Source organism: Plectropomus leopardus, chromosome 8, assembly GCF_008729295.1.
Source record: "Plectropomus leopardus isolate mb chromosome 8, YSFRI_Pleo_2.0, whole genome shotgun sequence".
Taxonomy (NCBI): Eukaryota; Metazoa; Chordata; class Actinopteri; order Perciformes; family Serranidae; genus Plectropomus; species Plectropomus leopardus.
Window position 1 is genome coordinate 19,105,198 of NC_056470.1, and position 144,179 is coordinate 19,249,376.

Here is a 144,179-nt window from a genome sequence, read left to right on the forward strand (position 1 = left end):
TTGAGAGAAAAGTGTAATGAAAGCATTATAATCAGTACATGTTGGGTATGTTTCTCATGTTTGAGGGATGAGGCAAGGAGCATGGGGGGGGCAAGAGGTGAACGTTTCAAAAATAGAGAAATGTGAAATGTAAAGTTTCAACGTCTCAAAAATTCTCACTACAATAGGTGCCAGTTGATGGATCACTTACATGTAGAATTACACACTGACTCTTGTTCACTCCACAACTCCATCAGTTTCTTCTCCTTCTCCACAGTCCGAGAGAACCAAGACTTGTTCACGTTTCCCTGGAGAGTGCTCTCCCCTTTTTACTCACTACCTGGTTCGCTGCTTCTTGTTTGGTGCTGGAGAAAGCGCACCAGTTGGTTGTTGACAGTGTTTAGGTCATTGAGCTTAAACATTAATATGAGCCAAGACTAAAAAGTTATGATAATATTAAGCATGTCTGATTTTCTTAGAACATCAAGACAAGAAAACACTGACTTAAGACAGAAACAAAGAGAGATGACTGGTTTGCTCTGTGGATCACAATCAAATGTAGGTCACGAAATAGTATTGGGTGCTCATGCAAGACGGGAAACGACAGGAAAGAATGAGAGGGAAATCCAGGCACTCCCAAGAGTATGAGAACGTGAAAAACAAGAAGGAATTACATTAAAAACCCTTTATTATTGTGGCTCAATCATTAAAAAAGCCAACATGTTTTGACCAAACACAGGTCTTCGTCAGGGCTTCAAAAACATATGCATTGTGGATATAGCCCCGCCTATATAGCGGCAGGACCCAGTAACAAATGATCATTTAAAAAAATTGTTTTTCCCACTGGTTACTTAGCCCTTCAACACCTTGTTCAACATCAGTTTTCTTGTGCTGCCTTCAGCAGCCTTTTACTAGCATTTAAACCTCTGAACCCAATTACTCATATTTCTTTCAAAAACACAAGAAAAAACATAAAAGACAACCTGGCAAAACATTTCTGTAAATGTCCTGCAAAATAAACAGTAAAAGGTGACAAGGAAATTAACTGGAAATGAGCTGGGGGGGGATTATAAGATTTTATCAAAAAACTAAGTTAAAACATCCAGAAGATGATATTTGTATATCTATTAATTAAATATTTAAAATTCTATTATTATTATTAGTATTTTAGCACTTTCCTGAGGTAATTTTCTCTCTTTTCTTTTTCTTTTCTTTTTTTTTTTTTTTTTTACCAATGTCCTGCTAATTTTTGGGCCATTTCTTGTTAAGCTGCATGTTGCCCTTTTTCCATGTTTTTGAAAGAAATCAAGCCAATTAGCTCAGGTTTCAAAGGTTTGAACAAAAAAAATGAAAAAAATAGAGTCCAGGTTAAAGAAATACTGAAGTTACCCTTTCACGCCTCTGTCACTTATTTGTATATATTTGGAGGTCCATGACGTGCCCCACATTACCCTTATCGTGACAGTTATGTCAGCCCTGTGTGACCTGTGTCAGAGGTGGCATAAACCTTGTGTTTGAGGCTGCGGGAACCCTACTGTCGATGTCCTGTGAGCACTCACACCGTGTGATTGACACTGAGTTCTGTGGTGAAAGTTGTATGCGCTACCTGGTGTTTTAGGTTGAATTCTTGAGAGCAGGCCATTATGGCTCTTTGGCAAAAGGCTTTGTGGTGAGGGCTCTAAGTTGTACGAGAGGTCCCTCCACGCCCTGAGTGATGAGAGCAGGGTTTAACCGGCTGCAGGTGCGCTCAAGACAGGCGGGTAGGGCCTTTGAAGTGGAAGCCAACTGGGACCCCAGCCCATCTCTGACCAGCAGCCAGCACAGACACATTCGCTTTCAATTAACACTCTCCCTTCTTTCTCAATCGCTGCTCTTTTGCTTTCGGCTCTCCTTTTCAATACTCATTCGTGTATATGTTTAGAAGAGAACATTCTGGGGTTCAGCAAGTTGAGATTGTTGCAAGTTAATGGCTATTCTGACTGTCTCTGTGCCTGTAACTTGTCTTTTTGTGTGACTGTGTACTCGGTTCTGACTTCACCTCTCACTTAGTCTTCATGAATCTTCTTGTGTCTCAGGGCCAGGTTGTGCTTCCAGAGAACTGCACGTCCTCAGAGCCCTGACACCCTGATCTATTGCTTCTGATTTATCTTTATGTGATGAAATCAGGGATCTCCGCACTCTCATGCTTTGTCATCTGAACAGGACACATCCTGTCTTTGACACTGCTGAGCAAGCTAGCGAAGTCATACTAGCTTTATTACGTGGTAAAATATTGCAAATGCTGTTGTGGCTTATTGGCTGCTTTTATTTGAACATATATACACACATACACGCATGCACACAAATATGTATGTACGCATACACACATCTCATTACAGAGAGTGAAAAAGAGAAATAAATGGCTGTTTTGATGGTAAGCTCCCTGGAGGCAGCTACATCTGGCTCCTGTTAGCCACAAGCGTATAAAAATCAAATGCGGTTTAGTCCCAGGCATTCTGTACTACAGACACACACACACTGGGAGGTAGGACTCCAGCATGGTGGTCACCCCCAACAGTCCCAGCCCAGTACCAACCCTAGTGAACTCAGCAGACATCAAGGGGCTCAGACAGGGACTAGTACTCCTGGCACAAATAGTAACAACAACCCACATACAGCCTCTATACAAAATACTAAAACCCTTAAACCCTTTGGATACATGTCTGCTGGGCCTCTGCTAATATGTCTGAGTGAGAGTGGGGGGTGTCAATAATAGAGGGTTATATTAAAAAAAAAAAAAGTCAAACTAATAGTTCTGTCTGTGGTCACATACTATATTTGGACAAAACAAGAAAAATAATAATTTTTTGCAACCAAATGTTAACAAAAGGAGATCATAATTTATTAAGTACTTGCATCCTGAGACCCAAGTAGAACTCAAAAATGTAATTTTTCAGTTAATATGTATATATAAATCAAGAAAATTGTCTTAGATTTTTCCATCCTTTTTTATAACTCTGGGCTGAGATGATTAGTTGATTTACTGCACCAGTCAGTGTGACAGAAAATTAACCAGGAACTATTTGATGATTAACTGTCATCATTTCAGTAATTTTTCAAGCATTTCAAAACATTTTCTGATAATGAGGTTGTGCTCTAGGCTACTCACAAATCACAATACAGCCCAGTGGCCAGAGAAAAATGTTGGCATTGCCCGTTATTGCCCGTTAAACATGGATAGGTTACATTTGTACATTTCATGCGTATCATATCAACAGCTCTAGAGTAAGGTAGTTCTGATTGCATGTATATGGACTAATTTTGTCATCGGATGGTGGATAGCGTGAAACAAGGCAAGACAGATGTTTCATAGCAAGACGTCACAGCATTTTCAGCAGTGATTTAAGTGACGAAACTGCATATTTGAAACATAATCAAGTTGTTTATGTGTCCAAAGATAATAACCACCAGGCATATCCCAATCTGATCTCAAAGATTGGTATCAAGGCCAATCAAGGCATTTTTAAAAATGATCATTATTGGCTTTATTGAGCAATATTGAGCACGACGCGATCCTTTGTTTGACCTCAGCTGTCACACAGGGGATTTTACTGATGAAGGTTTCATGCACAGCATTGCAGCTAGATAATGGTTTTTATTCTTAATGCTTTGCAGAGCTATTTAATTTTCATGCACTGGATTGATTTTAATAACTTTAAAGTAGATGACTTGAAGTGTGTATTGTGCAGCTGTATTATTGGATTGGGACTACTAGGTATCTGTAGATGCTCAATATTAAATGACTTGGATGGGGGTTTACAAAAAACAACAACTTGATCAGCACATCCCTAACAACCACACTTTCACCCCAGCATTGTTAGAATGTAAATAAATGTTAAGTTTCAACATGTCTTTATGAAATATCTGTATGATCTACATGTAAAACATACAAATGTTACATATCTGTAGTTTACAGAAACATACAATGCCAACATTTATTCTGACAATGCGGTTTCACAATGACAATGCTGACATGCTGGTGTTAAGCTTATATTATGCTGTTAGTTTGTCTGGCTTTTGGTAATTAACAAGAGTACTGGACACATTGAAAGTTGGACAAGGGATCATCAAAGTCAGGATTAATCATCTGGGGACCGTGAATATCTGCACAGAATTTCATGGCACTCCATCCAAAAGTTGTTGAGATATTTCAGTCTGGGCCAAAGAGATCCGGAGAGCCACACTGCTAACACGGCTAAAGATATAAAATACTCTCTTGTTCCAGCTTCCACAGTGAGGATTTTCTGCTTCTCTCTGTCACATATGATTGCGAAATTGATCTCTTTGAATTTTGGTCAAATAAAACAAGCATTGAATGCATGCTACTGTACAAAACAAGGATGCTACAATGAGTTCATAAACAGGATGTAAGAGATAGTTTACGCGACATAAACAGACACTCACAGACAAACAAGTGACCAGACTCTCTCCACACCCCAGACGTCCAAACAAATCTGCGTGCACTCGGTGACACACGGCCAAGCAATGAAATTGTGACTCATTGATTGAACAGTCATCATCGTTGCTGGTGATAGTGAGATCGCTGACACATGCCTGATGCATGTGCTCTGGTGTGTAATCAGTGTTTAACTTGGTGCAGAGGTTGAAAACATCATTAGGAAGAAACAGTTTGTGGTGTTGAGGCGAGCAAATGGGGAAGTAAGTTCAGTTCTAAGGCTGTCACACTTTTCACCTCATTAGAGAGTGAAATTAAACGTTATTTTTTATTTTTTCTGGTGTTCAGGTCTAAATGTCACTGAGGTCAAAGCCAGCTCATCCTGTGTGTTCATCAGAGCCCAGCAGGCATGTCTGAAAGACTCTGCAGCCCTGTGAGTCTGTCTCTGGCCTTCAATTTCCTGCTATGTTAAATCCTGGACTGAACAGTTATCTTGATTTCAGCGTGGGTGGGATGGACAGCGCTTCAATAACTTTTGCGTTATTGATATTAGCATGTAATGTCAGAGTAATACCACCAGTATGCAAACATACTCATTCAAAGCTTTTTTCATGAATGTTTGAGCACTGCAGTGATCTAAAGCCTTTTGCCCCATGTGAAATAGTGCCGCCAGTTTACCAGCTCCATATGAAAGTTTTGTGATTGCCAAGCCAATGTCAAAAAAGCTGCAAGAGATTGTCGGCATCCAAATGAAAACATTTTCTTGGTGAAGAACACCAGATTTTAACAATACTTGTGTTGTGGCCGACTGAGGCAGTCCAGTAAAAGCTGGCATATCCTTGGCAGCAAGCTGGCTGTTGTCCTGGCCTGTCAGAATGAAATGTTGCCCTTATGTCAGCTCTCGGTAAACTGTACTATCTCTGACTGTGATGGACGGGCCCTCTCGTGGTCTCTGGAGATCTTAACTCATGCCGAGATACACCGAGGCTGAGATCAGCCTCTGGACTGCTTTAAGGTCCTGGAAGCATCCACTGGCTTGCAGCTGCCAGGTTTCAGTAGATGGTGAGGTGGATCAGAGATTTTTAGGTTTTCTTTTTGCCTTGTTGCAGCTCCTTTACATCAGAAAAAGATGAAATACAACAATGTCAAATTCTCTATCAGGGGTAAAAATCCTGCATTTAAACTTATAATGCAGCAAAAATACAGAAGCATTATATGATAAATGTATTTATGATTTTGAGTGAGAAAAAGAAAAATGGATATAATAATAGTATATTATAATATTTTAGCAATACTGATGCGTAAATGCATATTAAACTTAATTTCCCTGTTGTAGCTGATATAGTTGGAGTTATTTTAACTATTTTATACAGCCTACTGTTATACCCCTTTCCAACCAAAATTAGTTTGCACACAGGTTTTTTAAAAAACAAGTAAATCTGTTAAAAAAGGCTGTAGGCTCCGTTCCCGTGGCCCAGAGAGCAGGGCTCTGCACAGGCTCTGCAGCAGACGAGTGTGTGTGTGTGTGTGTGTGTGTGTGTGTGTGTTTGTGTGTGTGTGTGTGTGTGTGTGTGTGTGTGTGTGTGTGTGTGTGTGTGTGTGTGAGTGAATTGTTTTGGTGTGTCTGCTCGATGTCACAGACAGGCCAGAGAACAGGTAAACAGTAGACAGCAGCATGAGCAAAGATCTGTGAAAAACTTGGCGGTGTTTACTTGTCTTTATACTGTATATTTCTTAGTCATTCAGTCTGTCTTTCACTCAGTGCTGGCTAATTTGGATTGATGTTTGAGCGCTGCTTAGGAGGAGACGTACAGTAATTAGTGGCAGCCTGTCATTGCATCTCACTGGTTAAGGAGCTGAAATTACCGCATTCACCCAGGTGCTGTGTTCCCATCAATGCCGATTGGAGCTGGGGGCGATAAATATCCATGACTACTACAGAGTCAATTGACCCGGTTGTGCATACGAATTGTACACATTCCCATTGCATTAAAAAGCCAGATGTTAGCTTTTTTTTGTGCAGTGAGAATGAGACTTTAGGTAGCCCAGTGGTTCCCAAAGGTCACAAGATAAATCTAAAGAATTGCAAGATGATTGAAAGTGTAAAATAGAAGAACAAATACATTTCTGACTCACTCATATTAAGTTTTTGGAATATCCTCTGATCTTTGCTCCTCAAAGATGATTTGGATGAAACCATCTGAAATGATCAAAACAGAAATCTTTCTATGGTGCAATTGTCAACATATAGACATCTGAAATGTTACAAGGGATCCCTTGAAAGCCAAACCAAAAAGGTTGGTGATCACTTGAAACAATTTATTATAATACAGAGTTTTTGTGGCCCATATTGATATTTGGGGACAGTTCATCCTGAAATCAAAAATAGGCCATATATATTTTTCCTCTTACCTCTAAAATACATTTGATAAACCTAACAGCAGTGTTTTTTCCAGAAATCATGACGTGGTTAATCAACATAATCCACAGACCTTGTTGTGAGCAGTTTCATGTGGGAAGTATTTTCTTTCTACCAAACTTCATATGCCAACTGTATCGCTGCACAAAATAAGGCGGGCATACTGCTAGCTCACCCAGCACCACTGAGCTAACTAACGTTACAGCTCAGCTGAGGAGAATGTCAACAATGTTTATATGTTGCATTGTCTCAAGCATGTGCACGCTTCCTTCTGCGCTGTGATACAGTTGGATGGTTCAGTTTGATAGAAAGAAAATACGTCCTAAACGAAACTGCTCGCAACAAGGTCTGTGGATTATCTCCTGAGTAACCAGGAGATGACTTCTGGAGAGAGACATTGCTGTTGAGTTTTTCTAAAGAATATTTTTTGTTTGAGCTACACAAACCGAGTGCCATCTAGTTCCGTTATATTCGAGAGAAGGACAACATCTCTCTAAAAAACTTGGCAACTCACACCAAAACAATCTAGACTGATAAATCTCACTACAAGTATGAGGAAAAATATGTATTTTTTTGGGCTGTGAACTGTCCCTTTAAAATAAAAAATCATATCACAATATATTTACCAAGATATCAAATAACTGTAGTGGAGTCAAACGTATATTATTACCCTCTAAAATATTGTAAAGTTGAAAGATAAAGCAGTATAAAATAAAAATTGTACTTATGTACATTTACTGTTTGAAATTAGCCCTTTAGCCACCCTTGTAATTTCTGCATAAGACATCTAAGCCCAACCTCCCACTCTTCCCTCCTGAGTCTCCTGATGCACGTTTGACCTTCCTCACCAACCTTGTTCCTCATACACAAATGTTGCAATGCCTGGACATCTCACCATGTGCTTCTAATCCAACTCCAAGGTCCTCCTTGGTGGTCTTCTGTTTCTCCATTCTACCACACTAACCTCTCTCACTCAGAGTCCTATGGCATCCTGCCCTCTTCACTTAACCCCCATCATCGTCCCAAACCTCATCTGTTCATCTAACTCTACTCTAATTGCATATGAAATAAATGAATCTCTTTCTTCTTTCACCCAGATAGATCATTGCTAATCAATGATCTCTGTTATTTTCAATAAGTTAAAAACAAATGATAATGATAACAATGATAATGTTCCATGCAGTATTCAGGTCAGTATTCAGACATCAATACTGAATTGACAGCTGTCATTAAACCTGTTATTAACTGGTAGGTAACATCAGCCCTGTGATACTAGCAGTTGACTTTGACGCTGTGTGTACGAATGGCTCCGTCCCAGGCACAATGCTCTTGTCCTGCGGCAGTAGTCTCATGAAAAGCAGAGTGAGAGAGGGACTGAGCGAATCAGTACACTGTGTGTAGCTCTACAATGAAATTAGATTTTACCCATTTTAGAATTTTTCTAATTTACAATAAAGTTGTGGAGACTGGACAAAATTGCAAGGTTACACAGAATTCAGAGAGATTGGCAGAATTTGTGTTAATTTCTGCTAAGATGTAGTCTTACACTGGATTTTGTGTTGGGCTGTCTCTTGGCCAGGCCAGTGACTGTAAAATGTTAAGAGCTTGATCTAGCCTATTTACAGTGAGTTGTCTTTTTCACATTATAGCATCTCCATGTAGTCAGATTGAGCATCAAGAGCAGTCTACACATTTCAAGAGAGCCCAAATGACAGACAGGGACAGAGTTTACATGGCGTTGCATGAGCAACAAATTAAAGGTCTTGTAAATCCCGCAGACTGCCTTATCAGCCTGCTCTCTGGGGGATTTGAAACAGACGCTCACTCGCTCATGCAGTGTGTATGTATGCGTGCATTTGTGCCCTGTAGCAGACTGTTAGCAGGGGAAACACATGTCCACATTAAGCAGTTTCACTGATCAAGCTGATATGACTGGAGATGAAAGAACAGAGCGGGACCCCCCACCCCCCCCCCCCCCCCCACCACCAGTGCTGCTGCTGCGAGCTGCCAGCAACAATACTCACTTAGTCCACTCATGTTTTCATTAAAACTGTATGTCAATTTAACACTGCTGCCTACACGGGAGAATGAAACACAAAGGAGAGATGATCAGAGAAGATATCATTGATTTGGACTTGGGTGTTTGTAAAGCACAAGATGTGATTTCAGTTTTCAACAGAAGGAATTTCACAAGGTTTTTGTAAACGTCTCCAGAATGAGAACAATGAGCAGGAAAGAAAGGGAAGGAGGAGAGCAGAGGAGTGACTGATTGCAGGGCATCAGACCAAATGGGAACCAGAGACTGTGAGATGTCAGAACTACCACAGATTTATACTTTACCTGCTCCCCTGAGATCTGCCACACATACACCCGCTCCGAGCAGAACAAAAGAGGGGGGAGAGATATGAAAAAGTATGGGCACCAAGTCATAGGTCAAACGGTGCGAGAGGATTAGTTAAAGGGGCCTACAAAGATGAGTGAGAGATGGAGGACCAGAGAGCGAGAGGGCTGGGTCTGAAGAGAGAACGGCAACATCAGCTGGGTCTTATTTAGATCAACCTTTTGTACTCTGAAAGGAGCCCTGTGCACCCGCCGGTACATCTGCCCTCCGCATGTTGGACTGCATTGGGTGGGCTGCCCTTTTCTGTCTCAGCCCTCTCCTCACACTGACCTATATCTTTGGTCAGACTGTGAACACTGAAATTGAACTGTGGATTAACCCGGAAGCTAATGTTGCTCTGGTCCCTCGTCAAAAAGCCTGTGGGATTTTTCCATTGGATTTTTGATCATTGAATATTAAAATAAGCTCTTTGGTCAACAAACGTTTATGATACTTTTACATTTTGTTCAGGAAGATAATCTTCACAAATGAGCACCACTTTCAGAATTTTAAAACCTAAATGCAATGGCCAGAAGCAAAAAGCTACTGCTAAGCTAAAACAAACTACACTACGGCGGTCTCATCGCCACCGCTGCAAGGCTGTAAAGACTGGCAGTCGTGCTTAGGAAATTACGTTGCTTTGGTGTAGTGCAACCTATTTTGCCCATTCAGAAGAAGATCTACAGCATCCTTGATGCATTTGCTTAAGCACACAGGTTAATGGGACTGGCTCTGAACAGCAGGATCACACAAGCTCTCCATCAGCCGCAGCCTCACGGCACTGCTTCCCCTTCAGTAATACACATTGACAACACTGGTCTGTAAAACGTGGATCCTACCTTGGCAGCTTTCTCTCCTCCAGAGCTGATATTGACAAAGAAATACATCATCGAATCAGCTGTGCTAGTGGGGCTTTTACAGAACTCAGGAGGAAAGTGTTTGAGAAGCGGGTCATACAAATTTGAACCAAACTCATTCACGAGGTTGTTCTGCAGACACCTGGGCTACCTGTAGTAGACACATCAGAGGAGTACTACCAGAGGAGAAGTCTATAATTGGATACGAACATCAGGCTTCACAAAGCATCTTTTACAGCTGGTGAAACAACAATAATAATAATGATTTAATAATGATAAACTTGATTTATGAAGTGCTTTTTCTAAACAGTTATAAATTAGAATAGAATAGAATAGAAATACTTTATTAATCCTGTGAGGGAAATTGTTTCATTACATCAACAAATAAGATTGCTTTTAAGGTTGATTCCAGATTTAAAACAATGCAGGATTTAGGCAAATTAATCAGGCAGTTTCAAGAAATACAAAGACATAGCAACCCCAACAATCAAATACCACCAATGAAGCAGATAAGCAAAGCTAGCAGCTAAGTCCCCAAAGGATTGCACTAAGGTATATAAAACCAGCCAAATAGCATAATACAAAAATAAAATACAATACCCAATGACAGCATTAGATAATAACAATAATTATAGTAAATAAGACATGTTTAAAATTAACAGTGTGCTAAAATTAATAAAAAGCTTTTTTGATCTGATAAGTTTTAAGAAGTGATTTAAAAGATATCACTGATTCTGCAAAATGTTAGGACATTTTCTCACAATGTGTATATAAAACTCAATGCATTTAATTTCCTGGGCTTTACCCAACAGCTCCTTTATCATATTGTGGTGGACAACATTAGGAGTCAGGATCCACATCATACAATAAAGCCATGTGTCCTGGCTTACTATATTCAAGACATTCCAGTGCTGGTATGCCATTTCCTTGAGCCACTGGCTGGTGGTCAATTTACCACCACCCAAATACAGGCTTTGTCTGATGGACGAGGTTGTCCCACCACTGACAGTATGAGAGACTGCTGCATGAAACCACTGAGTGTAACTGAGATACACATGACAGCTAACCGACTGTGGAGCTGCTAACTGCTACTTTGACTGGAGACTGATCTGAATTAGGGCCCCTCCACGGACCTCAGACCCTAATCCAAACCTAACTCCTTTGTAAATCACAACCGGCCAGGTGATTTCTGAATCCTGACATTTGTGTCTTTTCACTGGCCAACCTAGCCTATCTCTCGCTCTTTCTCCTGATCTCTCACTCCCCTGTTCGCTCGCAGCCCACAATGAGTTAACTCGCGAGTTGAGAGAAGAGATGCGAGTGTGCCTCACCTGTGCAGAGTTAAGTCTGAGCAGCTGATACATCTCTAAGTTCAGCCTCGAGGCCTCACAGACAAGGTCTCTCCTAAACACAGCTGTAAAATCTTTATGGATATGTCAACCAAACTTTAACATCAAACCAGCTCACAGGCTGCATCAGCTGACCATAGATCAGCTGTTAAGAAATTACCGGCTTATTATTGTTGGATAATATTCTGCAGATATCTGACGGGAGTGAGCACACAGAATTATCACCTATGGGAAGTCATGAACAAAATGGCGTGCAAGCAGTGTAACATGACATGAGCAGGTGTGTGTGTGTGTGTGTGTGTGTGTACGTACATATGGCGGTCAGTCACTGGTGGTACCAGCTAAAAGACCTAACTGGCTTTATCTAAAAGTGCTTAGATGGTATTAAAAGGTCACATGGACCTCCAGACTGTGTGTAGGTATGACTGTTGGAGGAGAAGCATATCCAGATGTGTGCTAGTATGCATGCGTGCGGAGGCCTAATGGCCCACAGTGACTTTCTCTGATTGCACAACACACACAACACAGCAAAAGAACACATGAAAGCTCTGTCAAAGAAACTCCCCAGGCCCCCTAACAGGAAGACCCCATTACAGCGTGTGCATCGATAAAAACGGTCCCCCCATCTGCCCTGTGGCTCCCGATAGCCATCTCCTCCCCTCAGTGGGTTCTTACTCAGCCTGCGCAGGTCCGACTGTATAACTGCCCCCCAGAGAAACAACATAATGGAGTTAAGGACTCCATTCATGCTCCAGATAATACAAATTTACCCTTACTTAATCCCAGATTCCCCATATTGCTGGTGGGCACACACATATTAGCATGATGGGTTTTAAATGTGGTCAGTAATGGTAAAATAGTAGCACGCTTTATGTGCATGTGTTTGTGTGTCAGAGGTTGATTTAATCATTTTATATGGTCACACTGAAGAACGACAGGCAGGGGAGTTTGGTTTGCATGCAAGATAGTATATGCTTTTATTCATTTACTCATATTCCCATAGTCTTGATTGTTTTTATATATTTGCAAAGCACTTCAGTCAAAATGTGTTGTTTTTAATAAGCTCCATTAATAATCTTGACTTGAATTGTTTCTAAAATAAGTTAAACAATACAGACCATGATTTGTTTCTGCAAATTCTACTCATGCAGTCATTAACTCCAACACATATGATGCAAAATTTGTCAATGAATAACTGTATATGGGGCGTCTGGTGGCTCGGTGGATGGAGTGGGCGCCCCATGTATGGGGGCGGTGTCCTTGCCTCGATGGCTGTGGGTTTGGTCCCAGCTTGCGGCCCTTTGCTGCATATTGTCCCCTCTCTCTCTCCCACTTTTACACTACCACTCTGTCCTGTCCAGTAAAGGCTATAATGCCCCCCAAAAAATCATCTTTAATATAAGAGAGATTAGATGTGATATAACTTTTCTCATCCAACATTAAAAAGGATTTTATTGTACTTGAGGTTCCCAGTATAAATAGTGTGCCTAAATCTTGCCATTTACATGTAGTACATAGTCTTGATACTACATATACAGAACATATGAAATACATGCAGAACAAAGGGAAGTTAAAAATACTCATGAAAGCTGCATGACTGAAAGTGCAGGGCTGTTACTGTGTTACAAATTACAAGCTCTGAAAACATCTGTGTACTGTATGTTACAATTCTACTATTTTACTATTTTAAAAAATAGAAAGTATGAATGAAGGAAATGGAGGAAAAAGGCCAAATTAAACCGTATGTCAAACAGCATTTTAACGAACATACGTACTCAAGCTTACCTGAAGGCACAGAAGATATAATGTTTTACAAGACACCAAATCAAAACACAAATTACACATTAGACTGGGAGGGCGTCCCCACGTTTGACAATGAACTTGTCGCCTACAGCAGGGATACTCAACATGCTTTGCTTGGGGGCCACTTTTACAAAATAACAGAGGGTTATTGGCCAGTTGCAGCAGACCCATACATGCTTCTAGGATTTAAGGACATTTCTAGAATTTTAAAAGACATTTCTAGGATTTTAGGGTTCTTTCTAGGATTTTAGGAGATTTCTGGGGGATTTAGGATATTTCAAGGATTTCAGGACATTTGGATATCAGGACATTTGGAGCTTAGCAAGGACCTCTGTCAGGGGGTGATGAGGATCCTCCACTGGTACTGTTCTTTTGATGAACAAGCTCTATTTTGATGCTGTTTTATGCACTGTGGCACCTTATGTATTTGAAAAGTACAAAAACATTTCCCAGTGTGAATCACATAATTATTACTGTGATTTGGGGGGCCACCCTGCACCCTGTCAGGGCCAGACTTGGCCCGTGGGTTATAAGTTGAGTATCACTGGCCTACGGTCTGTTGTTAAAAGTGCAACCATGTTCATCCAGAAAACTATAAAGGAGATTAGAGGTATTGTCCATGGTAGCTTTAGCACTGATGTGTGAGCAGTGACATCATTAATGCTCCCTCTGTGTCCTAGAAAAAAACATCAATCACATAGTTTTTAATAGCAGTCACATTAACACTTTCAGGAGAGCGTGACTGAAATGTGCGGTCTTTGTGCATCCGCCACATAAGGATGCAATACTATGATGTCTTGTTACCCTGGGAGTTAAACTGGGAGCGTGTTTTTTTTTCCCTTTGCAGTTGGAGGGATCTCATCATGACATTATAATGTAGATGAATGGCCCTGACCTGGCAGACTCTGCTCCATCACTGCTAATGGAAGAGAAAAGTCATATTTCACTGCTTGTGCAACTGCTGGCAAATCAGTGTGAATTACAAGGCCATGCACTAAGACAGGCTTTGTTTTTTTTAATTGATCAGCCTAAATGCAATGTCCACAAGACAGTTATGGATACAATATGTCATACGTGTTGGTAGAGTGATAACTTTTCATCTGTCTCTCTTGACCCTATTGTTTCAGTGGCTCTAATCAGCCACAGGATCAGCCTTGATCCCCACTTGACCTGAAAACCTCGATAAATCAAACTCCTTTGGACTGAACGCTCATTGGTAGAGTATAGCAATTATTTTTTCTTGGGGAGGGGGGACTGGAAAAGGTTACACCTGCCGTTAAAGTACGCAAAAAAAGGGCATTATGCTACAGTATATAGTACATGTGGGTTTAGCTGAATACTTTGCTTCTAAATACATTGCCATGGTATTCGATGTCAAAATCATTTTTTGAATGCTCTTTTTTCAATAAACTGGTGAAGGAAACTAAAAGGAGATGGCAACTGTGAGACACTGATGAGGCTAGTGTCCCCAGCAAAATCACTGACCCCCACTTAAAGCAAAAAACTATAGCGAAGCACTGGCCTTGCATCTAGTAAAGGCCCACTCACAGTACATCCACATGTCTGCAAGGGTCTGCCTTAGTCTGTGCAAATGTCATCATCCACCCAAGTTCACAATTGTTGTCCATGTGCAACCCATTTTTTTGTGACCGTACAGACTGTCGGAATAGCAAGCACACAGTGTGCATGTTCCAGTTGCTTGTTCCAAACTCCAGTCCAGTCCAAAACACTGCTGTCACATCAGCCACATTTGCCTTACCAAGGTGAAGTTAATTTTAAGTTGGGTGTTTGATAGACATTCGCTTCAGGCCCAGCAGCATCATTTAGTTTCAACTTTATTCTGTAGTCGAACAGTAAGCCCACCTCCCGGCCCTCCTGTTTGCTTTCCGTTAGGTGACACGGACTGTCAATTGTGCTATGAATAGAACCAAGTCTGCAGGACTGCAGCTGTGCACAGATGTTTAATGCAAAAGGTATGTCCGAGCCACGATGCAACCTGATCTGCGGCGTGCGAGTTATTAGTAACTACAAGAAACCTTTCGTGCAATAGTCCACCTTCTCTTCCCTCTCCTTATCAGAAAGAAAACAGAAAAATCTAAGAAGAGATAAGTTGTATATGAAGTAGAAATAAATATATGTGAAATATGTGCAGATAAGTGCACAAGAAATATAAGAAATATGTACTAATCCATGCATCATACTACAAGTGTGCAAAACAGAAATACTACAGTAGAATATGTTGGAATTACATAAGAGAGTGTTGTGCAGTTGAATTATTTTATTGTGCAGTTTTGCAGTTGAAACAGTATTGCAATCATTACATGGTGGCGTAATTCAGATGTTTAATGTAAGCTGTTGCTTTAGGTTTTGGTTTGATTTTCCTCAGTTCAAATCTAACATTTAATTTTTGAATGCAGTCTGATTAAAAGAGCCTTAACGAGGTACGACCATCCTATAGTTTATCTGTCTGTCTAATCTCCTAAATGCTGAGTGTGGGAACCACTTAGAAGAAAGCCTCTGCCTTCACACTGAGTTTACATAGTGAAGTCTGAGACTGTTGTCAGTGTCTTTCACTATAAACAACAAACAGCCCAGGGAGTAAAACGAGCTACAGTTAAAGTGCTCGATGCACTCGCCCCTACATGCATGGACAACGTTATGTGCAGTGGTCCCTCTCACTGTGAGGGATAAACACCCCGTCGTGTGGCCCGATCTGTTTACGAGTTAGCCTCTGGCCGGCCAAGGTCGTGGAGGTTGTGCATGTGTGTATGAGAGCGTTAGGGAATGTGTGATGGAGGGATTACAGGCGAGCTGGCCGCCGTTTTAATGAGGAAAAAACAAACACAAACACAGGCAGAATGTTAGACAAGCTTCAGTGTTTACCGTTTGTGGTGGGGAAATAAGTTTGTCTTCAAAGTAGCCTTCTGTCTGCTCGTACATGGAAGATAGATAGATAGATAGATAGATAGATAGATAGATAGATAGATCGATCTTTGTCATAGATTAAATGGAAAATCTATCAGTTTATCACCTTCTCTCTCCTTCTCTCTTTCTCTCAGCCAGTACATTGTGTTGATAGCCTCTGTGATGGGATTGACATTCTCGGTTAGTTCCGCTGTGTGATCCTGCTGGTGGTCGGTCCATCTTTATCCTCGTGGGAAAAGTCTCCACCCAAATCCACGTCCATCCATCCATCCTTCCATCTATCTGTAAAACATTGTTTCCTTTGTTCTGATCGTTTATCTCCTCTTCTTCGATCTGGATCATTTCTCTTTTTCTGTTCACCTGTCATACTCCACCTTTTCCCCGAATGACGCATGTTGGACCCGACCGCTGGCAAGGTGCAACGCCCTTCTGGCGAACATTGAACAGTCCATGAGCCCTGGGATACATGCTTCTGAACTTACCCACTGGGATGTTTCACAAGAGGCCAGCTGGGAAGTCAGAGGGAGCCAAGAGGAAGGTGAAGGGGGTTGAAGAAGAGGGTAGATGGGAGAAGCAGAGGAGAAAGAGATGATATGGGTAACACATGGAGGAGGATTTAAGAAGTGGAGGTTCTGGTTTGTGTGTGAGTAAGAGGGAAAATGTTAGAGAGTTATGGAGAGAAATGGTGGGAAGACTCGAAAAAGGAGGGCTGCACACAGACGGTCTTTGCTTGCGTTTGTTCTAGAAAATGTATAACGGCAGAAGCGCTGGCACGATCAGATCAGATTTTCACTACACCAAAAGATTTCACAATAACGGCATTAAAATAATTTCTATTGAAAAGTTGAAATAAGATTGGACTAGATAGACTTTATTGTCCACCTCAGTTTAAATTTGTCTTTGGCTCTTCTCAAACACAGTAGAGGTCCATACAAACAAAAAAAATATAGTGCTGTTAGTCAAATTCATCTTTAACTTTGATTATTGTGTGTTTTGCCTCATTTTTGGCAAACGACTTAAAGTCAAAATCTGAGTGGAGGTAGGTGGAAGTGTGCAAGAAGACCAATTACACTTAATCGACTATAAAAGGCACCCAGAAGGTGTTGGGAGAGGGAGACAAAGTGAGAACTGAAGGACAGAAATAATTAAAGAGGCACAGATTTATGTACATGACAGTATTGTATGTATATTATTAACACAATATCAATATTCATTTCCAAATATCCCTGTTATTGTCAATACCTATGTATCACAACCACCCTAAATAGCAGTAAAAAGTATTTTTAAGTTCAAGTTCATTTAGCCATTTTTGGTAAAATTCCAAAAGGGGTCCCAGCAGATCCTTAAAAAGTCTTAAAAAGCATTGAAATTATTCATCTGAAAATAAGTATTAAAATGTCTTAAACTGATCTTTCAAAAGTCTTTAAAATGCTTAGACATGGAAAGTAGGATTTCATTGATCTTTTTGCATTGTATAATCCCAAAATAACTGGTAACTTGTTCTTAAGAATTTACCCTAATGTCCCTAACCCTAATGCAATTAACGTAACACAGATCAGGATAGCAAATGTAACAAATACCAGGTATTTCCCAGTTCTGTTTTACCTTTGTTTCCTTTCATGAGACAAAAAAAAAAAAAACATGTTTTATGTTACAGTAAATATTTGGGCAAAATTGTCCCAGCCATAAGTACTTTATGTTGCCTCATGTTCATTTTTTTTGTTTGTTTGTTTGAAAATTTGTCTTAAATTTTATTCCAAGTGACCCTTAAAGGGTCTTAAGAAGTCTTTCATCTAATTTGCCTTGAGCTGGAACCGTGACTCAAGAGATGTCATTTAAATTTTTCATTTGAAATGCAGTACAATTGTGAAATATAAGCACTTTGTGGCAGTTGCGCAGTCAGTTGCATTGTTTTTAAGTGTCTGCAAATTTTTATCATTGTTCAAACAAAAAGCTAAAGAATTTTTAAAAAGCGTAACATAGTAAGTTTCTCAAAAAAAAAAACCCCAAACATTGATAAACTTTTATATTGATTTTAATTGACCTCTTTTGCCATCAACAAACAAACAAAAAAGTCAAAAGTCATATATTTTTTATGCCTATGTCCATATAAAAAAATATCAGGCGTTGCAAATTGTTTCATTAGCAGCAGCAATAAAACATTGTGGAGAACCAGCCTTATATCCTCATTTATTCACTCCTCATGAATATATTTTTCCCTTTTCTTTTTCTCCGTTTTTGACTACAGCTGAGTGCATGTGTGTGCAGTACATTTAGGAGTAACTGTTTGCTACAAGCATAACATGTTGCAAATCTGCTAGAGTTTATGAACGTTTCAAAAATCTCATATTACAAAATAACTGAAATTGGGTTATGTCACCCAGCCAGTGGTCTGACTACATTGCACCGTTTATGTCCTGTACCTGGCCAAGTTATGTTATGTATATATTGCTGAGAAGACAGGGACCCCTACTGAAAACTTCTGTTCTTACAGTAAATAATGAAAAAACAATCAAAAAACAGTCGGCAGCAGGTTTCAGTGCATATTTATACAGAGTCTGTGGCAGTCAAAGTATGATCTAGAGCATCCAGATCCTGATTCTGATTATTTCTCTGTTGTGAAATTATATAGGCTCATGTCTAAAATACAGGTTCAAATATACATAACTGACCATCACACAATTACTGGTTCCTCATAGAGTGCCCATTGAAATGCAGTTTCTTTGTTGTCACTGTCTTTGTGCATGTTTATTCATATGAGGGACTGCAGCTGATTCACTCAGTATAGAGAACTGCATGTTATTCACATTTAAGGTTGTTTATCGCTGCAGCTTTCTTCCTCTTTACCAGCTTTCTTCCTCTTTACCTGGTTGTTCTTGGTGGAGTCTCTACAAAGAGACTTTCTTTTATGTAAGATGAACATGGTGACAAAGATGGTTACTGAGAAGGCCTTGATACCTGAAAGATGTTTCGCTGCTTTTCTGTTTTATTATATAGTCTGCTTTGTTTTCAATTCTATTCAGATAGCTTTATTAGAATTAACGTGATAATAACATAACATAACATAAAATGTTATTGCCGAACGAGTTCAGAAAAAAAAACAAAAAAATCATATTACGCATACATTCATTCATTACATATACACATAATATCTATTTCTCTCTATGTATATATATCTATATATCTATCTATCTCATCTGTCTCTGCCTACTCTCTCTCTGTGTCTCTCTGTCTACACTGTAAATATATACATTTCAACAAAGAAACAGTTAACAACAATATATTCATTTGAAATTAGTAATAAAGTAAGTAAAGTAAAAAGTAAAGTCAGAGTAATAAATAAAAAGGGCTGAGTGTGCACTGTGAACTCCAGCTGTTACGTGTTGTTGTGTTGTTGTCTTTGTGACATGCATTGCCACATCTTGCTGCCTCTGTAGCACTGACACTGTTTTCTCTCCGAGTAAATGATGCATTTTAATCTGGTCAGAGAGTGTATCAAAATCTTGGAGATTACAAGTCATTTTTGTAAAGGACTTTGTTTTAGTATCTTCATACGTGCTACATTGTAGAAGGAAATGTTGCTCTCTCTATTTTAGTATCACAATGTTTCTGCCAACTCTTAAAAGTATATTATACAGGATTGTGGGTTACTGTTTGCAAACATGCTCACAAGTGAAAATAAAAGCCAATCCCGGACTCACTCTTGTTTGCTGTCTTGCCTCACTATATTTGTGTTTTTTTGGGGCTCTGTGTCTTAGATACCTGCTGCTTAAAGTCTGTTACCTGGTCACTACGTTTTTATAATGCTCCAACCTCACCTGAGTGCTATGGGGCCACACACGCCCCAAACACAGAAAATAAGAACATACAGGCAGAGGACAGAGTCTCTGTAGATGATGATTGAGAAGGATTATTTCTGTATGAGTCTATGCCTTGTTTTTGAGGAAAATACTGCATAGTATAACTTAGCCTGACCAATGCTGTATTTTTAAGAAATGCAATACCTTCTGTGTAGGCTGTTGTTTAAGAGTGGCAAAGACCAATTGATTTAGGGGAAAACTGCTGTTTATCCAGGAGTGAAATACTTTAATGTTTCGAAACAAATAATGTGGTATCATATCAGTGCATGGACTTGTTGACTTGCTGATAACCATCCAGCATTTTAGGCAGTATTGGATTCGTATACTGGTATTGGTATTGTAACATTACATACTTCTTTTTCTGATCATTTAGCGAGCTGTGACCATAAAAATCATCAGACCTGCGAATGCTTTCCTCTTTAAGCAGCAGATTGCTTTAGGAGTCACAACAGCAACTTTAGATCATGGTTAAATACTGCCACCTCTTGACATAATGGGAACACATGACCTATAATAGACCACCTGAGCAATTCTAATTTTAATAGCACTGCCATTACAGGGAGTGGCAGCCTGCAAAAAAAATCCTGTCACAGCTTTCACAGCAGTTAGTCTGTGGAAAAGAGCCTTTCAAAAAACATCATTATCAGTGAACTCATTATTAATTTTTTCCTGATGAGATTTTCTTTGTGGTAGTTTTCATTCTATGGCAGAGTAGTGATTCCTTGTAAGGATACACACAGTGCTTAATAAACCTTCTCATGAACTCTTACACATGTGAAGCCTTCCATGAAATTCACCTCTGTATAGACAAACATGCACGGTTCCTACTATCTCATTAATGCAGCTAGTTTATTACCTTGTCTCATGCCCATCAAGGGTCAAACAAGCCCCATGTAAGAGGACGGATTGCGTCTCAGATGACCCTCCGCTCTGTCTCACACACACACACACGCACACACACACACACGCACACACACACGTTGGTCTTCCTCTGATAGACCTAATGGTCTCTAGTGTGCAAAAGATAGAGCCCTAAGTCATACTGACAGGGCAGATTAACACACAGGCCTTAAACATGAGTGGAACAAGTCAAAGGTCAATACACAGAAGTGACGTAAACTGTGTTTGTTTGTGCGTGTGTCAATTTTTTTGAGAGTGTAAGCTTTAGGTACAAAATCATTTTCTAAACCCAGTGTTACAATCCTGCATATTAAATACCGCATAGTTTGTGGTACACTAAATTCAAAAAGCCTTCACCACGGCATATTTCACAAAGTATCAATTTAAAAAAACAACCAACCATCTTTTTAAATATCCACCAATATAGGCCAGTGGTTCCCAACCTTTTTCATTAAGGTGCCCCTGTTCTTTCAATGAAAAAACAAAGTCATATTCTGAATGGATATATTTTTATTTTATCTGAAGTGCATAACAACAACAACAACAACAGTGCGGAACAGCTGATTAACTGTACAATTAACCCAAATAGTGAATGCAATATCTGCAGGAAGTTTGCGTACAACGAGCCATTTGGATGACATTATCATATCTTTAGGATTTCTTTTTTAATACCATTCTTTGTCTGTACTGTGTGATTTTGTTTTTGTTGTTTTAACTATCATACATGCTTGATAAGCTTCATTTAAATGTTTGACAATGTTGACAAATGTTTTCTTCTCCGTGAGGCTTGGTCAGTATTTTATCAGCTCACTGATTTTTTTGACTGCATACTTTTATAAAGAAGGATGCGACTATTTAACAGAGGGTGAAGACTGTAAATTTAGTTTGTGTTCAGGTCTTCACCGACCTTATCTTGTCAGACTTTTATTAAAATTATATTTTCTATGACATTCTAAACTTTAAAAATAACAGTTTCATATAGGTTATTTTTTTAGTTCCAAAAAATGAATTAAGGAAATGTAGTTTCACTGTTTTTTTATTGTTATTATTATTTTTTAAAGTTTTTTTAAACCCCTAAAAATGAAGAGGGCTGTGTAACCCCCTGTGAAGATTTGGCATCCCCTAGTGCAGGTCAGGACCCCCAGGTTGGGAACCAGTGACACAGACTGCATTGAATGTGGTGGAAGATCATTTAACATGCAAACAAACCACTAAACACATGTATATTCCATTCACATTGCATTTTCAAAAACACACTGGATATTTTTTTATGTACTAGACTGTATAGACTTTAGGCAGAAATTTGCTAATGTGTGCCCAAAACAAAACATTATGTAGGGCAGAAGTCTACGTCACTGATGAGTAAAGACAAATAACTGTGTTGTGTTTTAGAGGAGGATTATAAGAAAATTGTCAAAAAACAACAACAAACAAACATGACAAAATAAAACCCAAACAAAAACAAACAATAAAAAACACAATAAACATACACATAGTGACAATGGTAACGTTTAATAAAACACACCGTGCTCCCTCTTTTGGCTGTTGAACCAATAATAATTAATTATCTATAACATTTTTAGTCTCCTACTTGGACCACCTTTTTAGGTAATTTTCTTGTTTTTTATTTGTTCATGTTTGTTTGTTTGTTTTTGTTACTAATTCCTTGCTGTTTTTAGGGGCATGCCTTGTTAAGTTGCTCGTTGCCTTTCCCCCATGTTTTAGAAAGAAATCAAACCAATATGTCAATTTTTCATTTTTCAATCACTCTTTCAAAGGGTTAGACGTGAAATACATGACAGGTACCCTCCCGTACAGTAGGTGGCGGTATTGCTTGCAGACCTGGCTGGTTTCGCATACGTCATTACACAGGAAGAAGAAGAGCGGATAAAAGAGGAGGGAGAAGAAGTGCCTCGGTTTGTTTATATTTTGACCATCTGACTGTTTATTAGGTTTTGGTTGATGGAGTAGCTAATATTTAATGTTAGACTTGTGTATGAGGTAAGGTACAACCCTTACTTAAGTATAGCACTTGACTTCGTTAACGTTAAAGCTCAGTATGTATGATATTCAGTAGCTTTGGGTTGCCGCCGTGATGCTAGCTAACGTTGTATGTAGCTAGCTAACGTACAAGATGTGTTTTATAAGGCTAGCATAAGGTAACTTTACTTAAATGCACTTTGTAAAATAATATTGTAGTCTACGTGTCCCTTTCAAAGGTCGACTGAAAAGGTTGACTTTACTTTCTCTGTGTTGTTGAATGATTTGTATGAAATGTTAACTAGCGTTAGCTTAATAATGTAACAATAACGCTGAACTTCGATTAATAGCCTGGGCTAATATTTTGTTAAATCATTGAACTTATCAGTCTTATATTTGGGACAGGAGTCTGTAGGGGTCGGATTCTTAATTCCTTTCACGTAAAACTGTTGCTCAGGAAAGATGGGAAATACAATCAAATCATTTAATCGTCATTAAAAAGCATGAAAAGAAAGTGATAAGCAACAAAATAAGAAATAACCAAGATCTGTAAAAAGAACAAGAAAATTACCTGAGAATTTGCCAAACAAACAAAACTAACAATCCCCCGAAAACGAGAAAGTACAACAGAAAAAAAAAACACAAAGCGAGAAATTACCTGAAAAAAAGCTTTAAAAAATATATACTGATTCTGTAAAATAATTTTAATTCTGATAATTATAACTTTAGTTCACTGGACATTTTTCTTTAGCTTCTTTAAAAATAGCCCTCTTTTTTGCGTCTCCTTTCTTTACTATGTTGGTATTTCTGTCCTCTTTGGTGCACATGGTTTCATTAAAATGAACTGAATGATCTGATTGTTGAAAATCTTACAAAGCTAACGATGTATGGAAACATACCCATACTGACAAAAGTTTAAACATTTATACAGATTTGCATGCATGAGTTAAGCAGCTAAGTAATATCATCTCCAGCATTTAGCTAACAACTGATATAATGCATCCAAAGAACCAGACCAGGCCTCTAATTGAGACAGGCCTTTATTTACACCAGGCTAGCAAAAGGGACTCAGAGTTTAAGTAGGACTAGGCTTAAATTTGAAGTTTTATGGTATGTTATAATATGGTTGTAACTAAACTCTGAGTGGTAACTTATGATGCTAAAATACTTATTAAGCTGAGCTACTTTCGCATTTGATGTTTGAATACTGATTGTAAATCTCTCAATATTAGTCCAATCAAAGGTCCAGCTTCAAAGGAGGGGTTTCCTGATCAAGTTCTTTTGCCTCCTGATCCATTATTTGATATTGAGTATCTGCTAATACGTTCCAAGCTGATACTTATATTTACTTGGATTATACAGCTGCACAATGCACACTCAAAGTACTTTAAAGCTATTAAAAGCAATCAAGTGTATATGCTTGACGTTTTAATTCTGTAATGCAGGAAAAATGTCTGCCTCCAAATGTTTTCTAATGTTTTTTTTTTTTCCATTTTTTACAAATAACAAAGTAAACAAAAAAATATTCTTATATGTCTCCTATCACAATTCCAGTTAGTGCAGCATTTCTTTTTTCAACAAAATAATGAAATAAACTAACCAAAATGTGTCTCCACTGCTAATGTAACGTTTCATTGCATAGTATATTACCAGAAATTTGGAAAAAGTTGGGAAAAACAGAATAACATGAGTACTGCCGACTAAATATGAAACACTTAGTAAATGCACAGTATTAGTATTCATCAAATTCTTCAAGTTTCTCTTTTAAAGCTTATCTGATTCCAGGTGTGGGGTAGGATGTCATTTCTTCAGGCTGCTGACTCATTGTAGGTGCCCCAGCTTTTCTCCAGAAGCTGTGAATGAGGTTTTTTTTTTGTTTGTTTGTTTTACCTGTGTTTATCCCAAAAGAGATAACATGTTATTTAATTTAGTCCCAAACACTAAAGAGGGTTATATGGTACCTAAGGAAACACTCCTTGAATGTGATAATGCATCCAAATTGATGCCAGACAGAAAATATAATCATCTCTTATTTAGGCCTCTGTCTTAATTTTTTTATGAATGCAGGGATGGATTCCGACAGTGGTGATCATGATGGCATTGATGTCACCTCCTGGGTGTCAGTGTGTCCCAGAGGCCTCTGGAAAGTCCAGCTAAAGCGAACACACAATGGGAGTCAACAGACTTATTCTGGAGATGAAGCATGTGCGATGCTTTTATATTGCTGTCTTCCGAAATACAAGTTATTCATATTGAGTACATATTTCTATAATAAAATGCATTAAGTGTGTAATAACATTAGGTCAAATAGTGTCTGTTTGTCTTTTCCAGCATGTTCATCCAGATACTGTCCAAGGTTGGGTTCACTGTGCCGAGTCCGAGTGCGGCTGAAAGCCGACATGGACGAAGCAGACCGTTTAGTATCTGAGCTGTCAGTCCAACCTGACCAGTCAGTCACTGATGTCACAGAGGCCACAGCCTTCTCAAGGTGTCAGGACTCTGTGCTGCAGGTCCCACTGGATGACTGGACAACACTGAGGCTAGGCGAGGGGCAGTGTGATATCACAGAAACATGTGTGGAGAAGATGAGAGCAGGAGACAAATGTGAGGTAAAAAAACTGACCAAATCCATAATTATGATCATAATCAGGGTTCCCATGCATTCTTTAGATACTTTAACAACATGTTTTAATTGTTTTCCTTCTAGAAATGTTTACATTTTCTGTGTGTGTGTGTGTGTGTGCGTGTGCGCGCGCATGCATTTTATGTTGAAGTCAACATTTTGGCAGATATATTTTTTTGTTCTTCATGTTTGGTTATTGTAAAATTAATCTTAAATTTTACTTTGAATAGCATTTAAAAGTCTTTGATCTAATTCACCTTAAGCTGTTGTGACTGGTTTTCAGTTTTGCACATGTGAAGAGTGTATGATATTTGCAATATCCTGACACGCACACACACACACACACACACACACACACACACACACACACACACACATACATATGTACAGACAGACAGATAGAGAATATAAAACATTTACCAGAGAACACCAAAGGTTGTTGTGTTGTTGTGTTGAAAAGAAGGCTTAGTAAGAGTGTGTACAGCATATTATTTTTTACTATTTATTTTACTATTGAAATTTAAATTAATTTCCCTTCTGGGACTAATAAAGTATTCTGAATCTGAACATGAAAATGTGGATGGTTCAAATCTCAATTATTTCCCAATTTTTCTGTGCTACCTGACATGAAAGCCATAAATGGTGAATATGGATTGCAGGCTTACGAGTAGCATATAGTTTCCTTTGGTCATTATTTATTCAAGCAGATGAACAAAGACAGCCAGTCTAATCACTGTGTTTTGCTTCTCAGATACAGATTTCTCCAGTGGGACCAGATGTCTCTGTTCTCCATCCTGCTGAGGAAAACCTGCCCATATGTGCCACAGTTGAACTCAAAGCTTTCACACCAGGCGAGGAATCCTGGGAGGTGTGTCCTTGTGAAAAGTGGCAGCGGGTAAAGTCACACAAAGAGAGGGGTGGAGTGAGATTCAGAGGTGGGGATGTTTGGGGAGCTGCAGACAGCTACAGCCGAGCCCTCAAACTTCTCATCACTCTCCATTACCATGTGAGAGAGGTGGAGCAAAAAGGACAAGAGCCAGAAGCAGATGAGCAGAGAGACACAAGCACCGCTGATAAAACCCAGCACCTTCCTTCAGCTGCTGAATACAGAACAATCAAAGCAGAGCTCCACTCCAATCTGTCCTTGTGCCAGCTCAAACTCAACCAACCAGAGCGGGCTAAGGCCAGTGCAACTAAAGCTTCTCAGCTGGAACCAGGTGGGGCTAAAGCCTGGTACCGGCTAGGCCAAGCCTGCCAGATGTTAAATGAGCTGGAGGAGGCACGGCAGGCATTTAGGAAACTGCTGGAGCTACAGCCAGAATCACCTGCCGCTTTGAAGGCCCTTAAAGATGTAGCAAATAGAGAGAAAGAGAGAAATGCACAGTTGGGAATTCGACTCAGCAAAATGTTCAGCTGAATAGATTGAATATTGGCAATTTATTATCAGATATTATCTGTACAACTGTATGTTTCTCCTATCATTCAGCCACTGAGCTCAAAGGTAAAGCCTTGAATGCATGCTATTCTTCCAACTTTATGCTGCTTGTGTGTGAGATGCCTGAATGTAACTTCAAAGTAAGAACCATGTGTTAAAACTTATTTTGGAGTAAATTGTGCACTTATACAGGAGTCAAGACAAGTCCAACTTTATTTACTGAAAAAACACATTTAAAACAACTGGAGTTGACCAAAACACTTAAAAGTCATAAAATACAAAACAGATAAATACAGAAGCAATAGGAATAGATGAGAGAAGAAACATTATAGAGCAAATTGCGTTGCAACAAAGGATGAGGCACAGCACAAGATTAAATCAATTTAAGTTTTCATACTCGAATCATCAAACAGTATGCCAATGAAAGAGGTGGGTCTTCAGTAGCGACATGAAGGTTTCTATTGTTGGAGCAGCCAGTTGCTGCTGGGTTTGTGCCTAGTTCTGGAAAGATCAAGGAGCATCTAATCAGTCGACTGTAGTGTTTAATCAGTCGACTGTAGTGTTTAATCAGTCGACTGTAGTGCTCTAACTGGAGTATGAAGATACAGTAATTTTTTTAGATAAGGTGGCGCATGACCATTCATACTCTAAAAAAAAAAGTAAAAAAAAAAAAAATTAGAATCAGTCCTAAAACAGACAGGAAGCCAGTGCAGGGTGGCCAGTACTAGAGTTTTGAGAAGTGAAGAGAGCAATGGGATCATGGTGGATTTCTTCGTGTGCAGCACGATAAGCACTTAAGAAAGAAATGTAGTTCCTATGGGCGACCACAAGGTGTCAGGCTTAATGCCGGTTAATCCCACACAAGAGGTGGTCTATCTGCAGTGGTGTACGGGTGCGCGGCGTTGTGCCAAAATGCCGAAACCCGGGATCGAACCAGGGACCTTTAGATCTTCAGTCTAACGCTCTCCCAACTGAGCTATTTCGGCGTGTAATAAAGGGGAAAATATCAGCTTTATATAGATATTAAATGTACAGCGGAAATGTGTCTATGTCCTCACAAGGAACGACGCTCAACGAAATTGGTTCCTAGTTAATACTCAGTATGAAACGTATTAATATAGCGTTTCCGCGAGCTGCGGTTTCTGCAACCTAAATACAAAGAAGTCAGTCTTTTCTACATATTTCTGCTGTGTAAAACAATATAACATCCATTGTTATCTCCGCTGTGTACCTGCTTTATTATAATTTATTAATGGGGCCATAATTTTGTTAATTTATTTGAAAAATCTACACTACATTAGCATGTGTGTAAATTATAAATTAAAAAATACTATGGTGAAGCAGGACATGACGAGGTACACTTTGTTGCAAATGGTGTAAAAGCATGTAATCAGTGGTGATTACTATTTTATTATGCCTTAAGTGGATTAAACATACTCAATTGAAATAATAGGAAAAAAACTGATCTAAAAATTATTTTTTTAAAAATGTAAGATTATAAGAAAATAATAATTTTAAAAAGGAAAATACTAAGAAAACTATAATAGCCATTATTATTCTTACCAGAAAGACTGTAAAACAAGTAACTTAAATAGTTACATTACCCATTACATTTTTTACAGGGTAACTAGTAGTCTGTTACCTATTACACTTCAAAAGTAACCCTCCCAACACTGTATATTGTGCAAAATATTTAAAAAATGAAGACGGTATGGAGAAAACAGATTTATTTTACTCCTTCCCCTGAGGGTCTACAAAGCATCAATAAAATACAAAAGCTTTATTGTTACATGCACAAGGAACAATTTACACTTTAAAATGAAATTCTTAGTTTGCTGACAATTATTGGGTGTTTAGATTTAAAAGGCACATAATGCAAGAGCATGCTGAACCCTAGATGAGGCATGTAACTTCAAAACAGTTAATCATTTCTTTTGCCCCATCCTTTAACATCATGCTTTTCAACAGTACAAAGTGTATGCTCTTCCCAGGTCCTTTCCCTCATATCTCCTGCAGTAATTGTCCTACAATCCCACATTCAGTCCTTCCTGATTTCAGTTCCTCTTAGACTTGTGTGACTTTGTGTTATCAGTGTGTGTCTGAGCTGCTGACAGCTGTCTCCATGCATCCACAATAAGCGTCAGCGGTATGATGATCCACAGCACGTTCATGAATACAAAGTAGAACCAGAAGTAAATAGGGTGTCCCAACTCGCTGTGAGCATAACCGTCCCTGTGCTCGGTGTAGAAGTAAAGCACTGCTCCATACAGCTGACCTGCCATCAGATTATGTAAAAAGAAGGCGCATCATGTAAATGTGACAATTAATTTAATCCAAAAAACTTGTTTACAAGAACAGAGAAAGTTTTGTTGTAAATACTCTATCTTACCTAATGAAATGATGAGCTGCAGAACAAATCTGTAGGGCTTGTTAGTTAAGAAGGCAAACACAGTCCAGAAGCTGAAAGGTCCCCATAGCCATGCAGTGACAGTCTCCATGCAAACAGTAAAGTTATCCGCTCTAATAGAAAAAAAAAAAATATGCAGGATACCATTAGTTACGGATTTGTTCCTTATTTTTTATGTAATGGTTCAACATAGCAAAGTGCAAACATGAACTTACATTACATATCGACTGTCTCCTTTCGAGTACTCTTTCCCTGTGAGAGGAAAACATATTGACTCGTCTAGACCGCACCATCACAGTTTATACACTGTCCGAAACATCTTTTTTTCTTGTTTGTACTCACACAGCTGTGACAGGAAGCGCTGGTCTCCTGGAATAACATCATAATACAGTGAAAACCAACCCTCAATGATGCCATGGATGAAACCACAAAAAGCAAACCAGCACACAGCCAGGCGTCTCCATGTCCCCATCCTGCCAGTGGTCCCTCTCTGCCCGGTGATCAGCCAGGTGACGAGCAGAAACACTCCAGACACAGAAAACAGAAACGCCAGAATCTCTGACATAGATCTGTCATTGGCCACATAGGTGGGAATCAAAAGGTCCCGCGGCCAGTAGGGATGAAGAACTCCAGTCTCTGTTGTGGCATCCATTATCTGTTTAAAAAAAGGTTAGTCAACACTCTTTAGCTACATTTCAACAACTAAGGGATGCGCAATATTTGATTTTTGCCAAAATCCAATATGCCAACATTTAAGAACTCATTTGACTGATAAACGATGCTGATATCAATATATCTTCTTTTTCTCCACCTATTTGTAGCGATCAAGTCTCTTCTTTAGTGGAATTAACAATATATTATGCATATTCTTATCATGAAGGCCAGTAGATGGAGACAAAAAAACATAATGCTTCTCAGTGTATATAATATTCATTCAGTGTGCAAAATATGAAAAAATACTTCAATTTAGGGTTGATGTTTTGTATATGTTTACATTGTCACTAAAAAAATCAATACATAAAAATACTGGTTTGTCATTTCGGCAGAAATCAACATGTTGGCAATATTTCACTTTAAGCCAGTATTGTCTGATACTGATGACGTGCCAATATTATTGTGCATCCCTAGTATAAACATAAATTATGGATGGATTTCCACATTTCTGACAGTCCTTAAACAAATGATGTGGGACAAAGACTTCCATCAGAAAAAAACATAACTAAATCTAAGCTTAAAACTGTCATATTTAATCAAACTCGCTTTACTCTACATGTCTTTTTTAAAGTTCTGACAAAAACCGTCTGCACAAACTAACCATTATGCACAATAAGAGTAAAAGAAAGCAAGACTTTTTTCACCGCCAGGATTTCGTCTTCAAACTTTCAAACATCAAAGGGCAAGGTTTTTAAAAAATCAAACAAGTACTTCAGGGTGGAGGGAGGGTCATGCATTTGCCCCCAGTCACTTGGGGAAGCTCAAGGGAAAAACCTAAAAACCTTGTAACCTCTTTGGGGAAGGGAAAAAACAAACAAATAAACAAACAAAACAAAAAAAAAAACAAACCTACCACCCTCTCTCTGATAAATAAAGAGCAGTCCCTAAGTCAGTCTAATTTATGAATGAAAGTGCACTAATTACACTGCGTATACAAACGTCAATCATTTAATTTACAAACTAAGTTATTAGAGGTAGCCTAATTTTTATGAAAGGAGCTCAATAGCAGACTAATGTATGTGAATGTTGTCCTTACCTGCGATGGCACAAAAATTTTGAATATTTTTCGAGATCCACTGCTGTCTATATGCCATATGAGTGCAGATAAGCTCAGACGCGGAACTCACAAAAGCAGCGGGGCGGTTACCTGCGATTACAAAGACCAATCAGACAACCGTATTCATAGAGCTAGCCGTACGTGCGATCTGTCGGCCCGCTGATTGGCTCGTCATCTCGGAAGATGGACGTTGTCGATGGCAACGACCAATGAACATTTGTCTCTCACTCAAAAAGCTCGTCCCCTCTGTTCATGGACAACGTTACAAAATATTACGTAAAATAAAACACTGTTGGTGAAGCGTGAATTGCAGTGCTTAATTAACGATATTGCGTAGGAAAATGTAATGCTTCTTCTCAAACTGTATTAAATGAAACCACCATGTACATTACAGATTTTCATCATAAACATTGTGTAAAATATATTTCATGATATAGTAATCATTAAAAATAAATTCAACTGTACAACCAATAATAAAAGGGAAAAGACAGAAACTAATAAGGCCAAAACCCTTAGGATACACTAAACAGATGGAATAAAACTAAAATGTCTGAATAATCTAATAGTTTATAAAAATTTAGTTTTTGAGTTTTAAATTTTAAACAGTAGTCAAGTATGTTTTAAACATGAACATGGGCCTATTGAATGTGTATTAATGATAGGTGTATACTATAGATAGTTGTAAATTCTTATAGATATTCATACCTGACAGAATCACCTACTCTACCTGACAGGATGACCTACTCCACCTATAACTACGTCTATACAGGACGTAGTACATTATTATACATATTTGCATCTGACCGAATGACCTACGCCACATTTAACCACATTCATATAGAAAGCAGTTGGATCTGAAGGATATTTTTATGCGACAGAATGACTCCTGCACCTGACAGAATGATTTACGCCACATGTAAATACATTTATAGTGGAAGTAATACATTCTGATAGATATTTGTACCTGACAGAATGACCTTCTCGACATTTAACTACACTTATAGATTGTATTTTATTTTTATTTTATCTGATATGTTTTTTTCAAAACCATTTTAAGCATTCAATCCGCCTTGCTTCTGACTCTTTAGCTGTTACAATGCGTGTGGGATAAATAAAATATTATCTTATTTTTTTTCTCTACATACACATTATGATTATTATTATTCTACGCAAAACAGTCACGGTGTTCTTGGTATAATGTCTTCGTGTCGAGGGGGGAAAAAAAAGACACTCCCATGCCGTGTCAGGGAATTAATCCCTGCCGTGACCCGGATTCGAACCGGGGTTGCTGCGGCCACAACGCAGAGTACTAACCACTATACGATCACGGCGAGCTACTGGGAGTCATGTGCACAGAGGGAACAGTAGGCTTTATAAATTGACGTAGAGTGGTGAGTCATTATTCTGTCTTTGGGAAAAGCAATCTGTAGTCAATTAACCATAAAAACCTGTTTAAACTGGCGCTCTACAGATTCACCGGGACTTCTAAATAAAAACAACGGTTAGTCCGATTGCATGCTAATATGTCTGTTACATCAGCGACTTACGTTAAATTAGCGGGATTTTTTTAAGAGAGTAGTTTTTTGGGAGTTTGTTTCTGCTATTATTCGACGTCTTCACGTTACCTGTAACATTAAACTTTAAGTTAGTTAAGGACAAGTTACACGAAAACTTTATCTTAATATAAGCAAAACTAGCTAACAGTTAAGCTAAGTTATAGCATATTTAGCCAGAAGTTAGCAAGGTACGAAATAAAGGTAGCCTTAAGCGTCTTACCTTTATGTGTGTTAAATGTTGTTTGAAACTTGCTGCCTGGGGTGGAATGCAAAGCTTAATGTATTTACTTAAGTAACTTTACTATACTTGTTTTTATGCTGCTTTATACTTCACTAAACTACATTTTGGAAGCCACCATTGAAACAGTAATTTTGACTCCACACTTCTCTGATAGCTTACTCTGCTGAGCTTTACCTAAGTATCACTTACTTGTCTGAGTAATGGTCTGTCTATATGAGTAACGTTACGTCTTCCACCCCTGACTGCTGCACTTAACTTAGTCCAATGTTATCATTACCTTGTTTCACCAAATTTACATCGAGGCTACAGTACAGTGTCGCTAAACTGTGTTTTTAGAACAATCTTCAGTATATATATGTATAAAAGAATATAATTCTCACCTGAAATACGTGGACATAGTACTTAAACAAGTGACGTCATGAAATATTATAACAGTCCCATATGGTCTAGCGGTTAGGATTCCTGGTTTTCACCCAGGCGGCCCGGGTTCGACTCCCGGTATGGGAAGTACGCTTTTGCGTCGATTAGAATTTAATATTTTCACATTACCTCCTGGCTCTTAATGCAAATATGAACTTTTTTTTTTTTAGATTAATAAATTTTTTTTTTTCGATAATATTAGATACGGGTCTACTTTTAAAGGTGATAATAGTTAGCAAACAGGATGAACTGTTGGTCGTGTAGGTTATTTAAAGCAATAAACTATGCAAGGCTAAATAGTTACATAAAGTGACATAAAAGCCCCCTGAAGTCCTTTATGTCATTAACATAGACACACAGAATTACAGAAATGTGGGAATAAATTTAAGACATTTGTGTCCCGCATTTTATCAAACTTCTTTTGTTTCTGCATTTATATATTTATTTCGATATTATTCATTCATTCATTCCAGCATATTAATTTATGTAGCATTTTTTCGTCTCCCATATAGTTTTAAGGGCACATGATGTTAATCACGTGACATCTTGAGTCACATGATGCTACACGGAAGTAGTAAACGCGAATTGAAGGCGGATCAGTGCGGTCCATTTTAGCATCGGATGGCTGATTTCTAGTAGAAACGACGGAGCTAAAGACTGTGTGAGAGAGCACTTGAGGAATAATAAAAACATCGACATGGGTGTGTCGGAATTAAAAGAGTCTTCTTTGTCACTGGACGAAAATCTGCTCCGTTTCATGGACCAGTTGGAGTTACTGGAGGAGAAACGAGCCACTCTCAATTCTCTCATAGAGCAGGTAGCACTCAGAAAAACACGCAGAGTTTACTTGTAATTTGTTCAAAGCAAGCTTGCCAATCGCAGAAATCTATCTCTGTTTAAATATCTGCGATTTTAGGGTGTAATCCTTTTTTAAATCGATTTGAAACCTCAATATGTCAACGGTATGTCAAAAACTACTAGTTTTAGTCTGCCATAGTAATAGCAGTATTAGTATTAGTGGTAGTAGTAGTAGTAGTAGTTAAGTAAAATGAATATCTTTGGGTTTTGTATTGTTGGGCCCTTGGAAATGTGATGGGCAATATTTTCGACATATTAACATATTACCAACCCAATGATTGACAGTACTTGAGAACATAATTGTCGAATTAATATAATTGTCAGTCGCAGCATAAAGCAACCAACATCAATTTTGCCTACATTTTCATTCAAATGTTTGTCCTCAAATGTTAGTTAATGTTCACATTACACTTTGTCTTCTAAAGATCCAGTGTGTAGGATTTAGATACACATAGTATTGTCAGAAAAGGAATATCATAAAAGAAGTGGGGTTTTTTGAGTGTATAATCACCAGACAATAAGATTTGTTGTGTTTTCGGTAACTAAGAATGAGCCATTTATTATCTACATAGGGAGCAGGTCCCCATCCATGGAGTCAGTGTTGTTAAATTGCCATATTTCTACAGTAGCCTAGAATGGACAAATCCCATTCTGGAGGTAGAAAGGGCTTATTTGCATCAGCCACTGTGGTTAGAAGTCCCTCTGTGACAGTGTTGTTTTTAATCTTGTTCAATGCTGGAATCATCCTCCTACTCAAATTGTAGAGTCTAGCTCTGTCAGCTCGTTTCAAAAGTAAACTCTAAACTCATTGCTTCGCATTAACTTTCAACCTCATGTAGGGACTGTTCGTTATTTATGAGAGGGGGTGTGGGGGAGGGTGGTGTAAAACAGGGGAGGCATTCCAAATAATTTATCAGGCACTAGGGGTTGGTTTTGTTTTTTGATTTGGCATATGGGAGGGACATTAAACTTAACATGTCCATATTTTGTGTTTATTTCAAATTTGCTCTGAACCCCAAAACCTGCAAGTGGATTTGACAGACATATTTTCTGTAAAAAAAAAAAAAAAAAAAAAAAACCACACCTTTTCACATCAAAAAAAAGCAAAATATGGTTATTTGGGGGTTGGGGGGGGCCCTGAATTTCCCCCCGCCAAATCAGGGAGGGTCAAGGAAAAATATTTGTAGCTCCATGTGGGGTCATGATATGAAAAAGAGACTCTCCTGATCTGATAAATAAAGTACACCCCCTTTGTCTGCCCTAAATGCCAAACCACAGTTTTGCAACCTATATTCAGTCTAAGTGCTCATGGATACATATGTATATTGCACATTTCTGTATGTGTTTTGTGTATGTGTTTTCTCACTCTGTACCCTATTTAGCATACTTTACGGATGCCACTCATTACTGTTTTATTCATACAGTATATGTCAAATATTATGTTTGTAATTCTTTGTTTGTAGTTCAGCTCGCCTCTATACATTTTTATGTGTAATTATCTATAATTTTATTATGCTGATCTGCTCTTTGCGCACAACATTTATTGCATGTCTATCTGTTCTTGAAGAGGGATCCCTCCTTAGTTGCTCTTCCTGAGGCTTCTACTATTTTTCCCCCTGTTAAATGGGTTTATTTGGGGTTTTTTGATAACCGCTGTGAGGTTCCAAGGACAGAGGGATGTCGTATGCTGTTAAACCGTCAGGGGCAAATTGTGATTTGTGATAGATAAAATTGAAATTGAATTGAAATTATTATTGGTACAGCCCTTTGGGGCATGCTTTGTTGTTGGGCTATAATAAGCTTTGACTTGACTCAACTAATCTGTAATACAATTTGGGTTGGGTTGCCTCTGGGTATAAAATGTGCTATATAAATAAATTTGTCTTGCTTTGCGTTGGGCCTGTAAGCCTCTTTTTCACGTTTGAAGGCTCATTTTTTTATCCTGTGTATTCTTCTCCCACTTCAGCATTTATATTTACTAAGTTGTTGCCATTGCATGTTCCCACAGGGATGGTTCTCCATGTCCAAGGCCCGATATTCGATGGGAAACAAACACGTCTCTTCACTTCAGTATGCAAATGAGATAGAGCCCCTAGTCTGTGTTCATGCTAGGTGAGGAATTAGACACATTTAACTGAATAAATAGATAATGTTCACTGGAATTAAACAACTGTCAGTATTCATGTCTTTGAGTTGTGTGTTACAGAACACTGGACAATGGTGAAGTGAATTTCTGCACAGAAAGTGTCAAACAAAAGTGCAGTAATGAGGATGGAAAAGATGCCAAGTCAATAGAGGATATTGGACCTCAAGAAGAAGGTAAGTGCCAGAGTCCTTGTTTGCATTTACCAAAAAGGCACACATTTTTGACTTATTAAAATTTTACTTTTTTTTCTTATAGGTGTCAGGAGAAGAATCAAACCAAAAAAGGATACCTCAGAGAAAGAGACAAGTAAAGACACAAGCAGAGAGGAAATTTCTGAAGTGACTCCAGTCAGAAAAACTGACCAGAATCCTCACCAAGATCCACTGAAGTGGTTTGGGATTCTGGTGCCACAATCTCTTAAACAAGCACAGTCATCATTCAAGCAAGGTATGATGTTACATTTCTAAAAGAGTCTTTACTTTGTTTTGGCTTTGATTTAAAGCAATCAAACATTTTCTCTGCTTATGTGTGTTTACTTTAGCATATAGCCAAGAAACAGAGAAAATGTTTTCTATTCTCAGGCCCAAATATATATATATATATCTTACAATTAACATGGTTCTTAACATGTATTTATCTCTAATTCTTTTAAGTCCTGTGTTAATTTTCCCAAAATATAATGGCATGAATGTGAATTTTAACCTAGGTATTTATGAAAGACATTTACATAATAGAGGGGCAAACATTGTCATTTCATTGATGACAGTGGTATTGTTATGCATGTGTGAAAGATGAAACCTCTAACATAGCTCTTAATGTACTACTGGTAAATCCTTTTCCTTATTCCTTCATTTTATCTCCAATTTTTCTGTCATTATTACAGTAATAGAGCTGTCAGCTGAGATTGCAACCCTTCAGACTGCAGTGTTGAACACCAGACGGGAGCTGCAGCACAGCATGAAAAACAAACACATTCTCCAAGAGGAAGCCTTAGCAGTCCAGCTGGAAGAGGTGGCAGACTAAATAACTGCTGAGTCAAGCTGGAGATGATCTGAGAAGAGCGTGTGGCCACAGAGAGTGACAGGTTGGAGTTAGCATATTATGCCTTATGGCCAATTAGACTCAACAGCGATCCCTCTGGTGGATTTTAATGTGGAGATTACAAATAGTTATGTAATAAATCTGACTAAATAATGATATTATGTTTGATTTTTTCCATTTTTGACTTTCTCACTGTGAAATGTTGGGCCTGTTTTTAGATGATGTGTTTGAAAATGTAGGACTAGAAAAAAATTTGTGCTGTAGACTAAAAGATTGATTTATAAATATAAACAAAATGGGCCGGTAAATAATTGATTGATTTATTATTAATTTACTATTACTTTATAGATTAATAATTAGCCATTGATTTGAAAAAGAAACTGTTGTAGGTGGCCAGGTTGTGAAACTTCTATTTGTGGATAATGCAGTTATAACTTTTGGTAATCGATTTATAAATGCCAAATAAGTTGTTAATAAATATTTTGCGGTCCATATCATCTGCAGCCATTTTCCAGAAAGTAATTTACCTATATTGATTAGCATGTCAATAACTTCAATAATAATTAATACATTTTACATGTTTATGTGATGATTCGGTCATTGTTTAAGTTTAAAGCACTTTGTGATATTGGTTTTGCAAAATGCTTTACAAAACAGAAACATTTATTATTGTAAGGTCCAAAATCAGTCATGGTATTTTTCACAACCGGGCAATGTTGCAAAGCATGTTTAAACAACCTATTAACCATCAATACATCCATTATTTCCAGCTTCTAAATTCTTTATAAAGAAGGCCTTTTCAGAGTGGGGGTAAATTGTTTTCCCTGTAGTATTTGTTTCATCTAAATGATTAAACAGTGATGAAAAATTTAATAAATAAGTGTTTAATTAAGCAAGTAATTGTTTATTCTATTCTCCATACAAAAATCCAGTCAAATATTTGAGTTATGTATTATATTAGAGAAAAACTGCCAGGTTTTGAAAATTTGTTTAATTTCTACGTGGTAATAATGCAGTTTTACCCTTTGGTAAACCATTAATAAATGCTAAAAGGTAGTTAAATATATAAAGATAACTAATATAATAATAATATAATGTGGTCCAGGTAATCTGCAGTCATTTTCCAGAGAGTAATTCACCCATGATGATAAGCATATTAATCATTTTTGTGATATTTAATGCATTCTAAGTGTTTATATTATGACACTCTTTCCTTATTGTTTGTTTAGTTTACAGTTCTTGGTTATATTGGTTTGAAAAGTAATGTACAAAAAAAAAATAACTTTAATTTTACAGTCGGGTATTTTATCACACCCTTGCAATGCTACAAAGCATTTGTAAACAACTTATTAATCATTAATGAATCCATTTTTTTCCAGCCTTTTAATTCTTATCAAAGGAGGCCTATTTAAAATGCGACTAGATAGTTTTTCATGTAATATTTGTAATCTATTTTTCCCGAAATAGTTAATAAACAATGATAAAAACTAATAATTACACAAATTTAATGTTTAATTACGTAAGTAGTGTAATTGTTTATTATATAATACAGAAACACAGTCTTATTTTCGAGTTAAGCATTACATCCCAAGGAAACTGCCTATTCTTGACTGGGGACATCCGAACAGTACCGGGAACTGCCGAGAGGGGAGACGAGACTCCGTTTATTGTGTGTACTTCCTGGTCCAATTATAATACTGTCTATGTGCCTCCATGAAACACGGCGCTCTGCCTCCCCTTCAGTTGCGTCCTAACGGCAGATGGGAGCGCAGAAACAACGCATGTAGCTTCACTGTCATATCATTGATGTTTCCAAATATCCGCAGCAGCTCGTGCAGCTAGATTGTGGTCGATTTCGGACGTGCAAGCGACGCAACTCCTGCTTGGAATCAAATTTTCTTTTGTCTGCGCAACTGGCATCAACATTTTTTTTCTGATGTGTGATCAGGGATCGGGAAGTAAACACGCTGGCCTGCGCACATGATTAGAGGCGAGGTGCGATTGATACCTCAGACTCAGATTGTCCTTGATCGCAAGTTGATTTTACTTCGGAGCAGAGGAACTGTGGGCTCCAATGGCGTCAATTTCGAAGGTGTCTATTCTGGATTACTTTAATATTGTGTTTGAAGGTGAAAATGGCAAAATCGAGTCCAACTGCAAGGCTTGTGGTACAAGGATCCAGGCGAAGCGGAGTGTCACGTCCAACTTCGTAACGCATCTCAAGGTAGTAATGATCTCAAAATAAAATGTTTATTCATTTTTACTTATTCTCAGTCCTATTATATTTGTCTGCATCTACTAACAGCTGACTCTTAAGCATCTTTTTTTATGTATGTCATACAGTCAGCTCTATAAACCTGACTGACAGTCTGTTGCTTCTCTGCCCATACTGTCCTCAAAACAAGACGGTATGGTGGAGATGTACAGCTCCATCTGAACACTAACTGTTCTCCTGTCGGCCAATAACAGTGGCTGCTCTCTCTGTCTCTCTCCCGTTCAGCGGAAGCACCAGGCGATGTATGATGACTTTGTGAAAAGAAAGGATATGAAGAGAGAGGGTTACTCCTCTGGTTCCCTGCATAGTTTCACCACAAATGGAGGGAATGGCCGCTATACTGTCCCCATCAGCACTCGAGTGGGAGGAGGAGGAGGAGGTGTTGGAGGAATCGGAACTCTTGAGGGAGGAGCAGGAGGAGGCTCTGGAGCAGGAGGGGTGACCAAGTTTGACAGACATGACCCACGTCAGGTGTGTGTTTTAATCCGTCATTGCTGGAGATGCAAATAACGACGCTATCATTTAGGACATCCTGGTGTTGTATTCAGGGGCGTAGCACCAAAATCTGGGTACATGCATTAGCAGGCTCTTTGGGCCCCCACCCCATCCTCTCTTGATCGCTGTCTTTCTCATGCACCTTTTTAGATTTAATTACAAAGTCCCTCACCTTCCCTTTACCCTCTTTCTTTTCTGTTTTGAAACCCCCCTTGCTCGAGGAAAGACGTGACAGCGCACAGTATTGCTCCAGCAGCATAATCAGTCATGCACTCGGCTTTAACTACTTTTAAAAACAAATCCATGGATGTATTAAGAAACTCTGGATACATGTAGCATGTAGGCGAGGCCCTGTTCATTGCTATGAGAGCTGCTCAGTAGCGCATGATGCAAAAGCCGCTATACTTCAGCATCACGGGGTGCATAGAGCATGCACAAAAGAGACTTGCGGTGCGTTTAACTTCCAGTTTAGCCCTCTGTTAGCTTGAGTGATGATCAAATAATTTAATCTTGTGACTCTTGTAGACTTTACAAATGTTATCAAACTGAATAGATTAAATTTTGATAGTGAAATGAGTCATTTCTCAGAGGTTTTGACTTTTCCAAAAATGTATCCAGTGATTTACAGATGTCTGTCTCCCAATGTAAATCACTGGGGGAAAAGCTGTTCTGAGCTCCATGCCATCATGTGATGGACCCGGACAGTGTAATTCCATTTTTGGCCACTATGGAAAATTTGCATCATAGCCTGGCGCTCTTCCTGTGGGCTTGGACAAATCCAAATGGGGAGGGCCTGGGTAATCAATCCAACTTTTTACCCCCACTTTGACACCCCCGGTTGCATTATTTATAGAGGCATTGCAATGAAAACAATTTATATTGGGCTTTTTTTTTCACCACAGGTTCTGATCTCTGAGGCTATAGCTAAAATGATTGTGCGTGATCTGCAGCCAGTGTCCATCGTGGAAAATCAAGGCTTCAGAGAGCTGCTTCAGCTCCTGGAGCCACGTTACACCCCTGAGCCCCAGCACTACATCCAGAGCCAGCTCCTCCCAGCCTATGCCTACCAGGCCCAGCTCGCAACCCGGCAGGCCCTGACCTCAGCGCATGCTCTCAGTCTCAGCCTGGATCTCTGGAGGGGTTTAACTGGAGCCACTTCAGGGTAAGGATGTAAAATCAACATGATTCCCTCTTGGTTTGATTTTTTCACTGATGAGTCCACTTCTCTCTCGCTCTCTCTCTCTGTAGGTACCTTGGTGTCACTTGCCATTTTCTCACATCTGATTGGCAGATGCGTTCAGCTCTCCTTGCATGCCTTCCCCTGACTGGAGGCAGCTCTGGGAGCCGTGTGCTTTCAGATTTTGATGAAGTATGTCACTCCCATGGCGTGTCAGGCAGAGCATTTCGTGTGGTTGCGGACCCTTTCCTGGCAACAACAACAGCAACAGTAAAGCCATGTTATCTTCCTGGTTTCCTGGTTTCACCTTCTCTGGCTAACGGGCAAGACGAAGTTGATGGAGAAGAGGCAGACAATGGTAACAATGTGGAGGAAGGGATCAGGAATGGCCATGGTGATGGAGGAGAAGAAGGGGAGTGGGAGGACTCATGGGAGCAGGGTCTGGGTGTTTGTCGAGTGGACTGTTTTTCTCGCTCTCTTGAACAGTGCATCAGAGAGGGGTTACACTACTGTCCACAGGTCACCTCCACACTGGCCAAGGCTGCTTGTTTCTATAACTACATTACCTCTGCTGTCCCACCTGAGAAACTAAGCCAGGTGTTTGATGGTCCTGGGTTGAGCATGGGGGGTCCAGGAAGTACCCCTCCTGCAGCAAGAGACTGGGCTTCTCAGCTTAAGGTAAGCACAGTATGCAGAAAACACGTTAACTCCCCCATCTTAGCATATACAAGTATACTTCATAAATGTAGATATGAGGATGTTTTTGAGCATTTATTAATGCATGTTTACAGTTTTATGAACTTGGATTATATATGATTAAAACTATGGTGTATTATATTGTCAGTCACCAGCTGCAGCAGTTACACGAGGAGTTATAGGGACAAATACATTAGTAAGCACGCAGAAAATATACTTTGCCGGATTTTTCTAAAAAAAACAAAAAAAAAACAAAAACAATGCATAGTCTCAGTCATAACTTCTGACATGGGTTGAAAATTAGCATTAGCCAAATTTTGTATATTTGCAAGTGTCTACCTGATTTACTTCACTCACCAGCCAAAAAACAATGGTAATCTATTGAGTGGCTGGTAGATTTTCGAGTCCACCAGGTGGACAAAAAAGTTCATTTCCAATCCTGCTTGTGACTTACTAGAAGTGTTTGGTGGTTTATTTTTCTGCAGAAATTCTTCCCTATTTTTTCTTATTTTCCTCTCATATTTTGGAATATTTATGGACCAGTACCCCCACAGTGGTCGGGTGAGGTCTGTGGACTGTAATCAGCAGGCATCCAAGAAAACTAGGGTGAACCTGGAGTTGGCTTTTACTTTCACTTTTGCTTACAAGTACCAAAAACAGTTCATGGAATTACCACTTGAGGCTAGCTCCAAAACAGAGTCAATCTCCATAGACTGCCATGTGAAAATGCCCACATTTACAGGGGGGGGATTTTTAATTTTTTTTTTTTAAATTTAAGGGCAGAGCCACTTAAGTGACAGGCTGTCTGCCAATAGTATCCTCTGCTTCTGGTCAGACCCACCCCTTGCTCAAATATGGTCACTTCTGGCTGGTGACTTTATGGTAGCTCCATCCATTATTTATACAGTCCCTGATGTTTACAAACAGTAGCCAACAATACTGTATTCCTTAAAGTATGCCAACATCTGCTTGCAACTACGTTATAGTGAGTTAGAAGTTGTTATACTGTTTATAAATGCTGACTAGAGAGATTATGATACACTGTTACCAGTAGTATGTGTCCATAGTAACATTAATGTCATTAACTTATTATGTTGCTGTCTGGGGAAGATTTATATTATGATAGCTTTTCAGTTGCAAGCTTTTCTGTAATTACAAAAGTAACTAGTGTGTTTCCAGAGTTTTAAATTGTTCTATTTTTATCTAATATGCAGGTGCTTCGGCGGCTTCTGGACTCTGTGGAGTTTCTGGAGGAGGTGAGTGGTCCAGGGGAGCTGGCACTGGGTGGTTCAGAGAGAGCCCTGCTGAGAGAGCTTACTGAGACATTGGAGCCCTTCACTGAGGCCTGGGACATGGTACAAGGGGACAGACAGGCAGACATACAGACAGACAGACATGTGTCCATCAGCCTTGCTCTGCCATGTGTTCTCGGCCTTCGTAAGCATCTCTCTGAGACGTCAACTCCTCACTGCCCCTCTCTCCTGGTGGGCCTCAGCCAGGCTGTAGAGCGTCGGCTGGCCCCTGTCCTAGAGGACCCTCTCTACATCACTGCCACCACCCTGGACCCGCAATTCAAACTCACGTGGAGCAGCAACCCTGACTGGCACAGACAAGTTCTCATAGAGGAGTTGTCCAAACATTCCACAGCCTCCAGCCCCGTAAACCCCAACACAGACCTACATCCTCAATCCCAGACCCCTCCTGCCCCAGCTCCATCGCCAGTCTCCTCGCTCTCTCGGCCCTGTAAGCTGTTCTCTTTCATCAAGCAGAGACCCACAACACAGGCCAAGAGCCTAGAGCAGGAGCTGGCCGTCTACCTGCGAGAGGAGCCCACAGAGGAGGAGGCTTTGCATTACTGGCGGCGTAAAGCGATTGACTTTCCTTTGCTAGCCCAGGTGGCCAAGAGGGCATTTACCATACCTGCTTGTGGCACTGTAGTCGAGAGCATTTTTACTGCTGCTGGGCACTGTCTGCGGCCAGAGAGAGGCCGCGTCTTACCAAAGAACCTGGAAACACTCATCTACCTCAAAGCAAACTACAGATTATTATGGACTTAAAGCAGTCAGGCATTTCTTTTACCCAAAAAACAACTGAAGGCTTTATACCTCCAGCAGAGTTACTTCTTGGATACTAACCCCCGTTCCTCTCTAAGGATACTGAGCTAGCAGCATAACATAGTCCTCATCATTTACCCAAAATGACCAGACTGCAGTAGGTGTGGATTACTGCCTGTTTACCGTGTAGCCTGCATACAGACTATCATACCACATGCTGCGGACCAAGGGGACTAGAAGCAGATCAATAGTAAAGCATTTACTTTGACATGATTTTGTCTGGACAAGGTCTTAAGACAACCACAAGACTGCAAAGCCCCAACACTCAATCCTCTGAACCCTAAACACAGCTTGTATCTGTGAACTGACAAACCAACAATAACCAAATGGTCATTAATTGTAGCATATGATTTATTTTCACTGAGATAACCAAGTATTAGTCATAGCCCTAGAGGTTTTGACTAATTCATTTGTTGTTTTTTAAAAGAAGACATCAGCTGCTAAACAATATGTATCATCCATTTATTCTTTTCTCTCTCTGTATGTATGCCTCATCACTGGGACATCATGATTAACAAGCTTCACATCCTAATGCAGAGGTGTGTGCAGTTTGCAGATGTGAGTGCACTCATGCATGTACACCTTTTTTCTTGCCAGTGGAGAAAAGCTTGAACCTGCTTCATATATCCAATTTTTTTGCCCTAATTCATTTATATTTTCCTCCTTCCAGTCCTTTATAACTCCACATGGGCTCTCTCAGAGTGGGGGTTAATTCCATTTCATTTTCTTTACCACCACTTTCTTCCATTTTCAATCAATGTCGAATTCTACTTCAGAACTCTCAGCAATTTAAATGGGTTTGACCCTGCTTCGGCCCCAGCAAATGAGCAGAGGATGTGTGCATGTGGCACAACATTGGCTTTTGCTTTGTCTGACCTCACTGAAATATTTTGAAATCATTTTGCAGGGCAGCGCTTTGAAGGAGAAACTATGAGCGTTGGAATGTGTGTTTGACTTTATTCAGGGAATCTTTTACTCTCGGTCGGGCCGGTGGGGATGCTGCGTAATTGCATGTAATTCCATTACAGTTAAATTTGAGTCAGCAGGCAGTCAGCAGTCACATTTCTTTCCCTCAAAGCCAACTAGGCTCACAACACCGTATTAATCAAAATGAATGACAGGAAACTATAAGTAGCTACTGAACTCTACTGCTAAATCAGAAGGAACAAACTGTTTGAATGCACTGATTATTTTTTGTGATAAGTAAGGAGCAACAGCATCAATTGATTTGTAGATGACTGGCTGTGAAAAAATTAGTATGGATCTGATTACGAGGGTTACATCTCTTTTTTCCAGACTCCAAAGCAGCATCATCCCAGTGTTATTGTGTTTGTTGTAGTTCAAAAGCACTTCAGAGGAAGTGTGTTAATCTGTGTGAGATACAACGAGATTCTCCTCATAGATCATAATTATCAAAGATTGCTGTGATCTTAATGATTATCACTGCAGGACGTCTCTGTGGATTTAGATGTGTCGCTAGATATCTGGGTGGATGTGTCAGTGTGTTTATCTTTGAAAAGTGTTTTCGCCGATCCCCATGGGTGTGTTGTTGTTTGCGAGTGTTATGTGGAGCAGCTTGATTCGTCTCTCCCTCCCTCCCCCTCAGGCCCCCCCACCCCCGGCTATGACAGCTCATCCATTTGAGTTAGTCGAGCAGGCTGGGCTGCGGTCCTATTGGTAATTGCCTCTGAAATGAATTACTTGGCAGAGAGTGAGACTGAGGTAGGAAAGGAAATTGTAATTGAACTGCCCCCTCCTTCCTCCACTCTCCCTTATGCCTCAAGTTATTACATCTGCAGTGCAGAAAGCTGTTTTTGTCTGCACATAGACACATAGATGCAAAAATACACACGCTCTTACAAAACCAATTTCCCCCTCCCCCACGCAATGGCCTCAGCAGAGGACCATATTGATGCAGGGTGATTTCATAGATTGATTGTTCACGGGCACATGCACACTGGGCCACACTTCACTCTTGCACTGTTTTTTTAACACTATATTTTGTATTGTTTTTACAAAAAGTGTTATAAAAGGAAAGATAAGAAAAAAAACAAAACAAAAAGGAAACAAAAAGATCTGGATTGACATTACACACAAACATTGTTCATTTCTCCCAGTTCTCTTGACACCGCCTATCTTGGATTTTTATCCTTTTCTTTAACAGTTCCAGATCATATATTTCATTCATATTTGTCAGCCATTCATCACGTGTTTATGGTTCAGCCTTGTACCACCTCGTAATGATGGCCTTATTGCAAGCTGCCAACATGATTTTCAGTAGATATCTGTCTTCTCTCAACACAGTGCCCCCTGTCATATTGCCAAAATATAGAACCAAACATGACCTTGGTACATCATAGCCCAGGAATTTGATAATAGCCATATGAATGTCTATCCAAAACTGTACAATTTCAGGACAAAGCCAAAATACATGGCTATGACTCACATTTGCTGCCCCAAATCTTCTCCAACATTATTGTGCAATTTGCTCTCAATCTGGGTTGTCATAAAGAATCTTATTATATTCTTCCAACAGTGCTCTCTCCAAGTACATGCGGATGTTGTAGAGTGTTGTGTTCTCCAAATATGCAACCATTTATCTTCTATAATATTAGCACATGGTTCATTTTCCCACTTCAGCTTCACATTTAGTGTTGTATTCACTCTTGCACTCTTATTTATAGCATAGAGACAAATACTCTGTGTTTGTGTTTGTTTGTATTGCACTGATTCCCAGCTGCCCCTATAAGGGGTGCCCTCTCATTGGCCTTTGTGTATTGCTAACGGGGCTGCAGGTCACCGGAGTTGGCAAAAACAAATGTGGTGTTCAGTATCAACAGACCCCTGGTTACCCCATACACACAGCTAAGCATCGTTATTAATAACCTGCCTGTTGCTGGACTGTTGACAGTTAAAGCCAGATGGATTAAAGAGCTGCCTCTCATTTTGTTTGAAGTTGTACATTTATACAGAGACTCTGGAAGCTTCCTTTCTTTATTTGGCAATTGTATAAAGTGATTAAGAGATGTAAGTCCAGTTTTGATCCAAAGTTAATCATTCAAAACATGGTCATTCACTCTTATGTTGTCCTTTGACCTTTTAACAGCCAGGGCATGGAAAGAGGAGGAGTGTGTCAACCTATCCCTGCCCTGGCCAGACATGCATATGTTGTGACTCCAGCCACGGCACACAATAGGGTCTATTTCTGTAAATGCACTAGGGTTATCACTCTACTTACCCTAAGCTATCTCTCCCCTCTCTGTCCCTCCCTTTCTATCTAACACTCTCACCCAAGTACTCTAAAATCATGGCCGACAGAAACAGCAGGGTCACTGTTAAGAGGAAAGAAAAGAAGGTGGAAACCAAAACGAATGATGAGAAGGACAAGGAAAAGGAGAAGGGGAAGGAGAAAAATGTGAAGAAGCCCGACAAAGTTGTGAAAAAGCCGGAGCAGACCCCCGAGCAGCCGAAGAAGGATGAGGAGAAGAGGAATGGGAAAAGTGAAGGCGCAACTGGAGAGGAGGCGGCGAACAGTGAAGAAAATGGAGAGTTTCAGCCCATAGAACTGCCACCGTTTGAGATTGTCACAGGGTGAGTAAGATTTACATCACAAAGGCTATAGTCACTTTAACAACACATGCTTCTTAACTCATACACTTTTTGGTTATTCGGGCTTTTCTTAAGTTGTTTTTCACATCTTTCTAAAAGTCATATTGTTCCCTTTGGATGTTTGATTGCTGATTTTAGAGAGGAAGGATACTAATGACTTGCATCTGCCATCCAAACTAACCCAGCGGTAAGAATAGGGATGAGTCACAGAGCCGACAGATGCCGGCCCTTGCTATATCACTCCGCCTAGCATCTGTTTCCCTGTCTCTGTTCTTTAGAGTATTAGCTGTTTGATATGCGAGATCTATTTGTGAAATCCATCTGGCTATTCGTGTGCAATATAACAATGGATTAATAAAGAAAGACAGGAGGGGAATGTGCACTGTACAGTGGCTGAATCATGAAGGGCCTCGCACATCTACAGATAATGGGATGATGTGAAAGCCAAAAATATTTATAGAAACATCAGTTTACTCAGTGGTAGCCTCATTAATATTCTATTCACTGTGTCACCAGTCTTTTTCAAAGACTCGCCATCATCACTCTTTTTATGTGTCTTGGATGGTTGACAAATTCATTACAAAATGAGTGACTCATGCGCTCACTGTTAGGCCAGGATGGGAATGCCAGTAGCACTGTCATGCACTGTGATTGAAGGTGACAGACAACGTTGAAAGCAGTGTTCACACATCATGAAGATTTTTTTTGCTGTTGTTTTTACTTTTTCTTGCTAATTTAAAATGTCCAGAGTGTAGGATTTAATGGAGTGTAATATAAGTATATTTTCCATAGTGTTTCATTATCTGGTAATAAGAATCCTATTTGTGTCACTTTAGGATGAGCTGTTTTCTCTACATAGGGAGCGGGTTCTCTTCCACGGAGTCTGCCATGTTGCATCGCCATGTTTCTACAGTAGTCCACAAGAGACAAACCAAACACTCGACAGGGAGTCATTTGTATTTTCGCTTTGGCCATTGTAGTTAGAAGCCCCACTGTTGGGAGCAGCATCCGATTAACAGATTATCTTATTTGCTTTATTCAGTGATTTTACTTGTTCATATCATGGGCTCCATTTTTTTTTTTTGGAAAAGAGGCCCTTTGCCAATAATTTGGCCCTTGCTAAAAATTTCCTGAAAATCTGGATCTTATGTTATCAAAGAAAAATGTTTGCATTACATGCATACAATAGTAGGTGCTGAGCTTGCAGCACATCTCCAGTTAGCAGAACAGCATTGGAGAAACATTGATTTGTAATGTTAAACTGCTTTATTCAGTGTCTCCACTCAAATGGTCCATTTGTTTTTTAGAGGAAGAGACCTCTACAGATAATTTGACTTTTGATAAAAACCTTCTAAACAATAAACAAGGAAATCCTAACTGGAAGTTCACACTTGGTACGTGGGAAAAGTTTCAGCTGGTGCAATCTGCAATTCTTCTTTTTAGATGCCTCTAAATCCTACACTGTTCCTTCAATGTAATACCTCACCCCCACATAAGTATAGAAATTACTCACCTGTTAAGTTTAATTTGCGAAGTAAACTTTGTTTTTCTCGTATGCCTCTGATGAAAAAAGAATCAAAAACATTCTTGAGGAATTGATTTAAGAGTCGGCTGCGTTTATAAACAGCAAAACTAAATCAAAACCTTAATTTACAAACTCTCAAACAACCCGAGCAGTATTGTCCAAGTCTCATTTATCCAATGGTATGCTCTGTACTTCAGACAGCCCTATACAACAAGAAATTGAGTGGAAAGTGAAACTTAACTATGCTCTCTTCCAAAAATAACTAGTAAATAGTATTTTTACCTGGCTGAACACAGGAGCTGCTGGTCTACCACTGCATCCATCAGTTTATTATTGTGTGACCTTGCTGAATCCAATCTAACCCTTGAAAACACCAAAGTCACTCGATAAAAGGTTTGTAAACGGATGTTTTGATATATGGTGCTGTTGTTAAATGTTGACCGGATTAATAATGATAAAATGTTTTCTCAGATTGGATTGCTCCTTTAACAGTAAAAAAGTTTTCCTCACAAATTCAATGTAACACAGGGTTAGTAATTGATTTACAGACGTTCCTTTGGCGTAAAGTATTCCTTTGGCCTTCAAACAATGAAAAAGCCTTCATGATTAAAGTTAGTGCTGTTTTTTTATGAAACGTTTGATTTGGTATTCACCGAAAAGAAAACAGATTTATGGAAACTCTCTCTGTCAATCTCCACCAGGGAACAGATGAGTCCTTTCTACTTCAAGTTTCAGTTCAGGAACGTGGAGTACTCATCAGGGAGGAACAAGACCCTGCTGTGTTTTAGAGTGGATACACCAGGAGGCACCACAGAGCCTCTGAAAGGTTATATGGAGGATGAACATGCCACAGCCCATGCTGAAGAGGCCTTCTTTCAGCAGGTAATGCATGCCCACATGCTTTTCTCACTGTAGAATCATGTAGCACATGTTTGAAATCACTGAAAAGTTTGACTTTTCATTAGCCTTTTCTCTTGTGATTAAGAAATATGATAATGTTTATTCTCCTTCATGCCTACGTTAATCCCCACTCTTTCCTTTCCAGGTGCTCCCTAATGCTGCCCAAGAGTATGAAGTCACATGGTATATAACATCCAGTCCCTGTGCAGCTTGTGCAGCCAAATTGGCCACCCTCCTACAGCAGCGCAAGAAGGTCCGTCTCTGCATGTTCTGCTCCCGTCTTTTTGAGTGGGAGCAGCCGGAGATAGTGGAAGGCCTCCGGGCTTTGGCGAGCGCCGGCTGCAAACTGCGGATGATGAAGCCGACTGACTTCGAACATGTTTGGGAAACGTACGTGGAGAAGGAGGACCAGACCTTTGCACCCTGGGAGGATTGTCAGGAGAACTACAACTACTATGTGGAGAAACTGGCAGATATCCTCAAGTAAATGTGAGTCATTATTATATACGTATGTGCTGGGCCTATATGCTTCTTTTGGGAAAAAAAGAATGACTGTCTTTTACTTGTGTCGTTTGTCGTAGGTGCACATGATGGACAAGATCTCCCCACTGACTGAACCACAAAATCAACCTATTTGTTATATACCCACTGGTTGAATGTGTGTTTTGTGCAGTCACATCTGATGGTGCATATCAGTACAAGTTTAAATGACCACTCATGGCAACATTTTGTATTTTTTATTTTGATAATTCCATGGGGTAACACAAATTGTTTGAATATCATTAAGAAGAGGAAAGCATTTAATATTAACTAACTTGCATTTATTCACACCTGGAGCCAGATGCATAACATTCACAACAAATATCTCAATCATCATTATTAATCCTCAAAGATTAAAAATGATTCATTTCCAGTGCTCATATTGAAACAGACTTAACAGTTACTTCACAATTCAGAATAAAATCAATGATGACAATGCAAGTAAAAAAGAATGATTCTTCACTCAGAAATAATTTAAACTTGAATTTATAGATATGCCTTGGATTGGCATCTTACAGAACGTGCAAAATAATATCTCAGTCATTGAAACTGGCACATTTTTTTGTGTTCACACATGGTTTATACATCTGGCCCCAGGTGTTTGCTCTAATAAGTGAAACACTAACTAAGGGAGGATTTATACATTCTCCTGCAGATAAACATATATGTACAGTGCCTATAATTGAAAACAATAAAATCAAAAAATGTATGCATTTCCTTTGAGATTCCATCAATACAAATATTTGAATTCAAACATGCACAGCTCTCAACAACATTGTGTTACCAAGCAATGCTCAGTGCAAAAAAAAATATGTACACATATATATGGCATTCTGTTGGTCCAGAGTGCAAAATATGTCAACAATTTTAATTTCCAATTAATTTAGTACCAACAGTTATAGTCCCCAGAGGAGCAATCAAAATAAATTAACCCAACTTTTATCTAGAAAGTTAAAACTAAATTTTTTACACCGCTTGGGGCACGGCACAAAAGCGAAATTGTCTCTCCAGTAATCCAAAAATGTTGTTTTCTGGTTTGTAATGACCATTTAAGCCTCACAGCGCTGTAACAAGTCTATAGTTTTGTAATTATTTGCAAAACTGATGCAATTGGAGCTTCAGTTACTCATTGTTTAAAGGAAACCAGCCCACCGTTGTTTTCTGTGCTATCATGGCTCTCACTGGTCTCGGCTAGAAAGACATGAAGGCAAAGATGTGAAAATATGGATTAGAAATACTTTTGTGTGTAGGTTAGAAATAAATTGGCAAGGTGCAATAGGAAAGGTGCATTTATAGTATAACTTACCTTGATCCTCTTGCGAGGTTATTGGTAATGGTGTTGTTTCACTGCAAATTGTGCCATTCTCCTCTGCCTCTGCAGGTCAGAATGTTTTAAAAAAGCAACTAAGCAAGCATGTTGGTAAGAGATAAACCCAAGAAACTTTCACAAAGCATGCATAGAAATACAGTTTTTATATCATCTGCTTTACTCATCTGTGGGTTATTTACCTTTAGATGAAGCTCTCAGTTCTGCATCTGTGATGTACTGGACCAGTGGACAGGCTACATCTGTAAGAAGCAGGGAAGAAGCAGCTTTAACACAAAAGTACCAATAATTTTAGACAACAAAACACAGACTCTCACTTGAAAATGTCAGTGGGTAGAATAAAGTAGCTAAAATAGTTCATAAATGATTCACTGGTGGGGCTGTATCTGCAGCATATGCAGAAATGGCAACCAAAACCACAAGCCATAAGAAGTGATGTCAACATACCATCACGATCCTTAAGCTGCGCCATGGTAGGAAACAGCTCTGCCTCTTCTGGCCTCTCTTCATTGTTGGCTATGAGGTAAAAAAAATGATAATAACAGGTCACCTCATTGTGGTTTGTTTGGTAATATGGGATTAATAGGGCTAGCCTGTACTATGAAGCAGTCAAGATGTCACATTTATACCTGCAGTAACACTCACATTTGATTGTCTTATAATTTTTCACCTTTCTTTCCTCTCTCTTTCAGACTCACTGCTTTGAACTCCATGAACTCCTGAAGGTAAAATCTGACTCTTAAACTAATAAATATTCCACTACGTTCACCAGCTAGTTGCTAACTGCAAAAAACCATAGCATAATATTCCACAAAATATGTCATAGTATAAAATACCATTTAAAAAAGTACTAGTATAGAGTGTCACAAATTATATCACAAAAAAGATCACAGGATACAGTAGTATACTGTCAGAACATCATAGTATAGCATGTTGTGAAAAAGTCATACAATAGCATGTAATACAATTATGCCTTTTTAAAATGCCATGTTATACCATATCATAAAAAAAATAATTAGAACGCTATGAAAAACATCATATTATACAATGCAATTAAATGCCACAGTGCTGAATGTCATTAAAATATCATAAAAAGCATCTTAATATAGTATACCATAAAAAAACGTCACTGTATGGCTTGTCATAAAAAAAAAGTCATTGAATTGAACATTATAGCATAGCATATAAAAAAATATTCATTCAAATTTCATTAAAAAATGTCGCATTATTGTATGCCGGAAAAAAAATAAACTATGCTGTAAAACATGCTATTTAAAGTAAGTATAATGCCAAAAAATGTGTGAACAACTACAGTGCTAACGTCATAGTAGAGCATGTCAAAAAAGTTCATTAAAATGTCATAAACATTCATAATGCCAAAAACACCTCATTGTATAGTGTGTCATTAAAAACAAATTAAAATGTCATAAACACATCACAGTTTCATAAATAATTAAAAAGAAAAAAGTCAAAGTATATAATGCCAAAAAAAGCCACGTTTAAACTATGCCTTAAATGCAATGTAAATGTCAAAGTATAGCATATCATGAAAAACTCATTAAAATGTCATTTTAATAAAGTTCATAGCTTAGCATATTATAAAAAGTAAATAAAAATAAAATTCGTAGTATATATGATAAAAAATCAGTAAAATGTCCTAAAAATACAGGATATGGAGGTGTGCTGTAAAATGACATAGTATAGCAAGTAATTAAAAGTTCATTAAAACACAGTAAAATGTAGGATGTCATAAAGAATTCAGTCACATGAATTAAAAAAATAGCGTTTCATGAAAAATTAACTGAAATGCAATTTCAAAAAATATCATAGTATAGCATGTCATTAAATATTAATAAAAGTATCCAAAGAAGTGCCATGACAAAATTTAAATATTACAAGTGTACTTAAAATGTAATAAAAAATAGCATATTATACTATAAAAGATGTAATACTATAGCATGTCATAAAATATTAAATAAGATGTCATAGTATAGCATGTCACAAAAACATCATTGAGATGTAATAAAAAATCTGATAGTATAATATTTCATATTTCATATTTTTTTAAAAAAGGATTGCTACAGTATAGCATGTCAAAAAAGTATTAAAATGCAATAACTACTGTCTACAGTATAGCATGTCATAAAAAACAGAATTTAAGTGCCATGATACCTGTAATAGTACAGTATGCTGTGAAAATGTCATAGTTTAGCATGTCATCTGAATCCATTTTAAAAAGTCATACATTACTACGTCATAAAAATATAATAAAATGTAAATAATAAATAAAAAATAATTAAAACGCCAAAAAATCATTCAAAGTATAATATGCAACAAAAAACTAACATTGAAGCATGGAATAAAAATCCATTTAAATGCAGTAAAAAAAAAAAAAAGTTATAGAATATTATGTCGTTAAAATTTTTTTATAAAAAAGTCCAAGTATAGTATGTTGTCAAACACATTTCAACATACCACACTATGTCATTTTTGGTCATGTTTTCAAAATGCTGTATCATGCCATTTTTGGCAGTTTTTTGACTGTTTTAAGCCTTGTTTTGGAAATGTCACATTTGACATTTTTCAACATGCTACATTTGAATGTGTTTGATCATTATATCAGTATGTTATACAATAATGTATTGCTGCATGCTCTCTACAAGCTATAATCTGCGATTTTCAGCCATTTTTTGGACACTTTTCGCCATACAAAAGATTGACATTTTCAGTTGATTTTTGCACATACTATATCATGCTGTTTTTGGCTGTTTTTGAAAAATTCTATGCTATGGTGTGTCTCGGCATGCTATTTTCAGCATACCACAGGATGATGTTTCTGGTCGTAGTTTTGACATGCTATATTATGATATTTTTGGGTGTATTTTTTAAACAGTATATACTATGATGTGTCTGAACATGCCATACTAGGTGGTTTTGAGTTGGTTTCAAAAATTTGAAATATATCATGTCCCAATAACGGATGAAAACCACATTAAGTATAGAATGTAGAGGCATGTTATAGTATACAGTGTTGAAAAAAACATCAAAAAAAGGCCCAAACACTTAAAAAATACTATGTTGAAAAAATGACCAAAAAAGCAATGCATGGCGAAAAATATCAAAGTTTGGAGTGTCCAAAAAACAGCTGAAAAACAACTTAGGATAGCATGGGAGGCATGCTATAGCATACAGTGTTAAAAAAAAAATCAAAAAATTGCCCAAAACCCATAAAATATCATGCTGAAAACATGAAAAGACATGGAAAGGCAAGGCTATAGTAAGGCAAAAATGTCAAAATATGATATGTCCCAAAATTAGCTGAAAACACCTTAAAACAGCATAAAATAGCCTGCAAAGACACGCCATAGCAAAGAATGTTGCAAAAATGGCCAAAAACACCACAATAATGCATGTTGAAAAACTGACCGCAAAGGCAAGGCTATAGTAAGGCAAAATTGTCAAAATATGACATGTCCCAAAATCAGCTGAAAATACATTAAAACAGCATAAAATAGCGTGCAAAGACACGCCATAGCATAGGATGTTGCAAAAACGGCCGAAAACACCATAATAATGCATGTTGAAAAAATGACCGAAAAGGCAAGGCTATAGTAAGGCAAAAATGTCAAAATATGACATGTCCCAAAATTAGCTGAAAACACCTTAAAACAGCATAAAATAGCGTGCAAAGACACGCCATAGCAAAGAATGTTGCAAAAACCGCCAAAACACCATAATAATGCATGTTGAAAAAATGACCGAAAAGGCAAGGCTATAGTAAGGCAAAAAAAATGTCAAAATATGACATGTCCCAAAATCAGCTGAAAACACCTTAAAACAGCATAAAAATAGCGTGCAAAGACACGCCATAGCATAGCATGTTGCAAAAACGGCCAAAAAACCCATAATAATGCATGTTGAAAAAACTGACCGAAAAGGCAAGGCTATAGTAATGGCAAAAATGTCAAAATATGACATGTCCCAAAATCAGCTGAAAACACCTTAAAACAGCATAAAATAGCGTGCAAAGACACGCCATAGCATAGGATGTTGCAAAAACGGCCAAAAACACCATAATAATGCATGTTGAAAAAATGACCGAAAAGGCAAGGCTATAGTAAGGCAAAAATATCAAAATATGACATGTCCCAAAATTAGCTGAAAACACCTTAAAACAGCATAAAATAGCGTGCAAAGACACGCCATAGCATAGGATGTTGCAAAAAAACGGCCAAAAACACCATAATAATGCATGTTGAAAAAATGACCGAAAAGGCAAGGCTATAGTAAGGCAAAAATGTGTCAAAATATGACATGTCCCAAAATTAGCTGAAAACACCTTAAAACAGCATAAAATAGCGTGCAAAGACACGCCATAGCATAGCATTGGATGTTGCAAAAATGGCCAGAAAACACCATAATAATGCATGTTGAAAAAATGACCGAAAAGGCAAGGCTATAGTAAGGCAAAAATGTCAAAATATGACATGTCCCAAAATTAGCTGAAAACACCTTAAAACAGCATAAAATAGCGTGCAAAGACACGCCATAGCAAAGAATGTTGCAAAAAACGGCCAAAAACACCATAATAATGCATGTTGAAAAAATGACCGAAAAGGCAAGGCTATAGTAAGGCAAAAATATCAAAATATGACATGTCCCAAAATTAGCTGAAAACACCTTAAAACAGCATAAAATAGCGTGCAAAGACACGCCATAGCATAGAATGTTGCAAAAAAACGGTCTAAAAAAAACCCATAATAATGCATGTTGAAAAAAATGACCGAAAAGGCAAGGCTATAGTAATGGCAAAAATGTCAAAATATGACATGTCCCAAAATTCAGCTGAAAACACATCTAAAACAGCATAATTTATGTTTCTGCAAGACACGCCATTAGCATGTTCGTTCTTCCACTTTAATGCATGTTGAAAAATGACCTCAAAGGCAAAAACTCTCATTTCAAATTCAACATCCATGTCAAGTTTTTCCTCCCGTTTGAAAAAAACCGCTGTCTAGGAAAATGTGTTCCACATGCGTGTTAGTTTCTATTAGCGTGCAAAGTGCCATAAATTGTGCTTCCCACAAAACACCATAATAATGCATGTTGCCGAAAAGGACTGTGACTCCAGTGTGCCTGCATTATGGGACATGTTCCAAAATGTAGCTGAAAACAACCTCAAAAAACAGCATAAAATAGTGTGCAAAGACACGCCATAGCAAAGAATGTTGCAAAAATGGCCAAAAACACCATAATAATGCATGTTGAAAAAATGACCGAAAAGGCAAGGCTATAGTAAGGCAAAAATGTCAAAATATGACATGTCCCAAAATCAGCTGAAAACACCTTAAAACAGCATAAAATAGTGTGCAAAGACACGCCATAGCAAAGAATGTTGCAAAAACGGCCAAAAACACCATAATAATGCATGTTGAAAAAACTGACCGAAAAGGCAAGGCTATATAGTAAGGCAAAATTGTCAAAATATGACATGTCCCAAAATCAGCTGAAAATACCTTTAAAAACAGCATAAAATAGCGTGCAAAGACACGCCATAGCATAGGATGTTGCAAAAACGGCCAAAAACACCATACTAATGCATGTGAAAAATGACCGAAAAGGCAAGGCTATAGTATGGCAAAAATGTCAAAATATGACATGTCCCAAAAACAGCTGAAAACACCCAAAACAGCATAAAATAGCGTGCCAGACATGCCATAGCATAGAATGTTGCAAAAACAGCCAAAACACCAAATAATAATGCATGTTGAAAAAACACGAAAAGGCAAGGCTATAGTAAGGCAAAAATTGTCAAAATATGACATGTCCCAAAACAGCTGAAAATACACCTTAAAACAGCATAAAATAGCATGCCAAAGACATGCCATAGCATAGAATGTTGCAAAAATGGCCAAAAACACCATAATAATGCATGTTGAAAAATTCACCGAAAAGGCAAGGCTATAGTAAGGCAAAAATGTCAAAATATGACATGTCCCAAAATCAGCTGAAAACACCTTAAAACAGCATAAAATTGCGTGCAAAGACACGCCATAGCATAGGATGTTGCAAACACAGCCAAAAAACCACCATAATAATGCATGTTGAAAAAATGACCGAGAAAAGGCAAGGCTATAGTAAGGCAAAAATGTCAAAATATGACATGTCCCAAAATTAGCTGAAAACACCTCAAAACTACATAAAGTGGCATGTTAAGACAGGCCATAGCATAGAATGTTGCAAAAATGGCCAAAAACACCATAATGCTGCATGCTGAAAAAATGACCGGAAAGGCAAGGCTATAGTAAGGCAAAAATGTCAAAATATGACATGTCCCAAAGTCAGCTGAAAACACCTCAAAACAGCATAAAATAGCACGCAAAGACATGCCATAGCATAGGATGTTGCAAAAACGGCCGAAAACACCATAATAATGCATGTTGAAAAAATGACCAAAAAGGCAAGGCCAAAGTATGGCAAAAATGTCAAAATATGACATGTCCCAAAAACAGCTATAAACACCTCAAAAGAGCCAAGACACGCCATAGCAGAGAATGTTGCACAAACGGCTAACAACGACATTATATTGCATGTTGAAAAAAAACGTCATGGTAAAGCATGTTATCAAAAATTGATTAAAATGAAAAATGTTCTAGTAATGCATGTCATAATGTCATCATATCAATGCAATGAAAAATGTCATATTATAGTGTGACACAAAAATATCACAGTATAGTATCCCATAGAAAATGTCAAAGTGTCATATAATATAGTGTCTTTGGAGAAACATATTTTGCAAATAATCTTCAAAATTTAAGATCTCGAAAAATAGCCTAAGGATTATTTTACGGACTTCATTTTTCTGAATGACTTTATCAACCCCGGACACTCTGATGACCACAAGCAACCATATTGTCACATTGTTTTCACATAGTCATTTCCATATTAATACTGTAATAATATTGATTACAGCTGATTTAAAAAGGCAGATTTCAGAATCCATTTACTCAAAAAGACCCAAAAAACTGAAGCAAAACCTGTTTTGCGGGTGACTCGGAGGACAATGCATCCAAGGAAGACCACAATGATGCCAAAGAAGATTAAGCCAGAGATGGAAAGAAGCACCCTCCTCTTCAGAACTGCAGGTTCAAAGTAAAAACAGAAAGTGAGTCAGAATATTTTCTCTGTAAGATCTCATGAATTCCAAATCTCATTTATACTCACGAAGGTTCTTGGTCTTGTAAGAATCACTTATTTTTGAATAAGATGGTCTACCAGTGCGATTGGCCTGGCAGGTGTACAGGCTCTGATCAGGGTCATCCTGGGGTGTGACTGTATGTTTTTCAGAGGGGGGCAGATAGATCGGTAGCCCCTCTTTGAACCTGTGAGAAGGTGAAAATCAAGTACACATATGAATGCATTTAGAAAATTTTACTCTATAGTATTAACTGGTATTTTTGATGCGTATTACCATGTGTAGTTCCACATGTCCTGACTTTCCTGCACCCTACATCTGAGCACTAAGCTGTCAGTGGAGAAGACCTCGGACCAGCCAGTTAACAGGATTATATCAGCCTGTGGACGCTCTGAAGAAACACAATCAAAACTGGGATCAACACGATAAACACATTCAGAAAAATGTGAGAAGGATTCAGATAAAAACTTACCCTTGACGTCAAGTTTCACAGCTTGACTTTGGTCGGAGACGAAGTTTGTACTTCCTTTTCTTTTAACCTGGCACTGATATGATCCAGTGGTTGTTCTCACAACAGAGCTGATTGTGTAATTGTTTCCAGATGCAGTGTGCAGACTGCCATCTTTGTACCACAGGTACTCCCATCCAGAAGAGACATTAATGTGACAACTGAAGGAGACCGAATCTCCACTATGCATCACATTGTGTGTAGGATTCTGCAGCAGTGTGACTCTGGGTTTTGTGTCTGTGTGGAGATAATGCATTTTAATGAATATCACAATAAACAACACAGAGTAAGGAAAAGCTGTCCTTTAACTTGATGCTTCAGGGCCATGAAAAATATTTTAAACACACATAAAAACAACACCTAGTGGAAAATATCGGTATTTCTGGCAAGTAGCCTTTGATGTGGTTGCTAAGCTAAATGACAAGAGTTTGCACCCTTGAAAAAAAACTATTTGAATAGTAAGTCTTAAAAAATGTCTTAGTACAGTATAATTTAAAAAATAATACTATAAAAATGGTACAAATGTTATTATGAATGCCATAGTATAGTAGTATGTGTATTTTTAAAAAACGTCATTTAGTATGTCAAAAAAGTTGTAGTTTGTCAAAAAAATTCATACCATAATACCTCAAAAGTATGTAAAAAAAGGAATTGTCTAGTTTAAAAAAAACAAAACAAAAACAAACATTATCATATATACTTATGGCATAAAAGTGTGCCATAAAAACAAAATGAAAATGTAATTGCATATTATGTCGTAAAATGTCATAGCATAGCATATAAAAAATTGTTAAAATGTCATAAAAATTGGCATAGTATGTCATATAAAAAAATCATTGTATAGTATGGTGTAAAATGCAATTAAAATGTCACATTATAGTGTGTCAGAAAATTTCATGAAAATACTATAAAAATGTCATAAAAAAGAAAATGCAATGTTATAGCAAATCATAAAAAGTCATACTATACCATGTCATAAAAACATAGCATGTCATAAATAATGCCATAAAAATGCCATAGTATAGTATGTCAAAAAACATACTCAAAGTATAGAATGCAAAAAAATTACAATGAAAATGTCAGATTATTGTATTATTGTATGTCATAAGGTAATCATAATATAGAATACCATAGAAAATGCCATGAGAAACGTCATAGATCGTTAAAACAGTTAATTGAAATATTAATGTTGAAGAACTGCATTGAAAAGAAATAAAAATCTAAAAAAAAAAAAAAAAAAACGCACCCTAAACATCAAGTGTTTCCGTAGAGCTGTAGTTGCTGCTGACAGGCCGCGTCTTGAGTTCTCCTGTGCAGGTGTATTGTCCACGGTGTGAGGATGAAGCAGAGCTGATGGAAAGAGTAGCTCGATCTGAATCAAAAGAAACAGTATTATCAGCCTGGACTGGCTGTCTGTCTCTGTACCATGTATATTTCCAGTCAGAGGTGCCATCCATCCCACAACTCAACTTCACACTCTCAGTGGGGAACACATCCCGCCATGGTGTTTCCACCTTCAAAGATGGTACAGGAATTTCTGGAGAGAAACCGACACATTAGCCACTCTCTAATATCCTTACATAAAGCCTCTTTTTATTAATTTTAGGATTGTAAAGCATGAAATCCACAAAAACAGATGGAGGAAGCATTATCCACTAATACACATCAACATAAGTGATTTAAAACATTTTTTTTGCTCACCAAATACACTTAAGATCCTAGTGTCACTGTAGTCTGTCTGGTACGTTGTTTTCTTTCTTACGGCCATGCACTTATAAGTCCCACTGTTTGATAGACCAGCATTATGGATGTTAAAAATACTGTCGTTGACAGGGAGTTGTTTATCGTCTTTGTACCAGTGGTACTCCCAACCAGATGAGAGTGTGACTGTACATTCAAAGGACACCGACTCTCCGGTGTAGACCTTGTAAACATCTGGCCGTTGAGTCATCAAGGGCTTTGGCTTGTTCCCTAAATACACAAAGGAGAAATAAAGACAGTTATACTTTAACCATTTAAAAAATGAAATACTTGGGATCAAAAGGGAGATGTCCTACAGGAAAAAAAACTTGAAAATGTATGGTCCGTATACGAGAAATAAGAGGAAGTAAACAGAAACATACCTTTAACTTGAAGCGGCATAACCGGACTGGGGTCGGTGAGGAAGACTTGATCAGTGCCTCTTCTTGCTTGACATGTATATGATCCTGTATTAGCTGTCCCAACAGAGCTGATGGAATAGTGGTTTCTAGTTGCGATAAGTGGAGAGCTTTCTTTCTTCCACAAGTACTCCCATCCAGTAGAGACATTAATGTGACAACTGAAGTAGACTGACTCTCCAGAGAACACCACTTTGTACTCGGGATCTTGTGTCAGTGTGACTCTGGGTTTCTTATCTGAGGGTAAGAAACATGCCACTGACATCAGTATGTCCCAGATGTTTATCCCAACTTCAGCCCTAATCCAAAATAAATGTGCAATTGTACCTAAAACAAAGATAGCAATCTATCTAATTTAATTAAAAATCTATTCAATCAATTAAGTTATTCAATTAAAAAAAGCAAGAGTGTATATTGACACCCAACCCAATAAAACATAGATCCACCAAGTGGCAACTGACAGGGTTGAAGTGCCAAAAACTGCAGTTCCTCTAATGGCCATGTTACGCTGGCTCCAAAAGCCAGGCAATATCCATAGACACCCATGTTATGCCCAACTTTACACAGCATGTTTACAGTCTGGTGTAAAAACCAGTTTTGGTAAGCTAATAGCTAATTTCAACATTCATAGCAATTGTACACTGGGGTGAATTTTTACACAACTCATCCATTTACATTTTATTAAGGCTTACATTTATGTATGATTAAGGGCAGACTGCTTTGAGTGATAGGCTGTCTGCCAATGGTGTCTGCTACTTCTCAGTCAGATCCAGCCTCCATTATTCCAGCCTCTCATATGTCACTTTTGGCTCCAAAAAACAAGACAGTGACCGCCAAAATGCCAATTTCGAGGCTTCAAGTGCACAAACCAATGGGTGTCATGATAGCTACATCCATTATTTTTACAGTCTATTATCTGACTGCGTGCTGTATTACTTGTTGCATTGATGGGTCGAGGTCAAAAGCAGTAAGGATTAGGGAAAAAGTCATACTAAGGGCTATTTAAATTTGGATTTAAGTGGTAGAGTTACAAGGAAAACTCACAAATGCACTGCCAGAAAGTCAAGTGACGAAGTACACCGAGTAACACAGTAAAGAAAGAAAGGCGGATGTGATGAAAAGGTGGGTTATCCACAAGTCTTGTACATGGGAAACTGGGGTTTGACTTGGCTTCTAATTTTTCAAGTTTTTAGGATATATAAAGCTACTGAATGGACACTGCGTACGTAAACTTTATAAGTTAGAGTTAACTTTATATTATACACCCCAGGAGCAAATAGCATTGTTGGCTATGGACACCTGGATGTAAATACCACCTACCAAAATGATAACTTACCATACACCGTTAGGGTGAGTCCCACACTAGAGTTGCTGCTGACGAGTCTGTCTTTCAGGTGTCCCTTACAGTTATATTCTCCTGCATGTGTAGCTGAAGCAGACCTGATGTGAAGAGTAGCTCCATTTGAGTCAAAAGATGCAATGGGAGCCAGGACCGGCTGTCCGCCTTTTTCCCACATGTAAGTCCATTCAGAGGAGCTGCTCATCCCACAGCTCAATTTCACACTCTCTTCAGGGAACACATCCGGCCACTGCGCGTTCTCAGCTTTAAAGATGGAATGGGAATTTCTAGAGAGAGAGAGGGAGAGAGAGAGAGAGAGAGGGGCATCCGCTACCCTTTATATCCTATGAAAACAATTTGCTTATATCAAACACAATAATCTCGCCCCGTATGGTGACCTTGAGTGCTTTGAAAGGTAAAAAAAATAAAAAAAAATAAAAAAAAAATAAAATGTATTATTTTTATTATTAATAAAACACATCTTAACTTTGAGCTTTATGGTGTCAAATCTACTTAAATACTGAAAATTATATATTTTAAATAGATCCTTGTTGCATTTGTCTTATGTTCCATCAGTTATAAGTATAAAAAGCTAATTAAACAAAATCCCAGTGATGGAATGTAATTCTGTTCATCGAATCAAGCTGTACAAGTATGAATTCAAGATACTTTTGTTTTACTTGAGTATTTAAATTTCATGCCCCTTTCTACTTTTACTCCATTCATCTTCAGAAGGAAATAATACACATTTTACTCCACTACAATTGTTTGATAGTTTTAGTTGCTTATTATTTTACAAATACAATAATACAAATTTTACAAATTAATATTTTTGCAGACCATATGAAAATATACAAGTGTAGCTAAAATAATCATTCAACTGATTAGAAAATTAATTGGCAACTATTTTATGTAAGTCATTTTATGCAAAAATGTTTTATGGTTCCAGCTTCAATGACTTGCTGCATTTCCTTTTAATTATTTTGATTTATTAAATTGATTTACATTTTTTTGTATAGAGAACTTTTAACACCTAAATACATTTTCTTGATTGTGCTTACATACTTGTAATAGAGTGTCATTTTTAATGCAGGACTTTCACTATTTTCACAGTATGGCATCAGTACTTTTATTTACATAAACTTCTGAAGACTTTCACCACCAATGCAAAACACATAAATGTGTTTTTGCCTAACCTATTTTTAACCTTAATGACTACAACAAGTCTACCAACATGTTCTTCTAGAGATTCATGAACACAAATAGTCAGGACCAGACCTGCAACAGCCTCATAGATAAATTGCTGGTCATTAACTCCACAATGTGTGAAGACAGGCCAGTCAAGCTAAGCATCTAATGTTAAATGATGCTGATGACTCAAACTACAATATTTCATAATACTGTTGTGGTATTGTTTCAATCATGGGTCTTCAACAGGGGGTCCACGACCCCTAGGGGGTTCTCAGAGTTACTGCAAGGGGGGCACCAAATTAATGTTTATATATATATATATACATTATATATATATATATATATTTGTTTTTTCTTTTCAAAAAAGTAGTAAAATATGAAAATGCATTTAAACATAAGTCCAAAATATCACTGGAAAACATAATTTGACCTATTCAAAGAAAAACAACCTATTTGATAGTACACAGAACTCATGATAGGCTAACTGTTGTCCATAAACACCACCAACACTTGATTAATATGCCTCCCACATGTATTTTTACCATTGAATAATGAGGTATAATTATATGAATATATAAATAATTATCTTATTATTATTATTATCCTATTATTATTATTCTAATAGTTTAGTACTGCATGCACCATGAAAAAAGATATATTTGTATATGGCACTTTAGGCAGCCTTGCATGTTGTTGTAGAACCAGTTTAATATGCAACTCAATTTTATACAGTATGTTTAGTTGGAGGTCCATCTGTCAGCTAAGGGGTGCTTGGCTGGAAAAATGCTCAAGACCCCTGGTTTAGATAAACTTTAAAAAGCAATGACTTAAACAAGTATTAACATAAAGGAAGCAGGGACCAGTTTCTAAACAGTTGCAAAATAAAAATGTCCTAAAATATAAAATGTAGACTGAGCTCCTAACCTGCAGGGTAGTTTTGTTCCTCTAAAAATTGAGAGCAAGTTGAAAATGCAACGGTGGCATGTGAACTGATAAAATGAGTGATTTGGACTTTTTTCACATTGCTAGCCAATGATCTTTCCCTTATATAAATCATCCTCTCTCCTTTCTCTCCCTGAGTGATATTCCACTGCTACTGTATGTTCATATAAACACACTTCTGAGCCATCCCTCGCTGCATAATGCTACACCACATCCTGTTTCAACAGAAAATGGAAGCAAGACACTCTCAAAATGCAGTTACACTGAATTCAAGAGCAGTCTTGCAGTGACTGCAATGTACACATATAGAACAAAAAAGGCACATTTTCTTAGACATAGAATTACTTTGTTGTTTTTACCTACCAAGAACATCTTGCAGAATTTCCTCACTGAAGTCTGTTGATGTCATTTCGCCTCTGGTGGCACTGCACTTGTATTTCCCCTGATCAGAGGGATCGAGATGAATGCTCATGGTCTCATCATTGGCAGACAACTCAGCTCCATCTTTGTACCAGTGATACTCCCAGCCAGTGGACACATTCACATTGCATGTTAAGATCACTGTTTCTCCAACATACATTGGGTTGAAACCAGGAACCTTACTCACAGTTGGTTTCGGTGTCTTTTCTAGAACAGAAAGGCAGTTCACATATTAGTCCTGAACCAAAAAACCTGAGAAGCAGTCATAATAATCAACATTTCACTACTGCAATTAAGATGAATGCAAATTAAGTTAAATAATAACATTAAAAAGTAAAAACTGGACCTAAGCTGATTCGCTTTTTCTCTCTCCAATAGCCACCTAGGAACTGTACTCTGTTTATGAGAGTAGATGGCTGGCTGGGGAGTGACTGTGACAACTGTTTCTTTAAGTTAGCTGAATTACTGTAACAGTTAAGTAAAGGTTAAGTTATACAGTAGCATGGAAACTCACCATAAACTTTGACAGTAGCTATGTTGCTGAATCCAGTGCTGCCTTTCCTGGATCCAAGCTGAACACTGCAGGTATAGTCTCCACGATCAGCTTGAGTGATCCAGGTGATGTTTAGAAATGACTCATCTTGCTCCAGATTCAGGTCGTCCGGGAGCACCTTTTGATTTCTGTACCAGGTGAATGTCCAGTCATCTGAATTTTCCATTTCACAGCTAAACCCCACTGTTTCATTTTCAAACACATCCAGCCAGGAACTCATCTTCTTCAGAAAGGGTTTAGGTGCGTCTGAAAATATGCAATATGAAGAAATGTTAAAAATCTGGGACAAAATATAGGATAAAAGTATAATAAAAAATCACTATTAAAGACCATTGCTACCCCAATATAAAAAATAGAGTAACTGTCTCAAAATGATGAGAAACTTTCTCAAAAAGAATAACCTAATATCATTCTCATTCTTTTGAGATAGTCATTATTTTCAGAAAGCTTGTCATTACTTTGAGATTCTAAGTCATTATTTTGAAATTAATACATTTTTAAGTTTTTAAGCCATTACTTTGAAATAAGGATGGTATTGCTTTGAGATACTACATCAAAATTTTAAGTAGGCACTTACTTTTGTAATACTCTTCTGTCATTATTTTGAAATACGTCATTACTATGATATATGTCATTGTTTTAAATAAGTAAAGTCATTATTTTTTAAAATAAGGCAGGAGTTAATCAGTGTTTTGAAATAAGCAAGTCCTTTTTTGAAGTTACAAAGTTATTTTGAGATACTGTCATTATTTTTTTACACTCATTTTTTAAAGAAGTAAGTAAAGTAAAAATGCTCTAATTATCATTATCCCATTCTCATTATCTAACTCATCTTGAAAAAAAAAGTTTATATGTTTGAATACTGACATTATTTTGACACAAGTAAATTAATATATTCAGATACTGTCTCATCATTTTGAGATACAAACAATATTTTGAGAACTTTTCTTACTATAATGACAAACGGGATCTTTTTTTTTCATCACAGTGGTAGAAATAGGAATCCATTGCAATGAATGGGATACAGAAACACACAAAAGTTTAGCGAATGATTTAAACTTGTAGTTACCCAGAGGAAAATAGTATAGATGAGTGCATAAAGTGTCATGTATGTAAATATGAATTAAGTGCTTATATTGTTATGACATGGTTCACAGCTAAACTTACCAGTGACCTCCACAGTTTTTGTGTCACTCTGCAGTTGTAAGAATGGGTCTTTGCCTCTCCTAGCAATGCAGTGGTAACGTCCACTGTTAGGATGACCTATAGACTCCATGGTATATGTTGTACTGTTAGAGGCTTGAATTTCAGTTCCATTATGGTACCACAGATATTTCCATCCAGAGGACACTGTGACCTTGCATGTGAAGGTGACAGACTCTCCAGGGTACATCTTGTTAAAGTTTGGACTTTGGGTCAAAGTGGGGTTGGGCTTGATTGCTAATCAGAGAGGAAAAAAGACCTTTTCAGTTGTTTTATATTACATACTAGACATTCAGCACAGATATGGTTGCTGAATCATAATGAAACTTACCATGAAAGGTGAGTTTGACTGAGTTAGTACTTTCAATGTTAACGCCGCTCTTTGTTTTGTGATGACCTTTACAGGAATAATCTCCAGATTGTGTTTGTGTTGCTGCAGTGATCGTCAGCTTTGATCCCTCTGCAGACACATCTGGATCTTGTACTGGTTTTTTATCTTTGTACCAGGAGAAGGTCCAGTCTGAGATACCCGTGACATTACAACTAAGCTCCACTTTCTCAGAAGGGAACACATCCGACCAGCCTGAAAGTTGCTGCACAGATGGAACAGGAGGCTCTGGAAGTGTATTAAAAATATTATTGATGATAATCATACAAATAAATAGTATTTTGTCTATTTATCATGGTTTTGTGTCTAGGTAACCAATGGGAAGAACTATTTTTTTTTTTAAAAAAACAGGTCCAGTAATGAGTGAGCCGGCAGTGGCAAAACAGGCTGTAATGTAACTACTCAGAAAATTTGGCACCATCAATTTACATCCATTATAAATGCTTGTTTTTACCACTGACATGCTTATCTTACTATTCTAAGTGTCTGACAACATTATGGAAAGGATCATTACTTTATGTTTTTTAACAAAGTTCCAAAATCACTATCACCATACCAAGCAGGCTCCATGTCAATAAAAAGTATATTATAGCATTTATAGAGCCAGCATATTTTCACAGCTAACTGAGTGAATTGACAGTTTATTTCAACCAAACCAGAGTTGGTGATTGTTTAAAGAATGTGAGATGAATCCAAATTGGTTTTGGAAGTTTTATTTTGTTTCTGTATATTTTCTGAATAAAATACATTTTATGGTGCTTAAATTCCTGTTTATTTAAATAGTGTCTGGTGGCTTTTCCATGTTGTCAGACAATTAGAATAAGTTGCAGTTAAAATAATTCAAGAACAGATGCTTACAAATAGAGGTGAAATACAATAAATATCAAAATTATATATTAATCTTAGCAGTTCAACAGTTAAGTTTCAGTAAAGATATCATCTGGATAGAGAAAGCACTACAGATGGTAAAAATAAAATAAGTGTGTGATAACTTTTTAACAACACCCATGATTTCACCGGAGGCATTCGCTGATTCAGATAGAAAACTATAGTGTAGAAGAGACATCATTTAAATGTAATTCTTTTAACTCAGCTTTCTCAGGCATCTGTATTTATACATTTTTGCTGTCTGCAATTAGCAGTTAAATTTTTTACAAAATGTATCACCAATTCTTTTTTTAATTACTTGATTTTGGGAGGTAATATTTTTCCACATTACATACACAGGCTTGCCTGATCATGCTCACTCGTTTGGATTTATGTTCACAGCAAAACTGAATTTAACACCTCACCATAGACAGTTCCAATCTTCATTGATGTTGGAGGAAGAGTGGTTGGATTAAAGTCACTCCAGACGGAGGTAACTAGTTGGTGAGAGGAGAGGTGTGGAGAACAGAAGAGAACGGAGTCAGCAGTAATTATTGACTTCAACGATTAATAGGTGAAAGAATATGAACTTTGATAAGCAATTAGTCATTTCAGATATTTTTGGAGGCAAAAATAAAAGAACATTCAATTTACCAGCTTCTAAAATATGACGATGATTTAGTTCTGTCTTATATGACAGCAAACTGGATATATTTGGTAATACAACAAATAATTTGAATACATATTCTTGAGTTTTTGGAAATTAAACTTCATAGACAAAATGATCAGTAGATTGATTTGGAAAAATAACCTGCAAATTATTTTTTTAAATAAATAAAGAAAACACCTCACAGCTGCAGCCCTAAATGAACCGCTGCGGTCCTGTATGAAACAACCACACAGGAAGACATCCAAACCGTATTAAACTACACATCGTAAAACTATAACAGAGCTAACATAAGAACTGAAATTGCTAAAAGAGTAATGAAAGGTGTGGACAAAATAACACCTGACAGTAAAATGCAGTTTAAACAAAATGACTGCTGACTCAGACATTTTCAGAGCTGAAACACCTCTGAGATGTTCTTCAAAAACTTAACATCCGTTTCTTATTGGTACCACCCTGTGCAGTATTCTATAACAGTCAGTTATCAGGTATTATTTTATCCACCATGTACACTACTAGATGGCACAGGAAGCTAGGCATTAGATGGACGACAGAGTTTAGAAAATATAACTGAGTTATACAGTTAGTTCATAAGTTTGGAACTGTGGTGTAGTAAAAAATGAACTTGCACTGGTAGGTGTCAATTGAAGGAAGTGGCGGACTCGTGCTAACAAAGTACTTCGTGTTCCTCATGTAAACTCTCTTTATGTTTTACTTCCTAAACATTGTTTTTGTCAGCTTCAGTACACACAATCCAAACATTAAGTAACAGGTTATTTAGTGCGCAGTCACAGGCCAAATATATAAAGTAAACGGAATATTTCAATTGTTTGTGTATTGTGGGTCACAGGGTATCTACAGGTATCAAACACTGATCTTTAATGGCTTTTAAGACATTCTCAAGGCTATTTTAACCAAATAGTCATTTTTGGACAAATCATATTTTTCTTATTCAAGTATTGCAGGTAAGTAAAAAGGTAAGAGTATATGTGGTCCCATGCAGAGGTAGGTTTCATATAGGAATGTAGAAAATTTAGGTATTCATACAACATGGAGAAAGGTGCTGGACCCACACAGAGTACAAGTAAAAACAGCTACTCACAATGTGAGTAACTCAATAAAAGCTGCAAGGGGAGCTAAAGTGTGCAGACCTTTCTCTGTTTTTAAATGAAATTGGGTAAAATGTTTACAACCTCACCAATTCAAATTTAAGACTAGTTAATGATTTTTAAGGCTTAAAAATTGTTCAATTTAGGACATTTTAAGGGTCAACAAGAAAATGCAGCACATTTTTTAATTATTATTTTAAAAGCACAAAACTAGCTATTCCAAATCAATGCAATATACATAAATATGTTGTGCTGTTTTGTCAGTGTGTCAAAATTGTTTCTTACCATCTTGAGGATCCTGAGCTGCACAAACAGCAGTGAAATCTGTCAAAACAAAGAACAATAAATGTTCAGTGAGGACCACATCACAATGTACATAAAAATATTGTTTGTGCATTTTGAGAAATCACAAAAAAAAAAAAAAATTACTTTACTTACAAATAACACTAAAGACTTTGACATGCCACATTTTCCATTGAGCTGCACATGAAGAGGCAGTGCTGCCGAGTTGAGTCATATATCTGCTGTGTAGTCAGGTTCGGTAAAGGAAATAGACCGCACACTAGATGGGCGTGTGCGAAAACATTAATTTCTAAACTCACCTCAGGCCAGCAGCTTTCCTGTCATCTGCTTTTCTTTTTTTTTTTCGTTGCAACAGGAAATGTGTTGGTCAACCACACTCAGATGTTTCTGTTCTCAACACAAATTTAAATTGCTGATTTATGCTGAAAGTAACAGGGGGGGTTTAAGGAAATGAAACAGCGTTAAAGAACGTTAACATGTTGACATGACTTGCAAGTGTGTTGTTTACTAAAAGAACCCTGTGTTTATTGTGCACTGTGTGTCTGAGAAAAAGATAATCTCATATATCCAATGTACTGTTCTGTTTTTAAGAAGAGACTATTTTCCAATTAAGTCAATAATTGATTATTTTATCAATGTCAGCCAGGACGGAATTAAAATTAAGACAGAGCTAAAAACCAAAACTCTTGCTTAAAGTCCTATTTACTATTGTCTCAGAGTCGATCTTTTTTAGCCTTTGGGTGTGATGTGATTTTGGAGAACATACGCGGAAGCTACTTTTTTTCCGCACTTCTGTGAAGCCAGCATATTAACCACAAATGTGAGAGCCACATCCTTTTCTCTTCAGCTGAACGTATCTCTCTAGACATTCAAATACAATTTACTCAAAGAAAACTGAATTCCCTACATATACTATACTGTGCATACACTTCTTTAAAAAAATCTACATATTGTCAAGTTCAAAGTGGTCATTAAGAGCAACTACTTGAAAATAAAGCAAGTGTTCACACCCTTTGTGGTAAAGTGTGACTTCCTGTAATATGTGTGTGTCAACAACTCTCTGTCTCCGCGTCACTAATTTTGTCTCACTCCACTCACCATAGGGTGTCAGTATTACACAGAAAATCCAATCATCCAATGACAAATCTGACCCTGGGCAGCTTGCATATTGTATCTCTACCAAAACACAAGATTAATATAAACATATTTATCCTGGTGACGTAGTGCTATGAGTATTGGTGGATAAATGAATTGCTATGGATGAAAAAAAAAATCAGTATATAAATATATGTACAAATAAATACACAAATAACTACAATAATACATAATGACAGAAACAGATAAAGAAAAAATAAATATTGAAAGAAATACAAAATAAATGCAAGTATATTCAAGACACAGAAATACAGCTTTATATAAATATGTCGTTGTACAAAAATGTAGAAAAAAATTTAAGATGTCTAATTAGCCCAGTTTATATTTCAACTTTAAACTGGGCAACTTTAAACTTATATTTATTTATACATAAAGAAAATTTGTTGTCATCTGTATGTCCATGAATTTCAATATTTATTCTTTTATTGTTTTATTTCTGTATTTATATATAAATGTATGTATTTATTCCTTCAAACATTTACATGTATTTGTTTCTAAAGTTATTTATTCCTGTATTTATTTATTCTTTAGTTTTCCAGATTTATTTATTTATTCTTTTATTTACTTTATTCATTTATTTATTCTCATATCTAATCATTCCTATATTTATTCATACCTGCATTTATGTTTGCATTTTTTATTTCTATATTTATTTGTACATTTGTTTTTATATCTATTTATTTTTCATTTATTCATACACTCATGTCTGTATTTATTTGTACATTAATTAATGTATTTATTGACACTGATATCAAACTCTACCCTCAAAATTTTACCAATCATAAAACTGTGTAGCAAATTGTGAAATTTGAGTATAATTCCACATAACTAATAAATACACTTTTTATTAAACATCTATCCCTGCAAACGCATGTCCAAGGGTTCATTGTTTTATTGAGTAGTACATAACAAACAGCACATGAACACAGCCAGAAAAAATACAATGTAAATGTAGCCTTACATACATGTCACCAACTAAAATAACATACAACATTTGGCAAACAGCGATGGGTTGGGCTGTGTGGGTCTTCCCTGCATACTGGGAGGAGTGGGTGAGTCGGGATGGGTGGGGGTGGAAATAGATACGGAGATGTTGGTATGTTGTTCTGTTCCTTCCTTCATTATGTACACACTGCCAAGCAGACAGCCACAACTTTTCCTCTCACCTCCTCAAACACTCTGGACAAGATAAGAGACACACGCAGAGTTAGAGGAAATTATATACACTCACATCAGGGATCCTACACATTTTTGCCAATTCAATTTCAAAACTTTTTGACTACTTTTCTGTAATATGTACCTAATTTCCCTGACTTTATTTAAGTAGGTCAAAGTGGCCATACATTTTCGAACTGCCCGGGCATTTGCAGATAAGGTCAAAAGGTTCAACTCAATTTATTTCTTTAACTTCAGGAACATCAATCTGTTATTATGATAATTGAAACAATAGTGTTCATGTAAATCTGATGAATTTTATTATTTTAAAATCTAAACAGGTTTTTTTTGTTATTTATTTATCCATATATATTCTTGTCTGCTTTTTTCTTAGTATCCTTTCTACCATGACCTATATGACTGTAATGTTACTGTGGCAGCCTCCCACTCAAGCATACGTCAGCTACTGTATCAATCAGCAGAAACCAGCATAATTTATCCATTTTAACACACTAGCAGTGAATAATCACTTTTTAAATAGCTTTTCCGCATTTTCCTGTTTCTCCCCTGATGTACAATTCTCTCCCCACAAATGGGGCATGGCCTTGGCAATGACGCAACACCGTTCTCGCCTGTGTAAAATACGTGATACTAGTGACATGGCGGAGCAATCAATTACAAATTAGTAATGGCTGTTTGAAAACTTTCAAGAATTTTACTAATACCAGAACTTATGCAGGCCTGGAAAAAGATGTTTTTGTAACACAAATATACACGCATAAACTCACCCTAAAGCATAAGACCTGGACTTCCGATGGTCCTTTGAAGGCACTGGTGAAGAGATAATTACAGCAAGAAGAAAGTTAAACTAGGTCATGAGGTGTCAAGAAACACTTCACCTAAAAATGTTCTAGGAGAAAGTATGTGTGGATTTGTGTATGTGTGCGTGTAAGAGAGAGAGAGAGAGAGAGAGAGAGAGAGAGAGAGAGAGAGAGAGAGATTCACTGCGTATTTTCCATCAAGGATTATCTGGCTCGGTTTCTGCCCTCTTAGCCCATTCTCCCTACTTCTCACAGCACTTCACTCTGCCTGTTGACTCGAGGTAATGTGAGGAGTTTGGATCTGCATCACATCATCTGGAGTAACTTTTAGAAGCCGTGAAGTACCGTGCTGACATCACCCCTAACCCCCCACCCAAAGGCGCTCCCTGCCTAATCCCTTGTTTTCCACTTGGGGGGCCCTCTCATGTAATGGCAGTGCCTTATGGGACTGCAGTGCAGCACTACACCATGTACAGACTCAACGAGCATGATCACGTCATCCATAAGGCATAGCTAACACTTGGCATGAAAACGTGTCTTTGGTAATGTGATCACAAGAGGACAGCTGTAAATACAGGTGTGAATGTATCCAAACTCATTGAGGATGCATTAAAATGTGATCACTCGAGCCACACTGGAGGGCATGTGACCCCGTTTGCAGTATAGTGTAAACACACATGTGTCCCTGACTGTACTGAAGGTCAGCTTTGTAGTGAGCATATAGGACAATAACTGCATCCAGTTCATTTGCTAATGTCAAACAACTGAGATGAACAACTGAGTTCAACCCCAAATTAAAAAATTCATATTTTCCATCTTACTATCTATCAGCCCAGATTATTTCGGTGTGAGTTGCCGAGTGTTGGAGATATCTGCCGTAGAGATGTCTTCCTTCTCTCCAATAGATTTAAACCTAGATGGCAGTTGATGTGTGGTGCTCAAAGCGCCACAAAATACATTTAAAAAACTCAGCAGGAATGTCTCTTTACAGAAATCATGTAAAGAGGGAAGCATTCAGTTACTGCTAGCTCACCTAGAACCACTAAAATAGTCAATGATACTGCTCACCCGAGGAGAACACTGTAATAGTTAATTAATAGTATTAATTAGTTTAAATGCACTGATTTATAAAAGGTTGGTGGTATTAGTGGTTTATGCATGTTTGTAATTCAGAGGGATTTGGTTCTATCTATGCACTTTTTGTGTCATCATAACAGCTTGTAACGTTTCTTCTCATCATGGATAAATGACAGACCTACATTTATGATCCTTACATCAGGCTGAGAATTCGAGACAACACTTGAGGAAAATTCTGTGAAACACACGAACAAAAAACTAATATTCAAATCCCTCAATTGAAAACCTACCTACTTGTGTGCACGTTGACCAATACAGTGGTGCAGGAATTGGTAAAAAACAGAAAATTAGCTAGCATTTTAGCACCTCCGGTTCCCTCGTCTTGAAGTCAATGATTTTATTTGAATGGGTTTTTGTTTAGATGCCTGCAATAAGATCTGGGGTTAACTCAAGATTAAGAGACTTTCTCATTTTTCATGAGGTCATTGTGACCTGGACCTTTGACCTTCAACCACCAGATCAATCATCAGTTCATTTTTAAGTCCAAGTGGACATTTGCACTAAATTTGAGGGAACTCCCTTAAGGCCATCCTCAAGTATTGCGTTCATGAAAATGAGACGGATACAAGGTCCCAGTGACCTTTGAACAACAAATTCTAATCCACTCATTGTTGAGTCCAAGTGAATGTTTGTGAATAAAATGAATGCAAAATCACTGTGACAGTGACCTTTGACCACCAAAATCTATTCAGTTCATCTTGCAAAGGTCTGTGCCAAATCTGAAGAAAATCCTTCAGTCAATAAAATCCCTTTTATTGACATCTTGCATTCACATGAATAAGAAAGACAAGGTCACCGGAACCTTAACCTTTGACCACCAAATCTAATCAGCTCATCATTGAGTCCAGCTGAATGTTTGTGTCAAATTTGAACAAACCCCCCCTCAACCCGTTCTTGAGACATCTCATTCACAAGAATGTGGTGGACGGACGGGCAGATGACCCAAACACAATGCCTCAGGCCTTTGCTATCGCCAGTGTGGAGGCAGGAAAATCCCATAGGCTTTTTGACGAGGGAACCAGGGTGATGCTAACTTCTGTGTTGGCCTACAAAAAACTTCATCCCTGCAGTACGCTGTTGGTCAATGGGTGGAGAGGAAAAAAGAAGGAGAAGAAAGTAGTAAAAATATTAATATTAAACAATGTAATGGGCTGCTTGCTAACATGTTTTTGAATGTACAGCAGGCATGGAAAGGGATACTGTTTCACAGTGCTGTAAAAAGAATCAGTGGTATGTCCTTTACAGTAACATAAAACCATTATCCTTCACTCTTTTTCAACCTTCAACTATCCTGTGCATTCCTTTACCAACATGTTTACTCTACTACTCTGCTCAATTGTCTTAAGTCCATCCATAAACTCCATCTTTTTTGTTCGTTTCAAACTTGCCACCCTCTCTTACCACTTCATGCTTTTTATAAAATGCTCTAATGAGGTTTCTCTTGTCAGCAGTTGAAATGACACTGTGAGCAAATCCTCCCGGCACTCCGTGAAAGTCTACACCACTCGAGCATTTAAAAAGCTTAAATCAAAGTGCCAATACCAAAACCAGAAGGCTGCTGCCTAATAGTGAGGGTATAAATAGAAATGTTAACGCTGTAGAAACAGCAAATTTGGTATTTCTATTGACATTAATCTTTGCCACATTACCACATCCAAAAGCAGGGCTCGCAACATACAGAACAAGATGTACAGAGAGGAACGGTGGAGACGAGGGAGCAGGGGAGGGACAGCAAGGATGAAAAGGAACCAAGAGGGCAAAAGGGAAGAGACAAATAAGTTGTTACTGCTTTGTTTGATGCTTTGTGTGTAATTTGGATGCAGTGCAATTCATGGCTGGTCAGCAGGCATGTGAGTATTATCAGTCTGCCCAACTAAATCTCAAACAGCTCTGACAGTATCTCATACATGTGTGAAAGCAGTAATAAGTAGTGTTAGTACTGACTCACTCACTAAAGGATATTTGATCCATGAAGAAGTGAAGAAAGATTTCTTACCTCTGGAGTTTTGGGTGTTGGTTTATTTGCCCTTCTCAGCATCTGAAATAATAACCTCTGTTGGGAGAAGAATATACAGTTTATGTTTACAATTTATGCTTTTTGCTGCATTCAATTTCTGGTTTATTATTACAATTATACTTTGAAGACATTTTGGGGATTACACATATTTGCTTTTTTGTTGGGAGTTCAAAAAAACGGTAACAGTTCGATAACACGTTCCTGTTCGCTAAACATCAAGCTACAGTTAAAAGCCAGTTAGCATAGTGTAGCTCAAAGACTGAAAACAGCTGGTCTGGCAAACAAATTGTCTAAAATGTTGGCACTGCACACTTCTGCAAGCTACTGATATGTAACATATGTACATTTCATATGTAGTGGATACATAGAAACGTTTCTTTACATTTTAACTCTGTGGTTATGTTTACGAACAAAAACCACTTACTTATGGTTCGGAAAAGATCATGTTTTAGCTTAAAATATCCATGTTTGGTGCCACAATCACTTCTAGATATGTCGCAATGTCTCACTAAAAAACAACTGGTTTCGTTGTTTGCTGGTGGAACAGTGGCCTGCAACTTGGTAACGGTTTTACTGAGGTCTCATTCTTTCTACCATCCCCTCTAATTTTCCATGACTGCTTATACACATTTAATCAGAACTACATCACTTTAGAAACTTAAATGTTTGAAACGTACAAATGTAACAGATTCACGGTTTGAAGAAACATACAAAGCTAACATTTTCTTTTGGTGACTGGGTTGAGCCTGGCTCTTTCCAAAGGTAACAAAATCAGCCTACCAGCATCTCTAAAGCTCACTGTTTCACATGCGATATATTGTTTTATACCCCCCCAACATATAATTTGTTAATTTCCAGTCTCTATGCAAAGCTAACTAGCTTCTGGTTTTAAATCTATATTTAGTACACATGAAAGTGGTCTTCATCCTGTCATCTAATTCTTGGCGGAAAAGTAAATACCGTAAGCGCAATTACAAAAATGAAATCTATTCATCTGTGGATACGTACGTTTCACTTCCAGCTTGCAGGAGACAGCGGCCTCTCCCTGGGCGTTCTTGGCTCTGCAGGTGTAAACGCCACCATCGAAGCTGCAGGGCTTACGGATCTCAAGGGAGCAAATGCCCTGGTTAGAGATCTGACGAAACTTGGGGTCCTTGCCAATGACCATCTGATTCTTCAACCACTCGATTTTAGGCTGAGAGGATGAGGAAAGACATTTTAGCCCATCTACAGCCCACCTCAAAGATACCTTCTGTTTCATTGTAGACTTGGATCCAATTTCCCCTCATCTCACGCCTATGTATTGAAAATATGTGCAGATTTTTAATACAGCAGCAGTGATCTAGAGTAAATTTATATGACTCAGAGTAATTTTCCAGTGTACCCTATAAAATAAAGAAAATTATTGAATGGTACATTCAGAGAGATTTTAATCAAACACACAATTTAAAGTCCCCGCTCAACAGAATTCAAAGCATCTTTGGCCTCTTTACTGTGAAATATTTCAGCTAAAAAGCACTCAGGCAAGTCTCCTGCTGAGTGACTTGTTCCTCTGTTATTCAAACACACACACCTCTTTCGCCATTAGATCAAGATAGGAACGAGGGAGAGATGGATGAATTAGACCTTAACAACATTGTTTTGGGAGTAAAAATAAAGGTTTTGCCCACTGATATCCACACACACCTCTTCCTCTCTCTGTCTCTCTTTACTGCTCCGTCTCTACTACGACCGGCAAATGGTGAAGTAATTAAATATGACTGGTGTACCTAGCTGGTGGCCAAAAGTATCATCTGATTAGATTAACTATAGTAAACATCCCTGAGTGCAGGATAACTCATCAAACATTTGAAACTGTTTTACCTGGTTTAACAGAAAGCAGTGGATTTTGATGTAAATGTTGTGATGTTTTGAGATATATTTGACATATAAAAAGATATGAATGATCAATTAACACAGGATTAAAACTTGGAAAATTAATGTTTGATTTTATGGGGACTCTCATGTAAATTTTTGCACTTGGCAATGGGTGGATAAGTGGGAAAACTATCATTTTGTTTTTTAAAGTTCAATTGTACAGCATTGGCTTCTGACATTAAAACAAAAATAATTTCTCTGACTTTGCTGTAAACAGGGTTTACTTTCTATCTTCTATGCCTTAAGTGATACCTATTCATTACCACTTGGGCTGCAAACTAATTATTATTTTTACTGTCGATTAATCTTTGATTATTTTCTAAATTAAAAAAAAAAGCTGTTTGGTCAATAAAATGTCAGAAAATTGAAAAAAGTTGATTTATGTTTTTCAAAACCCAGGATGACACCCTGAAATGTCTCGTTTTTTCAACATCCCAAAAATATTCAGTTTACAGTATAGAGGAGAAAAAAACAGAAAATATTCACATTTAAGAAACTCTTATAAAAGGTATTTTTTAATATTTTCTCTTTTTAACACTTACTCATACTGACTAATTGATTATTTAAATTAGTTGGAGTTTAATTTAATAGTTGACAACTAATAAATACGTAAGTTAATTGTTGCAGCTAAAATTATCACACTGACTTTTAGTACGTCCTGATTCTCATTTGACGTCCAAATAAGCAATACTTCTTTTCCCATGTTGAACATGTTGATAGAAATTCCAATATTAAACATTAATTACAGCAACCCAGTTGAACAGAACTGCTTTTCTGTATTTCACCACGTTAAAGGTTTTATGTGCATTTTTAGACGAACTGAACATTTGAGTAGACTGGGCTCTCAGTCTGTCGTCGTCTCGTCCTCCAGCTGCTCAGACAGCCTGTGCTGAATGTGACAGTTGGGTAGAATGGGAGACACATAAGCCAGCTCAGGTATGTGCTGCTCTGGGCTTTAGTGACTCTCCCTGCACGGATTTCCTCGTGGTCCAGACTCATGCAGGGTGACACTGGTTATTAGATTTCAGATCAGATGATGCATTTCAGAAGAGTTTGTTTCAGTCATTCCTGACCAAAGTTTAAAACATATTTAGTTCTGTGTTGCTGCTTATGTCAGGACTTCAAAATAGATGTTTCCTCTATTTAAGGGAACTGACGTAGGACTTTAGATGATCAAACACTTTGAGTATGTAGTTTATTCCCTGAGGAGATAACAATTTTGCACCAATTTCTAAGATGTATAGATTAATATTAATCAAACTGATTTCTGAAAATGTAATTTCTAAGTTTGACATGTTTACAGAAGCACCTGAATGTGAAGGAGCAGGGTGTAACACCTTAGAGGGATTTGATTTAAAAGTTTACCTTATTTAACTTTAACTTAGTTTAAGTGAAACTCAGCTTTACAAACACTAAACTGAAGACTGAAGTCATCAATTACGTTGTCTTCACCTCCTTTGCCATCTTGAAATTGATGAGGTGGGAATGATGTATATGAGGCACATATTTACATCCTGAAAAATATTCATGGTCCCCAGAGTATGAATCATGATGAAAATACCACTAATACAAAAACAGAGCCCTTGTCTTGTCTTTTTTAAGTTAGACACATGGTAAATCCATACACTCATTTTACCTGCTCTTATTATCTTATCTTCATTTTTCTCTTCTCTTTCTCTTTATTTCTGTCTTTGGATATCCTTGTGTGGACATCACAAGGACAGTCAGTCACACTGATAACAGTGCTGCAGTCTGGACGGGTGGCAAAAATAGTACCTTCTGTGATACAGCAACTTCTCCACTTAGCCACAAAAGGACAACAGGCAAAACTCTTTATCATCATCTCCTCTTTTGTCTCCCCTGCTTATCTGTCCTCTCCATTCTCCCTAACAGCTCTGCCTCTAGATGTGACAACTCTATCAGACACAGCAGGACAACGTATCATCACACTGCATGCCTTTATGCTCACTCAGCACTCCTCTGAGCCAGAGCCCATAAACAAACACACACTATAATACAAGTGTAAATGAATGTAATTTATAGAAGGTATATAAAGAAGGAGAAATAAAGCATTAAGCAAGAGGAGATGGAGAGAAAGAATTTACATGAAAGGATAGAGACAGTGAGTATTTGAGAGAGATAAATGAAACTCAATTTGTATTTTATGTAATTAAATTGTTTGTAATTGCATTCATTATCTTGCTTATTATAATTATGTATGAAGAACTCCAGCTGAGTGTCTGTGAAGGGTGAAAACCTGTGACAGCATTTTCATATCTATCTAGTTTCTGTTAGAAAACATTGGGGCCACGTAACCACGTTGGGTGAATAGTTGTCATCTTCTACATTTGTACTTTGTTAAACAGAAAGCACACGTTTCATATTGCAGAATTTACTAGAAATTATGTCGCATACAACATAGCTAACAGTAAGTAAGTTATGAGCAATGGTCATTTACCAGAAACTTTCAGCCGTGTTTACGACCAGTTGGGACATTCTGGTAGAAAACAATTAAATCAAACTGATTATGTTGCTCATGCTTACTCACGTCACATTCAGTTAGGACACCGAGGAAGGTATTTTCACCATATATTATAACTATAGAGATTTAAATATGCCAAATTAATCGGTCAAAAAACTGGTTATTACCAGATAACAGAAACCCTGTAGGGGGTCGAACATGGTTTAGGTACACTTGAAGTATGTGGGTGTCCTGTGTAAAAGAGGTATTGAATGCCTCTCTTTTCCAAACAGATGATTAGTGGATGTGTTTTCACACAGCTGCTACAACTCAGCTGCCTGCTGGTCCACAGGGACCGGCACTTATGACTTATTTAAACATAGTGGCTCTACTCCGCTCAGATGTCTGTAATGAGCTGGGGTTTCACTATATAAACCATAAACATACTGTGTTCACAGCTCTGGGACTTGGTCACACATGCCACATTAAAAAAAAATCTCACACCAAGCGTTGAGGACCTTCTCAGCTGTCCTTGAAACATGAATATATACTAGTACCTCTTCTCAATTCCTTAGATTGTATTGTCCTACATCAGTTCCTGTTTGATTTGTCACAACCACACTGGCATGTGCAAACTGTTGAACCAGCACTGTCCTTGCTGAGGAGTCAAGGACAGCTAGGGCGCATAATCAACTGCATTTCCACCATGGCCTGCCACCTAAGCCGTCTGCGTCAGCCAGACAACTGTAAAGATATGTTTAACCAGAGCAGCACCCGCCAAGAACAGTGAGAGGCATACTGAAACTTCACAGGGACATACCAGTGCAAGCCCTGCGCCGCTCCTACAGTGGGTCTTTATACAGTGACATTAATACCTCATTTGAAGCAGTATATATAACAACCTCAAATGATTTAACGAGGCGCAAGAACAGGACTGATACACTGACATGATGCACTATAGATGGTGGAAACATGAGCACAAGGTGATCATTATATAGTTTCATGGGCAGAGCACATGAAACTATATAATGATCCAAGGGCTTCGAAACAAACTGTAGTGTATATTTGTATGGACAGTGTGTGAGTGTGTGTCTGACCTTGGGACATCCACGGACAGAACACAGCAGCTTGGTGGTGTATCCAACAGTGGCAGCACGGTCACTGAGGGGTGTGGTGAACTTGGGTGCCTCACTAAAGTCGTGCTCCGGGTACTCAGGGGGCTTGTACACAATACCTGTATACACATTGAACAAGGTCAGCATGTTAGTGATGACTTATTAATTATCTGCCTGAACTTATTTAAGGGATAGAAAAGAACTGATGGCATAGTGCAGTTTTTACGGTGAAGCAGCTGCAGCTGTGACATACACAGAGGTAGTGGTTAACCACAAGAGGCTAAAATGTAGCAAGTTTTGGTGAAAGTTAAATAGGGGTGATATTTCCTTTCTCACTTTCGTTATGTTGAGAAATCTTGCTATTTCTCACTCACATCTACTCTTTCACTTCTGCTTTTCCATGTTGTAAATATCCCTTTCATCCAAATTTCTGACATCACTATATCTGACCAATTTTATGTTCCTCGAGCCAAAAAGCCACGGCTCCTCCGGACACATTGTTAAGTATGTAAAAATACAAATTAATGTATTAATATTCTGTTTAAATGTTTTTTTCCCACATAAAAAGTAAAACCTAAAATTCTGAAGAAAGAAAGAAATTCTGGATCTGGTTCATATTTATAGCCACACTGGAAGGGGGAGTGAAAAGTAGGCTTTCCTCAAGAGAAAAATAGAGGAGCAGCAGTGACGATGATGATTTAAATATGGCTATAGTGGCATACGTTTTCTCTCCAAGAAAGCATTAGTTGTATTGTACTAGGTCGATCACATAAAAAGTGAAATAACTATTTGTCACAACTCACTAATAGAAAAAAGCAAGCAAGATGCTCAAACCCATCTTATGTTCTTACTGACCAATAACAGCATGAAATGGGTGTGAATGTCAAATCCTTGGTTTAGAAAGTTACAGAGATGGTCACAGCTTACGGGTAAATATGACACACAAGTACACAAACAAACACTGGCACACGCGCACACGCGCACACACACACACACACACACACACACACACACACACACACACACACACACACACAAAGAGCAACACTGGCTCTGCCAGCTGTCTTAATGTTGTCAGAGCCTCTTTAAAGTTACTGAAGTAGTAGCTGACCAATATAGAGAGCTACCCACTTTTGATTAAAGCACTGCCAAGTCCATTTCCACTCTTCAAATCATCACTTTAAAACACATACAAACACACACTCAAGACTCTCACACACTTTCTGCAGCTCATAAAAGTATAAGTACCCACTTGTGCTGCAGCCCTGCCACTGAACTCTTCATCATATCATCAAATTGACCTCAGAAGACTGAGGTGATGAATTATGAGGCTCACCTGTCTTCTGGATTTTGGCCACCTCCTTAGTGACAGCGCTCTTCTCACTGATGCCCACTTGGTTCTCAGCGAACACTCTGAAAGAGTACGAATTTCCCATGATGAGGTCTGAGATGGTGGCAGTCAGCCTGTGGTAGTGCTCTAGCACAGAGAACCATTCCTGCAGGTGGAGACACAACAGATGGGTGAAAAAAATATCTGAAATGTGTCCTTGCGGACCAGTCCACTCCCATGATCCTCTCACTGCATCTTTTATAGTACTGCTCCTCTTTCTAGATCCAGCCCTCCCACATTTCTTCTCTCTTTTCTATCCATCCACTTCAGACATCTGCTGAGGAGTCATTATCATTTATGAATTTATAATGACTAGAATTCGTGTTTTGCCCTAATTGTCTCCGTTGACTCAACAAAAATAGAAAAAAAGACTTGGAACTTGCCTTGAACTTTAACGGTGACTCTTGAAATCACTTGGACTTGAGCCTTTTGACTTGAAAATACTATATACCTTGCCTAAGGCCAATGTGGGAAGTTACAGACATGTTTTCCGATATGAGATGAGTTAAAAACAGGACAGGGCAGAAACATGCAAAATTCATTCTGTTATGGTAACTAATGGCTAATAATAGTTGTAAATGCTATGAAAGTGCAATGTTAGCACTACTTTAATTACGATTAAATTCAGTAACACTTGTTTTAACAAACTTGTTTGAATGAATAAATACAATTTTTAAAAAACAATTATGATTTTTGTAAATTGAGTATATTATCATGTTGGTGTTAAAATGCTGAAGAGTGCATTACGACTTGTTTAGGCCTTGAAACTTAAACTTCAGGGACTTGGGACTTGAATGGGGACTTAAGCGCAATGACTTGGTCTTACCTCTGCTACTCATCACACCAGCATGTGTTTAAAAAGACAGAGAGAGATGGAGTGCAATACAATGTCTACTTCCTAGCCAACAGATGTAGCCCGGGCTGTGTTTAGTGCTCCCTGTCAGCAGTGCCTGCTAATATCTCCTCCAGATCTCTCTCAGGATCATGAGTCACAACTTTAAAAATACCTATTAGCAGTTCCACAGACTGTGAAGTAAAGCCCAGAGAAAAGAGACATGGTGATGTAAGGCCACATGTACACCAGTATTTTCAGATCCCGTCTGCAGAAGCACTGTTTAAAAAACTGCACTGCAGAAGCACTACTAAAAAAAAATTTTTAAAAATCTTTAAAATGCAAAAACCTCAACTTAAGTTCTGTCTAGTGTATGCAAACCAACAGGCGGTGAAAGCTAAATTGGCCAGTCATGCAAAGAAGACCTGCCCGTGGAAATCAGGTCAGCAGAGTCAGTGATCTCTTTTAATTTAAGCCCCTTCTTAAACATACTTTTATTGGACAGCCTTTCCTGATTTTACTTGTATTATAATTTCCTTTAAACTTTCTTTTATTTCCTCGGTTTTATACACTGAATTGTTTTTTTCTTGATCTGTGTTATTTCAATACTTGTGAATTGTGTGACTTGTATAATTTATTTTGCTTCCTTGTGAAACACTTCGTAACGCTATTTTAGAAAAGCGCTCTAAAAATAAAGTTCATTATTATTATTTTATTATAAGTAGAGGCTATTGGCTAATTGGAAGATTAAAAAATCACTATGTTGGCTAAATTCCAGCTAACATAACTGCTACACTTGTGGGAGTGATGGATTATGTAGTAGTAACTTTACATTTATGTGTAAACATGCAAAAGTTCTGTTAGCGAGGTAAAAAGCGGCACTATTTAGACCACATCCGCTGTTGCACGAAATGTCGCCTCATTTTTGCTGCCTCACAAGCGATAACAGTGCACATTCTGACGTCACAATCCAAAATCTCCCTGTCCTACTGGACAACACTGAAAAAACAGTTTTCTGACCATTTTCAAAAAATCAGTTCTCAGTGACCTGAAACACAGTTTGCGTGCAGCTGAAAGGCCAAAATGCATAGAAAAGCTATGTTTTAAAAAATATCAGTGAACATCAGACTTGGCCTAATCCAGACCATTTGATTAGCTATCATTTCTATCAAAATTTGTTGGTACAAGAGTGTGTTGTTAGGAGTTGACATTCAGTGAATGAAATAATATAAACACATTTACAATGGCAAGTATAATTAAAGTATGACAGGGCTCATCAGATATGATACATCTGTTTAGTGCTGAGGTGGCGTCACCAGCATCAATGGGACAAATCAAACACTGGAATATATATCAAACCTTCACTACAGGCATCTATGGCAAGACTCCTGTTAACTCGAATCAAGTATGAATCTGGTGTATGTCTGTTACTTCAACAGTCTGACAATGTGATTTGGCTTACCCCAGTCTTCATGTCAGCCTTCTGGACGGTGTATCCAGTGATCTCTGTGTTGCCATTATCTTTGGGAGGGGTCCATTCCAGAGCAGCATTGAAGCCCCAGGAGTCAACGAGCTTCACACTGGCAGGACAGCCGGGCCGCTCTGAGGAGACACATTGCTGTAAGTATTTACAAAAGATTAAAATCATAACCAGTGTGTTACTCAAAGCATGAAAGGTGTCTGCTCCCGGGATCAAAAGTTGGCCATATATTTGTATGTTAATGCATCTAACGTGAGGCCCCACACTTTAACAGCAGCAGCTGACAGCGGGGTCAAACACACACCTCATTGTTAGAGGTGTGATGCATGCTGGTTGGTGCTTTGAATTTCTGCTAGAGCAAGTCATGAAGTCTCTGAACAGACAATTCAACATGCCACAACCAGCTGAGCTGATTCAACAGGGACGTCTGAAATAAGTCCACATTCACACCTGTCACACACACGCACACACACAAGTGTGTCGTTTGTGTGTAAACTGAAGCATATGCGACTCACCAACAATCTGAAGGGTGATGGTGGCCTTGTCTTCAAAGCTTTCCACTTTAACGGTCATCTCGTAAACACCAGAGTCCTCCCTCTCAGAGGTGCGGATAAACATGATGCTGTCCTTGTCGCTGTTCCTGATGTTGACCCTCTTTGTGTCCAACGGCTTACCGTCCTTGAGCCAGGACACGACAGGTTTGGGCTTTCCCTACAGAGATAAATAAAAAGTGATGCAAAATGAAGTTTGATGTCTGTAAAGTTTTCTGTGCCAACTGTACATGGTTAAAAAAAAACTGTGTATGTATGAGTTGGCTTACAATAAAGGGGATGACCAAGTTGATCTGCTCTCCAACTTGCTTGACATAGCGGGTTCTGAGAGCACGGGGCATGCGGATCTTGGGGCGGTCTGAAAAACAAGTCAGGTAAGATGAATTTATTTTGTGCCTCATCTATCATATAGGGATGGTATCAATAAGACTTTATTGATACCAATGTCATTATCAATTATTCTTGACGGTTCAATTCGTAAAAAAGGAGGCATACACGGGTGTTCAGCATCATTATAGCATCAGATATTTATCCTCAGTAGCAGAAATGCTACTCAGTTAGAAACTGACCAGGAGAAGAGCAGCTCCAGAGACGGTCCATCAGCTCTGGGTCTAACCTATGTAACAGCAGCAACAGAAAGTTTGCTAATTTTTCATCTTCATTTTGAATTTATGGTTCAATGAGATAATTTAAGCCTTGTTGTTAGATAAATACATTTAAAACTGCACTTAAGTCCAACTTGAGTCCTTAAGTACTCTATAATAATTTAATGTGATCACCTTAATATTGAAGTTACTTGAAATACCGATCCCTGGTTTCCACCCTTACTTGAAATGATCCTTTACAGACATTACAATCAGCATGTTGTCATCTTTATTTGTGAAATGTACCATTTTTTCATCTACACCATGACTCCAAGTTTTCAACAGCACAGATGCACAAGTTTGATGTCACTATTTTGCAATGCACAACTGTCAGAAAAAAAATGCCTGCTTTAATAAAAGGAACTGAAAACCTGGAGCCATATGATTCTGATGGACCAAACAAATTCAAACTGGATCTCAACTGAAACCGCTTCTCGGTTTGCATCCCTACCATCATCTGTATTCTGTCTTGATTAACTGATTTGTTGCATATGCTTGTAAATTTGTTCTGGTAACTGAGACCCCCTGGACACCTACATAAATCAATCATCCACTTGACAACATTAGCTAGCATTACCAGTGTACAAATTGTGGGATCATGTTAACTGCCTGTTTGTGTGTTCAAAGTGGTTATATATGGTCAGAATGACAGGTCAACAAGACCTAAATAAAGCTGTCACTGAGAAGTAAAACTGGCAAGAGAACATGACCAAAGGAGCTAAAATTAGCTCCACACAGATCTAAAAAAAATCTATTTGAATATATTTGACAGTAAAGTTATTGCTATAAATGTGGTCTTTTACTTTAGTGTAATGTATGAATTGAAGCTGCAACAGTTACATAAAATCTGTTTGATTAACCATTGTCTTTTCTTTTCTATATAACTAATAGATTAAATATGTTTCCGTTTTGGACTCTAGATCAAACAAAACAAGCACATTAAAGATGTCACTGCGGGATCTCTGAAAAATAAAATAACTTTTTTTTCTCCACTTTTTTTGTACGTCTTAGAGACTAAAGGATTCATCAAAAATTATTGGTAGCCACCATATGTTTGACCAAAGAATTAATGTGCTAATCATCTTATAAGTTCAACAAAAGCAAGCACATTGTGAAGACAAAAAATAGGTGCTGGACAAGAAATAATACAAGGGAAGAAAAAAAACCCAAAAAAACCAAAAACAAAGTACACACTAGATTATGCTCCCATAAATATTTGATAAAATTACCACCAAAGTGACATTTTGAGCTGTATGCTCATCAGACCTCTACATGCTAATCATCTTATAAGACCATTTTCCTTTTCTAACATAAATACAAATAAATAATTGACACAAAAGTTCACAATGATATATCCATGATAAAATATTTCAAATTCAATCTCAAAAGGACGCTACACTCATGAGTCCACCATCTGTTTGTCTATCAAAGCAATAAAAACAAAGCAAACTCCATGTCCAAGTCTTATTTATGACTAAGTGGTCAGACATAGGAAAAGACACAGAAAATCAAGCTGCAGAAAGTTTCAGAAAGGAAGGAAAGGAAAAAGTACCGTATCTGGGCAGACAGAGGGAAAAGAGGAAGACCCTGCATCCAGCAGCTCTAAAAATAACTTTGGTGACGAGAAATTTGGATGAACCCCAACACGTGTTCCCTCTTGTCATGCAAAAAGAAGCAGCAGGAAGATGTCATCACTTTCAGAAGTGGTCAAACATCACACCTAGAAACACTGAAGTAGTGGACTGGAAACTGTAGACAACCCATCAATGGCGATAACTGCTGGTGTGCTCTAGCTGCAGATAAAATGAGATGGATAAAATTGCACCGTGATTTGGGACTTGAGTTGCTTACTTATCCGTTGCACTGGATGGCCAAGTGATAAGTATCAAGAACAGCATCCCCCGCATGTTTCTGCATAAGCAGCAAATGTCTGAAAATCTCTCTGGGCTTACAGGACACATAAAACCAAGCTGCTGCCCTCCATCACCTGCTGCAGCCAGTTCCTCATCCACTCAAAATGTCTAAGACCCTTATCCGCCTCCTGTCCATCTTTCTGCTCCCTTTCTAACCCACTTTCTTGCCCAGTCTATCTCACCCTCCTTGTCCTAACATTTGTCACCATATAACTGCTGCTGAGGCTGAGATCCGGCTCTTGGATCCATCTTTCCCCCTGAGGATCAGGTCTGCCTCCAGATTTGGCTCAAACAGTAATCCCTGCTAATCAGTGCACTTCCCAGCAATGCCCAGAAGTGTTGTTGGCATTACAGCATCCAGCAGCAAGCAAGTCCTCCTGCAAACAATCTGTAATCTGTCTTTGTCTCTGGATAAAGTGTCTTTGTGGGGGCTTTCAGCATGTGCAGGACAGTGCATCTTCACCAGAGGCTCGTCCATGCGGACGGGTGTCTGGTCAGGACAGTGTGTGACTGACACACAGCTGAATTTACCCCCCAACAAGCCATGCAGAATCCAGTAATTAGGCTCATGTGTCACTGCCCTCAGTTGACCAGCAGTTCTGGTGGCATGACTGCATTTCTTCATTTAAGTTTCCTGTTTCCTGTTTACACTCCGCCACAGTAAGCTGTCCTTCTGAAAGTGGATAACTGGGGCATGTCAGCTCAGGTCTACACTACGTCAATGTGACTTAGTGTGAGAGCGCAGATGGAAATTCAAGGCTCAAGTAACTAAATCAACACCAGTTAAACAAGCAAAGAGAAGGTTAACAGAATCACTTAGGTGTTTCTTTTTTTAAGTATTTTTGTGGCATGTTGTCCATTTATTAGAGACAGTAGCAGAGAGATGACAGGAAATTAAGATTCATGTGTATTTTGCACTTCTTAACACAAACCAGTATACAATAAATAGTAGCTTATGTTTCTAATTATATAAAAGTGACTTTGAAGTAGTAGTGTGCCATATCATACAATCTGCAATATTACCAGCATAATTTTCAATATAATAAGAAAACTTCATTTCGTTATAGGCAATATATTGGAGGAGAAATAGCAGTGTATACAGGTCCAGGGGGAGAATATACAGTATATGTACCATTTATAGACTTATGAGAGTGTTTTTTTGTATTTGGCAACTGTTAAAATGTGTAATCTTTGAATGATTTTTGTTGTTGTAATATTCATATTTTATACAAAATCTGAATCAGTTGCAGTTCTTGCTAACAAATTTAAGAACTAAAAGATCATTTTTGTTCAGTTTTTATTGATTATTTACAGGCAAACCTTTATGCTGACATGTAAGACTGCACTTGTTTTGTTGCAAATGTTGATGAAATAATAATATGCCTTGCCTGTCATGCCTTGAAAATATTGATATATTATTTTACACCCATATCACCCACACCTACTTTGAAGTGAATTTTAAAAAGGGCCTTATGAGAACTCGTCATATTATTACTTGATACCTGTGCCAGACGACAGGACAGCCAGAGTCGCTGCCATAAATCTAAGTGAGAAAGTGACAGTGAGGTCACACTCACAGGGCTACAGTCAGTAAAAAATATGGCTGCCAGATGGCTCATTAGCCAAACGTTTTCCTTTGCCTGACTCAGTCTTCCATTAAATCACCGTGAACACGGATGCAGAAGAAGCTATTTTAGAGCCAGACAGTTAACCACTGGAGCGCCCACATTTGAGATTATATGGTGTAGCAAGACACAGGTCCCGAATACTAGAAGAAGAAAGACGTTTTATCCTGGCCTTGATGCAGTGTTTTTCTTTGGTTTTTCTTAGTTTTTTAAATTTTTTTGTCGGTCTAGAATCTAAATATGTACATACAGTTTAACTACAAAAAAATCTGCACTCAAAAACTGTCAATTAATGTTCAACCTGTCACACAAAATACAGCCAGTTGGGTTTCGCAGGATTGTAGTAGCCTGTAATGCTCAATTTCGTGGCAGCTTTTTTAAAAATTTGCAATGCACGTTGCCATATTTGTCTGTGTTTTCTGAAATCAATGAAATTACAGGTGCAAGTGGACACCGCAAGCCGATCAACCTCGATCAATTGATCAGCTGTTGCTGCTGTTGGACGCAGCACTGAAGGACCATCACCATGAGCCGCTCTCCTCCTGGTCTCTCTGCTTCAGTTGGCATGAGCTAACACGGCACAATGTGAACTCATCCCTACTTGCCATATTTTGCTGCTAGGACCATGACCTGCAGCAGTAATTACCATGTGTTCCTAATTTTGCTCTTGCTATTTGATTAAAATGTTTCCATATTCACTAATTTTTTATGTCTGTATTAATGTTTTATGTTGAAGAACAGAGGTTGGTATTAGCCACACATTGGTAAAGCAGGTTACACCCAAAAGGCTGGGTTGCACCAGCAAGGATTAACTTTTAAACCTGATTAAATCATGGTTAAAGTTTAGATTCTGTTGCACCAAAACTGACACCAAACTTTAAAAATACCTTAAAATGAAGAAAGATTACATTCAAACCTCTCTTTGAATCTCATTTTAGTTTTTAGTCTAAAGCTAGATTACATCTAATTATATTTCAGCAAAATTTTAAATTCCCATTTAAACTGTGATCCAGGGTTAACGTTAAACCTACAGCTGAGGAGGTTTAGCTTTTACAGTGGCTGCCTTTTTTAGATGGATTGAGCAAAATAGTTTTGGAGCTGAACAGGAAGACTGGGCCATCTGTCAACATGGCTACCGTTAAGCTAACAACTCTTTAGTATGCTAGCAACAATGTAACATTTATTGTTACGGAAAAGCAGCTGTTTATGCTTACTAGGTGCCAACAACATACTAATTACATATGTAATTTTTAAAAAGTATTTATTTATTTCTGATTTTTGATTTTGATATGACACTTGTCCCTATTGATTAAACCCAGTTTAAATTCAGTTTAAGTAAATAAACATGGCTTTACTAAACCAAGATTAATTATTAATGGAGCAACAGAGCTCTGTTTAATTTTAAATCTGATTTTACTGATTTAGAAACTTAGTTTTACTGAACTCTGATTAGAGCTAATCTTAGATTAAATTAATCTTTGCTGGTGCAACCCAGCCTAAGTGTATATAGTCAAATGTATCCAGTATTATATATAATGTTCAAATGTGAGTCTTAAGGAAAAGGTCATATTCTTCATGTAGTATTCAGTATTTCATTGACAGCTGGGATCCAGCTGTCCTCTGATTGCAGGTTTGCCTGAAGCCACCTCAGAGTGATGTCTTACTTGCCCACAATCAAATGCACTTTGTAAAAGTTTTTTTTCTGGGACATGAAACTGTCTGAAATTTTGCCCAGGTATGATGTAATATCACCTTCTATTCCAAAAATGCTCCTTATTTCTTTTGCAATCTTTTGTCAGTGTCTGTGAATGTATTAGAGGGCAGCTCGAGATATATGAAAGTGGTCTACCATTAATTTACCTTGCTGCCTCCAGCATTCATCCTGTCCCTGAGAACCCTGCTGTGTAAATTTCAACATCGCAGATGGAGTTGGAAAATATCGTTATGTTCTTCCAGCAGAACTCTCGTCAGGATCTCAATGGTTGTCCTAACTTGACTCTCCCAAATATCATTCAAATCATCCTCTGATTTCTCCAGGCTGGACAGTAGAATCATTTTGGGAATTCTTTTCTTCTATTGTATAGTTGTGATAACAGATGAATCTTGTCTTGAGTTTAAATCCCTCATTTATCCTTTCTTAATGTTTTATGTTTATAAAGCATTTTTAATAACTGATTGTGATAAGTTGTATTTAAATAAACTGTATCATAATTTTCATGATTTATTGTTTTTGTCAGCTTTACATCACTTTTAGTGTTTTAGTGTGCTACCAGCAAGACACAAAGGTTAATAGACTGTTGCTATTCGCTTAATAAAAAGAAAAGTGCAAGTTCAACATTTGTGAGTGCTTCACCATTATATATATATTTGTGGTGTCAAACCTCAAGTAACAACTTAAGATGTATGTATAAGTGTAAGCATGATTTACAGCTAATGAAAGGTCCTGTCAGCACCTGTGAGATTTATATGCACATGCATCTGTGCAGTCCATCTTAAGCCCCCAGCAGTTAATACCACTTCAAACTCAGTGCTTGCAACATGAGCATTTTATGGATAGGTCATAAGTTACAGTGCGTGATAAAGAGGGCTGGAGAGACAGACATTTTAAAAAGCTGTTTTTGCATCAGTGAAAAAATCAAAATCAACATCATCTTTTGTATGGACATTTTGTTTGGACTTTAGGAGGTTTGTAGGCACTTTTGTAGACAAATCAAACATTTTGGGACATTTGTAAGTGATCTGTTGAATAATATTGGCTGCTACTCACCGCCAATCTCACGAATGTGCACAGGCTCAGCAAGTGTGCCGGGTTCACTGCGGCCACCAGCGTTTACAGCCACCACGCGAACAAGCAGCAGGTCGCCGGTTGTGAGATTCTTGATGCAGCATCGGTTAGCGGGGGTCAGCTCCTCTTGAGCTACAACCCAGTCTGTTGCTGTGGGAAAACAAAGGATTTATGTAAACATGCAACCTATAGTGCAGGTTAAATTTTGAAATGTATATGTCATAATAGCTATAATCCTATAGCGATAAAAGTTTGTAATCCTCTTGAAACTTTTTCCATTTCTTAAGTGTAAAACATCCCTTGATGGGACATGTTAAGCAGTTTATCGCCTGTCGACACACGTTTACAAACAACCTGCCCATAAGGAGAACACTTTGGCTGCCATGCTGAAACCTCAGACGGCATGCTGTCATCTGAGCAAACGAGCGCTTCTAAAAGTGGTGTGAGGAGATACAGTGAGAGCCGCTGAAATGCTGCCTGCCGTATACGGCCTGGACACAGCTATGAGTCCAGCTATGCCCTCTGACACTCAAGGGACAGGTGCAGCCTCAAACTCTCTCTCACACACACACACACACACACGCACACACACACAGACTTACTTCCATCCTTGCAGTACTCGACAGTGTATCCGTCCAGGCCGGAGTCTCCAATGGTCTCTGGTGTCTTCCATTTAATGGAGAGGCTGGAGTCGTTCACATCCTCCACAGATACGTCCAGCGGAGCGCTGGTGGGGACTAAAGGAGGATCAAATAGTGCAGGTTAATTAAGGGATGAAGTGGACAATAAGATAAGCTGAAAACATTGAAAATACCCACAACTATACACATATATTAAACAGAAGTGATATGATTTGTAAAACACTTGAATGTTGCAGCTATTAAAGATAAATCCTTTGATGGAGCAGAGCTGCAACATTTTGATTAAATGGTGAAAGAAATGTAACCTCCATCTATTTTGATTATCAAATTATGTTTTTCAGTCAAGCCAAAATTTCCAATGTGTTGCTTCCAGCTTCTAAAAAGTGAGAATTTGATGCTCATCCCTATCATACATAATAGTAAACTCAATATGTTAAGGTTGAGAGGAGAAATGTTCAGTTGGTCCCCGTCAAAACATCTGTCATCAACTATGGTTGGGTGTTCAAAGCAGAACCAAGCTACCAGCTGAGCATAAATATTGGTGTTACCTGCAGGAGGCGGCGGCGTGGGGGCCTTTGGCGGTTCTTCAACTATGGCAGCTTCTACTGGAGCAGCTAGCATCAAACAAGCAGGAGGTTAATGTCATTTTAGAGACAAACACCAGCAATGAGGACCTGATAAATATAATCTTTTCCAAATAATGTAGATTTTCACTGGAAAAGATATCAGGAGGCTCAAAGTTTTGTTAAGAACCTACTAGTCCTCACAGCTGGGGCAAAGCATGATGGATAGCACTTGTTGATGAGATTTTCAATAAAGCAGTCATCATTGTTTGCAGCGTATTATGTGGTTGAGCAGTAATGTTGTCGTCTCTGTGGTGATTTACGTTTACCGTCTGCGGGAGCATCTGCAGCGAGAGCAGCGGCGCCGTCTTCAGCAGCAGGAGCAGCAGCTAGTGTTAAAATGCCATTAGGAAAGCCAATTAGTGACTGACATTATGACATTACTCATGCAGGGAATCAATCAGTTTCAAGCTAATTTGATAAAGCAACACTCCACTGAAGCTAGCAGCAGGACAGAGCAATGGGGACAAAACTTTTCTATTCACAGTGACAAGGACAGATGGTTTTATGATCCCAAAAAACTGACACACAATGCGGACCCTGTGAGACATTTGTACACATTAAAAGAGAGATACTTGATGGGTTGGTTACAAAGACACAGCTCAAAGATGAACACTGAGACATGATGAAGTTTTCAGACAGAAATAAACAAAACAGATCATGAAGAACAAGAGACATGCACCCCATGTGTAGTGTGCAAAGGGAGACAAACACACACATCATGCATAACAGCTTGTGCATGTGCCGCCTGTGGTGTGTGTTTACCCTCAGTGGGAGCTGTCGAGTCGGCTCCTTCCTCGGTGGCCGAGGCTTCAGCTGAAGTTACATGTTGAGGTTAGCAGGCAAAATCAACACCAGTCACTTGACAACATCCACCACTGGTGCTAGTCCCAAGCATTTTGTGCTTCTGTTTGGTACATTATTTCTTAAAGAAACTGATTCTGCAGGGACTTCAAAAATGGCTAATTAAACATAAACGTACTGGAATTGATGGCAAAAAATCTAAGTGTATGCAAACGAGTGTGTTAGATGTTATAAACATGTTGGCAGATAAAGTAGATCCTGGAGAAAATAAAGTTAAATAAAAAGACTTAAATGCAAATTAGGGACTGTTCTTTATTTAACAGGTGGAGGGTGGCTGGGGTGTAACTTTGTTTTTTTGTTTTTTTATAATCCTCGAAGCTACAAATATTGTTCCCTTAGCTTCTCTGAGTGACTTGGAGAAAATGCACGACTCTCCCTCCAACATGAATTAGTTGTTAGATATTCAAAAACTTCCCCTTTGATGTTTAAAAGTTAGAAGTTGAAGAAAACATCATCTTAGTTTTTCGCTCTTTTCCTGCATGCTGGTCAGTTTGTGCAAACGGTTTATATCTGGCCAAATTTTAAAGAAGACATGAGAAAAAGTTAATTTTGATGAAATATCATTTTTCTAAACTTCATTTGGTTATGTTTTTTTTCCAATGGAAGTTTTCGTCCCACATAATATGTTCAAGGACAGTCGAAAATGCGAAAATCCAATATTTTTTTAGTCCGTGTCTATGATAAATGATTTAATTTTGGCAATATTTAGAAAAAACAAGCCTTCTACACCTTCCCAGTTTGGAGGGCATTTTTCCTTAAAAAAATCAGCGGTTAAATAAATATAAAACACAGTCATTTAAAGTTGTATGTCTCTCTCCTAAAACAAAATTTAAAAAATCAAGTCCCTCCCCAGTGAATAAAAAAAATAAAAAATACATGCCTCCCCTTTTGCACCACCCCCTCCCCTCTCATAAATAACAAACAGTCCCTGCGTCACCGATGTTTTCGCCTCAAAGTTTGGGGAGGTGTAAAGATTCAGTTCACTACAATTTCCTTCTTCTACAGTTTCAATATTGTCCTAATCTGCAAAGCCTCAACCACTCATGACCAGCATTAAGACTCAGCCCACTCGGTTTTATACTTTACCTTCACATGCAAGACATTAGTGGATATTCAAGCTCCACCGTTGAGTGTTACATTTCAACAAGCCACAGTTTGAGTTTGAGAGTGATGAGGGTCACAGTTGCTGCAGCAATGGTGTCTTCTTTGCTGCATGAGCAGTGAGTTGGCAAGAGCTAAACATCAGTCAAAGAACTAGCAGAGATTGTCACAGTGTGTTTGTACAAAGCAGTCACCTATTACATCAGTTTCCAGTAAAACTGAGTAGGCAAAGTTAGTAAGCTACTGACAGGTGTTTGTTTAGCCTGTTGTTTGAGTTAGTTTTAGCGAGGTGTACCCAACCAACTGGCGCCGGTGAGCTGCCTTCGTCTGTGCTCCCTTACCTAACCTTGCTAAGATTAGTAAAGTTAGCTTCGGGGGATTTTCGTGGGGTCTTTGGTCCCGGGGTACCTGGCGGGCTTCCTTCAGCCGCAGGGGTGTCCTCTGCTGGGGTTGCAGGTGCTGTTTCTCCCACGGGTGCTGGAGCAGCTTCCGCAGGTGGAGCTTCCGCAGGCGGAGTCTCAGCAGGTGGAGCCTCCGCAGGTGGAGCCTCCGCAGGTGGAGCCTCTACGGGAGCCGGGGCGGGCTCAGGTGCCTTCGCGGCAACCTTCTTGGCTGGGGACTTCTTAATGGGTGCAGGTTTTCCTGGCATTGTGCTGACAGACGGCCAGTCCTCAGGATGAAGGAGCCTGGAGGGGATCTTATATAGCGAGAGGGTTGATGGGCATGAAGACAACTCCACCCATCCCCTGATTTTAACCCCCCCCATCTCAGTTACATCCTCATGTCTGCAGTATGGAAGCATATTTCCACCAGTGTGATGACAAAAAAAATCCTGTAAGTCATGATAATAAAAAACATTTTTTCCCAGGTTTGGGTACATATTTTTATGTAAATAAATAAAGAAATATAAATAAATTTAAATGTAAAAAAATATGTAAATTACATAAATGGTGGAAATAGGTGCCTATAACATGTTAAGGTAGGAAGGCATATTTATTTTGCTTTATTTCCTTTAATTAACGTCACTCACTATATCCAGTATGTAACAAATGATGATATGCTTCGTTATGCTCTGTGGTTGCCTGTTTTTTGGGTGTTTTTTTCTTAATATGATGTTTGATTAATCGTAAGACTTAAATAAAAACTTAATTTACAAAAAAAAAACTTTAAAAAAATGAATTAGAAGTATTCTCAAATTATTATGTTAATATCTAAAAATGATTAGAAAATTTCTCATTTGGAGACGGGAAAGTCTTTATTTTGAAATGTCAATTTTGAGATAGGCCTTCCAAGTCATTATTTTGTCATCAGTAAGACAATATTTTGAGTAAGTCATTACTTGGAGATACTTCGCATTTTATTTTAGATAAGTATGTCATTATTTTAAGATATAAGGTCATTATTTTGCGAAACTTACAATTTTTAAACACAAAGTCATTTATTTGAGAAAAGTGAGTCATTAAATTTCTCAATATTTTAAGATAAGCATGTCATTATTTTAGTAACCATATGAGATACTAGCCATTAGAGAGTTTCCCATTATTTCGAGATAGTGTCTTTTTTGAGTATACAAAATAATTATTTTGATATAAGTGAGCCATTATTTTGAGATTAGTGAGTCATTCTTTTGAGGAAGTTTCTCATTGTTTTTGAAATATTAACTTATCATTTTGAGTTAGCAACTCATGCAAGTCATTATTTAGAAATAACTCATCACTTTTGAGAAAGTTACTCATTACTTTGAGATACACATTTATTTTACGATAGGTAAGTCATTGTTTTAAGATATTAACTCACTATTTTAAAATAAGAAAGTCTGTGTTTTGAGATGTTATTTTTTTAATTTTGATTTATTTATTTCGACTTACAAAATTATTAATTTGAGATAGGTAAGTCATTATTCTAAGATAGTAAGCCATGATTTAGAGTTAAGTCATTATTTTAAAAAAGTTTCTCATCATAATGACTCACCCTACGCGGGCTTGTTGTAATAATAACTAATTTTTTAAAACATGTACAAACAGTTAAATCTACATTTAAGTAATGCAAAATATTTTTTTTTTTTGCTGTAACAAAAAGCATCACACAGTTAAAATGTTCATACAACATAATAAATGATCACATACAGAAGTATGAGCACCTCCTAGTGGATACCATAATGTCAAACAGCCAAGCGAGGCAGTGCTGTGACGAATGGCATGACTTTATTGTGTTCATTGCTCAATGTTAGACATATGGGATTTGATGTGGTTATAGAGACATGCCATACAACCATTATTAGGGCCCCTTTTAAGCCAAATGCTCCTTCCCACCAGAGGAGGACAATAAAACCCCCGAAGACGCCCGTTTTCTGCATACAGGGGCCATGCCTTCTCTTAGATCTCTACAATTTTTTTTTAAGTGATTGTTGTCGCAGATGCACTGACTATTTACAGTGTTTACAATAGTGATGTCATGTACAAAAGAGAAAGAAACCTTTACAAATATTTGCATAAGAAAAAACAAATGTCTGCTCTTAAAAGCAATGTGAAAAGAGGAAGATATCCAGTTAATAAAAATCCCTCCCGTGATAAGGTTTAGTGTGGTAGGTCCAATGAAACAAAACTTTGGGAACAAACCAGGGGATACATGCATTAACATATCATCTCCAGGCTAAAATATTTTCCTACACTGCTTCCAACTCTTAGGCAACTCCAAAAAGATGTCAAGTCTTTCACACAAATGGTGTCAAAGCTCACGCAAGCAGTCCAGTCATGATACACATCTACTGCAGAATTAACTGACATGCACATCATCTTAACAGCTTACCACCATGACCACCAGCCAAAGCTCAAAACTGATTACCCCACAAGGTGACGACAATAAAGTGACATCAGAGTAGGTGAGAGGAAGTGATGATGTTTCCTCTGAATCGAGGCCTCCGCGTGGTAGATTTCAGCAGCTCAGAAGCAGCTTTAGGCCAAATTGTGTTTCAGGCACAGATAGATTTAGGCATTGTGTCTCTACTTTTCACCCTGTTTGGAAAGTAGAGGAACATCTGGACAGAGTATGGCAGTCTGAGGTACTTCAGGGTCAAAGGGGCTGAGAGGTTTATCTCTACTACCTACAGTTTTCTCCTCTTACACACCTTTTTGTGCCTTCTTCCTTCGTCACAAGAACAGTCAAGATTTGAGCAATAAATACTCTGTAATCAAACATATATTATGTGCAAATGAACAAAGGAAAGGAATAGGAGGAAGCCACTTAAAAATAAGTTTCAACCTTTCTTTCCCACAGCTCTAACTCTTGCAGTAACTCTCATGCGAGAAGGAAACAGTTTGAAAAAAAGGTGTTATAAAAGATAAAAAAAGAAAATGTGATGCGGAAGGAAACTCTTTTTTCAGCTGATGACAGGTATGTTCTTTTTTTTAAAAATTCTCGCTGATGTTCTCCACTTCCCCTCATGGGATGATGAATGAGAAATGCCCCAGTGAGAAGTGACGACAGAAGTGTAGAGTGACAGTCGATCGTGGAGTGTTATCTGCTGTGTACAGATGACCTTTGAAGATGACTCAGTATAAAATCCTACAAAATCAAGATTTTCAAATCCTCATCTATCACAAGAGAATTTTGTGTTTTAAAACCGATATCTAAATACAGAACATATGCAAGCATAGCCAGAAATGGTAGGCTGTTTGGGCAGACAAGATAAACAAGCTTTTTTTTGTTTACAGTATGTTGAGTAGGGTCAGTTTCTGTGTTTATAATATCAGTATATTACTGGAGGAAACCAAGGATTTCTTTATAGACTGACCCTACAAAAATCATTATTCATCCATGCACGTTCCTCTTACAGCCTCTGATATTTGATCAATGAATGACACAATGGCTGAACTGAGATGAGAAATAAACATTCAAGGCCATTTTCATGGCTGTGTTATGGAGTAATGTGTTGAATTTTGCTGAGCACCAAGTCAGAAAGCACACCAGGAGAGCACTGTGGCAGGAGTAGATGCTGCCATCTAGAGGAATTGCTAATGCACTGCATGATTCCTGTTTGATACACAGTCACTGACACAGCCTCCTAAAGTCCAATTGCCGCAAGTAGAAAATAAAGTGCATTTTTTGGCCGTCGTCGAGTGATTATCCTACTTCTGAGGTGAATTTCTTTATGAAATGAAGCCTTAAAAGAAAACCAGTAACAATAAGCACCAATAGTTTGAAGGTGAATGTTGTTAAAAGAAAAGTATGGGTCTTGATCAATAGGATTATAGGTAATATTTTGCATCATACTATTCCGGTTACCATGCACTTGCAGATTTAACAATCTGGAACGAATTGAGGGCAGAGAAGAGACAAGTCTTTCCCTGACATGATCACAGCTTCCTGTCAGAGCAGTTTCTATCTGATAGCAGGGCAGAGCAAACCCTTCGTCCATAATCACTCTCTCTATAGATCCTTTACATTTAGCTTTGCTCACTGAGCACACAGTTAAGTTAATTATTGAGTCTTTGAAGTCTCATTGGGACTGCGCCCGCTGTGTCAGTCTTAATAAAGAGTCTCTAGTTCCACAGCTTGACTGACAGTCGCGTGTTATTCTCAGAGTGTAGCCTGCAGAGAGGGATCCAGACAGCCTTCCTGCTCTGGAGACTCAATGTAGTTGGCCGACTCCTGGAGCTTCAGCAGCATTGCCATCTGGGTGGCAGGAGGAGACGGAGATGCAGATTAACAGACATGTTTTGTTTTTACAAGGTTAGAAATAGCTTGGCGTAGATGAAATTTCTCCTAAAATACATCAGCATTATGGCAACCAAAGATTACTTTTCTTATCCACTGAAGGTATATGCTGCAGAATAAAAAAATTAAAAAAACAAAACAAAAAAAAACTGTGTATAGACTCAAACAGGGGTAATCCCTCTTAATCATCTCTTATGACCCACTAGAAATTTGAAGTGGTGTATTTATCTGAAGAGACTCTGCTCCTTGTCTGTATTTTCTCATTTTTTTCTATTTTTGCCATGTTAAAGATGTTAATGGGTGTGCAGCTCCCAGCCAAAAACAGCACAGGTGAGGTCAGGACTTTATAAAAAGATAGCGACAAGGTGCCAGACCATAAGTAGCACACATCCAAGAGGGAGCCTGAAAAATAATGGGCACAGCTGCAAAAAAAAACCCCAAAACAAAGCAGATATATTGAGGTAAAATGAGTTGGCTTTCACTTCAACTCTACCAGAGAAAATTGAAAATGAGGACTGGGGATGAAGAGCGACGCACACTTGGCAGTTTTTTGCTGGCAATTAGCTTTGCTAGCTTGTAGCATATACTTGTCCATTACAACAAATGTAATGTTCCTATAGTAGCTTGCAGCTTGTGTGTGAACCAGCAGTTAGGGAGGAAAGGATTAGTTTGTTGTACTTACAAACAGTAACTGACAATTCTTGTATAGTAATACCCTTAAATTGTAAAACATTTCTATTTTAAGCTTTTTTTGCCTTTATTTGACAGGACAGCTTCAGAGTGAAAGGGGGAGAGAGAGATGGGATGACATGTAGCAAAGGTGGGTTAGATTCACTTGATTCGCAGCTACGACAAAGCTTTTGTACATGAGGTGCCCGCTCTACCAGATGAGCTACTGGGCACCCCATCTATGGTTATTGAGATAACTGTTCGGCTCATAAAATGACAGAAATGTTAAATCCTCACATTTGAGAGGCTCTTTCCAGCCAGAGTTAAGTGGAATATTTATGAAAATTGTTGCAAAAAACATCAGGGGTGCAAAATTTTGCATTTCTGCAATTTCACAATTCAGCACAGCATTAGGACTGCGGATGCAAATGAGCCCAGCTTCAGTTCTTCTGAGGTCATTAAGTGCTACCAAAAGCACATGCAAGGAATTTGACTAGGCAAATTGGTGCTTAACAATAAACACAGCGTAAGAGTCCGAAGACATAAAAAGCCCTGTTGCATTTTTCTTTCTTCTCATTCCTTTTGTTTGTCAGGCAAATCTATTTTTCGCATGTTTTTTTCTTTTCTTTAGCCTGTGCAAAACCTTAGTGCTGTCTCTTAGTAAATAAGAACATAATGAAGGGTTTCTACGTATTTTTATGGACAAAATTTCAAACTAAATATAAAAATATTAGAGCTACATTATGTCGACATAAAACTTTATAATACCTATAAAAGTACCAGAAATCCTTAAAATGATCCCCTGAAGTCTATCTCAATTCATATTCTCCTCATACCTATCCATCATCCTCACAACCCTAAACTAGTCCCCCATCTCAAAAGAAACCTTACCAGTGGGTCTGACTCCAGTGTGCTGGGTGGAGGTGTATCTTTGGGGGGCTTCTTCTCCTCACTGGGCGGACCTATGCTGGGGGGAGGTAGGTGGAAGAGTCTGGACTGGTCCTGCTGTGCATTGGGCCAAGGGAGGGTCCCTCTCACCCACTCCACTGGATCCTCCCATACTGCCTTCGGTCCGTGCACCTGAGAGAACAGATAATCTGTGTTTCCATCAAAAGCTTTCTGTATAGTGCCTCTGGAACCAAAAGTACCACCAACAAACATGTAGATCTGTTTAGCATTTCCACTGCAGACGGTATTCTTACATGTGGGTGGGGTTGTTCTCACCTCACTGCTCCGTCCAGCAGCACTCGCTGTATTTTTTCTTATTCACCAGTGATACAGAGTGAAGTCTGCACCTTGTTTATCATCCACAGAACTGGGCTACAGTTTGCAATGGGGGTCTCTCTCAATGGGACATTTATAAACAAACGGTTTGTGCATTGACTCCTTGTCAGGCAAGAGCTGGGGTTGAGTGCTGCCCGAGTGCATTGGAACCACAACACTGTGCCGCAGACTGTATAAGCGCTCTGCAAAGTTTTTTTCTCCAAGTGATGACAGAATACATGCAGTACACACAATCTGGTTGCAATTAATATACATTTTTTTTTAAAACACTAAAACTTCAAAGAGAAAGCCATCCAAAAATGAAAGTAAAAACAAATGAATAGTCTAAGTTGTCATATTGAAATTTAAGGTGTGTTGATTCACATCATCATCTCTGCACTGAGTAACATTATAAGTAAATGTTCCACCTTAAAAGTTGCCAGCTGCCCAGTGAATTAATTTTTTTTCTCTGCCCACAGCTGCTGCTAGTGGTTGTAAAACATTCTTTCTTCTTTTTATAGTTATAGTTTACTGATGCATGAAAAACTTACTGGTATGAACTGTGGTTAAACCAGCCACAGCTCAGCCCTGTTGATTCTCTACTGGCCCATCAACGGACTGCAGCATTTCTAGCTCCACCTTTTAGTACCGGATCTGTATGCTAGGTATCCCAAAGAAGAGGGATGACGAAAAATGGGGATGGTTCCAAAAGTACTCAAGGTACCATCCACAACTTATTCAATGCAAAAAATGTGTACTGAACCGAACTGAACCGAAAATGCCCCATTAGACATCCATTGTAAAACAATATGTGAAGAGGTAAAGGAATAAAGTTGTAGTTGTTGGGAGTAATGTTAAACATTGTAGGATATCTGTATGTGTTCACCTTGATGCCGTCTTTGGCTCCCTCCTGCAGGTACGGTATGATGGAGTGGTTCCACAGGTCAATGAACCACTGCCTGAACTCTGCCACCGATACTGGGCATGACAGGAAGAAGCAGGGACCTAGTGGAAGCAAAATGTTAACTTATATCCTGTTCCAGATCCAATTATCCCCCATCTCCTGTTTTCTACCTTAACCAATACTGTGTCTGCTGTCTCTCACCTATGAGGAAGTCTGAAGTGCTGTGTTTCTCCAGGAAAGTATGGAGGTGGTACCAGAGCTGAGGGATCCAGTCCAGTACGAGGAGGAGAGCCTGGTGGCGTGCAGAGTCCTGCTCCTTCTCCTGGTAAGCTTCCACGGCTTTACGGTGCAGGTACCTCAGCAGGAACCCATTTGCAGGTTCCACGTTGTTGGAGAATATTACCATCCTGTGGTCATGTGCAGGAAGTGTTACTTTTACCCCACAGGATAGCTTTATTTTGTATTTGATAATGTATCAAAGTAAGAGATGGCATTGTAATCATTCTCAGGCTCACCTGAAGCTGAGGTGCAGACCATGGTTAGATGTCATCTTTACAGGCTGATTGGTTGTCCCAATGATGTAAGGACTGAAACACCAACAGTTATTTTATGTGGTTTCATGAAACTGTATTTCTTATCTCTTCAGAGAAATGACAACAGTTTGAAATGACTCACCATTTGTGATACTTGCAGGTGAGAGCTCCGTTAACAAGCTCAGTGATGGCTGCTGAGTCACTGATGTCATCAATAATAACCACCAGTGGCAGTTCTCCTCCACTCTCTCTGTCTATCTGATTTGCTAGATCAGAAAGATACAACTGCAACTCCTGTGAAATCAAAGACGTGAGTGAAGTGTGAGTGAATTTAAAATTTATGTGAGTGGAAATTTGTGTGGCAAAAAGACTTAAAACTGTCCAGAGTCATATGTTACCTTCTGTGACTGACGATGCATGTTGAAGGTGACAGCAGCGCTGCGACCGAGGACACAGGTCTCGTGGTCAGCCTCAGACAAGTCAGTCCGGCTGCGCTGCAGGAGGTAGTGGGCCAGACGTTGAGCCAGGTAAGTCTTTCCAGTTCCACTAGGCCCAGATAGAACCAGACGCCTGTGTTTCAGCACCAAGCTGATGTAGTGCAGCATCATTGGCTTAGGAATCAGAGTCTCAAACACCAGAGAGTCAACACATTTTTCTCTGAGACCTAAAGAGACAAAGACACAGGAGAGAGAGTGAAAAGAAGTAACTGAATTTATATCCATCATTAAAAACTTGTAAATATAGTATGTAAAAACAGTGCTGGTGTTTCTCCTTTATTTCAAATCACATCTACTTTCATATCAACAGCATAACATGAGTTTTTAAATTCCCTACCATCTAGACACAGACTAGCTTCCACACTTTGCTGCATGTTTGCAAAATTACTCTTACTTGAGTGAGACAATCATCCCAATTAAGGATTTGTTGCCTTTTTGAGTTATCATTACAGGCCATACATTGCTGAGTAGGGACTGTTTTTAGTCGCTCAACGTGGAGGCATGTAAGAAAAACAAACTTTTCTTCACAAACTCAAGGTTACACAGGATAAGCAATAGATAGACAGATGATCATTTCGTGGTTTAAGTATTCCTTTATGAAAAACTATTGGTATAGTAGTAATAGTACGATTATTAATCGTAGACAATCATTAACCTTTCAAAGTGACAAGTATGCGCGCTGAACCATTGCTAAGGCAACGATAAGGCGAGGCTTGAGGTTTGTCCCCTCCTATCACCCTCTGCACTCCCTGGGTCAGCTGGTACATGTGCAGCGAATCACAGGACAGACCAAGACTGGCAGTCGGGTCCACTTGAGTTAGATAGTCCTGGTGAAAAAGATAACAAATAAGCACTAATCTATCAAATCACAGCTATACTATAAATTAGAACAACAAATATCTATGCACTGAGAGAGGACCAGCATTGACTTACCTTGAAGGTCTTAGCTATAAGAGTGTCGAGACAGGACCAGTCAGTTCTTGCACCGACCAGCACTGAGCCCAGGTAGAAATCCTGCTGCTGCTTACTGTCCTGAACAGACAGAGATAAGAAAACACGTACAATCACCCAGCTGTTCCATTTAAAGCCGGTAACATAATTGAATATCATGTCCATTAAAGGTGTTCTGTGTTTACCTCTGCTTGATCTCCAATGCGGACCAGCACTCGTGCACACACCTCATCCCGCTGGGAAGACATACTTAATGAGTCAACTGAAGACGTGTCTGAAAAAGTACAGAAAAGACCCCATGAAAGAAGTATAGACATACAACTTGTATCTATATACTATGCATGAAAAAAAGGTAGGATTCTATGTTCGTCTCTTACCGGGATCTTTACAATCATTTAGACTGAGGCTGAAGGACTTGGTGAGGGACATGCTCATTGGCTGCCTCAGTGACGGCCCGAGAAGAGAGGCCAGACCTGAGGGCTGGGATGTGGAAGAGGTGGGGCCGGAGCCTGTTTTCAAATGGTCATTCTCCGCCTTCAGGTTCTCCACCGTTGACTATGACACAGGAAGGTAAAAAAATTTAAATTCTAGTTATATTAACTCACAAACAAATCATCATTAATACTGCAGGTCTTAGAACATACAGGCAAAACAAACCTGCATGCTGTTCATGGCTTCTCGAAGCTGCTCCAGCTGATGTGCAGAGCTTAAGGCTTCCAATCGGATGTCTGTCAGTTCTCTCTCTTTCACCCAGAGTTCTGAGCGCAAGTCTGATACTGCCGTTTCCTCATTATCTCCCTCCTCTGTAGTCTCCATGATCCTGGAGGGGACAAGATTTGCATATCAGTGCCAGACACCCCTGATGGCTAAACTGGCTTTCTCACTATTGAGCTAAGAGCTGTAGGCAGGTGTTTGTGTACTCACACAGATGAGGTGGCAGAGGCCGAAGTATTGAGGGTTGAGGGCTGATTTTCTCCTTCATCTCCTCCCTCATGGAGCATCTTTGGGGAGTTGGGAGCCGAGGAGTCAGGGGTGGCAATTTCCTCAATGTCTGAGTATGTTTTAGAGCCTTTCTTAATGCTGAATGCCTTGTTGAAAGAGCTCCTCAGCTACAACGGTGGAGAGGAGCGAGAAAGAAGGAGAGACGGCCATTGAACTAATATTCAGTGGATTACTACATTAATTACTTGGCGAGGTAAAAAAAAGAATGTGGTGTTAGGATTGTTAACCCAATACATGCTTGATATTAAAGCTAACTTTGGTATTTTTTAACTTGGACATTATGTTCCCATGCTTTTGAGTCTAAGTGACTCCTAGGAACAACAATTTTTCAAATGGGTCCACTAAAAGTGCTTGTTTTCGCCAGAGATAGACCTTTTTTTAAAGAGTAAAATCACCAGAAACAGCCCCCAAATCGCTCTCACCAAAGCCATAAGACTCTATTTAAATAAATAATAGTTTTGTCTTTGTAGAATTCACTTAATTTAGAGTCAACAGAAATATAATAAAACTAATTAAAACTGCCTTGCTTCATCTTTGTACTGTTCCAGCAGTCACCAGCTCTGGTTTGGTTGAAATAAATTCTTAATTTACCTAGTTGAATGTGAAAATATGCTGGTTCTTCACATGGAGTTTGGTGGAATAAGCAATAGTGGTTTCAGGGCTGTTTCCAGTCAAACAGTATCTTAGTATAAACAGAAAGGTCTATCACTGTGGGGATTGTCAGACAATATAATCTGAGCATGTCAGTGGCCAAAACAAGCACTTTTAGTGGATGTGAACAGACGGTTCCAACACGCCCCAAGTGGTTACATTGTAGCCTTTCTCATGGCTGCAGGCTGCAGCGGTCTCACTTAATACTGGTCAAAAATTTAGATTCCCACTTACTTGTTTGACAAAAAAAAAAAAAGAAAAAAAAGATTGAAAAACACCAAAGTTACCCCTTAAAGGAGTGGTTCCTCATCTTAGGAAAAGCTTATTCTCTCTTTTGCCATGAGTGAGATAAGAAGATTGATACCGCCTATTAAATATGAAGTCTGAACCAACTGGCTATTAGTTGGGCTTAGCATTATGAATGCAAGCAGCGGAAGACAGCTAGCATGAATTTAAAAAAAAAGAAAAAAAGGCCCACCAGTACCTCTACAGCTTACTAACACATTCATCAAGCAAATGTGCAGCTACGCAAATTTGGTAACTTCAAACTGAGCCAAGCTCGCTGCCTGTTTACCCGTCTTTTTTAGTCTTTATGATGCACTAAGCTTACAGGCTATTGACGGTAGCTTCTTATTTACCTGACAGACTTGAGAGTAGTTTGGCAAGACAACAAATAGGCATATTTCCCAAGATGAGAAACTATTCCTTAAGGCTTCCAGTCATTTTCTGTAAATAGGTCAAAGTTATAGCCAGTGTTTTTGCAGATTTTGTACCCAGCTTTTAGGTCAGTATGGGTTACTCAGTAAGGTTGTAAAAAAATCAACGAAGGAAGAAATACACAATAAAGCATGGTGTAAATGAGGGGAAACATAATTTGACAACCCCAATCAATAAACTGATAATTAAAGTGAGAACTTTTACAGAACATCATGTCTGCTGATTGCCACTCTAACTGAATTACAGTTAATCAGTACTTTAGGAGGTCAATGAGCAGAGATGGAGGGTACTTGAGGATTAGAGTTTAAGATGTTTCATAATGCTGTATGACAGAAAATTATAGAGGCTTTATGAGGACACAATGACTGCACTCACCTCAAAGACCTAAAACAGAAAAATGAGGAGGGAGAGACTTGTCACACTTACTACTATGGCATTTTCACTGCAGAGAATAAACACAGCAGAGACAAACACCAGGTTGTGAGAGTAAGTCACTTCCTCACATGCAGCGCCTGTTCTTACCCAGCTCTTTTTCTTCTTTTTCTTGGCATCTTGGTCCTTCAAGCTGCCTATGCTGGACATGCTGGTCAGGCTGTTGAGACTGGAGATGCTTTCACATGAATTCTGACGTCGAATCTGCATGTCTGGTAAACAATAAAACTCATCATCAAAATGGGCAGAGATACAGGCAGGTGTGCAGAGGGACAAAAGAAAACAGAAATATCAACTGGTTCGTCTCCAAACCTTTCATATTATCTGGGTTGTTTAAGGCTCCTTGTATGACAGCCTGGGCTTCTTCGTTTTTGACCTTAAGAGCCTCGATGGTCTCCCTCAGCTCCACCAGCTCTGAGTCCTATACAAAAAAATTTAATAAATGTTAGTGGGTTTGATTGGGATAGATTAGTCTGCAAAACTCAGAGCTGTATGACAGTTAGTATATTATTTTAAAGAAGCAAAGTAGGTTAAACTTTTCATAATGAAAAACGTGACGTTTTTTCCTTTCCCCTGCATTTTACAGTGACTGGGGTGCTCAAGCATAGAACAGAGCAATGGAAAGGGAAGAAAAAATTAAAAATTAAAAAATTAAATGAAAATGTTGTGTAAGAAAATATAACTAATTAGGCATATGATAGTTTATCACCACTTCAGACATAGTGCTATTATGTATCTTTATTCTTATTGTTTACTCTTTAAAAATAAATAAATGAATAATAAATAAATAATAAATAAATTTAAACTGTCACTTTACTTTTAACTGTAAATTTATGCACTCATACACCTGCTTGGCATGTTAACAGTTCAAAACGACAAAGACTGAAGAACAAGAGAGCCTTTCTGTGCTGCTCATTGTGTGCTAAAGTCGATCTCACTCCTCTCTACATAGAGCCACCCGGCCCATCTCCTCAAGGTTAAAGAGCCTGTGCTCCAGGCTGAGCTGCACAGGTCAGCGCGCTGGCACACACAACAAAGAGTTTCTCTGGAGTGGTCTAGACGGGTCTTTCAGTGGGAGCAGCAAGGCATGAAGCACTAAGAGAGACTCCTCACATTTGTGCACACACTAAACACCGCCTCAGGCACTGATCAATTTATCCACAGCAAAACGGATACAAAGGCTGAAGAATGCAGGAATGTGATGTTTGGTGTGCGTGCACATGCAAGCTGTTTGCACTTTTCACTCAGCCTAAAGCGAAGGTTTTTTTTCATTGATCCTCTGTCCTCTTCTCACACTAAGTCACCCTGTGGGACTGCGGCGCGAGCCCTTAACCTACATTCAACTCCTAACCGCAGGCTGTGATCAAAGTCACCTCGCTCCATGTTAGCACAATACCGCCTGCTCTTCGCTGCTTATAAGGCAAGCACAATGGTGGGCTGCAGCTGGAATTTAAGTTTGTGTTTGAAATGGATGTGACGTTACCTTCTGTTCGTGGCTTATTGACAGACTCTGCAGCCGCGTTGTCATCAGCTGCAAGCTTTGTTCAAAGGCAGCCACCAGATTTGCCTGTTTGGAAAAGATAAAGTCAAAAACAATAAAACAAAATGTGATTAATTCTTGATCTAATCAAAGCATCATTTACATCTAGACACGGATAAAGTAAAGGGAGATGAATGAAACTAAAATTAACACCCAATACAGGAAAAGATTCAACAGATTTCCTCTGCCCCTTTATCCCTCGTATTCGAGGTGCTAAAAGACTGAATAACACACAAAGGCTAAACAGGATGTCTCCTGTGGAAAATTCTCCTCCTCCCTAATCTCTCTCTCACACACACACACTTCAGCCCAGAGCAGGAAGGGAAAATGACTTTCCCCTCTCCTTTAAAGAATGTATTAACACAGTAGAATAATGCATAAAGCCAAGTCATTAATCGCACATAATCGTGATGTGATCCGTGCATCTATTTTGCCCGTTCACTGCCCTCACATAATAAGGTCAAACAGTCTGAAAAAAAATCTCACACACACAACAACACTTGATCGATGTGTGCTGCATGAAGCTGTGCATAACGGCTGTGCTGTACTGCTGCACTCGGACAAATGGAAACGCTGACAGGGTGGTCGTTCAGGAACAACCTTGCAGAGTTGAGAAAAAGGGCAAGGCACCTGCGTGTGTGTGTGTGTGTGTGTGTGTGTGTGTGTGTGTGTGTGTGTGTGTGTGTCATAGCTAAGTGGCTTGGCAAGAGGTTCAGGAGAAGGTTAGCATTATTCGGGCCCCACATGGATAAGAAATGTGCTAAGACGGCACAGAAATGATCTATGACTGACATTCCACAGCTTGAATTTTAAATCTCTCTCTGCCCACCTCTTTACTGTTTTATCTGAAGGGTAAATATTGTGAGAAGTGGATTGGCTGGTAATACTCAAATCTTTAAAAACAGGTCATGGATATATCGTGTATTTTATTTATTTTTTTTAAATAAAAGGCTGAATATTTTTTCATGTCAGGGCACTGTAACTATTGGCAAATCACTGTCTTGTGTTGTGATTGGTAGGTCTATTTATCTTTTAAACTAAAATATGAACATGACTGTAAGATTCTGCAATGTAGTATTTAAAGTAAGTGGGTGGTGAAGACAAAAAATGGTAAATTAAAGCTATACTGATGCATGTGCCCGCAGCAGTGCTCATATTTCATGCAATCCCTGCATAACTTAGTGCCCCACTTGGGCCACTCCAGTATAAAAAAAAAAAAAAAAAAGTCTGGACTCGCCACTGTGCAAAAAAAAGCTGCTTGCACATCATCCCTTACAGCTGCAGATTTTGGTCCAACAATTAGTATTTTCAGCTCAGGAAGGAGTGTAGTACAAGGGAAAAAGTATACTACGCCTTTCATGTTAATCATAATAACCGAACATGTTTCCCAGTGGTTGATAGATTTGTTTTTGACAGTGTTTGGACAACAATGGAGTTCTATTTCACAGAGAAACACGCTATATTAGGCTTTGGGCTCACACGTAAAACTTATTAGTAGAATCAGTTCATTGTTGTTGTTAGTCTTGGAACAGTACAAGTTGACAATGAGAAAAATATTGCGTTATGGTGTGCACCTATGCACCTATGCAAGGCCAAACATACCTTACAGAACACCAGCATATGTTTTAAAGGTCTGGATCCACTGTCTTGCAGAAAAAGCGAGAGCATAACTCTAGCAGCAATAAAATGGTTCACTAACATGAACTAAAGAAACTTATAAGTGAAATGGAATTCAAGCAGTAAGAAACAAAAGAGCAATACATTTCTCTTTCGTGCCTGTCCTCACTTGTTCAACACTCATGGAGTCTTTATGAGTATCAGTTACCTCTGCCTTGGGGTAGATGTCATTGAGGTGGACAGTTTATCAAGATGAGTGACAAGTATAAGGGTGTAAAACTGGAGGGAGGGGCTTTTACAAATTTGTTGCCTCGAGGTGAAAGGCTGCAATATGTCGCTTTAATTATGGCAAATGTCAATCAAATGGATTCCAGTGTGGTTGAACAAAGAAAAGTTTTTCTCCTTTTATTAATAATTTTTTTGATTTAAAAAATACAAAATGTAACCTTTAAGATAATTTGTATATTTTTAAGATGAAATTTTGAGACTACTAAAAAGGAAAATTTGTTATGGGCTCTTTATGCAAGTTGTTTGCCTGATGAAGGTCTAGTACCAAAACATTGCATCAAAATAATGATTTTTGGAAGTTAGACAATGTGCAGGAGTTTTTCTCTTATTTGCAAGTAGGTACTGCCATTTATTAATGATTAGTAAGATAACAGACAAACAGTACATACGTTTGCCGTCAGCTGTGTCGTCAGGTTAGACACCTTCTCCTGCGACGATTCCAGCTCCCTCCTCAGTTTACGTATTTGCTGTCAGGAAAAACAGGTGTGTTAAACGATTTTAAAAACAAATTTAAAGCTGACAGCTGCAGACGTTACACAGGTGACTTGGATTGGATGTTGTTCATGAAATGAATGACGGACTTGTTCTCCGGCAGACAACAGAGATGAAATTGATGGGTGAAGGGACAGAAATGAGACAAAGGAGAAGATAGAGCAGGAAAGAACACGCTTACCTCTCCCTGAATCCTTTCCTCAGCCTTTGGAAGCAGAGGGAATAAAAGTCAAGTGGTTAGATGAGACAAAAGGAGAGGAGTAGAGAGGAGAGGAGACTAATAAGGTATCTGGCATACCAAGGGAGAAAGTCTTGTCTCTTTTTAAAGTGTGAAATGAGAGGAGAGCATCACTGTTACACACAAACACTCACACCACATAACATACTGAGGTGTATCTACCTGATTCTGCATGCTGCCCACACTCACCGAGGAGTAACTTGACGAGGCATTGGATGCCAGGGAGAGAACCGACCCATGAACTGAGAGGAGAAAATTAAGAGCAACAAAATCAATTAATTATAACTGAGCTGTACAAAAACACTGAACAACAGATGTCATCATAATTCAGTGGGCTCACCCTCGTCTTGCTCCTTGTCCCTGAAGGATCCGGAGCGAACCATTCCCATGCTGCGGGGGCGTTCAGCCAGTGACAGTGTACTGCCCAGCGGAGACGCTCCGTATAGCTCCAGAGAGGCATCGTGTGTTGGGATGCTGTTGGATCGAGTCATCCTCGGAGGTCCGCCGACAGGGCTGGGTACTAGGAAGAGAGGGCAGGGGTCAAGTTAGCAATGTTATACCTGAAATGCATACATAGTGAAGAGCTATTCTCATCAGGATGCTTTAAAGAGTGTTTACATGTGTTTAAACTCACCCATACTAGTTTTTGAGTTGCGGGGCAGGGAGGTGGGTGAGGACAGCAGTGGAAGAGTGAGCGAGTCGGTCATACTGAGAATAGTATGAGAGTGTCTTCGCTCTCCTTTCTCCTTCCCTTCCTCCTCGACCTGGGAGGCACCACTGAAACTGCACAGACAAAGAGTAAAGTCAGTGTCACTCATAGTAAATAGAAAAAATGTCAGTCATTGTAGATCATTTGTAAATTCATGTACAGTGTTAAAGGAATACTTCAACTTCCAAATGAACATTAGTATATCAGTTGGTCACACCGTGAAAATGGCAAACATATTGATTTACTGATTGATTGGGGACCATAATTAACAACACCAAAAACTATATCAAAACATCCTTTTACAAGCTCGACAAAAACAACAACAAATCTTTCTTAACAAATTCAAGGTAGCACGGCATGACTAATTGAAATCCTTAAATACTGCTTTTAATTTTTACAAGAAATTACAATGTAGCTATGAGCAGGTACAAGGACATTTTTATGAATGTGTTCATTAATGTATTTTCCACAATTATAACTTCTCCTATGAAGATTTTATATTATTACAACTGTATCATCGTATACTGTCATCTATTATCTGTTTTCTTAGCAGCATACAGTTATAGATGCTTTACAGGAGGAGCTGAAGTTGTTAAACAAGAACTTATATTAATTAAATGTTTATATGCGATTCTAAAATGTTAAATACTAGGAGTTAAAAATACAGTGTTACCCAGTACTAATATCTGGAAAGTATGAGTGGAAAGACAAACTAAATGTTTTCAGTGGGAAACAATGACATACAATTTTGAGGGGATTAAAACAGGATTTTCGGAATTCGAGTGACAGAGATGATGAGGATTAACTTTAGGTTACTTGCATAACCCCGGTTCTCAGAGTAGCATGAGTGAGATGTCTCACTATGGGATGCGCCTCCCTGCGTATTCCTCAGAAGGATTTATCTCATTACACCAATCCTGATTGGCTGTTGATATTTGACTTTCGCATCAGGTGACACCATCCACCTTTAAATAGCTATTCACGCAGCTATAGGGTGGATGGTGTCACTGAGGATCTTATCAATGGGATCTCTGTGTGTGTGCAATTACAGGACTGTGCCAAAATTGGCATCAAACCGTCAGTGCCTGACTGTGTGGCGTATAAGAGCGTGTATGTGCTTCTGCACTTACCTTAAACCTTTCTTTGGCAGTGTGTTTCTGTCTCTCTGAGAACTGTGGAGATTAAACAATGACAATATTCAACCTCTGCTGCAGGGAGTTATTAAACTCTCAGATCAGGCAGAAGGCACAAAGAAGCACAGTAAAACTGGCAGACAGCTGGTGTCAGCCAATAATTATGACTTTAGTCACTGAGGCCTGTACAACACTGATAATAGGCCTGTAGTAATAACAGCCTAAAAAGCCCTGAGCCTGTGTGTGTGTGTGTGTGTGTTTGTGTGTCAATGGGTGGGCATGCATGTTGTTCCCTTTACTTATGGTTGAGTTGAGTTGAATTAGCCTTCCCATTAAGCCAAATTCTATATTTTGGGCATTTTGTAGCATCTTGTACAGCATACACTGCAAACACATGAAATATACAATATATTTCAGTGACTACTATAGGATGTCTAATGGATGGAGGTCATCATCTTGCAATTGTTTTGTCTCTATTAGAGTCAAATTCAGACACATTTATTTTAGTAATTAGTCTAAAGAAACCACTGGTCAAAAGTAATATTCTTGAGAATACCCTGACAACAATGTTTTTATTGTGTTGTTTGTTATTGTCTTTGAAGGTGTGAACAGCTTTTTTTTTCTTGGCTTTATCAGTTCCACTGCTTTAAAAAATAGCTCCATACCGTTCTAGTATGAGCAGCATTTTGTCAACAAATGCTACCAGAATCACTGCTCCAGGTGCCCACTCGATAAGAGGAGGGATTATTATTCTAAGGAATAACATGTCAAAGAACTGCCCTGATCACTCCTGCCATCCCTGAACACTGAATAATGTCAATGCAGTTCTTTAGCGGACCAGTAGGTGGAGTTACATAGCAGCGTTATAAAATATGAATGACAAAACATATGCTTTGCATGTAAACTGTTGTGTTGTTGGGTTTGAAGTATATGAAAAACTGAAGATTACTCAATCTCACCTGTCTGTGAGAGACAACGAGACTTTACTTCCAGAGCTCCAGCTGGCAGGAGGGCCTCTGTCGTCCTGTCTATCTTTATGTCGGGACTCTAAGGTGGTGTAGCCTCTCACCAAACTCTCCCTCTCCTTCTCCTGTTCCATCTCCTGAGGCTCCGGGGCCAGACTCATGTGGAGCGGCAGCGACTCCATGCTGCGATGCAGCCCAGACAGACGAGGGTAGAGCAGGGGAGAGGTGTTCCCGCCGTTCCCTTGAACCCCGAGAGAAGAGACCTGCCTGGGCCCCAACCCTGTCCCTGAGCTTGAGAAGCAGGCTGAAGAGTTCACATTGAGTAAAGGAGCAGGGCTGGGGGTCAGGCAGGGGCCAGGGGAGCTTCCTGCTGAGCTGGCCAGGTCCTGGAGTTTAGAGTAGGGAGGAATTTTAGGTGGCAGGGAGTCCTGAACTCCGACCTCTAGGCTGTTGGAGTTCAGCTTGTCCAGCTGGGCCATAGATGGAGGCTTTGCCAGGCTGCGCATCCCAGATAACCTGAAAACAAAGACAGACAGTGTTGAGTTGAACACATTTTCATACTTGTTTTGTATGTGAAAGTGTGAACAGGCTTCCTGCAGCTTTAGGCAAGGTGTTTACTGTAACATAAAATGGTTTTTTTTGTTCAGAAAAAAATTTGATTATTTATGTCAAATGTTGAAAAAAACAACCCTTTTTAGAGTAAAACACATGGAAGGCAATGAACATATATTATCATAGAAGAATCTATTTGGTTTACCGACAGAAGTGGGAAATATCTGACACTGCTGGTCATTTGTTTTGGCTATTTTGTGTTCCTCACTCTGCATGTGAGATTCCACTGCTTGGATTCCCATCATGAGAAGTTTAGGAGGAGGAATTTATGAAATTATTTAACAAAAAAAGACTTTTTAAGGATGTGTGTTTTGTGGTAGTATCTGAAGCCCAGTACCTGTGTGTGTTGGGTGAGGGCAGATCCATGCTCTTGCCACTGCTGGGAGGTCTCAGGCCCTGCAGCTTCCCTCCGTTCTCTGAGGGGGTCTGAGCTGGGCTGCCCTTCAGAGACCCACCTCCACACTCAGAGTCAGATACCACAGCTTTAGCTTTGGCCCTCTCTTTCTCTTTCTCTCTGTCTGTCTGATTGACAGGGCCGGGACTTGGGATCCCACGACCACCTGCTTTACTCAACCCAGAACCAAGCCCTGAGGCGGGCTCTTTGAGCCTAGAGCCCTGGGGAGGTTTAATCAGTCCAGAGCCGGAGTCCATGGTAGTACTCATTGGACGAGCTGAGCTCGGTCGGGTTAGAGTCAGGGTGCTTGTCTTTGCTGGGCGAGGCAGCGAGCGGTACTGGAGAGACGTCCTTGCATTTGGAGATAGAAAACCACTCTGGTCGGTGCTTGAAACATCCAGACTTGTCTTGCGTCCTCCACCACTACCACCACCACCAGCTCCTGGTTTGACAGGTATACCCGATGTTTTAGGAATCTTCCCCACAGCTGCAGAGCCGCAGGGCATACTGGGATTGTTTGTGTTGTTATTGGTAGCAGTGGTAGGCTTCTTGAAGCCAAAGTTTCCACCAGTGGAGGGCCTGACTAGACCAGATGGAGGTTTACGTTGCTCACCAGCACTGATGCCATTTCTGTGGTCTTTACCGGCATCAGAAGAGGAGCGCTGAAGGCCGGAGGTCTTTACTGCTAATCGGGACTTGTCTATTGGCTTCCCATCTGACTTAACTGTACCTAAAGAGGTGGAGGAGGGGAAAAAGAAAAAAAGTCATGGATGAGTAACTTCAACAGTTTAAACAGTCTCTGATGGTGAGTGAGACTAACCAAGCCATATTAGGACATGATATCTTATCTGACCACCTACAGGGTCTGACTGTCTGCTGATAAAACCAAATCCCTGTCTGAGCAGGCAAACTGTATAGACGAGACTCTCAGCCAGCATCTACCCTCATACACTGTTATCATGTGGTTACTCCTCTTTTCCATCCTGATGAGCTAAAACAGTTCTCTCTGGCTTCCCAGTATGTGCACGTCTGTGTGTCACAGCTGCAAAGCACTGAGATTAACATGTGCCGTGGAAAACTGGTGTTCACATTCACGAAGCGTGTCTGCGGGTACAAAAGTGCATGAAACACCCAGTATAAAAGAGTTTCTCCACTCCTGAAGCCTCTTTGGGGAGAGAAGGCGGAGCGAGAGATAGCCTGGTGGAACAGAGGTGGAAGGAAAATAATGTGATTTTGTTCCCATCTGTACATTTCCCAGTTGGCAAATTAATTGGGCTTGTTTGGAAGTTATTATGAGAGAAAACTATTAGACACATGTGTAGTGTTTGCACCACCCACACAAGTGCAAGCCTACACTACCCACGCTCTTAATTTGTATCTAATGGGAGTTGTTATGGGAGGTTTATATACAAGGCATTAACAGAGTCAAAGAACTGCTGTTGAATGGGACCCACCGGCGTGCTGCCTTGGGACATCTGGAGTCACTTACGGGTATTGAAAAAACCACAAAATACACACACACACACATGAAGCCAGACATATATATACCACACACACTCACAGCTCTCAGTGATTGGATCTTATAGGAATGTGACACTGACAACGCATTATGCTTGGAGCTCTTTTGTAAATGTGAAAATTGAGTTTACATGTCAAGTCATAAACTCAATCCATCGTATAACCGCAACACGGCACGTTCCAAGAACATTAAGCTTCAGAAATACACGTTGCCAACAGGACAGTGAGAAGCAGACACACATACTGACAGAATCCAGGCGCATATATTAATTTTGACATAAATGAAGCCTGATTTACTGACACCAACTGGTTATGGAGACAATGGAGCTCAAGGCTTGACACAGCAGCGTGCAGACAACATGAATCACCACATCTTGACGCAAGAGGCCTCTGCATGTCTGAGGAGATCTGAAGACACAGGCAGACAGAGAAATCCTCTGCATAACCTTTCGGACACCGCCTCGTTTCTAGACTCCTCATTCTCCCATCAACGTGTGTGTGCTTATATGTGGGGCTTTTTTGGATACAGTGTCAATGTATATATTTGTGTGTCTGTGAGAGGTATGCAAACACTTGTTGAAGAAAGGTGGCTGAGTTTATCTGCAAGTGTGTGACAGAACAAAGAGAGATACATGATTCACCAGTGCTGACAGGAGGATGAATAACCTGCACGTTGTCCCACCTCCAAACAACATACTAATTCTAGCAGGTATTCAGTGCATTCACACCAAAACCAAGTTAATGTTTGACTCTACTGTTAAGGGACACTATTGTCCCATAATGCAATGCACAAGGAAATAGAGGCAGTGCTGACATCTGGAAAAAAATGTAAACAAAATGTGCACGTCAGCTCCAAAGTTCCACCATCATCTTGCAAAACACACCAAATAAACACTGAATGTAAACATTACTAACGTCCACCAGAGTCCTGCAGGTAGTCATGGTAATCTGCAAAAAAGTATTGTAACAGGTAAAAAAAACATTAACCTACCATTTTATAATTCAGGCATGGGTAAAAATGAACTAAATGCAGTCAGGAAGCAGATGAAAAAAAAATTAATCAGGTGCCTATCTGGCCCATGGATCTATGTGGACACTCCAACAGCAGTTTCATGCAGCAAACTGAAAAAATTTGCAGAGGATGTTTGATAAAATATCATTCCTCAGCTGAGGATGCAGCTGCCTGATAGCAACAGGGCAGTTACTATGGATATGTGAGTATGATTATCACTCTACATTACATCAACAACAATTGGGAGCTGACTGCGCACATGCTTCTTTTATCTGAATAATACAGTATATTACAAAAAATGACATAACAGCACAATGGTGTATTTAATCGTAGGTTGGGTTGCAAAAATTGTGTTAATGGGTCAGCTTTTCAAACATGGTTTTGCTGCTCTTCACTCATTTATGTAACTGTAAACTGAATATCTTTGATTTTTATTTGGAAAAAACAACCAACAACCAATTCGACAAAGTTAAGTTGTGTCTTTTGAGCTCATGGTGAGTTTTGGTTTTATAATGTAACGCCGAAATCACACCAAGTAGTGGCAAAGTGCAGACTACAGCAAGCTGTCATGCAATGACTATGGAAAGCTGCGCCAGCCACTTTGAGCTCAGTGGGCTGCGGCTGTGTGGTTCTGCACTGAAGTGTGGCAACACTAAAAGTTGGGGAGAGATTAACTTTTGGCGGCCAAGAATACCAGCGGCCAATCAGTAAACATTCCTGTGACTCGTGTGACATGTTGACCGATGTAACAAAGAATTTTTCTTACTGCCTAAAACACATGAACATCTTCCTGGCAGCAGGAAAATACAATCATTTCAGCATGCAACGCTTCACCACTGCATGGTGTGTTTTTGACATTAACAATAAATAGATAAGGTTGAGATAAAATAAACACAAACAATTGTAAATTAAATAAAAATCAATGCAATTTTCAGATGCAACTCTAAATTAAATTAAACCAAACATATGCACTGACTACAAAAACATATACTATGGTTTATATACAGTATATAGTGGATACTACAGAATATACCACAGAGTAAGAACACAGAATTGAGGTGCTAGCCTATTCCTGGAAATGTTGCTTTTTCAAAGATCTCACACTCTCTGTCTCCTACAATGCCGCAAGCATGCAGACACAAACACATACACACACAGACACATGCACACACATACACATGCACACAAACATTTACCCACAATCTTGCCAAACCTCGGCAATAAACAAATCTCCAGCATGAGAAAGACAGACCTCTCTAACTATCTAAGAATGTCTGCCGTTCATTTGGTGAAATTCATGAGCTCCTCCAAACTGATGAGCTACAACAAGTCTGCTTTTACTTGACTTCATCATCCGATTAATAACATTCGGTGGCAGACTGAATGGCCTTGATAGATTCATGCTGTTCACATCAATAACAATAACAGCCTGGCACACAGATCATAGGCTGTTTCAACACACGCATTTGGCATATCTGTCACTTTAACAGCTGGCAACGCAAACACGGGACTGTCCCACAGAAAGAGGACCGTTTATACAGACACTGCGTATCTAGACCAGCACACAACAGCACAACTAATATCCTGTTGTTTTGGTTGTCTATATACTGTGTGTATGTGTGCTTACGTAAACAGCACACAGATGGTGTGCTTAAAAGGCAGCTGCACAATCCACACTATTGTGCTCTTTGTATGTGAGTGAGAGTGTGTGTTAAGTGTGATGGGTGACACTCTGTAAGGCTGGCACAATCTCAGACATGTCCACGCACACACACATACACACACACTGTCTCTGGTCCAGTTGTTTCTGGTACAAGGCCTTTATTTAAGAGCTATAAATTCTCTCTGTCCGGCACAAAAATAAAGCTTGCATAGGAAAGACTGGACCAATAGGAAAAAAAAAACACTGCTGGTCAGTGTGTGCATCTGTGAGTGTGTCTGCGCCTGTGTGTGTGTGTGTGTGTGTGTGTGTGTGTGTGTGTGTGTGTGTGTGTGTGGTTGGCTGGCAGGAAGGGAGTGGGTGGTGATGGGCGTTTGATACATGGCACCACTTTCTAAAGGCCCGGAGGGTGGGCTGCTGCAGCTGTGGATGAATGTGTGGGACAAAGACAGAGTGTGTGTCTGTGACTGTGTGTGTGGGTGTGAGACTGCCAGAGAGAAGGGAATATTAAAAGGCAGCCAGTGTGTCAGTCTACTCAGGTTATGAAACCATTTCAAGTGCAGCTATATTTACTACACCTCACTGTGTGCATGTGTGTGTTTCTCCTCTCACCTGCCACTTTCAGCCCACTCTGAGAGGTGTGTGTGATCGGGGAGGTGACTCCAACAGGTGGGTTTCTTCCTTTCTTCAACACATTCCCTTGACCCAGGGTCTGAGGTTTCTTCAGTTCGCCTTTCCCCCCTTCGAGCCCCTCCCCCTGTGTCCGCGTCTTTTTCCATTTATTGGCAGATTCGGACTTGAGACTCCCTGTATCGTAGACGCTGCCCTGGCTCTTGCGGCTGGGTTTGGTATCATCAGAGTCCCAGGACAGACCACTCTCCACCAGAGATCTCTTCTCTGCATCTGTACGCATCTGGAATGAGAAAGACAGACACATGCTTACACAGTGTGTTATCAAAATGTGTGTGTGTGTGTGTGTGTGTGTGTGTAGTATCTGACTGACAAGAACATGGAGCCAATAATTATTTCTATGTCACTGCTAAGTTTACTTTATAGGCAATGGCACTCAGTGGTAAAAGTACCTGAAAGCCATATTTGAATAAAAAGTTGGTAAAAAAAGAGTTCTTACCAAAAAATTCCTTTAACGGAAGTAGTCAATTAGAATATTACTTGAGTAAAAGTCTTAAAAGTATCTAATATTTACCATACTTAAGTATTGAAAGTAAACATACAAGTAAATCCTGGCAGAAAATAAGCAAGTGGTCAGTATTCCAAGAATTATAAAGTTTCTTTCTTTGTTACATACACCGCCTTAAAAATACAGTATACATTACTCTTGATGAAGAATAAGGGTTTTTTTTACAACTTAAATTATTTAAAGAACAAAATCAAGTTTTCCTTCCCTCCTATTCCTTCATTTGTCCATCAGTTCCTCTCCTTTCCTATTTTGTTGTAAGTAACTAAGACACTGAGGGGAAATGTAGTGGAGTAAAAGTATAAATTTGTTTAGGAAATGTAAGACAGTTAAAATTAAAGTTGACAGAAATATAAAAACTCATGTAAAGTAAATATACTCCCAAAATATCTAAGTATTGTCACAAAGTAATAATACTTAGTTAAAAAGCAACACTGAGAGCATTACAGGTAAAAGGAAAAATATATTGCTTTTTTTTGAGTGAACTGTCCCTCTCATCTAGACTTAAAGAAGAGCTACAAATGAAATCCAAACAGCTATTAGGCTTGTGTGTCAATGGATATATCTCTGTGACAAACAAACTAACTCCTTGCACTAATGAAAACCATGTGATTGACCTAAAAACTCTGTAAAAAAGCTTAAAATTTTACTTTGTGTTGAAATTGTTTTGTCAACTACATTTGGAAATCTTTGCCACTTTTTTCTGCAACAAAAATGGTGAAGAGCTGCAGACACCTCACATACACACACTCTTGAGCATACAGTATAATACGGGTAAGCAATGCATTTTCTTGTGCCACAATAATAATAATAATAATACATTTTATTTATAGAGCGCTTTTCACAACACTCAAAGACGCTTAACAACAAAATCAACTAAAGTCAGTAGACTCAGTAACACATACAATATTATTATCAAATTCAATCCGACTTTAAGCACTGTACTCCATATATGCAATTCTCCAAACTCCTTACTAAAAAGTCAAGTTTCTCCAGGATGATTCTGACTCACTTCCTCACATCCCTTAACACAAAACATGTTCCAAAGTTAGCTTGGGACACTGGGAAGAATGAGCCAATGGAACAACTCATTTGATAGTTTACACAAAAACATTGTGTATCCTTTAAATCTGTACTTAATGTTCATGAGTGGCCACAGTTTGAAAAATATGGACATTTGACGAGGTGTACGGACTCAGACAGATCCTCAGACTCTGCCTCATCTTTATGCCTTCTGAGCAGAAAAACATGTCTAACCCAGTCAGCTCAAAAACACTCTCTGATGTCTCATCTCTTATGTTGTCTAAATCCTATTGTATGCTCTGTTTGAACACTTCAAAAGAAACAACAGGAGAAGAGCCCAACTGCCCAACACACACACACACGCACGCACGCACGCACGCACGCACACACGCACACACACACACACACACACACACACACACACACACACACACACACACGTGCGCACGTGCACACACACACACACAGAGCACACTACTAGTCTCACACACACTAAACTACAAACAGAAAATAGAAAACACAGCCTAAACATAATCCAACGAGGAAGAATGTCAAATGTTAAATAAAAGGAAATGTGAGGTTATTATTGAGTCATGTGCTGTGTCTTAATTTGGATACTTCCGTTATCACACTTGCATGTAGTACACTGTGTACAAAATGTACTTGTGTGGTGCATGAATTTTGACAGGGTAGTGTTCTGTTTCAAATAGAACACGGCTATTGTGCGCTAATTGTAAATGATGACAGCGTCTTTCTTTAAGATTATTTTCGGGGAGTTGTTGCCTTCTATTGATTAAAATAAGATTGACAGGACAGGTGGGGAAGAGAGGTGGGGATGACATGCAGCACAGAGCCACGGATTCAAACCCAGTTTGTTTCAAATTACCTATACAGTAGGGCTGGGTGATAAAATGAAGAAGATGGCGAGACCATGGGACCGACTGCGGCAACCTTTCACTGTCCACTAATGCATACAGCAACATTTTAACGTTACAAAAACATTACACATGCAAAAAGCTATTTTTAGTTTGATTATTGTGACCATGGACAACATCACACTGTGACTGAATTCACCACATAATGTTAAATACAGTAGCTGTAAAGTTTACTTATCTATGCTAACAGTATATCAGCAAATGAATGTGACTGACTAACCAGCTATTTCATATTATGATATGACATAACATGACTAAAGATAACACAGATAAATCTTTCATACACCAACACGTCTGTACAGATGTACAGATGTACAGATTTCTGTCTGAGTCACATCAGAAAGACTTTCAGCGCTGTTTCATGACCCCATCAAATACCGTCTTTTTTTATGTGTTGTTTGAGTAATGGCAGAAATTACAAACTTTGGGTGTAAAACTTACTGACATTTTTAGCCTTATCACCCAGCCCTATTGTATTGAGTGCCAACTCTGTCAGGTGAGCCAGAGGTTGCCCAGTTTCGTATTTTTTAATAGAAAATTGCAACTGGACAGAGTATTACTGCAAACATTTGACCATAATTATGCAAGCATCTAATGGCTTGTTCACTGGATCAACCGCTAGTTTCTTCTGCTGCCATGTCACAGTTTTGGTGGTCCCTCCCCTTCTGCTATTTAGCAAGGATGGCAACCACTGAGGGTAAGACACTCATTTATTTTTTTTACCATTATGAATGTTTTATCACAGCGCACTGCAGTTTGCTATTTTGAACTAAAGGGAACATTTGACTGGATATTATACTGCACAAGTTCAAAAAAGTTGTTTGCTGTTTTCTGTAGAGGCATGCAAATAAGTTTTCTTCACAAATTCAAGGTAACTCAACATTACCACTTGATTTGCAGATGGTCATTTTGTTGGTGAAATATTCCTTTAATGCACTCAAAATAGCGTAAGTATGGAAGAGCTTGAATTGAGACACACCAAGAGTCTTTTCAATGTGTATATGGAGGTGAACTGACGACAAAAGTTTTGAGAGAGAGCACAAAACCATTTCGAGAGATACTCAGTCTGCAAGTTAACCCTAATGAGATTTAGATACCTATATAAATACATGCAATGCACAATATGTTTAGTTTTCTCAAAGGAAGATTACTCCTCTCCCTGTTGGAGACTGACAGTTACAAAATACATCAGGAGGTGTGTGTGTGTGTGTGTGTGTGTGTGTGTAGGTGTGTGTGTGTGCCAGTTCAGGACATTGCACTCAGTGGTTCTCATGAGGACTCATATGCTGAATTCCTTTTTTATTAAAACCAATAGACCCCATGGGCAGGTTCACATCACATGAGGAGGAGGTATGAGTACGTGCATGTGTGAGTGTGTGTGTGTGTGTGTGTCCTGTCTGACCAGACCTGGCTGATAAAACATTGTCATTTCCTCACACATTCCCTGATTATTGAAACAGGGAGGGAGGGATGAGATACACATCTGTCCAGATTGTCATAGCAAAACATGATAACAAAACAAACATCCATACTGATGTGACTGTTAATTTGTTTATTTGGTCCACCTCCATGTGTAAATGAGGAAATCTGTATTTTTTACCACCTACATGCACCACTTTCTATCTTTGATTCTCTCTCTACCATGTCTTCTTTGTGCCCCCGTCTATCCTCCACCCTCACTCCCTTGTTGAGTACATTATGCAATATGTGGGAGAGAGATGAGGAACGGATGTAAAGCCAGAGTGGTCTTTGAGGGGATTAAAATCAACAGGAGCAAAAAGGGAAAAGGTGGAGTGATGCGGAGGAGAAAATGGAGACAAAGAAATGGCTTCAGGACACAAAGACAAAAAGAAACCAATAAAAAACATCAACTGGGAATGCCGAGAGAACAGGGCGCCATGTGTATTAGACAATGTGGGGTGCATGATGAGGTGAATGGTTGGTTGCCATAGTAATGATGCCATGGGGGGGTACTGGTTGCTATGACTGCTGCAACTAGGCGTGGAGGGAGGTGCCCCGGTTCTTGCGGCTCGCTGGCCCGGATGCACGAGTGCAGATGGCCCTGTGTATGTGTGTATGTGTGTGTGCAGATGGCTGTTCTAGACCTGTCTTCCAATATACAGGAGAAGACAAAGACCTGCACTCTGAGCCTCAGCATCCCTGCACTTTGGTTGCTATGGTTACGTTGATTCCCTCTCGCTCCCTCTCTCTGTCTCTCCTTCTCTAAGATCCCACTACATCCGTCACATAAACCAAATTGCGGAGGTGTGACCTACATCAGACAGACACTTTGGGAAAACACACACACACACACACACACACACACACACACATACACACACACACAGAAACATACACACACTGTCTAGAATCCTGGCAGCTACAGATGGACCTTAAAGAATCTAAATCAGGGCTGCAGACAGGATTTTAGAAGCACTGAGGTCAAGAGTCCCAAATCCTCCCATCCCTACGGCAAATTTTTAAAACCACATCTTACACATAAATGAGTGTGCTTCGATGTATTGTAAACATAAAAATAATCACTCTGTACAGTTGTTTCAGTCAGACTAATTATGCTTCTGAACTGGGGTAAATCTACAGGCTTTGGATCTACTGAATCAGATGCCCCAGTTAGAAAAAAACTTTTGACTCAATCAGAGCCTAAACTGATAGAGTAGGAGTCCTAGAACAGCCATGTCCAAAGGTTTTTGAATACAAGCCAGATTAGATCACTTGAAAATACATGGGGGGCAACTGCTTCTATTATTAAATGGGTTACAAATAACATACAAAACAAAACATACAAAACAAATGCAACTGTTTCATCTTTCAGTGAGATGTATTTAACTTTCCACTGCTCCTAAAAGCGAGGATCCTCACTTTCGACTTTACGCTTCTTTGCTTTGGTCATGTCCGCTACCAAGCAGGAAAAGTTTGTTGTTAGGTAACCATTCTGTTTGATTGTGTATAGTCTGTTTATAAAAGCACATTAGTTTTGCCTGCATTGTTCCTAATTGACGCATGTCTACAAACTGTAGGCTATAATAAGTCTGCCATTGTGAGGTAGAGGTGAAAATCAAATATTGACAAATATTGTGTGGTGGACCACATATAGTATGTTTTGAAAGTCAAGCAAGGAGCTGTTTAAATTTGTTTTGCAAGCCACAGTTGGCCTCCGAAAAAGACTTTTGACACACCTGTCCTGGAATTTTGAAGCTCATGCACACCTTCAAAAACTTGTAGACAGGTGCACACGAGGAAATTTCCCGTAGCTGAAAAAAAGGCTATTCGTGCACACTGTCCTGTTACTTTCAATAAACTCTGTTAAATAAACAATGTTTCTGTCACCAGACGTTCATCAGGTTAAGTAAAAGAACAATCATGTGAGGCCAATCAGAGACCATCAGCTAAAATTGCTGTCAGCACACATTCTGTGTATATTTAGCCTATTAGAAGGCATCTCCCACCATCAGATATGATACCTGCAAAAACTGCAACAATATACACAAAGGATAATATAATTTTAAAAACAATCTATTCAAAAACATTCCTACAAGTGAGCAATCAAGTCAGGCTACTGATAAAATTCACAGCAAAAAAAAAATATTTCACTTTTGGCCAGCCCAAATACACAGCTCCAAATGTGAGGGATGCATCCTAACACCTCATCAAATATGAATATCTAGTGTATTGCAAGTAGCAGGACAGTGTGCAAGAATTCTCTTTTCTTCACAATAGAAGTCCTAAAAAAACGACATAGTATACATTTTAGATTTTTGTTGAACTTGGTTGCCTGATTTTTATGTATAAGTGAAGATCAATGACCAACAACTACATCTATGGTCACACATCATTTTCCCCTCAAAAAACTAAAAAAAAAAAAAATCCTGACTATAAAAAATTCAGCTTTTAATGCAGCTATAAAACCCAAAGGGGATCCTTGTGGAACAATGAAGTTACCCAGCATGCAGTGTGTATGTGTGTGTGTTGAAGCAAACATTGATCACTGCAGATGTGATAAATATTATGGGTGTGTGTAGAATACTTAATCAGGCTTTGTCTCTGATGCCGCCTGTTGTGTGTATTCATGTGTGTCCTCTGCACGCTGACGGAGTGTGTGACACATCAGTCTGTACTTCATCAGTACCTCGCTGGATTCACGGCTTAATCAATACTACAGTAACCAACACACAATCCATCTGTGTCAGATGGCTGTGAGCAAATATGTTGTGAGTGCTTGTGTGTGTGTTACTCACCACAATGGCCGAGTTTCTGCGGGAGCCGATGGGAGTGGTTGGGAGGGAGTTGAGAGTGGGACTCGTGTTAAACTCTTCAGAGCTGAGGTTGTCTGAACCGTCGCTCAAACCGCTGCTAATGGAACTGCTTTCATCCCAACTAGAAGAAACAATGACAAAGACAATGTATCAGATTCTATTCATATAATAAAGCACGTTGCACAATGAGCGAGGGATACATGTAAAAATTGTGAAGTAATTAAAAAAATTAGAAATGACTATTTAATCATTCAAAGAAAAAACCTTCATAATGAGTCAGCTGTAATGATTTGTGATAGAGTATACGAAAATTAGCAAACAAGCAGGAAGTCTGAACACGCAGGTAAAATAAACAGAAATGCAAGTCAAATAGTTGTCTAAAGGCAATAGAAAAACAAGGACATTGTTTGTGTAATGATGGATAAATGGTTTAGATAGCTAAAAATAATAGAAAAAGAGCTGCAAATGCGAAGATAGCTCCTGCAAACCTGAGCAGGCTGTGGGGATAGGTTTAGGAACCACTAAATTTAAGTGAGCAAATGAGAAAATTAAGTAATTAAAAGACCACATTTTGTAGTTAGGAGAAAGATTTAATGTCAAGCCTAGAAATACTGCTATCATCTGTGATCAAAATTGTAATGTTATCAGCTTTACAACAGCTTATCTGTGTTGGATGTGAGATTTTTAGTGTAATGCAGTGATGAGGTTAAATCCAAACAGATGATAGGAATGGGCTCCCATCTCATAGAAGGAAGTTTTTTTTTTGACATTGTAACGGTTTTAATAAAATTTCCACTGGATAAATGAGACTTGGATTATACTGCAAAAGTCTGTAAACAGATGTTTGCACGTTTTTAAAACATGGCCCCGAATGACTTCAATTCATGAATTCCAGGTAACACAGAGTGAGTAACTGATACACAAATGGTAGTTTTGCAGGTGAAGTACTCTTTTTAAGCACAAATGCCAATAAGCATCCACCAAACTGAAAGTATCTTTGATAAAGACAGAGAATCTCTTCCAGTTTCAAGGAGGATGCTTATTCTGTTGCTCTGAAATGGACGATCAAGTATCACATATCACCACATGCTCTTACACCCAAGAATATCTGACAAAGACAAAACAATGTTTGCCAATTAACTGGATATCTACTCCAGATTATACAATTCATGAACTATCAAAGCTCCAGCAGCTCAGTTACATCAGCGGCTGCCTCACTTGGCTCCATGTCTTACCGTTTGTCTTTTGATTAAATATTCATAGACCTCATTTGAAAAGCTGCCTGCTCTATATACTTAACTTTCACACTGCATGCGCTGCAAACACTTGGCAAACTGAAATTTGGAGCACTCGACAGCATCTCAACCCACACACATGTAAAAATAGCACTGAAGAACATATACACTGATGTATGCGCCCACGAGTGTTAGGGGAGTCTGTGCCAGGACTGTGAAGTCTGTCCGCTTGGCAAACATCTGTTTCACCGTTTTCCTTTTACCCCGCAAAAGCAATTGATCTGAAAATCCTGACATAAACAGGTTGTGGGAGTTTTAAAAGTGGTTACCTCTGGATATGTACAACAAATAACATCGCTTGACATAGTACTTAAAGCGAAAAGACACTGGTTCCATTCCAGGAACTGTTTCATAATATGTTTTATAATGTTGTACTTTCTGTGTACCCATTTCACCTCAACATTGTCTAACATTATTCATTTCTGATGTTTGACATCCAGAAACTTGTACATGTTATGGTGTTTACTAGACTGGACGTAAGTCATGGTCTCTTGTGCAGCTGGCAGGAACCTTGTTGAATATTTGCAAGCTTGCTGCTGAAATCTGAACCCCAACCAGGAGAAATGAGATTACTCCAGTTTTGTATCTATTGAAGGCTACTGATAACACTTGTGGCTTTTAAGAATTTTTAAACATACTTGTTTGATTTGGCATATTTTAAAATTTCTGTTTATATGTATTTTATCATTTTATTCTATATAATTTTCTTCCTTCGCTTTCCTTTCACCATTTTAATCAGTTTATTTCTGTGTGGATTTTTCTTATTGTTTTAATCTTACTGTTCTTTTATTTTATCTTGTGAAGAACAATGTTGACGTATAATACAAATTAAGAGAGTAGAACAGAGTTGAACTGCCAATCAGTGTGCCAACAGTGCGGGATACACTGCAAAAAGTAGGGCGACATACACTCATGGACAGCCCGATACCGACAGCCGACTCATGGTTTGGTGTGTCAGGGCACTAAGTGTAGATGGCATGACTGCAGTCAGAGCTCTGTGCTGCGATTCTGCTGCTGTACGGAGTCAGTTTATAAATGTACCTTCCTTTGTCATATTAGGTAGCAATAACACACTGAGTATTTTATCATGCAAACATTTTTTTCTATTTGATGAATATGGGCACCAATACGAATTACACTGGTTTTATTTGTTTTTTGTTTTTTTTTAACTAAATTGTGAGGGGGATGGTGGGAAAGTACGGCAGTCATTGTAAGCCTGAAAACAGTGTATTACCGGTGACACCGACTAACGTAGTAAGCATGTGTAGAATAGAGTTCTCCATCGCTTGTTGATTAGCACAATTAGAGTAATTCAATATGGATTTTTTCTTTAACAAATCAGTTGTGGTTTGACCATTTCCTGTCCAGTGATAAAAGATATGGAAAACGATATCTACAGACAATAACATGACCAATCAAGCATATAAGTAAATGACTACACTGACTTGTAGGAATGACAAAGGGGGAGAAAGAGGCATATCTAAGAGGTATGTTTGGGTTTGTGGATGAACATCAAAATGTGCATGTATAGATTAAGTAGGTCATGTTTAATAAGTTAGGGGGTTGGGATTTTTTTTATCTTATTAGGGTCAATAGGTTAGAGTGATATCGTACCATACTGTAGAATAAGTTAAATGGGTGGGGCTTGCCTAATGAGGTCATGTACTGTATACTGCGGCACCGGGGAGTGAAAGCGGTGTTGGCCTTCCGGTTGGGTGCCTGTGTGGGTCACACTGCACCCTGGGGGACTTGAGGGTGGGGATCAGGGGGAGTGGGGCGAAGGGAAAGCTCTCCCTGTCTAGCCTGTGGATATGTAGACACAAAAAAAAGAGCAGACGAGATTTTACGTCTGAAGTGGCTGTCATGCTGCCTTGTCTATATGCCAGAGTAGGATTAAGGGCAAATGTAAGATTGGGCCAGACACATCCGGAGAGCCGTCCTACACTTCCTGTCTCCACGTGAAACACTAAGAAATTAAAACATCTTAAAACTAGTAATATATATATATATATATATATATATATATATATATATATATATATACTTCCACTGAATTCTAATGTATTTTCAATTACTGCAGTACTGTTTTTTATTTTTGAAACAAGGCAGAACAATGACCAGAGATTGTGATTCCAATTTTGATCATTTCCGTTTTAATATCTTTGATAGACAAGTTTTGATAGACACTATAAGATCATACCATTTTTTTCAAGGCTCACTGGATAAACTGAACAATGAAACTTAGTAATATCTGCACTAAAAATATGTGTGATTATCTTCTCAGCTGGTTGATTATTTCAGTTTGTTTTACAGCAAAATATAAAATTTTACAACTCTGTAAAAAGGATGTAGCTCCTCAATAAAAACTGGTGTTGGATTCTTTCTATTTACTCCTTAGTACAAAATCGTGCAAAAGAACTAATAAACATTAGACTCATCCAGAGTGGATCTAACACAATACATGTGCATACGTCATTTCTCAGTGAACAAACTGGGACAAAAACCTCCTCAACAAGTCCATGGTTTACTATCCACACGTATCTGAAGCAAAAGCTTTTTTTCATATCCTGTTATTCACTTCAAAGCTATCTGGGTGTCCTCCAGATCTTTTGTGAGTGATATACTCTCTCTGATGAATAACTGATAGGAAACAGAGCAAACACAGTGTCTGCTGGATTTGGCGTCACTCAGCTGTCAGATGTAAAAACAGGAACCGGCAGAGGAGAGGGACAAGGTCAGGGGTCAAACATCGTGGACAGCTTCAGCTAAATGGGTAAATATGTAAGACAGACAACTTTATCTGATTGATCAGTGAGATTCTCTTATGTTGGCTATGAAGAAAGAAAATATTTGAATCAGATATTTTAATGAAAATCCCTAATCTACCAGCCCAAGGAAACACACCCTATTAAAGCTTAGATGAGACCAAAAGACACCTCAGAGACTCTGAAAGTAAATGAAATTTAAGATGATGCACCGCCAAGAGGAACATAAGGGATTGTACAGTTTTGGGTGATTTTTTTGGCAATGTCTTGAACTGACCTCTGCTTTGATGCACAGAAATTATGTTCAATCAGACTTCAATGATCAACGCCTTTCAGTTCTTTAAAGTGCTGAACATTTTAAGCCTTTTTTCAGTAAAATCTCTGTCCAAGTCAGTCCAAAGGTTTTCGGCTGAAAAGAATTTCCTTGTTTCCAAGTTAAAACCTGATATCCTCAATCAGTGTCTGTCATTGTGCAAACGCATCATATCCACTGTTAAGACATCCAGCTCTTCTCTGCCATCCATAGTCCTGCATCAACTCCACTGGGTGAGATAAAAGGAAGCTTGAAAAGAGGGCTATGAAACACGAGGATACTCAAGAGAAGAGTATGAAGTGGCGTGTGGGGAGAGAAGAAAGAACTGAAAATGACAGAAAGAGAGAGCTATAGTGGGAAGAGAAGTGCTGTTGATGGCACATAGAAAACCTCCTCAACATATCAAGAGGTTCGTCTCTCAACTTTCCCTCAAAACTTTCATTAACTCCTCTACCTCAATCCCCTCCATCCTTCCTTCCATTGACAGCGGCTTCTGAAATCTCCTGTTATAATCTCTCCTTGCTCCGCCTCGTCTTTTTATTCTTAAGCAGCAGCTGCAGAGACTGGGGATAATATTAGCACCCAATTCATCCACATCACCCCTCTCATAGATAAGCTAATGTCTCAGGGCAAGCACCATTTTAGTAAAGCTACTTCCCTGTCACATTTGAATTCATTTTAATCAGCCAAACCCACATTATATCTTCTTTTAAAAAGCCAAATATCACCAGCCGGTCACAGTGCTTAACACATCGTTCCCAAGTAATGTTATCCACGAACAAAGTGCATATGATGGCCGTACACCACATCTGTATGCCCTATTTATGAATGCTAAATTTCATAGGCCTATTGTGATTTAAAGATATAGTTTAGATTTGTCTTTTTTTTAAGTGGGGTTGTATTGGGTAATTATGGTCAGTGTATTAGATACTGTCAGTCGGCATGGCCCCAGTTTGGAGAAGCAGATTAAAGTGCTGTCAAGGAAGCAAAGTAATGTAATGCTGTGGAGGGTTCAGCAACAAAACTTATTTTAAACACATAAAAACAGGCCCACCTTAAAAAGAATCAATATCAGTTTAATCATATGCTATTTTACAAGCATTTTCATTGCTTTACCTTTCCTCCTGACAGTCCGTTGTGAAGGATCAGCCTTTAACAGCATCAGTTCCCCATTTATGTTCTCATCAAAGCCAACACAATCCGTTGAGAAAAACATTAATTTTAGCTCGCTGAACACAGGAGCTACTGTTCAACCGCTGCTTGGATCTATTAGTTAGTGTTATTGTTATGACTGTTAAACAGTTTTTTTTAATTGTTTTTAAAGGCATTTTTTAATCACGTTTTCAATTTAGTTATCTTCCATTTTAAAACAGTGTTGAAGTGTTATTGACAAAGTAAAGTAATTCTTACCAGATTGTCTTGATTAGGAATAAAATGACAACAACTAACTACATGGGATTAGCATAAAGGCAGCATGTCTGTAAAGAGACTCATGGGTACCCATTATGCCCATTTTCATTTAGATATCTTGAGGTCAGAGGTAGGCCCCTGTGAAACGGCCACACTATTTTTCATTCCCAAAATGTAGCCTAATTGTTTTCTTAAAGTAAGGAATGTCGATGCAATATTACAAACAAAAGAACTGGTGAAGCAGTGGTAGACCAGAAGCTCCCATATTCAGTGATGTTAAATCAGTTTTTATCAATGAAGTCTGATTTTTTTATTGGGACTTTTTTTAGGAGACTAAAATATGTTTTGTTGCTGACTTTTTCCATGCCTGCTTTTCTAAACAGGGGGTGTGACGATTTACATCTGCTGAATGTAATATTCTGTCTGTGGATAAGAACCTCATACAATCACAATTTTAAAAATCTGAACTATCCCTTTAAGACCTAATCTAAAGCTAAAGAGCACAACCAGAGGGACAGAATGAGGACAGTGAAAAATGGTACCAATGACTGTAATTTCATGAGCAAAATGAATATCAATGTTGATTCAATTTTGGCTGCAATAAATGTCAATTTGTTTGAGATGGGTTTGATTAAACTCATTCTTCACCTCCACCTGAGCAACAATGCCTTTCTGCGCACCATGTGCAAAATGCAGCATCCCACTGAGCTGAGAATGTGCCACATGGACACATCACACTCTGTCATCCCGAGCCAGCAGCACACAAGTGGTTTCCTACTCTAAGAAAAGCCACAATGAGTCCAGAGCAAACTCATGTCTCAACAAGTGAGAATGTTGAACGCAGGCTGCAGAATATTTCAAATGGTTTGAATATTTGGTTTTAATTTTCCAGATTGATAAAGGTCATACTGGTCAATACAAACAACTTCCTCCTTTCACAGAGACATGATTTCTTTGTTCCTCGTAGTCTGCAGAGAGGACCGGCACACCCACACAAACACTGATTCTCACAAACGATCAAGTGACCAGCTGAATAGCTGCTGAGCTTAATAGTCAGCTTTTATTAAATGGTTTCTGTGTTCCTCCATTATTCAGCCTATGGAGCTAATTGCTCTGATCTCAGTGTGAATGGTCTTTTTTTGCTGCTCATTATAAGAGCTCGTCACTCCCTCTCCCTCTGTCTCCTCTCCTTTCCTCTCCTCTCTGGACTACTTTGAGATTGAGGGATGGGAAAAAGAAAGTGAGAGAAATAATACTCTAGATCCAAAAGGAGGAAAAAGGACTGCAGAGACAAAGCAGCTTTGCCTGCAGTTTGTGGGAGCACTGCTTGCTGGGAATTGGAGTCCTGCCAGCCTCTAGGAGCAGACTTAACAGTATTGGCTGATAAACTGTTCCATCTAAACAAACATTTGTTAAAACTGCATGGAGGCCATTTGGAGGAATGTGATGCTGAAGCTCTCCTGCGTTGGGCCGAAAAGAATTAAACAAAACAAATGAAGTATTGCTTGACTTTGCAGCATGGTCAGAAAATTGTGGAAGGAGACAGACTGTCCCACACAGAAAGTATTATTAAAAAAGCAATTCAGTAATTAGCTGATTAATAGTGAATGCGTAGTATAGAGAATGTTAGTGCACTAATGCAAAGCCTTTAACTAAACAACAGATCGATAACAAGGAGGAGGAAAATGTCATTATCAATCTTCTTATCTAATTATAGCTCACTTTGAAACAAAATCTGTATATTCCTTCAGACCAGCAAGGTGAAATTGTTATGAATGTTCAGCAAGGTCACCTTCTAGGTTCCCTGTGCAGTTTGAGATCTGAAGTAACAGTATGTAGCTGTTTGTCTATCCCTGTTTTGTTTATCTTGAGCATGCATATGCAGGCAACATACACCGCCCGACCAATGATGTCACACTATTTCACTGATCAACAGGTACGGTAACGGACCAAAATGTGCTGCATTGCACTCGCAAAATGCAGGGAAGAAGAAGGCTGCAAGCTATGGCATAAAAATACTTAAGAAATTAAATGGAATTTGACATGTTTGTCAGACCTCAGGGACACATCCAAATTATTTTGAGTTGTACTGAATAAACAATGTTTTCTTGTTTACCAGAAAACTCTGTGGGCAGCATCCCTTGAATGATGCAATGTTACAATCACAACAAATAACTCAAATTCAAACAATCTCCATGAATTGTGAGCGACCTTACAATTTTGTCCAATCACCTCAACTTTTTTGCAAATTTGATTGACTAAAATCATTGTAGTTTCCTGTGAGTTTAACCAATCGCAGCAGTCCTCTGTATAAAGTCACCAAATTCATTTCCTAGTTTCTGGCAAGGAGTGTGGAAAGAGGAGAAGTCACAGTCTCAAACGGCGTCACATAATTGGGGTACCGCACGTGCGTTGTGAAATCTGGTCTGCAGTTGCCTGGCCTTATTGGTTGATCGCCAGGAAACTGCAGACCAGATTTCACTGCGCATGGGCTATTCCCAAATTGTGTGCCGTCATTTGAGAAAGGGACTTCTCCTCTTTCCACGCTCCTTGGTTTCTGGTTGTGAAGATGAAAACATGTGCAACATAAATGTCTCACATTTACCCACAAAATAATATTGCTGAAGACTGTGCAGAGCTATTCCCTGATGATCTGCATTAACTGTTTTACAACAGGTGCAATGTTTTGGTGAAACACAAATGAAGGTCAACATCTTAACAAACACTATTTTCATACAAAACATTCCCGGAGAATGGCCATGAGCGGACAACTGATGAGACAATTCATCATGACAGAAGCTGTTGAATCCACATCTAATGCAAGTGCTGAAAAAATCAAGGTGAGTTAGATTAAATATGCTAAAAGTTAGGAGTAAGTGAGGTGTGCAAATTACAAATTCAGAACAGTGTTCACAAAGGTGCCTTCTGAAACACTGCAACATACATCTCATCTGTTTAGAAAAGCTGCTGTAAATCAGGCATTTAAGGCCATATCAGTCCCAAAAAAGCCTGCAAAATCCTGGAGGGACTGTAAAGGGCACCTTCAAGCTAGTGCCAGAGCACATGCAATCTGGCTAATATGGAGCTGGCAGTACTTACTATTTGACCTGCTGGATCATACTAGAGCACAAAAGATGAGAATAGAGGACAGCTGGAAGATGTTAGCTAGTGGAGACAGTTGGTAAAAAAGGATGTAATAGTACAGGAACATAAGTGTATAAAAAGGCTTTAGATCTTCTTGTACAGAACAAATATAATCAAATATAATGGTGATATGAATAATAGGGTTCAGCTCTTTGTTCCCTCATGGGGTTAATCTCATTTCATTCAGGGTGATATTTGGACACAAAGTCTCTCTCACTTGCGTGAAAGCATGGAAAGTGTTTCAGCAGTCCTACAATGGACAGGAACTTTCCATTCCTATTAAAATCCACAGTGTCACATGGCAGAACCCAAAATGGCTAAATCAGACCAGTTCCTGGTTGTAGTGATGCCTTTTCAGGCAAATGGAAAGTAGGGCACTGCCAGACTGGCACTGGGCAGTCGGCTCAGAAACTGGAGGGGGCACGCATGAAAGGGCTGCTGAAGTCATTAAAAATGTCTAAATATGTGCAACTGTGACTGTTGCTAAAGATGACGACCAGGTGGGATGCATTGTCTTATGTGTCTGATTGTCTGTACAATTCAGTATTTGTAGACAGATCTCGGATTTGTTTGAAGAAGAAGAAAATATCAGGAGACTTGGCCTCAATGTCATGTGAGGTACACTAGGAGGACACTTCTGCCACTACAAAAAAAAAAACAAAAAACAACCAACTCATCAACCGCTCATTACACAAATGCCATATTCCACCTTGAAGCAGGTGTAAGGACGTTGAAAAAGTTTAACAGACAGAATCTCAAGAACAAAAGATTAAATAGGAGTTCAGCCATAAAAAGAAAATGGGAAATTGCACGACGACATAACGACTCGCTGTCTGCTTCAACATCCTCCACAGGTTTCAGTCTGTAGACGTAAAACAGGATGTATCAGAGATGACAGCTTCGTCACAAATATTGACAGTAACACTGGCGTAAACACTCATCCACACACACGAAATAAAATGACTTGTTTACAGGGGGGGGAAGCATGACCAATTAATGCTCCAGAGTTGATTTAAGCCTAAGAAAGTGTATAATACAAATCATGCTGACTATGTCTATGAGCTTGCAGCAAAGACGGTGTGGGATGGGCATTCACCTGATGCAATTGAAAGAGAGGGTTAATGTGGTTTGTCTGCACAGATGGCTAACAATATGGGTCCCTGGACCACTTCAGCAGCTTACCACCAGGAAACAAACACACACACAGATCTGTGATTCACCTTGGTGGCTTTTAGGCATGAAGCAGATTGTCTAAATAAAATTGTGATTGGGGAGTAGAAATAGGAGAGGATGGGATGTTATTAAAATATTATTTCAGGCTGAATTAGCATTAAAACATTCTGTAGGTTATATTGATTTTTTCTTTATATCCATCTATCTTTATATCCATCTTCAATTGTGAAATGGGGGGACAGGGTTGTCTCGCCTTTAAGCCGGCAGCGAAGGTAATAAGAGTGCCTAATCAATGTCCATGTAAAAGGGACAGCCAGCAGGACGTTTTGACGACATGTTACATGTGGGGCTGTACCCGACTCAGAATCATGTCAGTCTAATCAGATTTGGCCAATACAAATATTAGATGATTTGTTTTGATTCCATAAGAAGTTTTTAAGTTTGAACGTAACAGGGCAGTAGTTTAGTAGGTCATTCAGTGTGACAGCAGTATTCATGTACATCATCTAACAGCTTTAACAGCATATCAGGTACGTACAACAACATTTTTTGTCAACACTAGATATCAAGCAAAAACCAGAGACTGTATCGTATTAAGTTGCTGTGAGCTATAAATTTGACACTTGTAAGCAGAAAAGCAATGATAACATCATCTCAGAGCCTGAGGCGCAGGGTCTCTTTCTTGTCTGTGCCGCTGCATCATGCATGCAACTGTTTGTAACAAAGAGTAGCATGAAAGCCAAGAGTGCTCACTTCACAGCAAAAACCTGGGGACCAAAAACTGCCAGAAACACACTGAAAAGCATACTGACTAGCAAAAATAAAAAATACAAAATGAACAACTGCTTCAGTTGACTGAAGGTCTCCAACTGATTATTCCAATCTCCGACTTTCAAGGGGCAGCCCTGGTTATGTGTGCGACCTAGCGCAGGGAGACTTAAAAAGCAGTTAGCAGCAGTTAGCAGCTAAGTCAAAGAAAAGCAGTTAAAAATGTCCACAATTTGTGAAGACAATGAGGTCCAAGAGCTCCTCATCCTCTGAACAGTGGATGAGATCAGCCACCATATAACAGGGTTGGTAAATGATTCCTTTGCCATTATGTGCTACTGTTATTGTATAGACGTGTTACATATATATGTGATATATCTAGAGGCCGAAGCTATTGTGTTTCATGTTATGCAGCTTTAGCTTTCAGAAGGCCAGCATGCCATCCAAAATCACACACTGGGGTGGCATTATACAGCTGTTGTTTTGTTCTGTGTAAAAAAGCAAAGCCGTGTAATGAAGGACCTTTGATGCGCCCCTCTTGCGGGATCTCTCTGTAAAAAAGACAACTGCCTGAACATCCAGCCACTGCAGACTTTATCTTCATTACCTATCTGCAATTGTACTTCAGATGCAGGCAGAATGATTCTAAATGTCATTTCAGCTGCTTATTTCCATGAAGTACCAGCCATCTGCTGCACTCTGGAGTCATGGTATGCTCTTTTAAGAGAAACACTGCAATAAGTGCTGTGCTGACCTCTAGTTTCACTCATAAATTACCACTTTTTAATGACAAAATGTTGTTGTCTGAGTGCTTGGGGCACTTGTAGAGTAATTAGCAACAAATCCGTCGTTAAAAATGGCTTTTAATTAGCCACCCAATACAGGTTCTCCGCTGAGTTGTATTCTTAAACACTTACAGTAAATCATTGACAAGGCCCAATTAAAAATTAGATTGTGCAAGCAGCCTGCACTTGGGTACACACTAAACAGAGAAATTAATTTCCTCTGCAGCGTTATTTATTATTTCCTCTCCACTCCATTTCCATGATGTGGAATGGAACAATGTGTGATGGCTGCTTGGACAGTCTTTTAACACACACGCGCGCACACACACGCACGCGCACACGCACACACACACACACACACACACACACACACACACACACACACACACACACACACACACGCACATACATACACTCGCCACACACAGCAGTATTTGGGCATTACAGGGGATTACAGAAAAGGCTGGAGTTAATGAGCTCGTAATTACTGTTAATTCCATCTGCCACCAGGATCAGAGCAGGCCAAGGGCCATAGCCAGCGGTCCTGTGAGTGTGTATATGTGTGTGTCCACGGAGGGAAATAGGAGGTCACATCCCTAAATGGCCATCACAGAGTAGAAACCCTGTTGTGCCTTTGACAGGCATATCCCTGACAGCGATGGCCTGGGGGTTTAGGACACAAACACCCATGCGCGCGCGCGCACACACACACACACACAATGCACTAAATTGCAATTGTCCCCTGGAGTGAAGCTTGAATTTGCTGTCAGAAGTGTGTGATGTTAGTAGTTGGTGGGAATGGCAGCTTTCCCCAAGTCACTGAGGGTTACTCTAAAGCCAGCCAGGCTGCGTTTTACTGGCTTTAAGGTGTGTGTCTGTGTGCTGAAGAATATTGAGGTACATCATTCTTCCAAGGTTCCCTTGTCCTTCTGCAAATGCTTGGGGCTTTCTGAATGGAAAGTTAAAGCACTGAAAAGGCACTCAGATGCATCAGGAATCCTGGTCAGTAAAATGTTTTTTTCCTGAGTGAGGGGGAGGTGGAGATAGATGGGTGAAAAATACACAGCTTATGAAAAATTGCTTCTGCAAAATCCTCCCCAGACAGCAAATTTATCTATGAATCTTGTCTCTTCTCCTGACCTCCCTGGGGTGGACAGACGAAGAGTTCAACACATCGCAGCTGAGAACTGACTTGGCTCTGAGCTACTTCATCCCTGTGAAATGAAACAGGACATTTGAAACGATGGAAGGCTCCAGGCTTCAAGCTTCATATAAGGAACTTTGAGTGGTGAAATACTCTTGGAACCAAAAATTGTGTGACTGTTGATTATGCCGACGCCAACTGGGTCATCTTGATCTTCTCAGATTGTAAGCCCCAAAAAGGAAAACAGTAGGAGCAGGGAGAGGTGTGCAGACGATTCCTTGAGAGGAAACAGACACAGACTCTTCAGCTTTGTTTTTGTCTTCTTCTTACTCAGCTCAAATAGGGTTAAAGTCTAAAGGTTACTGCCCCCCAGTCTAAACAAGGCTGATGCGGGGCTTTGAATGCAGCCACACAAAAAACAATGCCTTGAGCTTATTTTGCATAAGTTAAAACATTTGTGAATAGGAAAGGGAGAAAACAGTTTAAAAGTAAAGTTCATACTAAAATCAAAATATCATGTTTTATCTCTTACCTGTAGTGCTGTTTAACCAATCTAGATTGTTCTGTTGTGAGTTGCTGAGTGTTGGAGATCTCAGCCGCAGAGATGTCTGCCCTCTCTCCAATATAATGAAACTAGATGGCATGGTGGTTTGTTTGTGTGATTTGTAAACCTCAACAGCAATGCCTCTTTTCAGAAATCATGACCTGATTACTTAAAATAATCCACGGACCTTGTTGTGAGCAGTTTCATTTGGGAACTACTTTCATTTCTGCTGAATTACATCCGCAAACTGTATCACCACATGGAGGGAAGCATGTACTGTATCTACTGCTATCTGATGTCTGACTTACCACCACTGAGCTAGCTAACATTATAGCTCAGCTGCAACATTTAAATCGGTGCTGTCACAAACACAAGCTTTTTGTCACGCTTCCTTCTGCATGGGGATATATTTGGCGGGCGTAGTTTGGTAGAAAGAAAATAGTTTCTACATGAAACTGCTCACAACAAGACCTATGGATTATTTTGAATGACAGAGTCATGATTTCTGGAGAAACATTGCTGTTGAGTTTTTCAAATGCATTTTTTGGTGCTTTGAGCACCACAAGCCAAGTGCCATCGAGATCCATTATATTGGAGAGAAGGCAGACATCTCTACAGCCAATATCTCTAACACTTGGCAACTCACAACAAAACAATCTAGATTGGTAAATAGCACAAGAGGAAAGAGGGATAATATGTTGATTTTGCGGTGAACTGTCCCTTTAACAATTTCTCAAAAAAATTAACTCTAAATGTAAAGAGCATGAGAAATTAGGTCAAAGCGTGTTAGATTCCAGAAAACATTAAAACATCTCAGTGTGTTGGGTTGTGACCAGCAGAGCTCTTATATGACCCAATAACCCTTGACCCCTGAAAGTAGCCTGAGTTTCTTCCAAAGTCATTTTCTTCTCTACAAGAGAGCAGGAAGCAAAAGAGGGACAGCACTCCTGGGAGAAGGTGGAACAGCCTTTTAAATCACCTCTGTAAGTAGTTCAGTCTGGGGTGCAGTGTGGAGCGCTTCCCAGCAGCGACTCAGGGGCTAAGAACTTGGGAGGAGCTAACAAGGGGAACCCCAGGACGCAGAGGCCCCGGACAGGGGTTCGGATCCTGGGGTAGAATTTCCTCTGGCCTCCCTCCCGTTATGTCAATGACAACAACACAAAGTGAAAAACGATACAGCTAACCTGTTGGGTTTTGGGAGGGGAATATGTAGCACAGACCGAATTTTAATGACTGACATTAACTGAGAAATCTAATAATGTTGGATGGTAATCATTTACAGTAATGATGATGTTGTCAGTGTTTGCAGCACTACCAAATGCATCACACTAGGGAACTATGCCCCTCCGACATAACACACACACACACACACACACACACACACACACACACACACACACTCATGCACATACAGCAGATGGAGGAACTATGATGTCAGCATGATGTTCATGGGTAAAAGGGCAGTTGCTCAAGATGGCTACAGCATGTCACAGTCACAACAACTGGTACATCCTCCCCTAACACAAAGAAATATTCTTCCCTCTTTGCCTTTGACGTTCTATACAGATGTTTATTGTTATTTTTTTTCCCTTCCCAGTAACGATTCCGATTTCGATTAATTTATTTGTGGCAGCCCGCCATGATTAAAACATCTGCTGGAAGTGGAGTGATACATGTAGAGTTAAAAGTTAACAGTACTAGTGCTGATGTACTCCTATAGCCGCACTCATGAAATGCCTCTCGACAAATCAAATTGCTTAATCGGAGCTTACTGTTGTATAACA

The 144,179-nt window shown here is 38.9% G+C and overlaps 7 protein-coding genes and 3 non-coding genes across 22 annotated transcripts in view; 4 read left to right on the top strand and 6 right to left on the bottom strand.

The window, feature by feature from the left end:
* The first annotated feature begins 22,790 nt into the window (after nt 1-22,790).
* fkbpl (FKBP prolyl isomerase like) lies at nt 22,791-27,139 on the top strand. Of its 2 annotated transcripts, none has more exons than XM_042492406.1 (4): nt 22,791-22,823; nt 24,955-25,092; nt 25,219-25,496; nt 26,262-27,139. In XM_042492406.1, the coding sequence occupies exons 2-4, from the start codon at nt 24,957-24,959 to the stop codon at nt 26,925-26,927; spliced, it is 1,080 nt and encodes a 359-aa protein (XP_042348340.1). In that variant the 5' UTR covers nt 22,791-22,823; nt 24,955-24,956; the 3' UTR covers nt 26,928-27,139. The 2 variants fall into 2 exon arrangements, with proteins under 2 accessions (XP_042348340.1, XP_042348338.1); XM_042492404.1 differs by having other exon boundaries at nt 22,813-22,908.
* Nucleotides 27,140-27,858: 719 nt separating this feature from the next.
* On the bottom strand, nt 27,859-27,931 carry trnaf-gaa. Its single transcript has one exon. It is a non-coding gene; the product is annotated as a tRNA-Phe (tRNA).
* A 726-nt stretch (nt 27,932-28,657) lies between these two features.
* Nucleotides 28,658-31,189, bottom strand: LOC121947381 (EBP cholestenol delta-isomerase). The gene is made up of 5 exons (XM_042492414.1): nt 31,103-31,189; nt 29,695-30,007; nt 29,568-29,604; nt 29,335-29,465; nt 28,658-29,220 (listed from the first exon to the last, which is right to left on the bottom strand). Exons 2-5 carry the CDS (start codon nt 30,002-30,004, stop codon nt 29,000-29,002), a joined length of 699 nt encoding a protein of 232 aa, XP_042348348.1. The 5' UTR covers nt 30,005-30,007; nt 31,103-31,189; the 3' UTR covers nt 28,658-28,999.
* On the top strand, nt 29,942-38,277 carry ccdc115 (coiled-coil domain containing 115). 2 transcript variants are annotated; one of them, XM_042492416.1, is made up of 5 exons: nt 29,942-30,021; nt 36,207-36,310; nt 36,405-36,517; nt 36,600-36,791; nt 37,228-38,277. In XM_042492416.1, the coding sequence occupies exons 2-5, from the start codon at nt 36,219-36,221 to the stop codon at nt 37,365-37,367; spliced, it is 537 nt and encodes a 178-aa protein (XP_042348350.1). In that variant the 5' UTR covers nt 29,942-30,021; nt 36,207-36,218; the 3' UTR covers nt 37,368-38,277. The 2 variants fall into 2 exon arrangements, with proteins under 2 accessions (XP_042348350.1, XP_042348349.1); XM_042492415.1 differs by lacking the exon at nt 29,942-30,021 and adding an exon at nt 33,914-34,157.
* Nucleotides 32,383-32,454, bottom strand: trnah-gug. The gene has a single exon. It is a non-coding gene; the product is annotated as a tRNA-His (tRNA).
* On the top strand, nt 33,356-33,427 carry trnae-uuc. The gene has a single exon. It is a non-coding gene; the product is annotated as a tRNA-Glu (tRNA).
* An 818-nt stretch (nt 38,278-39,095) lies between the features above and the next one.
* si:dkey-109j17.5 (probable C->U-editing enzyme APOBEC-2) lies at nt 39,096-52,860 on the top strand. Of its 5 annotated transcripts, none has more exons than XR_006106073.1 (6): nt 39,096-39,609; nt 39,886-40,131; nt 41,058-41,317; nt 41,404-42,010; nt 43,243-44,700; nt 47,438-47,526. XR_006106073.1 is itself a non-coding variant. In XM_042492380.1 (5 exons), exons 1-5 carry the CDS (start codon nt 39,460-39,462, stop codon nt 44,083-44,085), a joined length of 2,106 nt encoding a protein of 701 aa, XP_042348314.1. In that variant the 5' UTR covers nt 39,096-39,459; the 3' UTR covers nt 44,086-47,452. The 5 variants fall into 5 exon arrangements, 3 of the variants coding, with proteins under 3 accessions (XP_042348314.1, XP_042348315.1, XP_042348316.1); XR_006106074.1 differs by lacking the exons at nt 39,096-39,609; nt 39,886-40,131; nt 41,058-41,317; nt 41,404-42,010 and adding exons at nt 49,978-50,158; nt 50,322-50,665; nt 50,758-50,861; nt 52,736-52,860 and having other exon boundaries at nt 44,099-44,700; nt 47,438-47,733; XM_042492380.1 differs by having other exon boundaries at nt 43,243-47,452.
* A 7,035-nt stretch (nt 52,861-59,895) lies between these two features.
* LOC121946438 (titin) lies at nt 59,896-71,151 on the bottom strand. The gene is made up of 12 exons (XM_042490999.1): nt 71,023-71,151; nt 70,870-70,908; nt 69,234-69,305; nt 67,885-68,169; nt 67,518-67,790; nt 66,312-66,596; nt 65,741-66,004; nt 63,242-63,508; nt 61,870-62,142; nt 61,448-61,717; nt 60,993-61,283; nt 59,896-59,983 (listed from the first exon to the last, which is right to left on the bottom strand). Exons 1-11 carry the CDS (start codon nt 71,099-71,101, stop codon nt 60,994-60,996), a joined length of 2,397 nt encoding a protein of 798 aa, XP_042346933.1. The 5' UTR covers nt 71,102-71,151; the 3' UTR covers nt 59,896-59,983; nt 60,993.
* A 1,761-nt stretch (nt 71,152-72,912) lies between these two features.
* On the bottom strand, nt 72,913-97,766 carry mybpha (myosin binding protein Ha). 5 transcript variants are annotated; one of them, XM_042492385.1, is made up of 15 exons: nt 97,523-97,766; nt 95,915-95,965; nt 95,419-95,478; nt 95,075-95,140; nt 94,488-94,622; nt 93,868-94,035; nt 87,188-87,276; nt 86,883-87,078; nt 86,350-86,489; nt 84,002-84,161; nt 82,648-82,784; nt 78,181-78,367; nt 77,152-77,208; nt 73,986-74,028; nt 72,913-73,221 (listed from the first exon to the last, which is right to left on the bottom strand). In XM_042492385.1, the coding sequence occupies exons 1-13, from the start codon at nt 97,761-97,763 to the stop codon at nt 77,174-77,176; spliced, it is 1,665 nt and encodes a 554-aa protein (XP_042348319.1). In that variant the 5' UTR covers nt 97,764-97,766; the 3' UTR covers nt 72,913-73,221; nt 73,986-74,028; nt 77,152-77,173. The 5 variants fall into 5 exon arrangements, with proteins under 5 accessions (XP_042348319.1, XP_042348321.1, XP_042348320.1 ...); XM_042492387.1 differs by lacking the exon at nt 95,915-95,965; XM_042492386.1 differs by lacking the exon at nt 95,915-95,965 and having other exon boundaries at nt 95,413-95,478.
* A 1,530-nt stretch (nt 97,767-99,296) lies between these two features.
* Nucleotides 99,297-144,179, bottom strand: part of LOC121947357 (neuron navigator 1-like) — a 113,931-nt gene continuing 69,048 nt past the window's right edge. The window contains exons 8-33 of one of the 3 annotated variants that reach the window (XM_042492370.1): nt 129,037-129,175; nt 122,240-122,540; nt 117,381-118,167; nt 116,426-116,947; nt 115,464-115,505; nt 114,259-114,407; nt 113,965-114,144; nt 113,787-113,866; nt 113,284-113,361; nt 110,933-111,016; nt 109,762-109,870; nt 109,540-109,661; nt 109,393-109,401; nt 107,572-107,756; nt 107,305-107,467; nt 107,025-107,202; nt 106,833-106,921; nt 106,630-106,728; nt 106,352-106,523; nt 105,598-105,863; nt 105,342-105,493; nt 105,182-105,253; nt 104,868-105,073; nt 104,649-104,767; nt 103,391-103,579; nt 99,297-101,788 (exon numbers count right to left, since the gene is read on the bottom strand). In XM_042492370.1, coding sequence (XP_042348304.1) covers nt 101,693-101,788; nt 103,391-103,579; nt 104,649-104,767; nt 104,868-105,073; nt 105,182-105,253; nt 105,342-105,493; nt 105,598-105,863; nt 106,352-106,523; nt 106,630-106,728; nt 106,833-106,921; nt 107,025-107,202; nt 107,305-107,467; nt 107,572-107,756; nt 109,393-109,401; nt 109,540-109,661; nt 109,762-109,870; nt 110,933-111,016; nt 113,284-113,361; nt 113,787-113,866; nt 113,965-114,144; nt 114,259-114,407; nt 115,464-115,505; nt 116,426-116,947; nt 117,381-118,167; nt 122,240-122,540; nt 129,037-129,175 — 4,588 coding nt within the window. In that variant the 3' untranslated portion in view covers nt 99,297-101,692. The remainder of the gene's footprint in view (nt 101,789-103,390; nt 103,580-104,648; nt 104,768-104,867; nt 105,074-105,181; nt 105,254-105,341; nt 105,494-105,597; nt 105,864-106,351; nt 106,524-106,629; nt 106,729-106,832; nt 106,922-107,024; nt 107,203-107,304; nt 107,468-107,571; nt 107,757-109,392; nt 109,402-109,539; nt 109,662-109,761; nt 109,871-110,932; nt 111,017-113,283; nt 113,362-113,786; nt 113,867-113,964; nt 114,145-114,258; nt 114,408-115,463; nt 115,506-116,425; nt 116,948-117,380; nt 118,168-122,239; nt 122,541-129,036; nt 129,176-144,179) is intronic. The other 2 variants (XM_042492373.1, XM_042492372.1) reach the window with 2 other exon arrangements.

Bases quoted from the DNA above. Each gene is read 5' to 3' on its own strand.
- fkbpl (XM_042492406.1), top strand. From the start codon at position 24,957: ATGGATTCCGACAGTGGTGATCATGATGGCATTGATGTCACCTCCTGG. The intron at 25,093-25,218 runs GTGCGATGCTTT...TGTCTTTTCCAG, and splicing joins TTATTCTGGAGATGAAGCAT to CATGTTCATCCAGATACTGT. The intron at 25,497-26,261 runs GTAAAAAAACTG...TTTGCTTCTCAG, and splicing joins GAGCAGGAGACAAATGTGAG to ATACAGATTTCTCCAGTGGG.
- LOC121947381 (XM_042492414.1), bottom strand. From the start codon at position 30,004: ATGGATGCCACAACAGAGACTGGAGTTCTTCATCCCTACTGGCCGCGG. The intron at 29,605-29,694 runs GTGAGTACAAAC...TTCCTCTCACAG, and splicing joins GCGCTTCCTGTCACAGCTGT to GGAAAGAGTACTCGAAAGGA. The intron at 29,221-29,334 runs GTAAGATAGAGT...ATCTGATGGCAG, and splicing joins GCAGCTCATCATTTCATTAG to GTCAGCTGTATGGAGCAGTG.
- ccdc115 (XM_042492415.1), top strand. From the start codon at position 34,038: ATGGGTGTGTCGGAATTAAAAGAGTCTTCTTTGTCACTGGACGAAAAT. The intron at 36,518-36,599 runs GTAAGTGCCAGA...TTTTTCTTATAG, and splicing joins TATTGGACCTCAAGAAGAAG to GTGTCAGGAGAAGAATCAAA. The intron at 36,792-37,227 runs GTATGATGTTAC...TCATTATTACAG, and splicing joins ACAGTCATCATTCAAGCAAG to TAATAGAGCTGTCAGCTGAG.
- si:dkey-109j17.5 (XM_042492380.1), top strand. From the start codon at position 39,460: ATGGCGTCAATTTCGAAGGTGTCTATTCTGGATTACTTTAATATTGTG. The intron at 39,610-39,885 runs GTAGTAATGATC...TCTCCCGTTCAG, and splicing joins ACTTCGTAACGCATCTCAAG to CGGAAGCACCAGGCGATGTA. The intron at 40,132-41,057 runs GTGTGTGTTTTA...TTTTCACCACAG, and splicing joins ACAGACATGACCCACGTCAG to GTTCTGATCTCTGAGGCTAT.
- LOC121946438 (XM_042490999.1), bottom strand. From the start codon at position 71,101: ATGACTCAACTCGGCAGCACTGCCTCTTCATGTGCAGCTCAATGGAAA. The intron at 69,306-70,869 runs GTAAGAAACAAT...CTCACCAACTAG, and splicing joins AGCTCAGGATCCTCAAGATG to TTACCTCCGTCTGGAGTGAC. The intron at 62,143-63,241 runs GTAAGTTATCAT...TCTTACCCTCAG, and splicing joins ACTCACCCTAACGGTGTATG to ATAAGAAACCCAGAGTCACA.
- mybpha (XM_042492385.1), bottom strand. From the start codon at position 97,763: ATGCCAGGAAAACCTGCACCCATTAAGAAGTCCCCAGCCAAGAAGGTT. The intron at 95,966-97,522 runs GTACCCCGGGAC...ATGTAACTTCAG, and splicing joins GGCTGAAGGAAGCCCGCCAG to CTGAAGCCTCGGCCACCGAG. The intron at 77,209-78,180 runs GTACGTATCCAC...TTCTCCCAACAG, and splicing joins CTGCAAGCTGGAAGTGAAAC to AGGTTATTATTTCAGATGCT.